Raw genomic sequence first — 144,179 nt, 5'->3', positions numbered from 1 at the left:
ATCTTAAGTAATCATTGGTAATCATGATTAATTTTTAATAATCACAAGAGATTGATTACTGGTAATCAGAGGTAATCATTGAAGTAATCAAAAGTAACTTTTTTCAACGGTGCGTAGTAATTATTACTGCTGGAAACCCCTTGGCTGTCATTCTTGTTTTTCGAGCAGTCACCGAGAGCAGTGCTGCCACAAATACAGATATTTGTGGCAGCATTTGGGACCCATCAATTATTTTAGTTGCTGTGATTTCTGGCTCTACTAATGTTCCTGAATTTTAAGGTATTCCATAAACTATTTATGTTACTTAAAAGATTAGATCGAGAAAATAAAATACTCCGGAGAAAACGTTAGGGTCCCACATTTATGCATGCACAAATATCTGTATTTATGGCAGCTCTGACCAAGAGTGATTTTCGAGCAGTGGTCTGATTTTTAAAAATATATCTGGCATCCTCAGCCGTAAAGAGCAAAATTTCATTTTCATTGGTAAAAAACTTGTGAAAACGACGGTCACTTTTGACTTTTTCACTTCGTAAGAAGATTTGTAAGTTAATATTTAGTGCTTTCTCTCTATTTTTGTGATTTCGTTGAATGTAAACTCTTGTCGCTCGTAAGTATGATCGCAGTCAACCGATAAACGTTCATGGAAAGATTTATTATAAATAGAACTATTTCTGCAAACGTGGATATTACACGTTTCTTGACGTGCTATATTTTTTGCTGATATTACAACCGCTTGCGTAAGCGTAGTTGCTCCCAACTGCAAAATTGTGATAATTATTTTTGCTCCTATTCTATTCCATGAATGGTATACTTACTTTCCATACTAATCTTTCGTGTCGTACAATTTAGTATCCTAAAAACTCGCATGTCTAGTCCCAAAAATACGCCATGTTTTTTAATTGAGTATTGGGGTGTCTCTAAAAACTTTGGATTAAAATTGTATCCATTGTTGACATGTAAGCAAAATTTTCGACTAAGTAGATTATACAAAACTAATTAGTGTATTACCGTATACGGCAATTGCAACGTGATGGAAAAAGAAATTGGCCAAATATTAACTCAGTCTTCAAAATGGTGCAAGGCTGAGCCGTAATTAGCATCGTCATTGCTCTACACTCGAAATATTTTGCACATAACTAATAGTAAATTTCTATATAATTATGAGCCGCATATAAACGAAATCCTCCCAGAAATACACATAAAAATTATACGCGTATGAATTATGCAATTATACGCATAAAAATTACACGCATATGAAATATAGTTACTATATATATATATAGTAACTATAATATGAAACTATTTGGCAAATAAAGATCGTTTACTGGGCACATTGCAAAATTCATGTGGTACACATGGAAGCTATACGAAAAGTTTGCTCAGTGTAGCAGCCTCCAACAAGTACTATTTGCAGATTATTTTTCTAGATACCGAGATCGCTGAGAATAGATAATTGCACCCCGTATTGTTCGATTTTTAACATATCGCATTCATACGCTATGGCTACTTAGACTCTGAGTCTAGCATATACTCCTAACCTGTAACCTAAAAATATCTAATGGTGTGATCCGCATATCCGGAGTTTTTGTCCTGTTCGTTATATATTTATTCAAGCCTTTCAGTTGACCTCGAGGTACGACACTGTAAAAAAACAATCATCATTGGTTCGAATCTCGACTAGGGAAAGAGGCTGTAGGATTCAATAGAATCGTAGCACTGGCTTCGCCAATTGTCCTGTACTCCTCAGTTGGCTGCAAAGTCTGTCGAGTAAAATCAGAAGGTCCAGTTTGGAAAGCGCAATGTGGTTGTAGTTCTTGCTTAATTTTATTATTAAATTTAAATGAATACAAATAGTTTGTCAGAGACTTATTTGTCTAAAAGATAATTTTCAAAAATTCTCTAATTTAAACTTTAAAATTGTTGGATTGTTTTTCTGTTTAGTTAAATCGATGTACCGTCCTTGACTTGAATAAAAGTTTTATGTAACTGACAAGTTTTTGTGAAATTATGAATAAATTATAAATTACAATGACCTGGGTATGCTTGCGCGTATGGCGAGATTTTTTGAAAAGGGTTTGTATTGCACTCTTAGGTGGTTGCCGGTTTAATAAATGATCGGCTGCCATGAAAGATCACTTGAACGCAAGGCTTATCAAAAAAAAACTTGTTATGGTACATAAAAACGGCTGCAAAACCTGACAATATAATTGGTTTACACATTTAAACTGTTAGCACCTGTTAGTCCAAGTTTCCGCTTTCAAACAACAGTGGTACAATTGACTTCGAATTGTGGCATTAATTTAACTAAAAAGCTCTAAAAAGTACTGATTTTTGGTGTAAATATCTATACGATTCCTACCCAATCTTACTATTATTCGTTATTTTTATAATTGCAGAGTTCTTCGTCAGCATATATACACTTCATTAAACTTGGTGAGAGTAACTAGGAAAGACTAGAGACAACGATCTACGTTGTAGTATATCTCTCATCTGGTGTATAGTAGAAATACCAATTGTCGTCAACGAATTGTGAATTGATTAAAAGAACGGATCGCCTCGACTGGCGCTAGCGCTTTATATGACTTTAGAAAGAGTACAAGGTAAGGATGACCATAGTTTATAAATTCTATCCAGGAATGGCACGATCCCTTTGACTCAATTCACATTCATTTAACAGTAACGTCTCAGCCAAGCAACATTTGGCAAAGTTTTATATGGGACAGAATTAGTTATTATCTACAATTTTGTTGAATAAAGTAATGCTGTATCTTTTGCCCTACGATAAAACTGAACCTTGTCGTGGTGTAGGGCTTTTTAACTAATCAGTAAATGAACAGCGGTCACGTTTACTTCTGAATGTGGGTATATATCAAAATACTTTTGTGATTTCAAGTGGGACTCGGGGTAAAAATTTACCAAATGTGATTGTTGCGTTGTTCAGAAAGTGCTTTTATTCCGTTTAAGAATAAGGCCAGTATGGGGATCTCTGACAATAGATGAAGTTTTCTGGGATTCATCCTTATTTATCACAACTGTCACAAATATCTCCGAAAAATGTCGGATTGATTGAGTTGGTCGGGGGCTTAGGGTTAGTAAGGGGATGTAAGCGGGATACCAGATCCGATTGGATGCCGAAGGACCACTCTGTAATGATTACGGGTAATAGCACTTCTTAGGTAGCAGATGGGAAAATTAGGTCAATTCGTGTCGCGTGTTCGAGTTTCGGCTAGGCGGTGCTGCTAGATAGAGTAGGATTTTTGCACTGGCCCCGTGGCTGTCCTGAGCTCTGATGGCCGCCCGCGGGCTCTGTCGATGGGAAGGGGTCGAGTCTTAAAGAGACGTTTAAGCCCAGAGCTTTACAGCACTTTGGTCTCGAGGGTTGGAAGGCGGGCGAGTCTCTATATTTTGAAGCTTCTGTCGACTACCGCGAACGTCCAGCTTGTGCTGCGCTCAATTTACTTTGTATCGTGGGAATGCACTGTGAATACTAAGGAGATGAAAGATTAAATTTGCCCTGATAAGTTGATAACCACTAATGCTCCGAAATTTGTCTTACCTATTGGTTCATTTGTGGTTGTTTGTGTTGGAAAACTGAAAGCGGGCGCGCGGTTGAAGACCGGTGTCAGGCGGGGCTGACGAATTCTCCACTTCTTCACTATACCACATATTGCAACTCGAGGGGTACAAAAGGTCCAAAGCACATTTACAAATTCGATCTATTATTTTTCTTCTCATCATCATAATTATCATCATCATCGTCATCATCATCATTATATTTAAAATATGACATTCCGGCCTTTGGCAGAGAGATCTTAGAGTCAGTTCGTGGAGTCCGCGCAGGGCCGAAACGCCTCCGCCTGCGGGTATAGGCGTGACGGCTATGCTTGGGGCTCTACCTGTGTTTTAGTGGGCGCCAGTGCCTGTCTCGTCAGGTAGAACTGATGTTTGAGGTCTCCCTGACACTTTGTTGACAACACAAAAGGGCCCAGCGCAGAGTTTTATACGCTATTAAGCGACCAGTTGGATAACCCAAAAAAAAGAAAAAAAAAAAAGGAAATAAAGTAATGCTGTATCTTTTGCAGTTACGGTGCTACAATGCTAGTACAGTTGGATTTCGATTTTGGCATGGTTTGATTTTGGCAACAAAAGTATTTGTTTTTGGCAACACAAGATATTTTACTTCCAAAAATATGCTTAAATATCAATCAGTTTCTGCATACATGCTTTAAATGATGAATAAATTATGCCTTCAGTATGTTCGTGAGAAAAAGTTATGTGGTTTCGAACAATAATATTTTTATTGCCGTAGGACTACGTTTTACCGCAGGCTCAATAACTATTTGCACCGGACGGATAGCTCTTAGCGGAGTTTTTAAACATAAAATAGTTGCAATCGTTGATTAATGATATTCAGTCAATTTCTAAAGCATTTACATTAAATTTTTTCATATCGAAAAAGGGTCTCGATTTTGGCAACATAGGCGACACACATTTGTTGCCAAATTCGAAATCCAACTGTACCACATTAGTAACTAAATGAACGTTCATATATAACTTTTTCAAATTATGCTTGACTGAGACGGTACTGTCAAAGGAATGTGAATTGAGTCAAAATGATTGTTCCATCTCTGATTCTATCTGCAGCGTGGCATAGTAAATAGCACGGCAACCAAATAAGATGGCTTTTCGATTTAGGAACAAAAATTAAACGTGGATTTACATGCTTTATTTAAATTTTATAATATATCTGAATTGAAAAATATCTGGGTAGAGCGATAGACATAAAAACAAAACGAAGAAATTGGACTATTTCCCCAGATATTTATGTTTGCCTGAAAAACAAAATATTTTTAAAGGTACTTTAATTTAAAAATCAAGGAGGTAGTGTCGAGCGAAAATATCACACCTAGCGTCAAAATCATCATAGCACCGGATCTGCTGGCAGACAGCTTTTGTTTTGATTGTTTCGGTTTAGTTGTATAGTGTCATTTGTCTAGTTCATTTTCGACTTTTCAATTACAGTTAGTAATATAGATTAGTGAAACAAATCAAACTGCAAAACTGTTTTAAGTTTATAAAACACTCTGACGATTTCCGTGCATAATACCATTGCATTCGCACCGAATATATATATATATATATATATATATATATATATAAACTCAAGTACTTTTTTACACGGGTTCGATTATTTAAAAACGTGGCAACTTAGGGACCATTCCCTTATTACTCAATGCATTTGCGAGAGGTCCGACATTCGTTATGTAGTTTGTAAATGGTGTCTAAGTTGCACCGCTCTTGAGTAATTGAAAAAAAAAAACAAACCGAACAAGAGTTCAGTATACTATGACAAGCTTACCATCTTCTTGGAAAAAATAGTCATTATTTTGATTGAATCGTTTTACGATGTTGCCCGTTAGATGGTGAAATATATCATGAAAAAGATAGTAAGGGTATGTAGTTGTTGTTGGGTCACTGTTTCTGTTTCAAATTGAATGGAACTTTGGTACCTAATGTCTAACAAAGCAAAGGTCTAACAGCACGGTATATTTCTGGAAAACCCGAAACTAGTTGTTTTACAAATAAAGTAAAGAGAATAATTTCGAAGTCGGTTAAAATAACATTATTGATTTCAATATATCAAAATTAAATTCAATATGTTGCCATCAAAAATAAAAAGTGGAATACTAATCTTGCTGCAAAGTATACACCAAGGGAGCAATTACAGAAGACTTTGTTGCTAATCATAATTCCATCATCTTCAACATACGGGATTATACTAAGCTAGACCCATGAAGCGGATCAACCTTCGCAATTGACCTCACAGTCACGTCACCGGAACTCGTATCGAAATTTATATGGAAGATAGAAGAGAACACTCATACGAGCGATGACTATCCGATAACTATTAATTTACCGGATATCAGACCGATACACTATACAACAAACACGGTGGACACACTATCAAGCTAACTGGGAGGAATACGAAAGCATACTTGTCGAACGTAGACCTTGAGAACAACCATTTTCTGTAGAAGAATTGAGCAACCACATTATGTGCACAGCCACCCGGCATCCGGCAAAATCGGAAGAAAAACGTTTCCATGGTGGAACACTAACGTCCATGATAGGCGGAAGATGCTGAGAACATTGAGAAAGTTGAGCTGAGACTAAAGACGCTGACTCACGAAAAGAAAAAGGTCTTGAAGAGTTTCAACGTGCCTGAAACGAATTAAGGATAGTAATTAAAACACAAAAAAAAGCCTCCTGAGATTTCTTCGTATCCAGCTTTAACCCACAAATGCCAGCAAACGACTTGTAGAGAACAGTTATTGCTCTCCGAGAATCGAAACCACCATAAACATGCACTTGTTATAAACAGCGCTATAGTGACGGAACTCGCATTGATAGTAGAACACCTCGCCGCTCACTTCGAACCCATTTCCACAGCAGTTATCGCAACTGCACTAACGTAACCTCGTATCGAAAGCTGATATCGGGTATTACACAAACGATGAATTCAATAAGAGCTTTGCCGTAGAAGTAATGATCTGGGTAATGAAGGAATCGCCTCTACCGGGCCAGATATCATAAGTTTTGCGATGATCTTCCAGCTTCCTTCTTCCTTCCTTCCTTTTTCCGTTCACAAATATGTAACCCGAGTGGGTTCCAGCGAGCCCGGGAAAGCAACCAAGTGTTTCGAACGAACTCTCTAGGAAAAAGGATCACCGACCGTCTTTGATTATCAACGATAGGCTTATGCGCCACCTCAAAATGAGGACCAATCGTCACGTTAATTGGCCAGCTTGAGACTCTAACGAAGTTAGGTCAAATTGTCTTCCTTCGAAAAGGTTCAAAATACGGTAGGCTTTCCTCAAAAATCTCCCGGGCAAGTCATATCCGCGAATTCTATTAATGACCATTATCGACAACTTCATCCTAAAACCGCTAGTCCACATCACGTGCTTCCTACATGAAAAAGCTTCTCATCACAGGCAAGTTTCCTCCACTCGACATCAGAGGACCTGACCGCATGGTAAATTTCAAATATCAAATGCTAACACTTTTCTTCACTGAGAATTCTAGACTTCGAAGCGCGACCACATAATCGCAACGAGACACAAAATTGGAAAGAACATTCCAACATAGGGTAGACCATTTAGACGGGCATAACTAACAAATGTCTAATTTACAAATTTTCATTTAATTCATGATCGCGCGCTACATAGCATAGCTTCCTAATTGCCTATCTGTGTGCGTGTTCTTTTTACTACTTTGCTTTAACTTGTTCGGTATCGATACTTTTCTAACAATTCACTCAATCGGCTTCATTCATAGCCAGCTAATCGCATGTGCACATGGATAGAAAAAAGTTTACTTACAGTCGACTGTTGGGGGACTTATGGTGACAACTCTTTTATTTCTCTATTGTTCTGGGATGCTGGTATCCAGACTCGAAGTATTCTATCACTATCACCTATCAGGATGAATCATGCGCCGACTTCACATGAACTTTCGGTAACAAAATGGCTGATTGATGATGGACCGGTCACGATGTTGACGGCGTGACTTCTTCTGGTCACGTGGATGGGTGGTCAGGTATTTTGACCCACGGAATTTGACGGCGGTGGGTTCTTAACCGTCGATAGGGTGAATCCTGCCCCTATTTATAATTAAAACTGATTTTAACAAAAAAGAAACACGCACTAGCACATAGATTCTATTACCTTTCTTCGAGCTTTTCAACTGTACAAACTCGGAAGGCGGCAAATCACTAAGAACTAGCTGCTAACTAGGCACTGAAAAACGTTCAAAAAATAAACTTATACTCAGTACGCGTAAATTAATAAAAATCTAGCACTTTTTCGCAAGGGGAGCAAAAAAACTTTCGACGCCTTCAACGATTCTGGGTCGAATAGACGAGTGATTTGAAATGCCCTCAGATAGGAGTACAAGGCAGGTCAACGACATTGAACGTAACTCTATCTAATTTCAACCGAAGTTATCTGACAGCTCACTTGCCCGATTCTTTCTTGCATCTAGCTTTCCCGTTCTTATCCCCGATTCGAAGTTCGCACCGAACCCAGTACTGTTTAGTATTAGAGACTTCTCCAATCTCACGTCTAGCGATATCCTCTCAAGTTTGAAATCATTAGATGGGTACATCCAATTCTATATCGGGCGCTTTATCCTCATTCTTAAACACAGTAAATTCTAACCCATCGTAGTTTTATGAACAGTTCTATGCAAGCGATATCGAACTTAATTAATCAATATTTTATCGTAAACTAGGCAATGCAATCAACCCTATATGGCAAACCGAACCAACTTTCATTTCGTGGAAAGGACTTATTGTACCTATCCCAAAACCTTGAAATAACCCAAGGAAACCGAAAACCGAGTATCTAATGAGGTATATAATTACCGGTATATTTTTGCCTCTCACTTCGCACTTTTGCCCCGCTAGGCGCTGCTTGACGGGGTTTATTCAAATTATGGAAAAGCGAAATATATTTTGTAAATTCTTTTCACCACATTTTCAAGAGAGATATGTGATATGTGAGTGATGTAAAACGCTGCTACATCAGCGTATATTACATCAAAATTGCTCTAAAAGAACATTTCACGTAACTCAGCAAACATGCTCCGAAAACAACAAATGTTTACGATAGATTCAAGCTATCAAAGTGGTCACCAATCCATGCCAATGTAGTGAATTTACTCGGAATCTGCACTGATAAATCATTGAATTGCACTCTTACTCCCATCGCACTTTTGCCCCTCCTTACTCTATTACATTTAATTCAGAATAATATTTCTAGCGGTTTTTGAAGTTTGGTGACGGATTCCCGTTTTAAATACTTTGCGCTAGCTCTTTGGTCTCGAAGGCTGGAAGGCAGGTGCGACTCTATAGTTTAAAGCTTCTGTCGACTACCGCAAACGTTCAGGTCGTGCTGTGCTCAAATTACTTTATAGACCTATCTGTACAAGGTATTAATACCTGGAGTATGAAAGATGAAATTTGTTCCATGGGTCAAGCCATGATAAGTTTATAACTACTGATGGTCTGAGATTTGTCTTCCTATTGCTTCGTTTGTGTTGGAAAATTCATGGAAGGTGCGCGATTGAGGACAACCGATGTTAGGCGGTGATGACGAGTTCGCCACTTCTGCACTACACTACATTTTCCAACTCAAGTAGTAAAAAATGTACATTTTTCCTCTCATCATCATTATCATCATGATCATCATTATAATTATATTTAAAATACGACAATACGGTCTTTGGGAGAGATATCTCAGAATCCGCCGGAACGCCTCCGCCTGCGGATATAGGTGTCGGCTAGGCTTGGGGCTCTACCTGTGTTTTAGTGGGCGACGTTCAATGATAATAAATAGACACGTCAGGAGGAAAGACGTGTTTGATTATATTATACCGTTTTTCTTTCTTAACCTGAGTTAGTTCCAATCCCATCATTGAATAAAAAACATTTTCGGGAGAATAAACAAACGTTTTGCATAATGAAGATTGAAATGAAACAGTTTTCTTGCACTAAAAAATTGTGTACAGTTAACCCATTTCCTCCGAGCGTAGCGAAAACGCAACGCACTTTCACTCGATTCTAGAGAAGGCCCAGTTTAAGATATCAACTTGGACCCTGAGAAATAAAGATAGATTGAAAAACAATCTAATCGACCTGTTTTTGCGCAAAGGTCAGATGTTACATATAACATAATTACTGCTGTGATAAAACAACAGGTTTTGCTATTTTTCAGACAGTTAAGGAAAAATGCTCATAAAACTCGATTTTATCTCTATTAACGCCTGACCTATTAATTAGTGTTAGTAAGAATCGGTTGCTTGCCAAAAAATAGTTTGTTTCATAATTTTGATTAGGGGGCATCCATAAAGTACGTCACGCTTATAGGGGGGAGGGGGGATGGACCTAATCGTGACGATTTGTGACGTAGGGGGGAGGGGGGGTATGAAGTTATGTGACGTCACATGAAAAAAAATATCAAATGAAAAATTTATTCGGGAAATTGTAATTTCGCCTTCATTTTAAGATACTACTATTGAAGGCTTCTATAAAATTAACGTTCTGATGGATTTTAAAACAAATAGTTAAATTTTTTGAATGAAAACTTTTTTTCAACATATATGTGTGAACAGGACTCATTTATTCTTCTATGTAGTATAAACTCTCCATTAAGGCTTTACAGAATATGCAGTACACCGCTGAAGAGCTGCTTGAGTACCGTCCTACCTAAAAGATTTTTGCATCCGCAAATAGCAGTCACACAAACTCCTGAGGGGCTACGGGGTGCTACCAGCGACCCACGGCAATGTTTTCCCTTGATATTCGTGCTAAACTCAATCGATCAACATAAACTCATACCGAAGTTCCACGGCTGCTTTTAAGGTTTTTCGGTATAATTTATACTGCCCCTCACTCAAAAGCTATCTGAAGAATAGAATTTATGCCACTGGCGGACTAAATTTCGCATCTAACGTAGTGTTGAATGATTGCACGATTGAATGAATACACAAAATGACAAAATCTTCCAATGCGTGTTGCTGCAAGACGTCAGCAGGAAGTCCTGATTCTTTCAACTAGATCAGACGAATTTGAGTGGATGGATGTAAAGGACGTGGGTATGCGCGAAACATTAATCGACTTCACATCAGCGACTTCTGATCATCTTCAAAATCCGTGAATCGATGACTTATAAGCTCGAAAATTTTCCTTATTTTATTTGCTGTGATTCATTTGATAACTTTAAATAAAAAGGTTGAAATGAATATTTATTTTTTTTTGTTGTGAAGGGGGGGGGGGTTACCGTGACGTGACGTACTTTCTCAGGGGGGTCACCGAATGTGTGACGAAATGTGACAAAGGGGGGAGGGGGGGTTGATTTTGGTCAAAATTTGCGTGACGTACTAAATGGATGTCGCCTTATTTTTGTAATTTTAAGATAGGTTATAAATTGTGCGTTGCGAAAATGCTACGCTAGGAAGAAACGATATTCAAAATTTGCAACGGGAACGTTAGTTTTCGTTTGTTCGCTGCGGTATTTCATTTGATGTCGTTGCTTTTTAGTAAACAAATGAATGTAAATCTTAACATTCGCTTGTTCAAAATATCCCGGAAACATTGTACAAGTTTACATAACATAGAATTCGCTGCTTCAAACACTGATGGCAGATGGAACAGCCGTTGTGATAAGAGCTTAATAAAATCGTTAAAGTAACTTTGCCTCCGGAATATCTGGGGGAGTTGAGTGACAGCAACGACAGTTTCTTGGACCCAAATTTAATGTTACAACCTTTCCGGAACGTGTTGGTAGGCATTTAATCATGTTTCGTTTTTCCGTAATTTGATCAAACCCCGTCAAGTGCCTAGCGGGGCAGAAATGCGATTAACGGACGGGGCATAAGTGCGATTCATGAATCGAGAATCTGACTCATTTTACTGACGGGACGACAACACTATGCGGGCCATTGCGACCGATAAGTTACTGCGCGTGACGCTGTTCGTCTGTCTGCGGGTTAGCCAAGATTCTCAACGCGGGTGTTAGCGTTGCTTCATATGACCCTCCCTTACCCCATCATCTTCCACTCTTTCTCCTTTACGCCTGGTATCAATCTGTTAGATTATGTCGACTCTTTGTTTCATTGCTTTCTACCGTTCCCTCCGTGAATTGTAAAATCTACCCTCTTGATTGTTTACAGTTTTAGGTACTATATTACAGTCACACTTTACGTCCATTCATGTTACGATATTTCGTTTTACGTCATCTTTTTTACGTCCAAAATTAGAATTAACGTCCTCTCGTTTTATGTCCAAAATTTGAATTAACGTCCTGTTCTTTTTCGTCCAAATTTGAATTGACGTCCTCTCGTTTTACGTCCGAAATCTGAATTAACGTCCTCTCGTTTTACGTCTAAAATTTGAATTAAGGTCGCCTTCAAAAATTATTAGATAGTTTTAGAAAATTCGAAATAACGTCTTTTCTTTTTACGTCCAAAATTTGAATTAACGTTCTCTCATTTTACGTCCAAAATGTGAATTAACGTCCTCTTTTTTACGACTGATTTTTTTACGTCCCCCAAATAGTGGACGTAAAACGAGATTTGAGTGTACTAGAAATGGAAGATCGGCCGAAAACTGTGTGCTCTACAGATGCTGGCCGAAGAAAAACAGCGTCTATTCGCTGGTGAAACAAAAAAACGTTTGGTAAAGCTTCGATCTGATGTTGGCTGCAGTACGCCAGCGGAAAATAGGAAAAGTGCAAATGAAGAATTTCCTTACCAAAACACATCGCAGATTGAAGATATTATGGTTTTGTTAGCTACTGCTGTGCTGATTTCATGGATTCAAACTTCGCATTTTTGCCCCGCCGTATTCGCACTTTTACCCCGTTCATGAGGCAAAAGTGCGATTTAGCACTTGATCTAGAAACATGGAGAATTTATGTTGCATAACACTACTGCTCTAGATGATTTATAGTTTAATGTGAAGATATTGAGTAATTGCATCAATATAAAATATACAGTCGATATATGTATAACGCGGGTAATTGGGACCGCGTTATATGAAGCGCGTTATACAAGTACACGTAGCATATGGAAATTGAGTTAATTGGGGATATACCCGAATTTTACGAAATTTTGAATCAACATGACCATGGTTCCTTTGGGAAAGATGCCAAGTATATATTTTTCCATCTTACAGATGCTTGGTGAGACAGTAAAAATTCCCTCTTGGTCTTCCAGAGCTTCCGGAACATCCGCTAAATTTTCATTTCTGTGAAGTCTTCTCATAGCTTCAAAATTCTTTTTAAAGTCCCTATGGCTTATTATTCGGCGTAATCTAAGTAAAGTAAACAATCCGTGCTATTGATAAGCCATCATGTGATTCTCCGACAAATCCGGAACATCCGTAAAAGTGGTCAACGAGCGAAAATTGTTCTTCGAGTTCGGAATTATGTTCATTCAACCTCGAATTGAACAATGCGAAATAGGAATATAAATTCAGCGGTTTGTGGCTCAACCTGGCCACTATGAAATGCATCGAAAGATACGATATTAAATGGTTGAAATTGATCATCAAGGGCATCGAACTGCTTATCACGTTGACGAAAGCAACAAAGTTTTGGTAGCCTGTTCGTTCTTACCTTAAGAAGCCCCATTCTGAATTGTCCAGGAAAAGGTGAAAACAAAAGCAGTAATACTTCTCTCTCGCTTTTTCTCAGGCAAAATCCATAAAAATATTAGACATGTCAACGCGAATTACGGAATGGCCATGGCTGACTACTATGGTTCGATTTCTGTTAAAATTTTCCCAGAAGAGCACAATACCTGGTGAAGAGCTTATACAAAAGTTGATATATTTGCTACTAGATTTGTAAGTATAGTAAATGTTACCGGTAGTTCAGTTTACTATACTACATCTATCAAATTACACTGGCGAAATTGGTAATTTCAACAAACTTGCAAAATAACCTCATTTATTTGTCAGCAAACATTTGCAGTATTTGCATCATTTCTGTTTCTAAATCCGAAATGTTTTATATCAAACCATTTTCAAGTTGTAACGCGGACTTCAACATGAATTTTCACTTATTGTTCACTTTGACGGCAAATCCTAATTTTCCAGTGAACGTTTTGGCGGCCATGTCGAGTCGTGAGCAGCCTATTTAGTTGTGGATTGCTGATATTCCAGTTCATTTTGATCTGTTACAAATTAAAAATATTTGCATTTATAGTGACCAATTTCAGGTAAGCTTTGAATTTTCTCCCGGTAAACCAACCGATGGCCAAATTGAATCACAAATAGTCGAAATATACTTCTAGTGTAGTCAAATTACACTCAAAATATTCACGAGATGTTCTGAATTTTCCGGAGGACCACCTTACGGCTTCCTAAGGTCACCTATTTATTACTTTTTTTTAAATTTGTATCAATTACCCGACCTTAGTTACTTCAAAAATATTTTACCAATTTTAACCAACTTTACAGATACGAAAATTTTAACGGATATTCCAGAACCTCCAGCAGGCCAACCCGTTACTTTGTGGTTTCCGTATATCACTTAGAGAGTCAATTGTTATATGCCCTATAACTTCTTAAAAGACACCACGGTTGTATCTGTTCAAAATCGCTCAAAATTCGAGTTTAGCCCCAATTAACTCAATTTCCATATGCTACGTGTATTTGTTATACGCGGAAAACCGCGTTATAGAAATATCGTGGTACCCGCGCTATAGAAATCCGCGTTATACAAATCTCTACTGTATTTAGTGTATTTTATTGCAATGCTTCTTTATATCTCGTGAAAATTGATGACAACTGCAAACATCGAACTTATGCCCCGCCTTACTCTACATAGAGGAGAAGGTAGATAGAATAAAACCGTTTAAATGATAAGAAAACAAAAAGAAGATTTCTCTTCCAACCCTCCAAATTTCGATATTCTTCCGTGACGATAAAGCTTGATGGTATTATCGATATAAGACTACTAGCGATATTATCAGTAGCACACTTTTCGTCACAGTTTTGATAGTTGCACTTTATAACTGTGCAGTCCAATTGAAGGTGAAGAGCGCAAAATTATTTAAAGATTGAACCTAGACGAATTCGATCCTGAAAGTAAACAAGTTTGTAAGAGTGTAAAACTGTCCTTTCAATTATCCTTACCTTTCGATCGATCTTATCATTTCCACATTAAATCTAGATAAACTTGATACCCTGAAAATAAACCGTTGAAAGAAAGAACGCACCTGCCTCTCCTCTTCAACCGATTATATCGATATACTATAAAAATATATTCTAAACTGACGTCTTGTATAAAAACGTGGCAGACGGAATATTTTAGCTTGTGACATGAGGTACAAATTTTCAATGTTTATTTAAAGACTAGCCATGAAATTCTTTACAAGCTTTTGATTTAATTGCTGTAAAGTAAAAAATAACTAAGAAGCAGAGTGCCAAGAAAACCTTCAATGTACTTAGAATGAATATTTATTGAAAATCTTTCAGCCTGCGTGATTTTAACTACCATTTTACATGTTAGTTGAAAGAAAGCGCACATCAAGCGATATGCCATAATAAATGGTGCTTTTAACTACATGTTTTCGAATAAATTGATAAGAGTGAATTAGTTTTGTGAATGACAAATATTTTATGCTTTGAATAAGTTTCTTAAGCCAATAAACGTATATCGTTTGTCAACTGGTGTTAAGTTTTCAGCCAGTTATCTAAAGTAACCTGCTGCTACAAGCCACTCGAAACAAATCTACAAAATGTGGTATCACCGCCAATCACCAAAGGATGTGTGATTGTGACTTGGTGGTTTAATTCTTTATAGAACTACAAATTAGAAGAAACTGATATACAAGATGCAGTCATTAGGAAAGTGTAATCTCGACCTCTTCTAACAAAGTTACAGATTCGCGTAACAAACTGTGGAACATTTGAAAAATGTCCACCTTTATCGAATTGCATCTACATTCGTACTTTTTCAACCATTTTTCTTGAGAAAACTTATAACTTATTAAAGTGAAAACACACATATGATAACTTTCAACTGCATTTTAAAATTTTGCAATTGATTAAAATTACGATCCATATCCATATTGTTATCCATGATCGGTAATAAATACAAACTTCAAAGCCATGGTGAATGACCAACTGGTTAAAACCACATTAAAATAAAAATAAAAAATAAACTTCAAAGATGCTAAAATTGACACACTTGTGTTATTAAGACCAAGTGGTTTCCACATTCATATATCAAACAGGCAAATAATAACTAGAATATGTGAAATATTGTCTAAAAATAATACATTTTCTCCAATAATCAGTGCCCAACTTAGATCTCTAAAAGCTTGAAACAAAAAAAAATGTGCAATGGATTTCCGGGCGGCTCTCAGCATACTTGCTGGAGTGTTCTTGATTTTCTGTAACATGTATGAAAAAGAACGCGTTTGCGCAATAGCTCGGATGTTTTCTTTTCGTGTCAGGGAGAATGATACTCTAGAAGAACAAATCTAATATATAAGCAGTATGCATTAATCAAATTTTAAAATGAATGTTTATAATATTTTTTTCGTATAAAATAATTCCAATATAATTCCAAGTATGATAGCATATCTTTATCAGTTCAGCTAGATTAAAACGGTTTCTGCTTTTTACATAGCAAATTAAAAAATTGCTGTCATATGTCTACATCATAGCCAAAATCCGGAGAGCGAGAGCGAATCACACATCAGCTATGCATGTAGTAATTTTCGCTGGTCGTCTCGGGTATTGCAGTTGAATAGTTTCTTACCTGCGAGACGGTGACGTGTGTCCTTGTGCGAAAACTGTGCAAAAATTTTCATTAATTAGCAAGTCAACAGCGATTACTTAAGTAGAATAAGCTTTTGCTGTTATTTTAGCAGCAAACCTGCCAAGTGTTTAATAGCATTCAGCGTGATTGTAACCCTTACGGAAGCCGTATATCATATGATCGGGATTTTCCAGCCGGAATTGGCCGGCAATCAAAAAGGTGAAAATGTTTTTTATAGAAACCAATTTTTCATTTCTATAGCACAAGAGATGTGTAGTATTAGAAACGTATAGCGCCCGTAATAAAATGTTTTTCCACGTCTAGTCGCGAATGGCGAAGCTGTATAATTTTCTACGGAATTTTATTTGGGCAATCGAAACGATCTCGTTAAAATTTTCGGGTAAAGAGGATTTAAATTTGATTATGCAAAGTGTTATATATACTTTAATTATCTTAAAGGAAAATTTCTAAATAAAGTTTTATCTAATTTTATTTATGACAACATCTCAAATCTACCTGTCGTCGTTAATCGGTAATTTTTCAGTCATATCTCGTGAAATTTTCGCCATTGGAAAATTATCCTTTTCACCACCGTGGAGAATGTCGCAAAAAACTTTTCCCAATTATTATCTGCATTGCAGAGAAAATGTATCTATTTATTCCACGATAAATCTACGGCTTATGAGATATAAAGTTGGCAGATGCTTGAGGAAAATTGAGTTTTCCAAACAGATTATGATTCGGCAGAGAGTGAATACCATTTCGAAGATTTTCCATGATTCAGGGCCTGGAAAACTTCTTATAGATAATTTTTCTGAATTCTGGATTTGGAATGTCAGCTAATAACATTTTTATTTAAAAAAAATATTCTGCGGTGGTAGGTTTAAGAGTTATGAATCTTAAAAATTAGCGATGCATGTGAAAATAAAAAAGTTTACCTTATTATTTATCGAGAAAATATGACACGTACAAATTTTTAAATATGTACTAGGTATTTTCGATCAGGCGACAAAAAAGCTGGCTAGAAAAAAGTTATGCTTTCTTAAACGAAGGGTCATGGTAGCTACTACCTGGAAAACCCTAGAATCAGCGAATTGGGAAATGACCTGGAATAATCGGGGAATTTTAAACAAAATCAGGGTTTCAAACAACCGCAACAAATATATGGAGAAAAACGAGAGTTGTTCTTGACAAGTCTAGCAGGATTGTTGGCGTACGGATAAAATGCGTTTCCTATATTTGGGGCCATTCCCCAAATTTTTAGTAATCGTAGGGTAGCACCCTTGAGTATCTGTAAGAATCACATTAAGTAAATGAATTTCTCCAAAATTTTCCTCGATCAAACTTTTTGTATCTAGTATTCTAGACGCAAAGCCTTTCCATTAAACTTTAGCTAACGTTGGTGACTGGAAAATGTGGATGTAGCTCAAGGGGGAATTCAGGTCACTTCGTCAGGTATGAAATTTGCTAATGGTGAAAATCGGGGTAAAATCACTTCATCATGAAACTGTAAGTCATTTCAGCATTTTAAAGTCTCTTGTATTGAAAGCACGAAAGGCACATTCAATGGTCATTGAAGACAATGAATTTCGAAACAACAAGAATGCAGAGTAACATAAGCTACTGCTCTAGAAGGGTGATGTAAAAGCACAGATGGAAGTGAGTAAGTTGGACGAGAAAATTGCAGTAACTGGGTAATTTTTCTCACTTCCTCGTTGATTCAAAAATAACTCAAATATGAATGAGCGAAACAGATTTTCAGTTAAAATTATATTGCAATATGATACCTGGAATTTTATTAAGCACACCTGAAAAAATCTGGGAATTTTGTTTTTCGCATCGAGTTGCCACCCTGGGTCAGATGGGTAAGAAAAGATCTAGGTTAAAAGTTTATTTGCGCATTATCAATGAAAGTTTTTTGTCAAAAATAATCACATGAAGGCGCCATGTATTTTCATACGAAAGTTCAACATTGTTCAGGGGGTTCGAGCTAACTTGAACCAGAAATTTATAAACTGCTTATATCAGTTTGACAGATCGATTCGTAAACTGTAATGCTACACATTTCAACCTGCCCTTAAAAATGAACACATTAATTTGTAGTGAAATAAACTACACTAAACTAAATTAAAAACTTTCAGTTCAACCAGGAGTTCTCGGTTAATTAATTAATTTATTCCAACCCACCATAAATTTTCCGAAACAAACAAACAAAAATATATCAAGTAGCAAGAATGGTTCGGTTGACAGCTAAGTGAACGGCCATTAGCTACTAATGAGCTACTAGCAATGTAGCACCATAACTACAAAAGATACAGTAAAACTTCATTCAGCAAAATTGTAGATAATAACTAGTTGTACAAATGTCCCATGTATAACTGTCATGTTTTACTCGGCTGAGCAAATCAAAGTGATTGAACCATTCCTGTCAAGTGAAAGACAAATCTCAGACCATCCGTGGTTGTCTACTTATCAAGGTTCGTTGATGGGCTCTAGGGCCTATGGAACAAATTTCATCTTCCATAAAAGAAATTATCCGTTTCATTCCGTTTCCGTTTAAAGAGAAATTTCGCACTTCCATTTAATATTCAAATCATTCTGTGATTCGAATTGAATCTTGTACATCGAATATTATCTTGTACATTCAGAAGTGCGAAATGTGGCCACAAATTATTTCACACACCCTTGCCTTATAAGGCAAGTTGCCTCATTTAGCCAGTTGGTTCAATTGGCAAAAGAAGCTGTAGCCTCGGGGCCTTGATGATATGGGAACGGATAAACAATAAAAACGATTGTTTCCTGATTCCAGACACGGCGAAACCCAGGAATGAACTTGCACGAACCAGGGCGAATAAGACAGAGTCAACTATCTTGCTAATAAACTATCCACTTATTACAGAAATTTGTTATCGCCTTAGTGGTGTGCGAGGATGTCGCTCAAACGCAGAGCAGGCCAATTGCTGATTGACTGCACTGTATCGACTGTAGACAAGCGGTAAAGGTGAAACGGTACTGAATCTCAACATGGCCGGATAAATGGCGTCCCTGTGAGAATATGCCAGACTTGCTTATTCTGCCGAACCAGCGGACATGGACACATAAGTAATTAAGTCATTAGCAAGCATCCGAATTTTTTTCCTGGTTATTTTCCGGTTTTTCCTTGTGAAAAAAATTCTGGTCTTTTCCAGTTTTTCCTGGTTGAATTGCCACCCTGTCTGTCCCAAGATACAGGTCTACAGAGTAACTTGAGAGCAGCACGACGTGGGCGTTCGCGGTAGTCGACAGAAGCTATCAATCAGAGAGTCGCACCCTCCAACATCCAACACCCGAGCGCAAACAGCTAGTGCGTACTATTTTTGAATCCGCCACTAAATCTCAAAAGCCGACCGCTACCAAGCGCCCGCTGTCCTCTGCAGTCTGCATAGGTATATGTCATGTTTGCAACTATGTAATACGGTCGAACAACCTATAACGTCAACGTTAAGATGCCGAAATATATTTCTTTTCGGAATTTATGAAATTAACTAAAATTTCCTATCTTTATTCCTACCTATTATTTTTTTAAGCAAAGCTGACACCTTTTTTTTTTGTTTTCGAAAACTGGCCATTCCAAGACTATTTTAAAGGCCTAGCGGATAATTCCCGTGTTGATTTGGCGAGTTCTGCGCGAAGTTTCATTATAAAATTTGAAGAAACTCAAAACTCAAAGTACGTTTGATGATCTTTATATAAATTGCAACACGCACGAAACTTTGATTTTTGGAATTTCAAATGCAGTTTTTGAGCTCGCAATTAATGTTATGTTCACAAAAACATATCTATTGTGTTCTGGAAGATGGAAAGAATGGATTGAAAACAATTTCATGAACATCACTATTGCTTTGAGCATAAGGACTGCTTTTGACATCTCAGAAATCAATGGTTCGTGCTTGAACCTTAATAATGCATTGAACAATCACTAGTGACAGTATATCAAAAATTTGAAAACGATTCGTTTTTGGCACGGTTCGATTTTAGCAACATACTTTTGTCTGGTGTGTTTCCAAAAGCGAACCGATGTGGTATAAACATTGTTGATGTTTTCTCCACCTGTATATGACTATAATCATGAATAACAACGCTGCTTCAGAGCAGAGCTGCTGAGCTATCAGATCTAAACTAAAAGTTAGAAATTTCGAAAAATGATTGAAATATCAAAGCATACGTTTAACTAAAAAAATGATTTTCAAACAAGATGTTTATAATTTTTATACAAAATAATCAACGAAGCTGTTTTATTGCCGACAAAAAACAATGCTCCAAACAAAAATATAAAGCTACTATTACTAATATTATAAAACTACTATTTTACAGAAACACCAGCACTCAAAGCAGCACCGCTTTCTCCCCTCTTACGGAGTTTAGGTGGTACATTGTGCATGATTTCTCAACAGCGTAGCATAAGTCATAGGTATGTATAAAGCGATATGATAATATGGGATCAATTATGTACAGCAAAAAAAATTATCGTTATTTTCAGGACTTCAAAGTATTCCAGCAATAGACATCGGAAATTACAACCCTTTAGAGAAACGTGAACTGACTGCAGTCGCTTTAAAATCAACTAAGCTGCAAATAGCCAAAACCAAAACGAGATCCGTCTACGCTAGCATTTCAGCAAGAGGTGATTATAACAAAAATTTTCAACTGTAACCGCAAAAACAAAACGGCTGCTGTAGCTGTGTCAAAATCATAACAAATATTTGTGAATCTGGGCATTGCCCATAGGCGTTTGTGATAGTGCGTATATGTCAGAACAGTGTAGAATATCTAAATCTGCCACTATCGTGATTCCATTCCCAAAGTTAGCGTTCTCTTTCTACTTTGGTTGGTTCTAGTTTTGCAAACTCAGCACAATACATCGTCTCTTTGTTTATAGTTTTGAAGTTTTGTTTTACTGTTTGAAAGACCGTATATCTTATTTTGTTTTTATTTTGGTTTCGTTTCCGTTTCACACCCTCTAATGTGGATCGTCGTTATCGCTACGTGGTAACTATTAGAATACGCCGATTCCTTTCGTAGATTCCACGGAACTACGTTCTTACTTCTACAAAAGTAGAGCATTGTCAGTCACAAACAGCAGACTAAGCAAGTGCAGAGTTATCTTTGCGCGTCAGCAGCAGACGAGAACCAACAACCAATATACAAATGCTTTTGATATTATCCGCAATACTACAACAAATCGAAGCAGGAGCTTTAATTATCAGCACCAGTGTCACCGTAAACCACAACAATTGCGACCGTCAGCAAGGAGAGTGCGTTCATTGGGAACACACGCAGAACATCCCGCAACAACAGAAACAGCAGCAAATGATTTTAGCCTTCAGTTAAAGTCAGTAGACGGCAAATCAACCGAGTGCAAATAATCCACGGCAGGAGTCTGGGAATTTAAAAGACACCACTAAGGGGCTGTGTAAAAGAACGTTCGGCAATTAATTTGCGATCATCGTCAATATCAGTTGCAGGTAGGTAATATTTGTTGAATTTATTAAAAGGAACATCCTGATCAGAAGATAGAATTGAATCGTATTTAAAAAATCTAGACATTGAACTAAAAATAACTTCAATTTTTCTATCTGAACATAGACCAACAGCATCACCATGGGTACCGTCAATGTAAACCGCAATGTAACGGATGTGTTCTACCGTTATAAAATGCCAAGAATAAATGCAAAAGTCGAAGGCAAGGGAAATGGAATTAAAACAGTGATCGTCAATATGGCTGAAGTGGCACGTGCTATCGGACGTCCGGCAACTTATCCGACCAAATACTTTGGTTGTGAGTTGGGAGCCCAAACCCAGTTTGATTACAAGGTATTCATTTTCGTAATAAATTGTTTAGATGTTTTACCTAAACTCAAACGCTAAGCTACAGGACTAATTGAAAATGTATTTGTTTTTTTTATAGAATGAGCGCTTTATTGTGAATGGTTCTCATGATGCAAACAAACTGCAAGACCTGCTGGACGGATTCATCCGGAAATTTGTATTGTGTCCAGAATGTGATAACCCCGAAACCGAATTGCTGGTATCAGCTAAAAAAGGAACAATTTCGCAAGGGTGCAAAGCATGTGGATTCCACGGTCCTCTTGAAGTCAACCATAAGGTGAATACATTTATTCTCAAAAATCCTCCGAACGTAAATCCGGCCACTCAAGGGGCATCATTGACCGAAGGAAAGCGCAGCAAACGATCAAAGAAAGCTGGAGAGAATGGCGATGATACATCGGCTAACAACAGCACCATGAACGAAGCCGACACGACAGGGGACGAAACTATTGAATCCCATATTGGAGGTGATGATGGTGACGATGACGTTAACTGGACTGTTGATACCTCCGAGGAGGCAGTGCGTGCCCGCATGCAGGATCTCACCGATGGAGCAAAAAATATTACTGTATCGGATGACTTTGATAAAACCGAGAAGGAGCGTTTGGACATTTTCTATGAGCTAGTTAAAAAGAAGCGTGATTCTGGGGAATTGGATAATGTGCCAACACATAAAGAACTTGCTACTGAAGCCAGTCGATTAGATATTCATGCTAAAGCTCCGCTGGTTTTAGCTGAATTGCTTTTCACTGCTAACATTATTCCGGAAGCACGCAAACATCGTAACTTGCTACTCCGTTTCACCCATAATGATGTTAAGGCCCAAAAGTACTTCATCGGAGGATTGGAACAAATTGTCTCTTTGCATGCTGATAAGCTTATGGATAAGGTTCCCGGCATTCTCAAGTTTCTTTATGACAATGACATCCTCGAAGAGAAAGCTATTTTGGAGTGGTCGCAAAAAGTGAGCAAAAAGTATGTCTCGAAGGAAGTTGCTACTCAAATACACGAGAAGGCTAATCCGTTCGTTAAGTGGCTGCAAGAAGCGGAAGAAGAAGAATCATCCGAGGAGGAAGACGACTCAGAAGTCGAGATCGAGTACGACGACCGTGCCAAAACCGATTCATTGCGCAAGGAACCAGCCAAGCCGGAAGTCAAAAAGGCTGTCAAACCAGCCGACGAAGAAGAAGAAGGTGACGATCTCAATATTGACGATATCTAATTATGCATATTCTGCTCCCCTTGGATACAAAACCAGATTGTTTTTGCGTTCCAAAATTATAAAAGTAACCGAAATAATATAATTCAATCAAAAATTAACTGCAATTCAAGTAAACTATTCCAAATTTCAGCGAACGCTTAGCGTAGAATTGTAGAACACGAACCAGATAAAATGTAGAGCAAATCATTAAGTAAACTTTACTACCACACGAAAACTAAAATCATTGGCATCAGTTTATAAGAAATAGCAAATAAATCCAATTTTCAATGTACCATAATGGAGCTTGAAAGATTTTGAATATGTTCATTATATATCTATACAGTGCTATTGTTTTCACTATATATTTGATGTATCGTTAATCGTCTTCGAGCTGTCTTCATGGGATCAATGTAACGGATAATTCCTTTTTTGCGCTTTATCATTTCCTGAGTTTCTATAAACTAGTTTATCCAGAAAATTGAAAATAAATTCAACTCGCTTTTAAGCATAGACTGCTAGCAAGCAACATGAAGAACCAACGTGTTTGTTGGACTGAAAAAATGAATCATAATGTTAGCAGTACGAATGTTATTGTAAACAAATTATGTTCAATAAATACGCGATTTTGAAAAATGCACGGCAATGCGTTACAAATTCACCTGACCTACTAAACAAAGAAATGCCTAATATTTCTGAGCAGCTGAAATTTTCAATTAACCCAAACCCTTTATAAGGCAGTGGCAACTATATTGCCACAAACAAAAAATTTTTATTTTGCTTCTATAATTATATTGATGTCATTATAGACGCAAAACAAATATTTTTCGTTGGTGGCAAAATAATTATTATTTTATTATTATTTATTACTAGTCTTCGATAGTATCGCACAGACAGTTCCTAATATATACTTATTCTAAATTTAAAAGTCATTCTACTAATATTAAAATCATAAGAGTCAGACACTACATTGAATTCACGACAACACACATCAATAGGATTGTTCTGGCCAAATAGAGTGCGATGCATTGGAAGCCGAAAGAAATCTGATCGACGGGTAAGCCTAGGTGATACGTTGATTTGAAGCCGCTCCAGCAGCTCCGGACAGTCAATATTGTTTCCAAGAAGATCGAAGACAAATAAACGTTGCAGCAAACTTCTCCTGTTTGCCAGCGTGGGCAGAAGTAAAAGAGCGCATCGATGTTCGTACGGAGGCAAATGAATTGAATCATCCCAGGGCAGCGTTCGCAAGGCATACCGGATGAAGTGACGCTGGATTCGTTCAATCCGGTTGATCTGGACAGCATGGTAAGGTGCCCACACTATCGCTCCGTACTCCAAAATACTACGTACAATCGCGCAGTAGAGAGCAGGGCTTCGACCGATCCTTTTTTTCTACCGCAGTCGCACCAACGCGCATTCAAGTTCACACCGTCCGTTTAGAGGTGGAATACGAACGCTATGCATAAAACAACTGGCAGTTTGCTCAGTCAAACGCCGAATGCACGCAACAGAATGAACGCTTTTTGACATTTTCGTTTCGATCAAGTTACCTTTACCGTTTGGAGCAGCGAATGACTGCAAAACAGTCAAATGACTGGCAATCACCACGCTAACGAAAAGCAACCGCACAATCGTATGATTCAATACTACAAAAAAACAACCACTACATGTGCATGGAAGAAGTCGGTCGGACTCCGTCCAATACAAACGAATATTTTGCTTGCGTCGGACCGACGTCCGGGTGACAAACTATTACTGTGAGCAGCCGATTTGGAGACAAAAAGAGAAACGAAAAAATACGTCACCGTATGCTTCCAGTCAGTTTGCAGTTTATATTCTCAAAGCGCAAAGCAAAACGGGAGATTGACTGTTTGCTTCTACAGAGATGCCGCATGAATTGTAAGACGGCAGCAGCGCAAGCGGGAGATTGACTGGATTGAAAAAACAGTCAAATGATCGTTCAAAAAGCGGAGTTTGAATGCGGAAAGTTCGCATTCACGGCAGTCACATTCAACTTGCGATCCCTTTTCAAGCCCTGGTAGAGAGACTTCAGGCAATAAACATCATCGAATTGCTGCGTATTCCTTTTGACGAAGCCTAGTAACGCATATGCTTTAGCAGTGGTAACTGCAACGTGCTGAGCAAAACATAGTTTGCTATCGAGGAGAATTCCTAAATCTTTTACAGAATGGACTCGGCTGACACTGACTGTTTGCATTCTATAGTCAAACAAAGTAGACTGTCTGTTTCTGCAGAATGATATCACATTACATTTCTGTATATTAACTTCCATGCCGTTCAATGTACACCAATTCAACAGCGAATCAATATCGGATTGTATTGCGTAGTAATCATCTGTCGATGCTACCACCCGGTAAAATTTTAAATCGTCAGCAAACATCAACTTTGGAGATTTTATAGTGGAGCACATATCGTTCACAAAAAGATTGAACAGCAGTGGGCCAAGGTGGCTTCCTTGGGGCAAACCTGATTTCATCTCAAAAAGAAGAGAACTAGTTCAATTTACTCGCACAAACGCATTGCCGTCGGTAAGATACGACAGTATCCACCGTGTCAGCCATTCAGGAAATCCCAACTTTACCAGCTTCGTTACCATCAAGGCATGCGGTACCCTGACGAACGCTTTAGCGAGATCCACATAGACGGCACGAGTCACCTAGGTTGGTTGGTTTTTTGTTTGTTAACGGAGACTTTAAATCATAAGATTCATTCGTCTCCGGTTACCTAAATGACTCTCAGAATCGCAACTTGTACTTTCACCCAAAAAATTTAAGTGAGGTGACTGTGAGAATAGGGCCCCGTATATTTGGGATCTCTTGTCACTGCCGACAATAATACGAGTAAAGAGATCCAACGACGCTTTCAAGCTGGAAATCAAGCCTACTTTTTCCTCCGCGACGCTTCGATCAAGGAGCATACACCGCCGCACAAAGGTGCAGATGTACAAAACGCTAATTAGACCGACAGTCCTCTTCGGACTTGAGACAACGACTTTGCTCACGGAAGACATACGTGCACTTGCCGTGTTTCACCGAAATGTGTTGCGGACTATTTTTGGCGGAGTACAAACGGAAAGCGGAGAGGGGCGGAGGCGTCTGAATCACGAGCTACAGGCACTGCTTGGAAAGATTCCTGTCGGGCACCTGACGAGAGTTGGGAGACTACGGTGGGCCGGCCACGTCGCAAGGATGCCGGACGACTGTGCAGTGAAATCCGTTCTCTTCAAAAGCCCTTCCGGCACCAGGAATAGAATGGCCTCACGTGCTAGATGGCTCGACCAGGTTGAAGCCGACTTGCCAGGACCGAGTACAATGAAGACGAATTCTTGATACGGCAAGAGCCACCCTGGCTCTCGGTTGGTAAAGTAAGTAAGTAAGTCTAATGCTACTTCTACTCAACTCTTCAATTCAGAGCCTAAAATCTGAAAAGTCCACGTCGCGTGACTCTTTGTTGACACTAGATATATCAGCTATTTAGTCATTCAGAGTGGTACCGGTATAAATGTCAACATAAAAATATATTTGTTTTTAATCTATATAGTACATAAGGTATATAAGATGTACTCTCTACTTATAGCTATCAAAGTCATAGCATCTATCTATATATATATATAAATGAAATGCTGTTCGTGTGTCCGGTATAGACCCGCAAACCACTCGACGGATTTTGATGAAACTTGGCATACACATTGCGTTTGATGCGAGGAATGTTGTTAGCATGGTTTGAGACCCCTCCCCCCTCTAAAAGGGAGGGCTCCCATACAAATGGAACACAAATTTCTTCATAACTTGGGAACTAATCAAGCAAATGGAACCAAATTTGGCATGTGAAGCTTTTCGGAGGCAGATATTTTTTTATGGTAAATTAAGACTTCTCCTTCCTTTAAGAGGGGGGGCTTCCATACAAATAAACAAAAATTCCTTCATAACTTGGCCATTAATCAAGCAAATGGAACCAAATTTGTCATGTGGGGGTTTCAAGAGACTAGATTTTTTTCTTTGGTTATTTGAGACAAATTTCTTTATAACTCGGGAGCTGATCAAGCAAATGGAACCAAATTTGGCATGTGAAGGCTTTTGGAGGCAGAAATTTTTTCTATGCTGGATTGAGAACCCTCCTTCCTCTAAGAGGGGGGGCTCCTATACAAATAACACAAATTTCCCCATATCTCGACCATTAAACAAGCAAATGAATTTGGGGGTTACTGGAGGCAAATTTTTTTCTATAGCGTATTGAGATTCCTCTCCCCTCTGGAAGGGGGGAGGGCTATCATACAAATTAAACAGAATTTTTTGCAATATTCAAAAAGTAATCGAACTCGCGAGTGTTGCCGTCCATACTAAAAAATAAGATAAATTTGGAACAAAATTGTTAAGAATAAATCGTCAAACGTAGATAATGGGTCAAATTAAATAAGAGTAAGATAATATAATACTTATTTTAAAAACAAAAGAAAAGGCAGAGAAAATACATTGTTGAAATGAAAATATGAATAAAATAATGTTGAGATTACACTAAGTTTATGGTTTCTGACCAGTTTTCAACTGATGCAGTTGGATTGACTGCACTGATATTTTATTAGGATTTTGCCAACATTACCCTTTTAAGGGTTGGTAATAAAACCCAAATTGTTACGTTGGACTTGCTGCTCGAGTCACAAATGCTGATGCGTTGGATTAGAAATTTGCGGCATGATTTAGGAATATCTTGGGTTGTCAAAAAGAAAGCTCTTGGTTGCAAAATTACAATTAATCAAATCTTCAGGATTATGCATGCACCCCCTTTTTAGAATGACGTAGCAACGCGCGCCGGGTCCTCTAGTTATTTCTGAAAGCAAATTTCACATGTCGCAGGAATTTTGAGTAAAAATTGCACGATCAGTCAAAATGACTGGTTTGGTATATCTAGTGTTAAGAATCGTTGTAGTTCATGGCATTGAACTTTAGTTGGCAGACTTCAAGTTCTTCTATTCGTTTGTCGCTTTTTAATAATTTACCACTTTTCCATGCAGTTAAAAATCTAAACAGTCAGCAAACCAAACTAATAAATTAAATAGTGATATTAAGATATTTCAGCTCGCATTCGTAAATCAAATTAGCAATAAAATCATGGAAACAAAAAGTTCCGCGTAAACCACGTTTTGAATTCTGGCTTTTTTATCATCAAAGTTCCACATAAAAGCAAAGCCTGACCTGATTTGACCTTCTGTTTTTTATACGACAAACTTCGCAACCAGCTGTTACAGTGCGGGGTCAGTGCTACGATCCTATTGACTCTAACAGGCTCCCCCAGCCGAGATTTGAACATACAACGACTGGCTTATTAGACCAGCGTCTTACCTCGAGGCCTACTGGGAGGTTCCATCAAAGTTCCACATACTTCCATCAAACTGTTCAAGAAAACACGCTACATGTGATTCAGATATCATCCCATGCCTGATTCGAGATAAGCTTTAGCTATCATTGTTTGGGCTGGCAAATGAGTGAACATGTGCAAATATATCACCTCTGTTTTCTAACTCCTATCTCTACCTCCACGAGGTGCCGGCTGGGGTACGGTAGCCAAAGTTGCGCACCTGGTGGTACGCAACCTTGGTTGTCGTATGCAGACAGAGAAGGTGGAACACTCGCCGTGTGGTTTCCGGCTACCTAATCATGCAGTTCGGCGCAGGTTTTTCGGAGGGCGCGGCTGCGGGGTGTGGGCACACCGGGAGAGAGTTATTTTCTCAGCTAGCTTAGCACAGAGAGAGAGAGACTCTAAATCGGTCTGTTTTACACAATCTGCAGTTAGGCCCTTTGGCGGTTGGTGCCGAATTGTACGTTTGGGCAAAAATTGAGCCACGGGACCTGATCCTGCCGGGAGTCGGCAAATCAGGAGCCCCTAAGTCAAGGTCAACTCCGTGCCGATGACTGAATGGCTGGAGGGGTGAAAACATGCCAGTCGCGAACGGAGTGCTTTGGGCATCTTGCCCCTACTGTGCCATGCGGGGCTCTGGTACGGTCGATCTTTGTTGTCCCTTGCGTTTCGTGGGAACAGCATAGTAGTCCTGCCCAATTTCCCTTATGGGTTTTACGCCAAGTGCGTTCTGGCCAATATAATTGGCTTCGCTTACAATTTGCTGTCTGATCTGTGTTGGAGATTGTTTGTGCATATACTCCGCTAGTCAAATAGTTAGGGTCGCACAAATAAATCTTCAACACAAACGGGCAGCAAATTTGTATTTATGCGAAAAACTTTTTAATGGCTCTGTCACCATCGCATTGGTTCAGGAGCCATATTTTCGCAAGGGGTACTTTCATTCGACGGATATTGGAAACCAGAACTTTGCTGCTTTCAGCAAAACTGGTATGACAAATCCTCGTTTGATGCCCAGGGCATGCATATTGTTGCATAGGTCAATAAGTGCATGCCTTATCTCTGAGTTGACTACTCGAGATATTTGTGCAGTCACAGTAGAACTCGTCGTGGATGATGTCCATAGGCGCTATGTCTACTGTTCTGCATACTTACCACACGATGAACCGTCTCCCAGCGACGATTTCAGAAATGTGGTGAGATACTGCCAATCTAATGGGCTTCCGCTCATTGTAGGCAGTGATGCCAATGCCCATCACATCATTTGGGGCAGCTCGGATATCAATCCGAGAGGCTCTGATTTGATGGAATATTTGAGTAGTACCAACCTTGGAATACTCAACTTTGGCAATTGTCCAACTTTCATACGAGCTGGTAGAGAGGAAGTGTTAGATATAACACTCTGCTCTAACAGGATCAGTCATGAGTTGGCACAATGGCATGTTTCAAATGAGACACCAATATCTGATCATTGCTTTATATATTTTGATCATTTGGGTGTCTCCTTGAACGCTGCAACCTTTCGCAATCCGAGATTTTCTGACTGGGAACTCTTTGAGGAGGAACTGGCGACGAAATTTCAAGGATTCGAACCGACGATTGAGTCATCGATCGACTTGGATGTGGCTGTAGATGTCACAACATCTTTTATTGCGGAATCTTTTGAAGTAGCTTGCCCGCTAAAAACTATTAAAACGACTAGAGGAACACCGTGGTGGAACTCTCATCTCGCGGAACTAAAGAAACGATGCAGGAGAGCCTGGAATAGACGTCGGAGGGATGGCGTGGAGCCTTTCAAGCAGGCCCGGAAAGCCTATGCAAAGGCTCTACGGTCTTCAGCACGCACGAGCTGGCACAGGTTCTGTAGCAACGTTTCCAGTTTCGGCGAGGCAAGTCGACTTAATAAAATACTGTCAAAATCGAAAGATTATCAGGTTAATAACATTCGAAGTTCGAACGGTGAATACTGTTCGAATGACAATGAAATCCTGGAATGTCTCTTTTATAGTCACTTTCCGGGCTGTGTGGAACCTGAAGTTCGAAACGATCCAGAAATCGTTTTAGGTGGCTTAGACTCATGGGCTTTTGCTCGGAGACTTGTCACAACTGAAGCGATTGAGTGGGCCGTGAACAGCTTCTCTCCATACAAATCTCCTGGAACAGATGGAATATACCCTATTCTACTGCAGAAAGGATTCAAGTACTTCAAACACATTCTGAGAAGGATGTTTGTGTGTAGTATTGCTATTGGGTACATCCCAACTCAATGGCGTGAAATAACCATTAAGTTCATTCCTAAAGGTGGACGCGCGACATACGAGCAAGCAAAAAGTTTTAGACCAATCAGTCTAACGTCATTCTTGCTTAAATCACTTGAGCGGATTGTTGATCACCACATCCGCGAAACAAGCTTAGTAGAAGTTCCTCTTCATTCAGCACAACATGCTTATCAAAGTGGCAAATCTACAACCACTTTATTACATGATGTGGTGGATAAAATTGAAGTTGCTTTTTCACAAAAGGAATCTTGCTTAGGAACTTTTTTGGATATTGAAGGCGCGTTTGATAACGTATCTTTCGCTTCCATTTTGGAGGCTGCTCGTTATCATAATGTGCCTTCAATAATCATAAAGTGGATAGAACAAATGCTTAGTAACCGATTGCTTTTTTCGTCCTTACGGCAAGCAAGCATTTGGAAGCAAAGTGTTTGTGGATGTCCACAAGGTGGCGTTCTCTCGCCTCTTTTATGGAACCTTGTGGCGGACGGCCTATTGAGGAAACTCAATGGTCTAGGCTATCCGTCATATGGTTTTGCGGATGACTATCTCATCCTAGTAGTTGGAAAGTGCATAAGCACATTATTTGACTTAATGCAGCAGGCACTACGCGTCGTGGAAACGTGGTGCCGAGAAACTGCACTTTCGGTAAATCCGAGCAAAACATCTATCGTCTTATTTTCAAGACGTAGAAATACCAATGGAGCTCGCGCTCTGCGCTTTTACGATTCGGATGTTGATGTTGTGAACGAAGTGAAGTACGTGGGGTTGATTCTCAACTCCAAGCTTGACTGGTCCACAAATATTGACTTCCGAATTAAAAAAGCGTGCATGGCCTTTGGGCAATGTAGACGAGCAATTGGCAACTCTTGGGGGCTTAAACCCAAATACATACACTGGTTATACACGGTCGTTGTCAGACCAATACTGGCGTATGGTTGTCTTGTATGGTGGCAGAGAGGGGAAGTTGTGACTGTCCAGACAAAGCTAAACCATCTTCAAAGGATGTGTTTAATGGCAATGTCTGGTGCATTTACTACAACTCCTACTGCCGCCCTAGAAGCTATTTTCAATATTAAACCTCTACACTTCCACCTGAAGCAAGAGGCACTAATATGTGCTTATCGACTACACGCGATTGGCCTTTGGCAGTCTGTGGACGGTTCCACTGGTCATACTCGATTGTGGTCGCAAATTGTTGCTGAGGACAAGTTTGCCCTTGCTCCTAGCGATGTAACGCTCATGCGTACTTTCCCGTATAGGACTTTCTCAAGTGACTTCCCTCCTAGAGAGGATTGGATGTCAGGCTACATGGAAAGGAAAATTTCCGACTATGTGGTCTGTTATACCGATGGTTCCTTGTACGAAGGTCGCGCGGGTGCTGGTGTTTACTGCCGTGAGCTAGAATTGGAGGAATCCTATTCGTTGGGTAGTTACTGCACCGTTTTTCAAGCTGAAATCTTTGCAATTATGTGCGGAGCTCAGTTTGCACTTCAGAAAGAACTGATAGGCAAGATTATCTACTTCTGTTCTGACAGTCAAGCCGCTATAAAAGCCCTTTGTGCGGCTAATTCTAAATCTAAAACAGTCATCGCCTGCCACACCCAATTAGAAGAACTAAGCATTCTAAATGCCGTTCATCTGGTTTGGGTTCCTGGCCATTCTGGTATAACCGGAAATGAATGGGCTGATGAACTAGCAAGATCTGGAGCAGAAAAGTCGGTTTTCGGACCGGAACCTGCTTTACCAATTGCGGCATGTTGGATAAAACAAAAGATTCGATCTTGGTTTTCATCTGAACATGTACGTTATTGGGAAAATCTTGAAACTTGTCGTCAAACGAAAAGTTTCATTGTTAAGCCTTGTGAGAAGGTTGCGAAATTTCTTTTGCAACACTCAAAGGTAAATTGCAGTATTCTTGTCAGATCACTGACTGGTCACTGCAGGCTAAATTATCATATGGCTACGATTCAGCGAGCTGAATCGTTTCATTGTAATTTATGTGAATCCGACTACGGTACACCATATCACGTAATGTGCAACTGTCCTGCAGTAGCACAATTGCGTCATAGGATCTTTGGATCCTACGTCTTAAATGAATCGGATTTTAGGAAACTAAAATTACGAGACATTTTGATGTTCCTTACCGAAAGCGGTATTGAGCTATAAGCTCTTATTTATCATGAGTGTACCCCCCAGGGGGTGTACTTTTGATAAGTTAACTACCAAGGATTGCAGTATCCCTTCGGGGGTACAAAAATCTCTCGGTATATATATGTTTGTGTTTGTCCAAATTCCTCATCCACCCCTTCCTATTCCTCCTGTTTTCCTTCCCGTCCTCATCAGGTAAATGATGACACGGGCAAGATGGGCAAGGCACAAATCTTCCACATGATTGTGAGGAACGTGCTGCTCGAGCCAAAGATGCTGATACCAGATATCATCCCATGCCTGATTCGAGATAAGCTTTAGCTATCATTGTTTGCAGCGCGTGGTGGGGCAGTTAGAGCAAAGTCTGTCCAAGACTGAGAAAATGTTCCGTGATGGCTGTGCACGTTGATGCTTATATTGAAAAACCAGTCCTTGATTCTCAACCTGTACATTCGAGGATTGATTGGCCATCACCCAATCACTCGTTTCCACATCTGGTTTCCACAGCTCTGGTAAAAGATGGTATGTTCATCTCTGAACATACGTACCGTTGAACTTTTACAGCATACCTATTTCGTTTCTTTAGTTCCTACATCGAACTTGCGGCTTTTGAATACGTCGGAGAGCACTCGAGTGCTCCTTTTGAAGTTGATAGATCGGCTATTCAACGTCTCGAGTTTCCAATCCATAGTCCTCGTGGTTCTAACAGATTTCACAGTTAATAGTTAACACAGCTTAACAGTTTTCCATGATGCGGCTTGCAAAGGAGGAACATTGAATTCTGAAAGAGCCCTGCTTCCCTGTCAGCATACGACCTTGGCTTCCACGGGGGTTGGTTTCCCGATATCCACCAAGGTTGCTCGTATCCCGGCTGGTACCACGAGGAGATAGGGATAGGAGTTGCTGAATAAGAGGCTGTGAACCACTGAGGGTCTATTTTATGCTTACAGCTGCGCACGGCACTGAATGTACGCATTATTCAGCCGTTTACCAGCCCGATAAGGAAGCATGTAACTTTAAAGTTTTATGAGCCACTGGCACTGAAAGCTTTTCCTGGTTCGCAGCTAGCCATGGCAATCCTATAGCAGATTCAAGGTACCCTGGCGGAAGTGACCATTTTAGGGTATATCCGATATGGGTGTCAAATTTAAGAATTTCTAATCATCGTAAAATCTTAAAGTTCGACATCCAACTTGGTACGGTTTCGATCATGTTTCAAAATGGCCATAGAGATAGGCCGTTACTGGCAACATTTCCAGAGCTGATGTCGCTGAAATGGCCATATCTCGGTTGTTTCTCGACGGATTTCCGTTCTGTTTCCATCAATCGACTGGAAATGGAGTCTGGTTTGGGACAAATATGAATACTATACATTTTTATTGTTCGGATAGTTCGGATTGTAGTATTTAAGAAGAAAAGCCTCGTCCCCTATACAAAAGCCTGTATTATCACCGACTATTACACATAACATCGGAGTAGTTTGTTTTTCGCGCTTCACTATTTTTAAATAAGTGTAGTGCAGTTTTACCGCTAAAATTCAAAAATAGTGTTATTTTCACTTTGTCAATTATTAACATCATAAAAACAGGTGGTTCATATTCTGCCCAATAAACAGTTTCTGGTCTTACCGAATAAACATTGAACATCGGATACCTATACGTTAGCGTATATGAACAGCACGCATTTAGGTACTGCGTGTTTTCAGGGAAGATAACTTTTTACTGTATTCTATGATAATAGGTAGTGTTATAGTTCCCAATTACTTAACAAATAACTCTAGTCTTTTGGCTTTAATTACATTTTATAGCAATAAGAATTTTGTTCAACGGCTGCTATGATTTTAGATTGTGTCTCCATTTACACATAATGCCTGTTGCTGATACAGTCAATTCATTTTTAAGGGTAATTTTTATAACGCTACGCTACTACAGTAGGCTGCACACTTACAATTAAAAATATATCCAAACATGTTGTATACGTGTATATTTGTTTAAAAATGAAAGCTCTTTTACATTGATATTCATAATCTTTAATTCCAAAGAACTTTTAAAATTTCGAACATACTAATTCCATTCAATTAAGATGTGATTACTGTCCAAATGTAAAAGAAAACAAACTGACTGACTGACTGACTGACTACCCGAATATAAATGAACTAGGTTCACAATTTAGCAGTAAAGAATATATAAAACCAACAGTATAACGCTCCAAATAAAAAATAAAAAACAAAAAATTAAAAACAATACTCGAAAACTTAATGATACATTGTTTTAAATTGCGTTACTGATTTCAAAACTGGGTTATGGGCGGTTATACCGAGCAGTCTTCTGTATAAAATTTTATATACCGGGTTTTTAAATTCCAAGTGAAACTAGTAAGCACAATACCTGCAATTTTTATTCATAATATTTACGGTTTCAAACGACTTACAAGTTGCTCGAGCGATTTCCATTTTGAACAATCGTGCCAATGTGCTTTGTGTTATAGCATACGAAATTTATCACTTGTTGCATAGCATTAGTACCGGATACATGCATTGATAGATACTGTTAGTACTGTCTAAAAACTTGTTAATTTTAACCCTCAATGCAAGATAGCAAATTTAATTGTATACTCAGAAGAATACAACTCTTCATTGCGTGGCTCATTTAACGACTAGCATTTAGTTTTATTTTCATTACCTAGGCAACTACAGTGATACAAATCCGTATTCCTACGGCAACATGCAGATTTCGTTTTGAAAATTTAATAGAAATTTTAGGGACATGTTATTTATGTAAAATCATAGTGTCAGATGTTAATTTTAAGGTATGATATCTGGTTAGAGAAAAATATTTTTTATTTATCTGAAAAAAAATTAGCGTAGGTGGATTACGGCTAAAGGAGTTGGCAATTTAGTCTTCATCAATGGCATAATGGATCAAAATGTTTATTTGGACATTTTAAAGCAAAATTTGAAGCCAAGGGTCAAGTTTTACCGAGGCAATGACCCAAAGCACTTAAGAAACGCACATGGTTACTTTACAACTGCTCATAACTTATTGATACTCCACCACAATATCTCCAGACATCACTCCCATTGAAAACCTTTTGGAATATTTCGACAAAAAAAGTCAGAAACCTTCAGATTTCTAACAAAAACGATCTTAGAAAGCACTTGAAGGACGAATGGGATCAAATTCCCACCGAATACACGAAAAAACTCGTTGACAGCATTCCAAAACTACTAAAGGCAGTTGCAATGACCAAGGGATACCATACTAAATACTAATTTTTGAAATTTTTTTTTATAGACGTTTTAACCCTAATGGTCATTCGCGTCTAAATTTTTGAAATTAAGCCACATCTGCGAAATCAAAACTGTTAATTCGAATGCCGCACGAATATGAATTTGAGTGGATTTTTTCATACCGTCATCCGGGGATACTTGCAACACCGGGGTTACTTGCAACACTTCTGCGCATCGCGCTTTTAACAGCTCTAACGCATTTGTTTGTTAACATAGCCATTTTAAAAAAGGGACGTTTACCTACTGTTTAGTTAAGTTTAATCCATTATATCATTGTTTTGCTTGTTTTTATACGAGTGGAAAGTAATCTCACTTTCAGAGTAGGAAAAATGAATGTGCATAGTTGCATCAGTTCATTGACATGAAATTATTTTTTATCGTTTGGTTCCTGTACACAATTAGTGCATCATATAAGCTAACAAATAGCAACTTTGAACTTTGTTTATATTTTGAACTTGGAGAAGAAACGATGAAGTCGTGTTGTTACTTCCAATATGGCGCGGCTTGCAGCACTTGTAAATTAGATAATTATCGTAATAAACAGTATATACAAAATAAGTTTGCATCTGTACGATTTTATTTTGTCTACTTTCATCTCCAGAAAAATCGAAATTGTGAAAAATTCCACGTACCTTCAAGCGGCAATTTGGAGTTTGCCGACATGCTGCAATTTCACCGAATATCTTTAAAAAAGCGATAGACGAAGTTGCGAAACAAAACATTCCTCCAGTATCTCTTATTTTACTATAAATACATTCTAAATATCTAAAAATAGTCATTCGCGGGTTGGAATCAAATTTAAAATCATGAGAAACGTAAAATCAGAAAAGTGTTGCAAGTAACCCCGTTTACTGGGTAACTTGCAACACCCCTATTTACGATTCATTCTACAGATTCATTTAGTTGATATTTTTTCTCATAATCATAAGTCAAAAGTACTAATCACTATACAAGTTTTGGGTACTTGCACTTGGACCTAAAAGGTACACTTCGAAAGTTATACCAAGTCAAAGTTCAAAAGTATTGCAAGTATCCCCGGAAGACGGTACGCTAATTTATATTTTTTTTTCAGATTAATTAAAAAATATTTTTCTAAAACCAGATATCATACCTTCAAATTAACATCTGACACTATGACTTTACATAAATAACATGTCCCTCAAATTTCTGCTAAACTTTCAAATGTAGAAAAATGAAATCTGCATGTTGCCATACGAATACGGATTTGTATCACTGTATAGTATTATTATTCATTGGGCAACTATGACATACTTTCATTGGAACGTCGAATTATGCATTAAAAAGAAAATAAAAACCGTCAATGTACTGGAAAAGCGTCACAATTTGATAGGTGACTTGTATACTATAGATATTTATACCCCTATGACTAGCGCGTGCAAAAGAAAGTATTGATGCAAAATATACAAAAATAACATAGACAAAACTATGCTGCTTTTGTCGAATTAAAGTAGACACAGTGCTACCAAGATGCATACTTGCATTTTATACTATATAAATCTCGCGTAAGTTTTCAAGGACTTAAGTACCTATGAGAGATTTTCTCCCTCGTTCCACTCTTCCGCCTATCACGGCGATTAAAACGCACTTAAGTTGAACGAATCAGTTGCTACGTCATCAGCTTGCTAACGATTAAGAAAACTTGCGTTGTAGCCCTTTCATAATCAGTGATAGTCGAAAGAGAGTACAACCGAAGAAAATCATCCAATGTTACTTAGGACCTGTTGAAAATTACGCAAGATATCATGTTTCATTATCCAAATAATAAAATAAATGAAACTAAAAAAATAAAAAATAAATGACATGCGCTTACATTAGCGATCTTATTTCGTTATCTTTGGATTGCGAGGATTTCAAAACATTGTTAGCTGTTCCATTACGCATGGTTTCATTGTTAGATTTTTTTTTGTTGGCAGTAAAGACCTGTAGTTTAAAGAAGTTGCTATCAATGGTACAGTAGTATTAAAATTGTTTTACGATTTACCTTGATTGCTCCTCGCAGCATCAAACGGAACCAATATAATTGAGGTAAAAATAAAGCTATAATGCTTATTTTGCATCCACGTGGAAGACGCCATACTGCCTAAAAGAATCACAGACAAGCATTCAGAAAGTTTCAAAATAAGGACTATAACGAAATTGCTAACGATAACTTACTTCGAAGAATGGTAAGTTGACAACTTGGCTGTAATAGTAGCACACATACGGCATTAAAAAAACTCGACACCAGAAAAATGTGAACAGCATTACAAGTCCATTTACTACATATGCTTTACTTTCCTTTAATCCCATCACACTTAATATACTACGGAATGATACGAACGGTGTCGATAGTTCCATCATGTACATGAAACTGAAAACACAATCTCCCAGTCCGCCGCGGAGAAACTGTAAAATAATGAAATAAGTTTTATCAAGTATATAGGTACTTGGTTCTTACATAAAATTTGCGATTAAGAGGCTTGTATTCTATTTTTTATCAAAACTTAACAGCACATAAGTTATGCGCTGCAACACGGTATGACAACAGATAATGCTTACCGATATTACAGCCAATCCATATGATCCAATAAACAGATGATGAAAAACCATTAATTTATGAGTAATTAAATATCGTGCGAAACTTGGTGTTCCCAGTTTACTAGACAGTAGAATACTCAGGGTGCCGTTACTAATGCTCGGAATGTCTTCTAAAGCTTGTACCGCTAAGCTTTTACCATCAGCGCTGGACGATACCAAAACTGAACTATTCAGTTTTTCAACGTTTGCCGCTGCTGCCATTGTTCCATTACCGTTGACCATCAAGCCGAGCGTAGCCTTGAGCTTATTTGAGGCCTCAGCTGCATATACCTTGTACATAGACCAAATGTCGTAGAAAAAATAAGACGCGGCAAACCATGCGTATGATTCGGACAAAAAGTGAGAAGCTTGTAAAAAGTTTCGGGGACATGACCACCGACAAACGAAGAATCCGGCAATACAGGAAAACATCGCCTGGACAGCAGAAACAATTCTATAAAGGAAATATATAATTTTTAAAATATTTTAAAAAGCTATCATAGTTTCACTATAAAACATAATAACCAAAAGCTAAAAGTTAAACTAATAAAAGTATTCTTTTGTGGTTAGATGCAACACAAAAATTGTAATACTCACTTGTTAGTAATGTCAAGTACATCGGAAATCCTCAGACGATATCTTTTGACAAAATTAAGTCCAAAGCTTGTTCGCAGTATGAGTTTATTCAGGAACTCAGTTAACGCGACAAAGTACACAAATCCTAAGCTAATAAGCAGTGCTCCCTTTTGCACGGTGATCCGGTCAGACGGGTTCAATTCCCATAAACTACCACATGCTAAACTGAACGATCCCAATGAGTACAATAGCGAGAAAAGGCAACCTTTAGGATCTGTTTTTTTGGAACCTCCCATTCTATTGTAGTAGAACTGCTGATGGATATCAATTCAAGTATGTCAAATTATTTTGTATTCTGTAATTATAAACAGTTCGACGAATGCTCATCCAGAAAATTCTTCGTTTGCGCACAGCTGGAAGCTGGAAATTAAAAAAAAATATTTTTAGAGAACGCCAGAAACATAAATCTCAGCTTAGTACATATATGTACTGCAAGGATAAGTGTTTAACCTATGTAATTTTGTGCTTGTTTGCCGAAACTTTTATATTATGTTCATTCGGTTACAGATAGGATGAGTAATTAGTATTAATGTAATATTTGAAAACATTGGACATTGTTTGGACAATGTACAATCAAAGAAACGTCATTAATCTGAGAATGTTACGCAACGTTATTTATATTAAAAGTGGGTAGTAAATAATAGATTGAACAAGACGTTACATTAAATATTTAATTCGATATTCACATTACCTCTCAAATATATTCAGAACATTTTGCGTAACAAGACAGTTTAAATTGCTTAAACGGTAATTTATTTATTCCACCATAAACACCACTTTTGATCATTCATTTGGCCTTTGTATATGTATGTATGATGCATACTGTATATGCAAGACACGCTCAGTGCTGCTAGATTTTTCTTCTAAAACTAACGTTTACATTAGAAGTAGAGTGACTATATACAGAGTGGCGACAAGTCATCCCAAATGTATGCAATGCGGTTTTTCCAAGGTTTTTCTTTCTCTTTCCTGCATACGCGTTGGATAGGTCGTCTGCTCGATTGGAATGACACTGACAGATAATTATCATTCCAATTTTGCCGTTGTCGCCACTCTGTATATATAGTCACTCTAGTTAGAAATACCTACGGGGTGAAGTGGCTGTCAAATTCATACATTTTCGATGTCCCACGCATAGGTACCAAAATGTTAATTTTGACAGGAACCAAAAAATTTGCTGGGAATTCCCCTTTACCGAGGACCATTTGAAAGTTGCTCTCTTCACTCCTACATGAGAAAGAGATAGCAACACACCATGCCCTTGAGAAATACCAGAAATACTCACAGTAAGAGATACGCGGAAACTAAAGCCAACGATTTGGCGTCAGTGTACAAAAACTGCCAGCACTTGCTGCGGAGCAAAATGGGCAAAATGCTGTAGCAGTGTGACTTGATTGTTTATTGTATTGTCAATTGCAAGGAAAATTGTTCAATTGAAGATAGAACTAACAAAAGGGCGAATGTCGCAAGCGTAAACAAACCGAGTGAGAGTTGATTTTCCTATGCTGGCCCAGCAAAAACTAACTCTCACTCGTTTTGTTTACATTTGCGACATTCGCCCTTTTGTTAATTCTATCTAGAATTAATAAGTGCGCAATCGCTCATAAAAGTGCTATTTTAGCTTAAATCGTTTCGGTCTCTTCGGCGCACTTATTGCTTGGAAGATAACGAAAAAGTGCGCCGAAGATACCGAAACGATTTAATGCAAAATAGCACTTTTATGAGCGATATTGCACTTTGGATGGTACAATGTTCCTTGCAATTGACAATACTTCCCGAGAAAATATTTCGATTTTCAGCTTTATATATAGTTGTGCACTGAGAAAACATTTCGTATAGTTTCTATGTGTTTCACACATAGATTTTTTCCATGTGCCAAGTAAATGAACTTTATGTGCCAAACACTGCACATACTATTCATATCCAAATTTGCACATACTATTCATATGCATATAATTTTCATGTGTACTTCTGGGCGGATTGTGTTTATATGTGGCACATAATAATCATAAGGATTTTCATATAGAAATTTTCCATAAGTTATTGCGGATTATTTTGAGTGTGCGCAAAGGTAAATCATGTAGTTTTGACAGTGTAAGCACGTGTAAGTTTTCTATGTTTATGCTCTTATTCATTGCTTAGATAACATTTGTTTTGTTCTATTACGTACAGACTTATAACGAATTCATAAATTAACCTGGCTCAGGTCGATTAGCACTCAGTTTTAAACGAAGTGCTGTTAAAGCGTTCATATATTAACCGAGATTGCATCTCGGTTAAACTGACAGCATTCAGTTTGAAGCGCAGGTTAAAACTGTCTAGCATTACGGTTTACGGATCGATCTGTCAAACTGCCCGTATCGTTCATAAATTTCGGGTTCGAGTTAGCACGAACCCAGATTAATTTATGAATTCGCTATTACAAACAACACAGTTACAATGTCTTACGTTAACCGAAAATGATAAAATTTAAATACTGATTGCGCTTGTAAAAAATTTGTCCATGTTTGAACGGGCAAACACGAAGCAAGCTACCCTAAGCATTCAGCTGATGAGCGAGAGAGAAATATTGTTGCTTTTCTCATCACTCTTGCGTTGACAGTTTCTTACGAGATTCCGAATAAGTGTAAAAGAGATACTTTGACTGCGAGCAACCAGAACCGAACTGCGCGCAACTGTTAGGCGCACAACTAAACCGACGAAAGAAAAATTTTAGATAATAATCGCAATGTAACTCTCGGGAAATTTTTCAAATGGCCTTATCTAACATTTGCATCGAACTGAGAAAATTAACAGTGATACTATTTACTCATCATTTTAAATCCTATTTCAAAATCTGGCAATTGGGTATTTTAATTTTCCCAAAAAAGTGGATTTTTCTATCTCATTTGATAGCCCGTCGTTTCCTGAATCTAGCAGTTCTTTTTATATTTCAATTAAGTCAATATTCGATCAAAAAATTAATAAAAATCAAAACTAGAATGATTTGCTGTTTGACAGATATCAACCAAGCCGATTGATTGACTTGATGTCAGAAGTTCTCTCCCTCTCTTCTATCTCTCTGATAGAGCTCTTCATTTTAACCGAGCTTTTAAAGCTCTCATATGAAACCTGTATCGTTCGATGACCATAGTGTATCTATTCACTGTGTTGTCTAAGACGAGCTAAAAAGAAAAGTGGTTTACTTATAAGCTATCGTCTTATTCCAAATTTTTTTTTTTTTCAAATATAAAAAAAATGTTTTTTCATTACTTCCATTAGTCAAATTCGGAAAAGTCTTCATGTAGCGATTGAATGGCATCATATCTTGTCAGAATATGCGGAAATGTATATACCACTAAAATACCCAATTTTTATTTTAGTGGATACTGCCTAACGGTACTTTTTACTACGGTTTTGCATTATTGTAGCACAGAGAATTGTAGTAAGGAATCTAAGTATTAAAAATAACACGGTGTGACAAAAAAAATTTTTTTTAATATACTTTGCAAGTGACCTAGTGTACGTTGTTAGTCACACCTAATACATCATAAAAACACATATGACATCATCCTAACACCCCCAAAATTTCAAGTTTTTGCAAAAAAACGTTTTTTGGCTAGGTGTTCACATAGTATCATGAATAACTCAACAATTTATTTATTTATTTATTTGTTTTTTCTTTCATCTGACCTCTAAGGTCTCAATGAAAATTGGGGGTGGGGAAAAGCCCACCTGAGGTCGACCCTCAAGTGCGCGTAAAAACCCCACCATCTTTTGTCATTGCTACAAAGACGTTACAATACAATAACTAACATTTAACAAATTTAAATAACATATTTTGAACTAAGAAACGCACATTACAACATTTGTTTAAGTCTGTTTTTAAAACTAACACTCGATAAATTAAAGTCAAACAGTTCAAAGGCATTATTGAAGACGTCACACATTCCCCTAACGGGTTTGTTTTGACCGTATTCGGTGCGGTGGAAAGTAAGGCGCAGAAAATCTCGTGACCTTAAGGTTCTGAGGGGCACATTTATATTAACTTGGGAGAGAATATTTGGGGCGTCTATTTCACCGGTTAATAGCTTTCCCACGAAAACGGCTTTGAAGATATTCCGTCTCTTTTCCAGTGTATCGATCCCCAGTAATCGACAACGGTCAGCATAAGATGGCAAGTGGTTTCCCAAGTAACAATTTCAGGCTGATCAAACGCTTTTATAGCTGATTTTATTCAACCTGTGGCTGATCTATGGTTTAGGTTTAGATATGAAACCCTTTTTTCAGCTCTTAAACATCTAAATCTGGTGATTTTATCAAGCTTCAGGCTAATTAATAGCTGCTTTTGAAGCTGCAATGAAGCTTAATAGAAACTTTTTGGCACTTTTAAATAGCCAATTTGCGCAATGCTGTCAATTCTATTTTTAGAACGAGAAGTAGTTTTGCAATCTACTTTTCCAGTCGCTTAATCAACGCTTCATCAACCTTTATGCAGCCAAAAAAATCTATTTTTAAATTTAAAAAAATGAAACGCGTCATTTTTATTTCGCCGTGAAAGCGATAATTTTAGTTTCGAATAACTTTAATTCAAACAAGTAAGCAGCTAATTAAAAATGCATGTCTTTTTTCCGGGAATTGAACCCGCCATCTTTTGATCCATAAGCACTCACCGTATGATCCGCCCCATTTGCATCTGCAGAACAGACAGTGAGAATATCTTTACACCTGAAGCCTAGCCCGTCTAGCGTGAAGCAGTCGATAATGTAGCAAAACAAACTTTTGCTGTCAGCCGAATTGCGAAATTCTATTATCTGACAGTATGTGTGCTGTGGGCCGAAAGAAAACTTGGTAGAAGTTTGTAAAGCCACTTTAACACCCTTAAGCAGACTTAAAGTAGTTTGAAAGCTGTGAGTCTAATGGAAGCTTCCACTCTACATTTTAACACCTTTAAGCAGCCGTAAAACGGTTTGATGTTTACGGCTGTTTAGAAGCAGATTGTTTAGCAGAAAAATCCGCTATTAAGCTTTTTATCAGCTTTTGTGAGAATACTGGTTTGAAAAACTTAAAGTAGCTTAAACATCGCTTATTTAAACACCATTTGAGTACTTACTTTATGCAGCTTTGATCACCTCAAACCAACCCGTAAACAGCCATTCCTCTTGCAATTCAGCTACCGTTGTTACTTGGGTTGGATTCTGCCACGGCAGAGACCTAAGAGCATAGCGTAAAAACCTAGCTTGAACTGCTTCAATCCGGTTGATCCAAATTTCGGTATACGGACTCCAAATTACTCCTGAGCTCTCCAAAATGGAGCGGACTAGAGAAAAATATATTTTCCAAGCATTTTTAAGTTTTTCATACATTTTTGGAAAGCTTAGAGGATTTGCTTTCAGGATATATATACATTCACTATGGTTGTACACAAGTTAGACGAGATTTTTTCAATTAAATATGAAATTTAACTAAAAAATTAAAATTTTTCTCACTTTAGGGGTCCTTAAAGTGACCTTAAAAATGACCCATATTCCTATGCTCAACATCACTTGTTTTATATTCAATCCTAAGACTTTGGTCAAAATTTCAGCCAAATCGGTCAACATTTGCAAATTTGAGACCATTTTTAAGAGTTGTAGAATTGGTTGCTTCCCATATATCACCCGCCTTTTCTTACATCGTGTACAAGATGCTCAGTTGTAAGTAAACTGGTGCGTTACCTTATGTCAAGATGTGGTCAGATTGAAAACCGTTACGCAGTATGCGTCAAAATCGTCAAAATACAGCAAAGATTCGTTAATTGGTGGTTCGTTAATTGGGCAGTTCGTTAATTGGGTGTTCGCTAATTGGGCTATGTGACAATTTGAATGTCAAAATTGTATGGAATTTTTGAGTTTAGAAATTTCTAACAACTGTCAGTCGGCCCAATTAGCGAATCAGCTGGAGTGCAGTCGTGGCCCAATTAACGAATTCAGGCTGTATTTACCTTTACGTCGATCAATGCAGTCAAATGTTACTAACGTCGAATTGAACATAAGCATATTATGCTGCATAATAGGCTTTAGCGTAAACAGTGTTGTGTTTTGGTTCGTTGTTCGTATCATTGAGTTAGAAAAATTCGAGGAAAAACTAAAATAAAGCTATGCGAATAAAAACCACAACTTCACACAAAATGATGAAAGTAACTGTGGTCGTGGTGCATTTCTTTTTTCTTTTGTTACTTCCGCTGATTTTACAAGAGCGTATGTCAAATGACAATTCGTTTCATACATTCGTTCCGAAGCGGTGCAAGTAAAAAATATAACTGTAGGGATGTTCGGTCATATTGTTAAAATTGTTTTTGAACTTTTTGAACAAAACTTTTGGAAGAGTCGATTTTCATTAATTTGATCTAATCCAGCTTTTTACGCGGAATAATGGTGGCCCCTACAAATTGTGTTCGTAATATGCGAACAATCTTTTTGACAACTCTGCATACATCAAATCTGGCACTCTTCTCTTGCAACACTACCGTGCTCTTTCTTTCGTTTAGGCCAAAAAAGGAGAGCAAAAATGTGCGAAATGAAAACAAAACTATTGCTCTCCTTCTTTTGCGTTAACGAAAGAAAGAGCAACACTGCTGTACAGGAGAAGAGTGCCCAGTTTTGATAGATGCAGAGTTGTCAAAGATTGTTCGCATATTACGAACACAATTTATAGCGTCCACCATTATAGCGTGTAAAAGGCCGGATACATCCAGCTTTTTACACGCTATCCAGCTTTTTACGCGCTATAATGGCGGACGCTATAAATTGTGTTCGTAATATGCGAACAATCTTTTTGACAACTCTGCATACATCAAATCTGGCACTTTTCTCTTGCAACACTACTGTGCTCTTTCTTTCGTTTACGCCAAAGAAGGAGAGCAAAAATGTGCGAAATGTAAACAAAACTATTGCTCTCCTTCTTTTGCGTAAACGAAAGAAAGAGCAACACCACCGTACATGAGAAGAGTGCCCAGTTTTGATGGATGCAGAGTGGTCAAAAAGACTGTTCGAATATTACGAACACAATTTATAGCGTCCGCCATTATAGCGCGTAAAAAGCTGGATAATGATGGAACGTATAAATTGTGTTCGTAGGGTAACCAACGTATTTTGGACCCCATCAGCAGCTGTACATAATTTGGACACTTACAGCAAAATCAAATGGAAGTGTCCAAATTATGTACAGCTGCTGATGGGGTCCAAAATATGTTGGTTACCCTAATATGCGAACAATCTTTTTGACAACTCTGCATACATCAAATCTGGCACTCCCCTCGTGCAACACTACCGTGCTCTTTCTTTTGCTTACGCCAAAGAAAAGAAAGCAAAAATGTGCGAAATGTAAACAAAACTATTGCTCTCCTTCTTTTGCGTAAACGAAAGAAAGAGTAACACTGCCGTACAGGAGAAGAGTGCACAGTTTTGATGTATGCCGAGTTGTCAAAAAGATTGTTCGCATATTACGAATACAATTTATAGCGTCCGCTATTATAGCGCGTAAAAAGCTGGATACGTATCCTGGATACGCGGTTTGTTTGCATTTCCAATTTTTTTTTACAACTCCAAATCATTAATACAATCGAACATCAGCAATCCTTATAAAATAGATCAGGGAACTTCGTCATCGAGAATTTTCTGATGAAAGTTCGTGCATTTTGTTTCGGAGAATGGAGAATCTATAATCAATAAGGTTTAAAAAGGTGTGGCAGATGAAGACATTTGATTGTACAGTGGACCCCCGTTCGTTTGAACGATTGCTCATGCAAACTAATGGGGTTAGTTTTTAATTTGAACAACTGGCAACCCTAAATATGTTAAAACTTGTATGAATTGGCCGCCCTGCTCTTTGTTATTATTTTGGTGGTTTGATTTAGTTCGCACTTGCAAGCAGTGAATATTTCATTCTTCGATCGGATTTCTGTCATAATCGCTGGGAAAACGGAATGTAAAACAAAATAAACACGCTAGGTTAGTGTGGGAGATAAGAATAATAATAATAACAATTAATGATGAATAAACATCATGAACAAAAAATAATAATAAAGCGATTCACTTCGGTCTGCTCTGACAACACTGTCAATGCAACGTATTAGAGTCCAATATGGCAACGGCGCGTCAGCTGCCGAGCGATGCTATATAAACGGACGTCATCCATATGAATGCTCATTCTTGTGACGAACTTTGGAGGAGCAGCATCTAACTGGACTGGACTGGACCATGGAGCAGCAGCAGGCAGCGAAGGCAGTGACTCTTTCAGGCAGAAAGACACTGCCACAGCCGAAGGTGGTGGAACCACAACCGGCGGAGCAGTACTCTGCTGTACGGACTTTCTGCTGAATGCACTTTCGGACCGAAAGGCACTGCTGCAGTCAAAGACGAGCGCAAGGCTGTGCGTAAACTGATTTCTGTTCACTACAATGGCGTAGCATGAAGCTCCCTCGTGATAAGATATTCAGTTGATTCAGTATAACGCTAGCTGGCCGAAAGACGGTACTGCACTTGTGGTTTTACCAGAGGAATTAGAATAGAAACTGATCGACGGAAGGGCGGTTAGTGAATTTTTGGCGATATAATATAATAATCCATGCATTAACCGGCGGAAGGACGGTTTAATGGTGGAGAATTTTTTTAACTATCCGACGGAAGGGCGGTTAGTATTTTTGAATAAAATGATAAGAATCCATGCATTAACCGGCGGAAGGACGGTGTAATGATGGAGAATATTTTCAACTATCCGACGGAAGGGCGGTTAGTGGAGTTTGCATTATCCGACGGAAGGGCGGTGTAATGTTCGAATACATTTCTTAACTATCCGACGGAAGGGCGGTTAGTATTTTTTGAATAAAATGATAAGAATCCATGCATTAACCGGCGGAAGGACGGTGTAATGATGGAGAATATTTTCAACTATCCGACGGAAGGGCGGTTAGTGGAGTGTGCATTATCCGACGGAAGGGCGATGTAATGATCGAATATATTTCTTAACTATCCGACGGAAGGGCGGTTAGTATTTTTTGAATAAAATGATAAGAATCCATGCATTAACCGGCGGAAGGACGGGGTAATGATGGAGAATATTTTCAACTATCCGACGGAAGGGCGGTTAGTGGAGTTTGCATTATCCGACGGAAGGGCGGTGTAATGATCGAATATATTCCTTAGCTATCCGACGGAAGTTCGGTTAGTATTTTTTGAATAAAATGATAAGAATCCATGCATTAACCGGCGGAAGGACGGTGTAATGATGGAGAATATTTTCAACTATCCGACGGAAGTGCGGTTAGTGGATTTTGAATTATACGACGGAAGGGCGGTGCAATGATCAAATACATTCCTTAACTATCCGACGGAAGGGCGGTTAGTATTTTTTGAATAAAATGATAAGAATTCATGCATTAACCGGCGGAAGGACGGTGTAATAGAGCTTCTTGACATCTCAAGCACCCACACTAGCGAACACGAAGTACGCGATATTTGCCTCATTTTAGGGAAGAGCTGATGCCTGTATTTCAAGCACCAACACACACATAAATGGAAAGGTCTATGGTAGAGTATTTTTTTTAACTATCCTACGGAAGGGCGGTTAGTGGATCTTCTTAAAAGATATAGAGATGACTGATTTCGCAGTAACCGACGGAAGGACGGTGTAATGATCGAATACAGTTTCTCAACTATCCGGTGGAGGACGGTTAGTAACATTGTAAATAACAGCTTACCCGATGGAAGGACGGAGTAATAGTGAAATTTATCGTGATAACTATTCGACGGAAGGGCGGTAGGTTAAGTTTTCTAAATGTACGGGCTTTTTTATACGACGGAAGGACCGTTAGTAGATTTTCTTGAGACTACCCATGCATTAACCGGTGGAAGGACGGTGTAATGATGGTATTAATAGTTGAAACTATCAACCGACAGAAGGGCGAATCAGTAAAATCTTCTCGAAGGAAGGGCGATGAAGAATATATAAGAAATCGACGGAAGGGCGGCCTATTGTAATTAAAACATTTCTTTTATATTATGCTAAAGATTAACTGACGAAAGGGCAGTCTAATTTACAAGTTTAGTATAGTTTGGCAGCTTATAAATTGAAGATTAGTTGCAGATTTCCAGCTAAACAACATTGAATATTGTTCCTCTTTTGTTGCGAAACCGACTTCAAAATCAAAATTGAAGGTGTAAAAAAGCATTAGAAAAATGACACTTTTCGACATTGATCCATTGATACACAATTTTCGTTAAGAGTAGTGAAGTCGGAGAATGTGGGAGATAAGAATAATAATAATAACAATTAATGATGAATAAACATCATGAACAAAAAATAATAATAAAGCGATTCACTTCGGTCTGCTCTGACAACACTGTCAATGCAACGTATTAGAGTCCAATATGGCAACGGCGCGTCAGCTGCCGAGCGATGCTATATAAACGGACGTCATCCATATGAATGCTCATTCTTGTGACGAACTTTGGAGGAGCAGCATCTAACTGGACTGGACTGGACCATGGAGCAGCAGCAGGCAGCGAAGGCAGTGACTCTTTCAGGCAGAAAGACACTGCCACAGCCGAAGGTGGTGGAACCACAACCGGCGGAGCAGTACTCTGCTGTACGGACTTTCTGCTGAATGCACTTTCGGACCGAAAGGCACTGCTGCAGTCAAAGACGAGCGCAAGGCTGTGCGTAAACTGATTTCTGTTCACTACAGTTAGTACAAACAAACCGTGTTTATGTGTATTGTCTGCATAAGCAAATGATGTCGTGTTGAGAATGACATTTGAACCATTTTTAATATGCACGTCGTGCAAACCAACGGGGTTCAAATTAAAAAGCGTTCAGATTAAAAACGGTCAAACGAACGGGGGTCCACGGTATTAGTAGCGAAAAATCAGAAAACGACGTCAAACTACAAAAACAAACCGTGTCACGGTTCATCGTGATTGGTCAATTCTGGCTTTAGTTTTCAAAAGGTCGCATAATACATGTAAAAGGGTTGATTATGCGACCTTCTGAAAACTAAAGCCAGAATTTACGATTCCACCCACACCATGATGAAATTTCTGCCATACCTGTATACACACATTGATCTATAATGATATTCTGCGATAATATTCATCTGGCAGCTCTGGTGTCGAATTTTTGACAGTTCTGACAGTTCTAATCAAAACATAAAAATCAAATATTTTCCACTCAATCCACTTATTGTCCACACAATATTGAATGAGACGTGAAGAAGAGCTCAGTATAGGAAGTTCAATTGCGTTCATTTCACGTTCACATTTCGTTCGCGTGCAGTTTCATTCGAGAGACAGTTCGTGATGGTCGTATAACGTAGTTGGCGAGGAGTAGTCACACGACTTTTATGTGACCATTTTCTATCAAGTTTTGCAAAAGAAGTTTTCTTCAATTAGTACTACTCAATAATATTCCACCAGGAAAATTTGATACGGTCTCGTAGGATTGAAAATATTTACTTTTAATTAATCAAGTGTAGTGAAAGAGGCAGATAATCCTAAGTGTCGCAAAAAAAAAATGAGTAAAATGGTAAGCTTTTTTTTGTTTTGATATCCACATTTTTTTTGTTTTAATGTCTATTGACTGTAATAAATTGTCTATTGTCTTTGTAGCAAATCAGTTTAAAATTGTTTTTAAAAATTGTGAAAATTTTATGAAAAAGAAAAAAAGGCGATCTAAAAAAAGTCAACATAACCAATAATCACGATGTATAAACATGCAATAATCGAGAAACGTCAACTGACGGGCTTTTTAGACCTGCCGGCTGAAGTATATCTTGGTACAAAATTGGTAAATCTTGGATCAGACAAATTCTATATTTTCTTGGGCGTGGTTTTGCTTATGTATTGATCTGTGGCCTAATTGGCTGCTTGGCTCGTTTCAAAGGAAAATGTCTTGGCACTAGGCTGCCAATCTTCATGCGTTTGTGAATATGTAGCAAATGACAGGAGCTCCCACATTTTCATTCACATGCACGTTGTTCGTACATAGCAATTTCGCGCAACAGCAGGAGACAAAATTAAGCATTCAATATACACTCAGGTGTATCAGCCGAATGATAAATTTATGTAAATAAATATTAGGATTAAAACCACAGCTGCAATTAAAGTATAGGAACCAAAATCACAGTTTTTGGTTTAGCACAAAAATTCAACAAATATTTTCTTCATTTACCAGCTTATTTTCCTCAGCTGGTATAATGTTTGGCGCTAGTAGAATCAACCACCGCACTGGAATAACTTAAACCAAAGTATATGATACTTCCGCTTTCGCAATCAGATTTATTCTCCATTCCCAACAAATCGGCTTTCCGGCCGAAAGAGGTTATAAAATGAGAAAACAACTTGATCGAAACTAAGATGCGTTTGAAATCAAGACCCTTCTTATTGCACAGAGTAACCCTATAGCAATGACTCTTAATTTTAATGTCCCTTGTTTCTTCAAATAATTGCAATCAATGGCTTCTGTTTTTGTAATGTATTCTGGTATACCATCAGTTCACTAATTGTTGCATTTTGTACTATATTCATAGGGATCAAAAAAATTTTCGTACGATGTCGACGATGAGGAAGAAAACGAGGATACTTCCGGTTCAGATTTCGATGAAGACGAAGATCCTGATGAGATAGAAGTACCAGGTAAGATCCATGATTAATAGCATTTTAAGCAAGAAACCATAAAATGGATACGGTTGCAAAATAGCTTCCCGAAAGTCAATTCCTCAAAATATATATTCTAACATGTAATAATTTTTCGAATGTCTACTTTCCTGAAGACCATTTTATCGAATATATCCATTTCCGAAAACTTACCTGCGTGATTTCCTAAAGCAAGTTTTTTAAACGTGTTGTGATTCTGCGAACACATAGTTGGAATCCACTAAAGATCGAATGGACTTGAATTATATTGTTTTTTTTTTATAGTGGTAGTTTTTTACAATCGACGGAGAGGACGGTAGTGAGCATCGGTGTTTTACAGTAATAGACTTTATTTTAACTTAATTTCAACATTTCATGGCAAAAAGAATGCAGTGAATACATTTCTGAAAACGGAACCTCCGTTTTAGGCCAAAAAACTGCTTCTGAAATTGGACTTTCCGACGAAAAGTTAATGACTGCTTATTTCTCCTTAACTGTTGGTGGAATACATTACAAAAAAAATCGTGTACTAAAGATGTTCCTACCTAAAACTGAATATTACATTCAACGTCACCGTTTCGTACATCCCTTCCCATGGATGTGTATCTCAAAGTTTTTGCTATTTGTGAATTCATAATATTTAAGTGATGAAAAATCACGATAGCGTTTTTGTTGGTCTTAAATTATAGCCGGGAAACGACGGCGGGTCACCAGCAACACTCGCGGCCTGTGGTGGTCTCGTCCTGAATTATTTAGTGTTACTATAGGTAGTTTTTGGTGGCATTGTTATTGACTAATGTTTTATGGAAGAGTCAAAAAATTTTCGAGTTCAATTAGTTTTCGAGTTATGCAAAAATTTCTGTGTTATTCGTATGAAAGCTCCCCCTTCCAGAGGGGGTTGGGGTCCAAACCACCATAGAAAATATTCCTGTCTTCAAAAACTCCCACATGACAAATTTAGTTCCATTTGCTTGATAAGTTCTCCAGTAATGCTGAAATTTTTCTTTCATTTGTTCGGGAGCCCCCCCCCCCTCAGAGGGATTAGGGGTCTCAACCCACCATAGAAAAAATCCTGCCTCCAAAATCCCCCACCTGCCAAATTTGGTTCCATTTACTTGATTGTTTCTCTAGTTATGTAGAAATTTGTGTTTCATTTGTATCAGAGTCCCTCCTTCTAGAGGGGGAGGGGTCACAAACCATCATAAGAACCTTTCCCAGCCCCAAAAACCCCTGAATACAAATTTTCCTGCCGATCGGTTCCGTAGTTTTCCAGTCTATAAGGCACATACAAACAGAAATTCATTTTTCTATATAAAGACTAGCTGACCCGTCAAACTTTGTATTGCCGTAAATGAACCTGTGTTGTACATACATCGTGAATCTCGGATGACCTGTCACAATCTCGAATTTTGCAAGTTTCTGAGGTGCTCAACCTTAGATGATTCATTTGGGTAGTTACGTAACAATGAAAGCATTGGTAGTTTAATATACAGATTTGCAATTTTTGCTCACAGTAAAGTAGAAAACAACTCCCCCCATTGCTTAGCCAGATAAAATAAAGCGAATAGCAATATTCGACGTGATTGTACGACATTTCGCCGAATATTATTTCGTGATAAATCTTACGTGGAGTATACCATTTCGCAGGGGGCATCCTCTCCTTACTCGCTATCGCTCGTTCGGAGCCCACTGAAGGAAAGTAATAGAGTTCAGTTTAAACTACTGAACGAAACTGAACAATTTATATATCGTTGGATAGATAGAATGACCAGCAATTTTATGGGGCGCTAAAGACCAATTTTAAGGAGGGCGTGAGAGAGAGGCTCGTATACAAATGAACGACAAATTTCCTTAAAACTCGTGAACTAATCAAGCAAATTGAACCAAATTTGTCATGTGAACCAAATTTGGCACCGTTCAGAAGGTAGGAATTTTTTCTATAGTGTACTGAGACCCTTTCCCTTTCTAAGACGGGGGCTCCCATGCAAATGAAATACAAATTTCCTCATTACTCTAGAACTAATCGAGCAAAATGAAGCAAATGCAACCATATTTTTAATAATTATCATCTAAAGATTTTTCCCATTTTAAAATAACAGGTGGTGAACTCCAATTCAAATAGTCATCCTTGCTAAAAGAATCGGAAAAAACCTGGTCACGTTTCGAACTTGATCCGATTAGTAGGGTAAGACGGGGCAAAGAGTGTCACGTAAGCTCAAACTGTGCTAGATTAAAAAATATTGGTATTTTAACCGCGATGTGCTATGTCCATAACATTTTAGGATATTTTCTAAACAATCGTGGAAATAGTGAGCATTAGAAAATGTTTTTTCTATTTTTCCAAGAGCTTTAAAAAAGATCCTTTTTTCTGGCAGTGGAAAAACACCGGGGCAAAGAGTGTCACGTTCTTAAACAGGATTGTTAAAATTGATAGGTTTCAGCAAAATTATTTAAAATAGTGAAAAACCATTGTAGTTGCATGTTCAAGTCAATCAGTGCAAATTTTGCAGTTTTCCGCAACGTGTAGGGGAGTGATGTGGTTGGGCCACGTTTTGGAGTTCGCCCATAACTTTCATTTCAAAAGGAATTTTGGAAATCTAAATACATCGTTACACAGGTCTAAGAATAAGGTATATTTCTGGAAAGTTTTGAACTGATTGCTCGAAAAACAAAAAAGTTATAGGCATTTACGTTAAGACAAAAAATGTAGTCATAGACGGACCATGTTGTACAGGTTGGGCCACCGCAGAAAATTTAAGACATACGTGTTACGTGTTGAAATTCCTTATAAAGACATGAAAAGAATGAATTCCGTAAACAACGGCTCATATAGGTACTAATACCCTATTTTTAATTGCATTTTTGTGAAACTTTGGCGATCTTGTAAAATTAATATTGCTACATCTACGCCTTTTCCGAAGTGTACATCTACAATGAAAAAAACAACAAAAATCTAGGTTTTTATCGTATTAATTTGGCTTTATTTCATCACATTTTATGTGACTGACATTCTCTAGCGATTATTGCGCTTCTGCGCTTAAAATTATGGTGGCCCAACCATGACTACTCAAGTGGTCCGACCTTTACAAAAAGCACTTTTCTAGTATTTCACCTTAGCCCTCCCAAACACCTTACTGCAGTGGATTTTTCTATAGTCTTCGTGTGCAGCACAACACACTTTATACATTTTTAAAATTTATCTCGATAATTGCATTTCATGAATCATTTCTTGAAGAAAAGTTCATTGCGCCTGGAAAACTTTTTTTGTAAGGTTTAGTCACTGAATTTAGTACGGGTGTTTTGAATACACGATTGAAACTCACAATATTGTGAAAAGTTAGCTATCACAGTAAGAAGTTTTACAATGGTTGTATCATAGATATCAGGAGTTACTAAAACTGTAAAATCGTGATGGCCCGACCATAACAGTTGCCCGACGATAACGACAATGCCCTATATTTACGCATTTTATCGCTTGGTCTATTTAGCAGCTCATGCGTTCTTTCCTCAATCATTGTTATTTTATGCACACCTATGTCATATAGGTAATCCAGATTAAACGGTAGATGTTTAAAACGTACTTACTTACTTACTTAGGTGGCTTGCCGTCCTAAGACAAAGCCTGTTGAACAAAATTTCTCCATGTAACTCGGTTGAGGGCTACCGCTCCACGTAGGAGTATATCAGCCAAAAACCTGGCCAAAATTCAAAAATCAAAATGTGAATGAACCACGCGCTATTTATCATTGTTGTATTGTTAGATACTTATAGCATCATATGTCGGCCATTTTGATAACATCTCGATTGTTTATAAGACTGTACAGCTGTCAAAACCTTGCTATAAATCGCATCATGATTTGTTTGCAAGTGGTCCGATCAGCAAGGTTGAGTTCCTGCTGTGTTTTTGATATTTTTTAGAAACTGCCACGTAAAAATTCAATATGGATAATCAAGACAAAGGTATGTAGAGTAAATTTGAGCACAAGTTTATTTATACACATTTAGGTGAAGCCCGTAAACCAGGCTTGGAAGTAGCAACTTTTTGCTTTCTTTTTTTAAGGCATTTTTTTACAAAAAAGCAATTTTGTTTATGTTCTAAGCATCTCTAAGCAAAAATTTTACCATCATAAGAAAGGTATGGAGTTCCAGAATAATGTTGCGAAAGAAAATCTCACGCATCCTCACGCTCTCAATTTATTTTTGAATTTGAAGTTGTGACGATTTTTCACGCATTTCACAACTTTATCAATTAGTTGTGTTTGTCATGCATTAGTTAAGAAATTTCGATGTATTCTTTCAAATTCTGAGAGAATTGACTGGAAATTTTCTAGAAACCAGCTCTTTCAGTTTATACGGCAATGTCCTGATCGCTCAATCGACAAAACGGTTTTGTTTACAGAAAAAAACTTAAAGAAACTCTTAAATGCCCTCCGAATCACTATCATGTACTGAAAAATCAATTGAGTGGTTTTAAAACACAGTTTAAACGCACTTTGACGACTTCTTATAACCATAAGGTTCGGTTTAAAGAGGCAAACAAAACTTGGATGAGCTCTACAATCAAGCCATCTACTTGGTCTGAGATATCAAATGCATGTCGTCTAAGTAAGAAGTTTGTAGACTCTTCTGAGAGAAACTAGCGAAGCCTGGAACTGTGACAAAATGTCCCAGTTGAGATCTTAAGTTATGCAACACAAATAAGTCAAAAATCTGTGGGAAATACGACGGTTTCCTGCATCATTAAAGATATCACCTAAAATCCCTCAAAAGCTTTAGAATTAAAAAACGCGCTGACAGCTGTACAGTTAAATGCTGTTCAAAAGCATTCGCCACTACATGCTTTAACTATATTCGTCGTTTCGAAAAAGCAGTATAAAATTATATATTCTTCAAACAAAAACATTTATCCTTATTATTCGCTTTTGAAGAACGCTAAACGAAACTGCTATTCACCAGAAGTAGAATTTTCAGTAACAGATACCCATGCTGAGGCAAAGTTGCAGTCCTAGTAGCAGCTTCACGCTTATGTAAATATCTAGATGACGTTTTTTGTCCTTGCCTGATGATGGAAACCTAAATTCGAGATGTTATCAAAATGGCCGACATATGATGCTATAAGTATCTAACAATACAACAATGATAAATAGCGCGTGGTTCATTCACATTTTGATTCGGAGCTGATCAGCAAGTGGGGATGCGATGGATCTCAACAATATTCAATATAATCAAACATTTGAGTACCCGTTAGACAGCGATTCCAACATTTTTAGAAGCTCCGTCGTTCCTCTTCGGATGATAAGCAACATCACCAGGCAGAAAAAAAATTGTATGGCTTAATCCTTAATCGCTGAAGTTTTGCCGTCCAGTCAAAGTCAGATTCGCCCGTGAAATTAATAATATAAGAAAGAAATACTATTGCTGATTAATTCTCGCGCAAAGCCAATAAAAACTACCCAGTCTTTAACAGCCGAAGCGCTTAAACTACTCGTTCCAGGTCAGCCAAACCTGTAACTTGAAGGATGCAATGATGTATCAAACGCGAGTTCAGATGAAAGTGAAAGTGATTCAAATTCGTAGCGGTTTCTAAATCGTAAAATTAGGACTTACGATCTACATTTTTTATTGTGCTGCAGAAAAAAATACAACAACGATGTAATTTTGTTTTTAAGTCATGTTTCTCTTGACTCCAATATTTGCTTAACGATAAATGGGAATACTACACTGAAAATGTATGTCAAAAAGGACATATGTCACTGCTAGCTGAAAACAAGCTGTTATTTACTAGATTTATCATCTAAAAATAATAAATAATAATTTTTTTGAGCTATTTGATGCATCAACAGACTTAAACACCATTGAAATAATTTACATACACACATACGCACATACTCCTATGTGCGCTCTCCAATTTCTCGGACACCGAGTACTCTCCGCCAGATCTCGCTCCACCTGGTCTAACCATCTTGCTCGCTGCGCTCCTGGTCGTCTTGTTCCTACCGGATTTGAGGCGAACACCATCTTTGCAGGGTAGTTGTCCGGCATTCTTGCAACATGCCCTGCCCATCGTATCCGTCCAGCTTTAGCCACCTTCTGGTTCGCCATAGAGCTGTGCGAGTTCATGGTTCATCTTCCGCCTCCATACTCCGTTCTCCTGTACGCCGCCGAAGATCGTTCTTAGCATTCGTTCTCGAGCATTGTCCATGTTTCATGCCCGTCGAGAACAACCGGTCTAATAAGCGCCTTGTACAGGGTGCACTTTGTACGTGGACTTAGTCTGCTCGACCGCAATTGCTTGTGGAGCCCATAGTAAGCACGACTTCCGCTGATAATACGCCTCCGAATCTCACGGCTGGTATCACAGTGAGCCAAGGTAGACAAATTCATCGACCACCTCAAACTCGTCGCCGTCGATCAATATACTACTGCCCAAGCGGTGTCGTTCGGCTTCGGTTCCGCTGGCCAGCATGTACTTTGTTTTAGACGTATTTATCTTTAACCCAATCTTTTCTCCTTCGCGCTTGAGTCTGGTGTACTGTTCAGCCACCGCCACAGATGTTCTGCCGATAATATCCATGTCATCGGCAAAGCAGACGAATTGACTAGATTTGTTGAATATCGTGCCCCGCGTGTTGGTATCCGCTCGGTTCATAACACCTTGTAGCGCTATGTTGAACAGCAGGCATGAAAGACGATCGCCTTGACGAAGCCCTCTGTGTGATTCAAATGAACTTGACAATCCACCCGAAATCCGAACACAGCACTCTGTACCATCCATCGTAGATTTAATCAGTTTGATGTGCTTCTTGGGGAAGCTGTTCTCGTACATGATTTTCCATAGCTCTTTCCGGTCGTTGGTATCATATGCGGCTTTGAAGTCAACGAATAAATGATGCGTGGGAACTCTGTATTCACGGCCCTTTTGGAGGATTTGCCGCAGTGTAAATATTTGATCCGTTGTAGACCGACCTTCGACGAAGCCGGCTTGATAAGTTCCCACAAATCTATTCGCAATTTGTGATAGACGGCGGAAAATGATTTGGAACAGCACTTTATAGGCGGCAATGAGAACGGTAATCGCTCGATAGTTCTCACAGTCCAACTTGTCACCCTTTTTATAGATCGGGCAGATAACTCCATCTTTCCACTCCTCCGGTAGCTGTTCCGTATCCAAAATTCTAACAATTAGTTGGTGCAGACAAACGGCCAGCTTTTCTGGTCCCATTTTAATAAGCTCCGCTCCGATGCCATCTTTTCCAGCTGACTTGTTGTTCTTTAGCTGCATGATGGCCTCCTTAACTTCGCCTATCGTTGGGGCTGGGACCTCTTCCCCGTTTGTTGCACCGTCGAAATCGCTTTCTCCGCCGCCATGGCTCTCCGTCGTGGTGTTCGTCGAAATGCTGCTTCCACCTATCGGTCACCTCACGATCGTCCGTCAGAATACTGCCAGTCTTATCCCGACACATTTCGGCTCGCGGCACAAAGTCTTTGCGGGATCCGTTCAGTTTCTGGTAGAACTTTCGCGTTTCCTGAGAACGATGCAGCTGCTCCAACTCTGCATATTCCTGCTCTTCCAGGTAGCGCTTTTTCTCCCGAAAGATTTGGTTTCGCTGCATCTTCTTCTGTTTGTGTCTTTCCACGTTCTGTCGTGTGGCACTGCGCATCTTGGCCGCCCGCGCAGCATTCTCCTCATTCATCACCCTCCTACATTCATCGTCAAACCAATCGTTCCGCTGATTCCGGGCCACATGCCCGATGGAGCTCTCCGCTACACTGCTGATGGCTGCTGATGGCCGAGGCTGACGTCGGTACCGAATGTTGTTCACAATGGAGAGTCTTGGGCGCATCTTAACCATCACTAGGTAGTGGTCCGAGTCATTGTTAGCGCTTCGATAGGATCTGACGTCGATAATGTCTGAGAAGTGCCGACTGTCGATCAAAACGTAGTCGATCTGTGATTCTGTCTGATTTGGTGACCTCCAGGTGTACTTATGATGAATTCCGTGCTGGAAAAAGGTACTACGTATGGCCATATTCTTGGAGGCGGCAAAGTCGATAAGTCTTAAGCCCATTTCATTGGTCCGTTGGTGTGCACTGAACATTCCAATCACCGGTTTGTATTCCTCCTCCTGACCGACCTGAGCATTGAAATCCCCGATGACGATCTTGATATCATGTTTTGGGCAGCGGTCGTATTCACTCTCCAACTGCACGTTGATGATGCTTATATTAAAAAATCGGCCCTTGATTCTCAACTTGCACATTCGAGGATTGATTGGCCACCACCCATTCACCCGTTTCCGAATCTCGCCCATCACTATGAAAGCTGTACCCAGCTCGTATGTGTTGCCGCAGCTCTGGTAGATGGTATGTCCATCTCTAAACGTACGTACCGTTGAGCTCTTCCAGCACACCTCCTGCAGCGCTACGACGTCGAACTTGCAACTATTCAATACGTCGGAGAGCACTCGAGTGCTCCCTTGGAAGTTGAGAGATTGGCAGTTCCACGTCCCGAGTTTCCAATCCATAGTCCTTTTTCGTCGCGTGGGTCTATTCCGATTGTTCCAGTAAGAATTTATTTGTTCTTCGTCCCGTGCTTTAGTATTTTTCGTGGTGACGGCTTGCAAAGCCTGCTACACCAACCCCCTGTTTCGCCGGAGGGCCAACGAAGCTCAAAAGAGCCCTCCTTTCCTGTCAGCATACGACCTAGGCTTCCACCGGGGTTGGTTACCCGATCTCCACCAAAGTTGCTCGTATCCCGGCTGGTACCACGAGGAGGTAGGAACAGGAGTTGCTGAATAAGAGGCTATGAACCACTGTAGGGTCTATTTTATGCCTACACGTGCACAATGCACCGACGGCACGCACTATTCAGCTGTTTACCAGCCAAAACGCCAAATTTTTAAAACGTATTCAAAGCAATGTTTTCCTAACTTTACATTTATACCCCTCGCCCCAGACTACTGTGACACACTTTGCCCCGAAGCATGTTATTTGAATAAACATGAAAATTAACGATTGCTTGCAAATAAATAGCCTGTAAATCACTTTTCTATGCAGTCGTTAAACCTAAATAAATAATTGATTTAAAATATGGGTTAAAGACATTGAATTTTTAAATGATAACTAGTTTTCCATTTTGAAGTATCGCATAAGCGACGGTGCCAAAAATTTCAATAATTTTTAAGTAGAAACTCATAACTTGCTGGTTATTATCTATCCCTGGTAGAAAAAGGTACTGATGAGATGTTTTAAAGAAAAATATTTCAAACTTGGAATAATGTCATAGGACATAGAAAACTTCACTGACACACTTTACCCCGTGACACACTTTGCCCCGTCCTACCCTACCTATATGCTATCACAATTTAGAAGTGTCAATTTATAGCCTAGATATCCAAAATTGTGACTCTAACGATACAGTAGTAGCTGTGAGATTTTTGCTTTCAATCAAAAGTTCACGTTCATAGAAAATTATAACCTCTTCTTTGTACCGCAATCTGAAAAACGCCAATTGTCGTCAAACTATCGCTCTTCCCCAGCCCTGCTTAAATAACAAATTTCCAATGATGTATGTAAAATTTTTGTTTGTGCATATTTTATTTCCTAAATTATAACGAAAACTTTCAAGAACATACAAATTCTTAATAGGAATGCACTCCTCCAACCGTAAGCTAATTATGTTCTTATCATTAGCCAATGCGGAAGCGTTGGGATATATGGTGATAGGGTGAAACAGAATTGGTTCGCGTTGTCACCCTATTTCGAACTATGTACACATAATTCGTTTCCTCAACTCACCCTCTCTTATGCATTCAACCATAACGGGTCGACGCTATGCCACCCTTTCGTACTGAATTACTAAAGCTCAATCGATTTAACTCCTCATATAAATTAACTCATTTTACCGCAACTTTCAAAAACTTGTTTCTTGCTCGGCGCTACAGTTTCCACCGGTAAATTAAGGAGATATCATATATAGTAGCAGAAACCTGCCAAACCGAAACTGATCGCTTCACAATACAATTTCGTTGTCAATGTGATTATTAATTAACATTTCAGTGTGATATATGTTTACAAACTTTTCCCTAAACTTGATTGTATTTAAATAAATTCCGAGTCGTGTATTTTACTTTGTTTTGTGTAGCAAGAAAAAAATCATTCATAATGTGACTAGTCATATCAGTATTTAAATTTCTATGTTATGTTCAATAAAACTAGGCCAGTGCAAATTTTCTTAAAAATTTTTGTCACAACCCCCCTCTCCCCGCTTTGAAATTAGCTTGAAAAATCGGTGGGGCAAAAAAAATTGTGAGATAAGCTAAATTTGTTTGTATAAAATTAATTGTAAGTGGACTCTATAGCCTAAAGAACTTGAGAAATGAGACAGAGTATTAACGCTCCTAGCACGAAACAGAAGTGGAAATTTAAACAATGGAATTTCCGAAAACCGACGAAATTTTTTTTGAGGTAAGACTACTTCTTTGACTTCTATATTGGGGTGCACTTTAGAAAAACGAAAAGGGAATATGTAACGAAAAGTGGTTATAGTTTGCACGCTTATAACTGAGTCATCCGTCAATAGATTCTAGAGATATTGGTATCAATCGATTGGAAATTTTTCAAAAAATCCATTACAACACAGTAGATTACATGTTTCCCTAACAGACGTTTAATAATTGAGAAAATATGAGTCGAATATTTAATATTTCATTATTTGCATCTTTTTGCCTTCCCACGTCAGTGCTGCCCTAGCACGGATGACAGAAATATATACGAGATGAGCTATGGGTTAATCTACCTTATGATTGTATTTAATTTACGTCCTATACAATCCGATCGAAAATTATTGAGCTTCAGGTGTTGGTGTTGCTGCTTCTCCGGATAAGGCAACGAAGGCTTCCAAATTTACCAAACGAGACGCCGACAAACCGAAGAATCCATCGACTCATCCGCCAGCGAACGATAGGATTTTGGCTGCTATGCCTTTTACTGCGCATCGTCAGATCGTCACGTCATTCGGTCAGCGGCTTTCGTTGGCGTTGGCGACACATCACACATCGGCAAGCAGCTAGCTTGCGACACATCGGACAGCCAGTTTTTGAGTCACATCCGTGGCATAATTTTAAAGGTTGTATTTGAAACATTGTTTGCCTTTGCCTCGGTGCGCGTCATCAGTCGGTCACCGGCTTTCGTTGGAGACACATCGGCAAGCAGCTAGCTTGCGACTCATAACATCATAAACATAAAAATCTATCTTGATTACAGATCGTACCAGTAGCGTTTGGCCGATAAACAGTATTCGCACCATTAATCCACACACCAATAACCTATCTAATGGACAGAAGTATTCAATGGACACCACGAGTCAGAAATTTGAGAATTCCAGATTAACAAACGGACCTTTTCAGGTCCACCATTTAAATTAGCTGAAGAATTGAGCTTATGAATTTCTCACATGTAAGAACACAATCCTTCACCTTTCGTTACTCACGCCAACTCCGATTTATAGACATGCCAAAACGTTACAGAATTCACTTGAATACTAATGCCACTTGGTGAAAAACTTATGGAACTTTTTCCACCATTTGGAAGATCTTTGTCTGCGGATCACCGTATATATGAAAAGCAAAAATATATTTGGTTTGCACGTTTTAACTTTAAGTAAAAATGCTTAAAACGCTCGATTAAAAAAATCTCTTTGTTTTTTTCGCCCCCCCTTCAGTTTCCCAACATTGGAAGGACAAAAACTTAATAAAATATCTGTAGGGGACATGTGTATAATGTGCCCCAGGTGGGTAATACGTCCTAGTTTGTTTATTCGCAAACCAGCATAAATTAAAATGCAAGACTAATGAGATACCTTATAACACGATGAAACCAGCCTACTATGCAAGTTTGACAGTTGTCACTAGCTGTCAAGCCAAAAGAAAAATAAATTTGTTTTCTAACAGCTTCCGATGTAATTTGTCGCGTCGTTTCCGTAAGCTCTCTTGTGGTTAAAATCTGTAAATCTGGTTGTTACGATTCGATTGCGTGAAGTGAAGTTTTAAAACATTATCTCAGTCGAAAACCAAGGGAAAAACGCTTAGTTTATGTAACTATTTAATATTTTTCCCAACATGTCGAATGCAGCCAATATGCCCCACTTGCGATGATGCAATATGTCCCATTGCAAATTTGGCTATAAATGCTGATAAATAGATATGAGTGACAGTCTATTACCACTATTAGCCTCAGTTAGTAATGTAGAATGAAAGTGCTAGGAATATTTTATCTATCACGTCGAAATTCCAAGTTACTTAACTATGCGGGGCAATATGCCTCAGCTGCAGTATAATATGCCCCATGCAAAAAAGAAAAGTTATCGCAGGAGACCGAAACTAGGGTTTTGTATGTGAAAACACAATGGCTTGAGAATATCTAAAGTTTAACTTTCCACAAAATAGTATAGGCATATCAATTTCAAAAATAGTCGAAACACAACGTGGAGCGTATTATACTGCAGCTGGGGCATATTGCCCGCGCAAACGAGAAACCCAAATTTTAGTCGCTGTTTTTAAATAATTCCTAGCATTTTTATTTCACAATATTAAAGGAAGTAAACAGTTGCAATTGATTTTCAGCTCAAAAAGTAATATAAAATATTATATAGTAAAGTAAAGTAGTAAGTAGTAAAGTGGTATATATTCGTAATTGTAACGTTATTCTTGGGAAGCCTGTTTGAGATATATCCATTTATTCTTAAGGCGGGCATATTATACTACCTTATACCTTCAATGGTCTTGCTACCAAAGATACACTTCTTATTTTTACACTTTTTCGATGTGTAGTGACGGTTTTGCGGGACTGTAAGCTACGAATACAGAGAGAGATTCTCAAGCCTATAGACTAGTGAATTCATACTACCCCGATTCCCCGATTTTCTCCGGCCCGTTGCCAATATCGGTTTTAAGTAAGTGCACCAACATCGATGACAGTGAACCTTATGGCTAATCGCCGGATAATGTCGCTTTATTAGTCGTTACTTTACTACGATCCTACAAATAACTTAACGTGTCACACTTCATTTAATGACTTTCCGCGGTTCGATCAAACTTCTTAACTTCGTAACTAACTGTTCAACTAACTCTTCTTAACGAATTAAATATCCGACACGTGAAACTGAGTTTAACGTCTTATTTATCCACACAATTACCTAACTAACCGACTCCTCGTGGGGCTCATAGTTTTGTCTTATATTCAAGGTTGTTTTTAGTCATGAGTACTAAAAAAAGAGCGCTACTCAGAATTTCCCCTGTCGAGCCTTTCAAGAAAGAAAAAGTAAAGTACTTAATGAGAGACTTAAGCTCTATTGCGACAGAATTAGATGCGCGTGGAATTCTCACACATGAAGTAACCCACGAGACTCGCTCTATCGCTTTCGGTCGCATTGACAGTTTTGTATGTTTATGTTAACTGTGAAACAAAACCCGCCAACCCAGAGAACTGCTTAAAAGTAACCTACAGGTTCGTTGCTTACTTACTATGTATCCATATTCGTTGGTCCGGCACAACAAAGGGAAATCAGAGATCTTCACAACCGACGGGGTTACCCGCCATGGATTTCATCCTTCGCCATGACAGGTTGTCATCAACAGCCCGGGTGTTGTTGGTGCACTTACTTAAAACCGAGATTGGCAACGGGCCGGAGAAAATCGGGGAATCGGTTGTCATCAACAGCCCGGATGTTGTTGGCGAAGCTTACTTACTTACTTAGGTGGCTTGCCGTCCTAAGACAAAGCCTGTTGAACAAAATTTCTCCATGTAACTCGGTTGAGGGCTACCGCTCTCCAATTCCTCGGACACCGAGTACTCTCCGCCAGATCTCGCTCCACCTGGTCTAACCATCTTGCTCGCTGCGCTCCTGGTCGTCTTGTTCCTACCGGATTTGAGGCGAACACCATCTTTGCAGGGCAGTTGTCCGGCATTCTTGCAACATGCCCTGCCCATCGCATCCGTCCAGCTTTAGCCACCTTCTGGATACTGGGTTCGCCATAGAGCTGTGCGAGTTCATGGTTCATCCTCCGCCTCCATACTCCGTTCTCCTGTACGCCGCCGAAGATCGTTCTTAGCACTCGTCGTTCGAAAACTCCGAGCACTCGCAGGTCCTCCTCGAGCATTGTCCATGTTTCATGCCCGTAGAGAACAACCGGTCTAATAAGCGCCTTGTACAGGGTGCACTTTGTACGGGGACTTAGTCTGCTCGACCGCAATTGCTTGTGGAGCCCATAGTAAGCACGACTTCCGCCTCCGAATCTCACGGCTGGTATCATTGTCCGCCGTTACCAGTGAGCCAAGGTAGACAAATTCATCGACTACCTCAAACTCATCGCCGTCGATCAATATACTACTGGCCAAGCGGTGTCGTTCGGCCTCGGTTCCGCTGGCCAGCATGTACTTTGTTTTAGACGTATTTACCTTTAACCCAATCTTTTCTGCTTCGCGCTTTAGTCTGGTGTACTGCTCAGCCACCGCCACAGATGTTCTGCCGATAATATCCATGTCATCGGCAAAGCAGACGAATTGACTAGATTTGTTGAATATCGTGCCCCGCGTGTCGATATCCGCTCGGTTCATAACACCTTGTAGCGCTATGTTGAACAGCAGGCATGAAAGACCATCACCTTGACGAAGCCCTCTGTGTGATTCGAATGAACTTGACAATCCACCCGAAATCCGAACACAGCACTGCGTACCATCCATCGTAGATTTAACCAGTTTGATGAGCTTCCTGGGGAAGCTGTTCTCGTCCATGATTTTCCATAGCTCTTTCCGGTCGATGGTATCATATGCGGCTTTGAAGTCAACGAATAAATGATGCGTGGGAACTCTGTATTCACGGCCCTTTTGGAGGATTTGCCGCAGTGTAAATATTTGATCCGTTGTAGACCGACCTTCGACGAAGCCGGCTTGATAAGTTCCCACAAATCTATTCGCAATTGGTGATAGACGGCGGAAAATGATTTGGGACAGTACTTTATAAGCGGCATTGAGAACGGTGATCGCTCGATAGTTCTCACAGTCCAACTTGTCGCCCTTTTTGTAGATCGGGCAGATAACCCCATCTTTCCACTCCTCCGGTAGCTGTTCCGTATCCCAAATTCTAACAATTAGTCGGTGTAGACAAACGGCCAGCTTTTCTGGTCCCATTTTAATAAGCTCCGCTCCGATGCCATCTTTTCCAGCTGACTTGTTGTTCTTTAGCTGCATGATGGCCTCCTTAACTTCGCCTATCGTTGGGGCTGGCACCTCTTCCCCGTTTGTTGCACCGTCGAAATCGCTTTCCCCGCCGCCATGGCTCTCCGCCTGGGCGCCATTCAGGTGTTCGTCGAAGTGCTGCTTCCACCTATCTGTCACCTCACGATCGTCCGTCAGAATACTGCCAGTCTTATCCCGACACATTTCGGCTCGCGGCACAAAGCCTTTGCGGGATCCGTTCAGTTTCTGGTAGAACTTCCGCGTTTCCTGAGAACGATGCAGCCGCTCCAACTCCGCATATTCCTGCTCTTCCAGGTAGCGCTTTTTCTCCCGAAAGATTTGGTTTCGCTGCATCTTCTTTTGTTTGTGTCTTTCCACGTTCTGACGTGTGGCATTGCGCATCTTGGCCGCCCGCGCAGCGTTCTCCTCATCCATCACCCTCCTACATTCATCGTCAAACCAATCGTTCCGCTGATTCCGGGCCACATGCCCGATGGAGTTCTCCGCTACACTGCTGATGGCTGTTTTGATAGTGTTCCAACAGTCCTCGAGAGGGGCTTCGTCCAGCTCGTCCTCTTCCGGCAGTGCAGCTTCGAGAGAATGCGCGTAGTTTGCGGCGACGTCTGGCTGCTTCAGCCGCGCGAGATCTAACCGAGGCTGGCGTCGGTACCGAATGTTGTTCACAACGGAGAGTCTTGGGCGCATCTTAACCATCACTAGGTAGTGGTCCGAGTCAACGTTAGCGCTTCGATAGGATCTGACGTCGATAATGTCTGAGAAGTGCCGAACGTGGTCGATCTGTGATTCTGTCTGATTTGGTGACCTCCAGGTGTACTTATGGTGGATTCTGTGCTGGAAAAAGGTACTACGTACGGCCATATTCTTGGAGGCGGCAAAGTCGATAAGTCTTAGGCCCATTTCATTGGTTCGCTGGTGTGCACTGAACCTTCCAATCACCGGTTTGTATTCCTCCTCCTGGCCGACCTGAGCATTGAAATCCCCGATGACGATCTTGATATCATGTTTTGGGCAGCGGTCGTATTCACTCTCCAACTGCGCGTAGAATTCATCCTTGTCGTCATCGGTACTTCTGAGGTGAGGGCTGTGCACGTTGATGATGCTTATGTTGAAGAATCGGCCCTTGATTCTCAACCTGCACATTCGAGGATTGATTGGCCACCACCCAATCACCCGTTTCCGCATCTCGCCCATCACTATGAAAGCTGTACCCAGCTCGTGTGTGTTGCCGCAGCTCTGGTAGATGGTATGTCCATCTCTGAACGTACGTACCGTTGAGCTCTTCCAGCACACCTCCTGCAGCGCTACGACGTCGAACTTGCGGCTCTTCAATACGTCGGAGAGCACTCGAGTGCTCCCTTGGAAGTTGAGAGATCGGCAGTTCCACGTCCCGAGTTTCCAATCCATAGTCCTTTTTCGTCGCGTGGGTCTATTCCGATTGTTCCAGTAAGAATATATTTGTTCTTCGTTCCATGCTTTAATATTTTTCGTGGTGACGGCTTGCAAAGCCTGCTACACCAACCCCCTGTTTCGCCGGAGGGCCAACGAAGCTCGAAAGAGCCCTCCTTTCCTGTCAGCATACGACCTTGGCTTCCACCGGGGTTGGTTACCCGATCTCCACCAAAGTTGCTCGTATCCCGGCTGGTACCACGAGGCGGTAGGAATAGGAGTTGCTGAATAAGAGGCTATGAACCACTGTAGGGTCTATTTTATGCCTACACGTGCACAAGGCACCGACGGTACGCATTATTCAGCCATTTACCAGCCATTTGTTGGCGAAGCTGCGCCGCCATAAGCCTCTGACTGCGCCTCTTCAACACAACGTTTTAAAGTCTTTAAAGCTTAAAGTCGTTGCCAATAATCCAGATCGATTTCTTCATTCATTTGTAGTCGCGTTTGTTGTTTTCGGGTACAGTAGGTTGTTAGCATAAGGTTCCTATCTCACTGCTGGGGCTGTCATCTTAGATGTAGGCGGGAGCCACTGATCTCCCTTTCCTGTTTGCGTACGGCAACCAAGCTTGCGTACCCTAGCCGGCACCACGTGGAGATATGTATAAGAGTTAATGAGTCAGTAGATTTGCACATGTCTTTTAGCATTGGTTAACGAATGGCTGAGCAATGCGTAAAACAGAACCCACAGCACAGTGGGGCGACTCCATACAAAGGCTGACCAAGCAAAATAAAACTCTTTAAATTAAGGATAATATACGGTTCTTAAGTAATTTTGGGGTGCTGAGTCCGAATTTTACGTTATTTTTGTATTAGAACGTAAATTGTTTGAGTTAGGGACTATTTTTGACTATTTTTGAATGTATTTCTTGAGTGGAATTTTTCTATAGTCCTAATGACTTTGCAGGACTGAAAAGCATCTTGCAAACTGTTTAAAATTTTTTTGGCAGGGTCAAATATTTTTCAAAACATTAAGTAATAGGTTTGAGTTTTAACAAACAACATATAATCGCATAATATTAAAATAAAAAATAAAAAACATTTCCTCTTCCTAATCTTCTTCATTGTCTTCGTCTTCTGCTTCTTTTTCACCTTCTTCTTTATCGTAATCTTCCTCTTCTTCCTCTTATGCAGTATCACTCGTTTCAAGATTTTTTCTTCAGGTGCAATATAACACCCTCAGGAAGATTTTTAAAGTTCTATTTTTCCGCTTAAAAAAACTATTGATAATCGGATCAGTAGAAATAGGAACACATTAAATTTTACTCCGATTTATATTTTATCGCTGATTTCTGCGTGTAAAATGTTCCCTTGTATTTTTGATCCTTTTTTGCTTTTCTCTTGTGCTTATTCTGTCATTCTTCCTATCGTTAATACAGTCTAATAATCTAGTCTCGTAATGAATAGCTGATGAACAATTTCATTCGACTGAAATAAAAATTTGTGTTATAATTCGCATAAAACAAGCGAGCAGGGATGGTTCGATCACTGTGACTCAATTTTGATTCATTTGACACTACCGTCTCAGCCGAGCAAAATTTGACAAAGTTATGTATGAGACATTTGTAGAACTCGTTATTATTTACAATTTTGCAGAATAAAGTGTTGCTGTAACTTGTGTAGTTATGGCGCTACAATGCTAGTACCTCTTTAGTAACTAAATGAACATTCATTTAGTTACTAGAGATACTAGTATTGTAGCACCGTAACTACAAAAGATACAGCAACACTTTATTCCGAAAAATTGTAGATCTAGTTATTATCTAGAAGTGTCCCATACATCAATTTGTCAAATTTTGCTCGGTTGGCGCGCTACTATCAAATGAATCAAAATTGAGTCAAAATGATCGAATTTCTTTTCGAGAAAATTATGCTCGGCGCAACTCTGCGCTAAATCAGACTATATTCATTTGAAAGCATATGTTTTCAGCTAACTGTTACCGGTAGTGTCAATAGTGGCGAACCTTAGCTTCAAAACTTTTGAGCGTGTTTTATGCAAAAATATCGCATTTTTTAATTAAAATTAAAATTGAGGCATACTATAATAAAATTACTACATAGTGAATATATCTGACTTATTCAGTACTATTTTTTGAACAACTTTTTCTTAGATACTGTTAAAATCCGAGCTACGGTTAGACCTCCAAAATTTTTTTGCAATATTGCGTTTATTTTCAAAATAAGGCTAAAATATGCTGATGCAGTACACTCAAAAGTCATAAATAATAGGACACCATACGAACCGTTGCTTTTCAAGAGATGGCGCTTTTCTAGTGGTAGTAAAATCAAAATTTCTCACTTATTTATGTTTACCTACCTGAAAACTAAGCACTAATCATATTTTATTTGTGGTACAGTTTATTCTGTTATACTTAATTTTCATGACTTCTGCCTAATTTTGATAAAAAGCAAACATTTCCTATACCTCTCCATAGCATCTTACTACCAGTCATCCGAGAACCCTGAAAAGCTAAAGCCCTATAAAGATACATTTATAGGGCTCTATGAAAAACCTGGCCGAGAGCCAGAAGCTGATATGTTTGTGACATTTCAATACGAAAAAATTAAATTTCGCAACATGAACGCAATAAATAAAAACCCGAATTAATCCACCTAGCGGCGTGACCTAGCCTTTCTACTGCCAGAATAATCATTATTTAATTTCTCAGGAACATTTATAATTAACTTGACTATATTTTTGAACATCCGTTCCGTATTCCTCAAAATCCTTATTTGCCAGTAAAATTCACAACGTGTTGCGTAGAATAATTATATTTTCTTTCTTTCGGTGCGTAAATACTTGTAAGCGTCATTTATTATATTTAAGAAAATATGTCAACACGTCTTCTTTCAACAAAAATGAAAACAAAATGAATGCAAAATCTGATACATCATAATCCGGTTTGGACTCGATAACAAAACATGATTTCTAGTAGATATCAACAGCAGAATATGTAGTAATTTTGAAATACTTTTGTTGTCAAACCTTGGTCGGGTTATCTCTGCTGGAAAAAGTTTGGGGTTTAATGGGTTAATTAGAACAACGAATCAATGATAGATATTCTAGATATTAGATATTCCCAAGCAGCACACTTTTCGCACTTATTGCTGCAGAAACTCTTTTATTATTGAAATCAGTAATAAATCGGTTGCCACAATTGGTTTGTAACAACTGTGCTAATGGGGTTGGCATTTCCACATAAAGGCTTAGCAAAGTTGTAGCAAACAGGGTATATCAATTAAGCATTAAGCACGTCAAAAGCTGAAAAGTGCAAAACTTAACTTATAACTTGACAGTACAATTGATATTCACAATTTATGTCATTCGGTTCAATTAAGGCCAGTGTGAAGTCTGCCGGATCAGTTAGAAATGTTTCATGATTTTTTTCGATTCTTTGAAGTAAAATAAACGTTTTGGATAATTTGTTCTCGTTTGTATGTACGCGGTTATCACTGGAGCTTGTACTCCAGCTTTTATGCGTTATAAAATGATTCAAAGAATGACTGTTTTCCAGGAGGTGGAAAAGATTTAGCCACCGTTGCTACACTGACAAAGCTCAAGAAGGAGAATACACCCGCAGTGTCATCCAATAGTGCAGCGGCTGTGATGGCCGCATCGAATGTGTCATCCAAATCGACGGGTAAGATTCCCAGCGGCTTAGTAACAAAGACGTCAAATGCAGGAAGCTATGAGGTGATCAAACAACCAACCCTCCTAAAACAACCAGGAGTAGGCAGCAGTGGTGAGTATTGTGATCGTTCACAAGATATTTAGTATTCTCTCGCCCCTGACATAATGATAATTAATATGAGTTATTTGTAAACCAATTCTTAATGAGAAGTTTTTATTATGTTCTTATCGTCCACTATGCATACCGCTTCTTCAAACCAACTCTTGTTACCGTGTCGTTATCTATTACTGTCGCATAATCTATGCCATCCTTACATCCTTACATATTACTGTCAACGTTTATAATGGACAATTACTGGTTTCCTATGTCATTACTCAGTATATGGATTGGGTGGCAGTAACGAAAGGGACGCATTGTCTTTTGCTGGTATTGGTAGTTTTAGTAAAAGTAGTGGCAACCTTGTATCTGGGCCGGGAACGAGCACGAGTAAAACTGCGGCACCCAGCATTGTGCCATCCGGGGTTATTCCGCCCGGCGCGACAAGCATTCTCGGCGGCTTGGGTAGCTATTATCCTCCAAGTATTGCCAGTTTGTTGGCCCAAAGTAAGTTTCAAAATGTTGTAGTAGCCTTCAGTATATACTATGTTAAACATATATTTACTTTTTATGGTTTCTAAAATACTAAGCACCGTTTGTTTATAAACTTATATCTGTTTCTTCGTTTATTAAACTGCTTACGAGAAAATTATCTAGTCTCGCTAATATTCTTTTGGCTGATTATTTTATTCTTACATATTATAGGACGATGTTTTTGTATCATTATTTTAATTTACCACCGTTGCAACAAACATTTATGTTTTCAAGTTATGGTAGATTGCGACCAGGTATTTTCTACCATGGAATAAACGACTTGTAACCACCATCTACTACAATCTCCTCAGGTAACCAATAAGCATTAGTATAAGTAGTAAATCAATCTTTTATTAGCATCCCTGGCGTTTTATACTGCAGGTTGCTGTTTATCAGCCTTTTAACTGCATAACTGTTGTAAATTAGCATCCACAATTCTATTTAAATTCTTCTTGTCGGTAACTAGCTGCAAATAAGCATTAGGCCGTATGAATAAAAGAGTTAGGGCAAATGTTCCCATACGATTTAAACCGGAAAAGCAAAGTAAACTGTTTTATTCATACGGCCTATTGTCAGCACTATAAGAGGGTTAGCAGTAAAGTAGCCGCATATTTTGCCAAAATAGCATTTAAGTAGCATTTAAGGCAACTTTAATGCTTATTGGCTTGCATTTAAATTGCATTGGAAATGCTTATTGGTTACCTGGGTCGGATCTCTAGAAATTTCAAACTTTATTTTTTGCAAATTGAACATATAAAACTATGTACTCATTTAGTGTCATGATTAAAGAATAAATTATGATGCATTTTTCAAAAGCCTCAAGAAATTTTGAGAGCAATGAGAACAGTTATATACGTTGGACTTATACGGAGTAAGCTTGATTTTGTGGGCGCCACACCACAATACGTAACTTATATACAACGAATTGAGGGCATTCAAAAAAAGTTTGTACGTTTTGCCTTACGGAATTTGAGATGGAATAGAGTCCAACTGCCGCCGTATCAAGATCTTTGTTCTCTAGTCAACATGGACACGAGTGACTGCAGGCATAGAATAGCTGATATAGTGTTCTTCGCAAACATTTTATCTGGACGAACCGATAGTGAAACACTTGCCGCACGGTTGCTCTTTAACCAAAGTCAAGTCGTGCTCTGTAACAGACGTGTTTTCAACCCGCCTCATAGAAATAGGAATTATTCTCTTCGCGAACCAACGTGCCGTTTTATGACTGCTTTCAAAGATCTACAGCATATAGTGGATATTACTATGCCACCACCTACCCTTAAAAATAGGCTTAGTTTATATTTAAGGGGACAACTGAATTCCTTTTAATCGTTGTATTAATTTGTATTCATTGTGTTAATATTATGTTTTTTTGGTAACGGGTTTGTAGCCTATACATTAATAAGCAATAATAAAATAACAGTGACTTCATCAACAATCGATGATCAGGACCCTTTTTAATCGTTTGCTTTGTCAATGCAGAGAACTTTGTTCCAATCCCTGATGGAATCTTAATAAAAAATTTGACAACCATTTTTGATATATTTTGTATCAGGCACTTTTTTTATTTGTCAAGTTGACAACTTGGGAACTTTTTTTCCTAAATTAAAGCACAAAATCATGTGTATTACGTATCTAATATAGCGCAATAGGTTGTAAAGTATAATCGTGTTGTAATGATATTTATTGATTTTTTAAATTTGATTTTATATCATCTATAATTTATGGATTAATTTTAAAATAAAAAACCTGCGTCAGTCTACTTGATAATAAAGCGAACCTCTGTCTTCATTAATCGCTACAGTTTTTCCCGATCTCTGTAATTCGTATGACAGATTTATGATTTGTAAACTGTAAGCTGGTTAGACGATCGACAAACAAAAAAAATTGATTTAGCATTATTTTAAAAAAGCATCAGTGTCCTGATTAATTCAAATTCAGGAAAACATTTCTATAGCGAATGTGTTTTCGGAAACTCAAGAAATTCGGCAATTCTCGTTGTTGCGAATGTCGACTTTCACAATTTGTATAATTTAACATCATAGTTTCGTTTGCACCTAGCTTATAAAATCTTACTGCTTTTCCGGTACATTATTCACCGCTTTCGTCTGTTTGGCTTATTTATGCATGAATGTATTAATAGCTTCATTTCGCTTTAGTTTCCATATCCAAATCTCTCCGCTGTAAGCATAATTATTAAATTTATATACACCATGAGTGGACGTTTATGTATTTCTCCGCGTTTCAAACCCCTATTACAATGTATAGTGCTATCGGAAGACCGCTAGCAAACCTCGCAGCCCAAACCCCTTTCTTGACACTCTGTTTTCCCTTCGATCCGCAACAAGGAATTTGCAATATCGCCCATCCCTGTCGCTTATTGTGTCTCTTGGTTGTGCTAATTAATGTTAGCCGTCAATGAATGCAAACATCTTGCAATTGAGTTAGCGTTTCAACATTGGAGCAATGCGCTGAGGTGGTATGTCTCATAAGAGTATCGATTTTATGCATGTGCGCCGTTTCTGTATTCAACATACTGCTGATATATAGTAATTATTACCTCTAAAATTGATCCTTACGCAGATGAATAGTTTTGACTTCAATTTCAACTCGGTTATATTTTTGTTAATATTGATCTTCAGTGAGCATGGCAACATCACTCGGATTCGGTGGTAGCACGTCTGTGAATAGCATGAATCAGATGACTAGTAACCAAATCATGCTTGAGCATCTCAAGGCACTGGTGACAGCTAATCCGCATTACCTGACCAGTGGTATACCGACAAATCTGCTCTCTCAGATCTGGATGGCGGATTCGAGCAAGATACCGCAGCCATCATTCAATTATGTACGTATTATACGGCTTTAATTTAAGAAACAAAATATCGGCTTTTCGCTCAAATAAAACACACATAAGTTACAGATTCGAACGATTTCAATTGAAAAAGAAGTACTTAATAATAATAGTGCTTAATAATATAATTTTAATAATATTTATGTTAGTACTGTTGCTTGGCATGGAAAAGTTCTCATTTCTATTCCGATAATGTGACTAGAGGTTACAATTGTTTCACTTCGCGTTAATTTTAAGCAATAGTGTACATATAATGGAATCAGCAAATTGTTTAACGGGTTATAACTAAAAAATCTGCACAAATTTTATTTTAGCGTGACTCATTACTGTCGCTCTCTTTATTACCATAAATAATAACTTCGGTATCAACAACCATTTTTATACATTAATATTTTGACATCTCAAAAAAAAAATCAATCAGTCGGCATTTAGGTAAGTTTGCTGGATTCGTCTCCTAAGGCACAGTATCGAACGGCTTCGACTGACCAAAACACGTAATCATCATTTTCTTGGTATTTATATACAAAAAGAATCTGCCGAAAGGTCTTATAGAATGTCGTGAAATTCAGAAACAGTATTTGAAATAAATTCATATTGGGGCCTTCAGGTTAACTTCGAGTTACGATGTTGATCTAACAGACCAGTCGTCGTATGTTCGAAACTCGGCTGAGTGGTGCTGCTTGTGTCAGTAGGATCGTTGCACTAGGCTCGTATTTGTCCTGATTAAATTAAACTCACTGATTGGCTGACAAAGTGGGCTAGTATCGAATGGCCGAAACACAAATCTCGACCAACAATTGAAAAGGGCCCAAGTCCAAAGTGTAAACAAACCGAGTGAGAGTTATTCCTTGCCGGACTTGCATAGGAAAATGAACCCTCACTCAGTTTGTTTACATTTTCGACTTGGGCCCTTTTCAATTGTTGGTCTTCAAATAGCCGAATTCCAAATGACAGAGTTTTTCAACAACTGTCATAGCAGGCCGAAATTATATTTCGGCGAGCCACGAAAGGCTGAATCTCAATTTGGCCGAATTAGGAAAGGGCGAAGCTCTATTTGACCGAACTGCTTACTCCCTTGAACATGAAAGACGATTTTTCTCGGAATGCCTAAATAACTATTCAATAAAAAAAATGGATAGCAGTTAACAAATAACTTTAATCGAACAAAAACAAAATAAGCAACATAACTGTTTACTGAAAAATAAAAACATGCCTTTGTTTAGCGCTTAATAAAAGTGCAATTGTGTAAACAACATTTTTGTAGCTCATTTTGTGAGCATTTACACATTTTAATTGAATTTTAGTCTATTTCTCTCCTCGAATTTGGCACGTTCCCCTAAAGAACCCGTGGAAGGTGCGAGATTTATTTGTTTGCGTCAGTACCAAATGTTTCCTAGATGATTCAGGACGAGACGGCCATAAGAAAGCCGCGAGGCTTCGCCAGTGACCCGCCGTCAAAAGCGTCAGCCACTGTAAGGCATAGTTCCTCCCCCGCAGAAACCATTTCTATTTAGGTGCATGAATTGTCCTAGGATTCCTGACTAGTAGGAAATATCCTTTAGTTGAGTTGTGGAGGTTGAAGGCCGTAAATATTCGCCATTTGCTGTTTCGGCCATTTGTGATCGAGCTATTTATGATACTAATCTAATCTAATCTCACACTAACGCAGCAAATTCTTGAAAGCATCCTGGAAAATGACCATTACTTGAATCAATCGGTTTTCTTGTCAACGACCAGGCCAACTGAGCAGCATGTATCGCAGAGGGAATTCTAGCGAATCAAGTGGTATCAGTAATAATACCTAATTTCATTAAACTCCTTGGAATCAGGAAGGAAGGAAGGGGAAGGAAGAAAGCATGGACCTCCCGTACCAAACGCGTTTTCCATATAGATATGATTTATTTACAGTCGTTGGGAGTATCTTTGCTAATAAAGGTTAAGCGATAATTCGGACCTACGGGAATGAACTAATGGCATTTAGACCAGAAGCCAGGCTGCAATTGCCCAAGGATATAGCGCCTTACTTCGCTCTCTGAAAAAGTAGATTAGTCAACTAAAAATATCAGTTTAAATAATATAACACTTGAAAATAACGTCATGTGGTTCAATGTTCACTTAAAACTACAGTTGTAAGGTTAGGAACTGAAAACCACACGACCCCGCACCTCCTAGCTTGGCTACTCAGTTATACAAATTGAAGTACAGTGGACTCACGGAAAAGTTAGCTCTCTGAAAAGTTGTTTAGAGATTGTTTAGAGAAGCTAAGCGAATATTAGCTCTCTAAAAAGTTAATTTTTGCGTTAACTTTTCTAGAGGTTGAATTTATTGGTTGTCCAAGGGTTCATTCACACACCTATGTATTCGTTCTATTTTTATTTCTTATTTTTCGGTTTATTGTTGCCTTTCCAGTTTCCACAGTTTCATAGAAAGTCGCATCATAAATGGGATTAAATTGAACTCTTGTACCGGACAGTTGCAACTGTAGTTCAATACGGGATTTTTGATAACATACTGTAAAAGTGTAAACTCATATTAAATTTTAAATGCAAAAGAAGGAACAAGAAATAAGCGCGAATATTATCAAAACATAGTTGTAAACGGTATTGAGCTATAGGCTCTTATTTATCATGCGTATACCCCCCAGGGGGTGTACTATTGTACTATTGATAAGTTAGCTACCAAGGATTGCAGTATGCCATTGGGGGTACAAATATCTGTCGATATGTAGGAACTGTGGGTAAGACGAACAGGTTAAGAAGAACAGTTAATATAATACAGAGAACTTATGATTTATAAAACCTAAATACAGTTTACTTCAATTCAACATATTGTTTTCAAAAGGAGCTAGTGAAATATTTAACAAAAAATGTTTTTCAATGTGTATTTTGAGTTTTAAAAATGGTCCGAAAAAGTGAACTTTTTTAGTGCTGCGGGTGAAACGGACAATGTGTGGGGGTAAGATGGACAAGTATTGTGAATCGCCCCAACTGAGCGCATATTATTATTTTTGACCCTTAACAAATTGAATACGTAAAATATGGTGGTGTAGCGTGCAAAAAATGAAGGGAGCAGTCCACCCCCTCCCACTAGAGGCAGCCAATAGAAAGTTGTTTGGCAGCGGCAATATGAACAAGCATTCCAAAAACTGTTTCATGCCTGGCCGCTTCTGATTTGTTTGAAGTTCACGTTTTTCGGTTAAATTTTCATTTATATGCTTGAGATATCACTAAGAAGCAAAATCAACAATTTTAATATAATATGTTCACTGACCATCTTACCCACACTAGCAGTTGTCCATTTCACCCCATCATTATACATTTTTTTAAAGCGTTCACAATTTTTCATACGCAAATGAAATTACGTATTATTTCAATGCAGACGTTACTTGAAAAGGTATTAAATCGAAATACTTCATGCTATGGGCAACATTTTGGAATTAAACCACTCAAAAAGCTTAATTCCGACGGAAAAAAAGTTACATCCAAACGCAGAATCATGTCCAATTTTTAGTTTTTTTGTACTTTATCAAAATTGGAAAGTTTTAAATGATGATTGAAACGTTTAGACATCATGAGATAGCAAGCTGGTTGGATTCCCATCAAAACATTTACGAATTTTAATGCTTTACTGGTAGAATCAACCACCTGTCCGTCTTACCCACCCTGTTCGTCTTACCCACAGTTCCCCTATGTGTTTGTCCAAATCCTTCATCCACCCCTTCCTATTCCTCCTATTTTCCTTCCCGTCCTCATCCGGTAAATGATGACACGGGCAAGATGAGCAAGTCACAAATCTTCCACATGATTGTGAGGAACGTGCTGCTCGTGGCAAAAATGCTGATACCTGATAGTTGTAGACTGCGAAAAAACAAAAGTAAACTAGTATAACTGACTATTTTAAACTTACTGAAATGAACTAGTATTATTTCATGAAGATCTTGCTACATATTTCCTTCCATTACAATTTTTACTTTCAGATAAATAAAAATGTGTATTCTATTTCCAACAGTTGCATTTATTGTTTTTGTATTTATCATTTTCAATGAATTTTAAAACTACTCAGAAAATTTAATATTTCGGAAAAGTTGATCGACCCATTTCCCAATCGATTATTTTTTCCGAGAGTCCACTGTATTTTCAGGTATGACCACGTGGAGGCGCTAGATAGGAGCTTGGGATGTCTAAAAATAAAAAATAAGAAAACTTATCCAATTTAATTCTACTATGTGTATTTTATTCAATGACAGATACGTATTTCGCCTTTTCGTTCGAAAACAGACACTGAGGAAGCCTGCAAGTCGTAGGCGAAATACGTATCTGTCATTGAATAAAATACACATAGTAGAATTAAATTGGATAAGTTTTCTTATTTTTTATTTTTAGGTTTCGTATTCTACTAAGACGCTCCAAAAACTTCAGCTTGGGATGGCTAGAGCTATGTTGGGCGCCTTTTCCTAGTAGTATTTCATACAATGTGATTGGGCCATTTATGATACAGCCATTACCTATTATGCTATTTGTTATTTCGGCCCTTTACGTTTCGGTCTTTCGTGACTAGGTCATTTGTGTTTCAGCAGTTCGTAGGTAATCCGATGAAGTCTATTAGCGTTTTTGTTTTTCAACCTGGGTTAGTTCCCAACTTCCACTGAATAATAGTTTCGAGAGAATAAACAAGCATTTTCGGGTTGTCAGTGTATTGCTTATAGCGGGTGTTTCCCGCAGCGAAACCACGACGTGGTTTTCGGTTTAGATAATAAAGCTTCCCCGACAACAGTAAGAAGATTTATTGTAAAATTCCTAGCGAATTTGTAGAAACTTAAATTTTAAATTACAATTAGATTAAGAATTATGAGAATTAAACGTGTGGTTGCAGCAGCCCACTAGTTTATTGTCGTAAAGCTCCTAAGAAATAAATAGCGATGCTAGTAAATTTCATCTTTTCGGAAAGATCACTATATAATTACCTGTGCTAACAATTGTAATTTGAAATGGTTTGAAAAGAGCTAACACAGTTTAATTTTAGATAATTATTAAATATCAGCTACGACTCTTGAAGTCGATTTTATCCGTTCATCTGTCATTTTCAGTATAAATCGCAGTTTTTTATCACTCATGTCAAACAACGATCCTTCTCCTGGGTAGCAGGTGTGGCGCCTTGGCAGCTATAGCAAGTTTACATACTCCTCGACAGGATCGCAGTACTTTGAGGCTAGAGTGGGGCTAGGTGATCGACGTGGCGCAACTAACAGCGGAGTTGAAACTGTGAAAAAAACACAGTGAACTCGTCGTCTAAAAAGTGCATCCCAGAGCGAAACTGAGCCAGAGCTGAGTGCTAATCGACCTGAGCCAGGTTAATCTATGAATTCGCTATAAGTTCAACCTGACTAAAAAACAAACATTTTGACAGCCGTTCGATTGGAACTAGGGCGAACCTAGGTTATAACTAAACAAAAAAAAAACATGGTACATAGTGCTGTTCCGATTTCGGGTGAATTGCCTAGTTTAGGTGACAAACCGTTTCAGCTAGGTGACAAATCGAGTCACCTAGGTGACAATTGTCATCTCATTCGCGGTGACTCCAAAATAGTCACGTCATTCGCCTTGTAGAATAAGTAGTAGTAGTAGTAGTAGGGGAAAGCCACCATCATTTCAAGGACTTGCCAATGTATGTGGGTAGAATTACAGTAGATCCAAATTTGATTATCAAATGAATTTCACACTAATGCTGTTACAGAAGGGCCAAAAGGGATTGGGCGGACCCACAAGCAGAGGCACTTGTGCGCATTCCGGGGTTATAAGAGTCGCCTTCCAGCATTAGGATCCTTCCATGTAATAATCAATTTCGCTATACCAACTTTAACCCACGTGATGATTTGTTTGTTTTGAATTGAGAAGTGCCATATTTGCTTCAGACCTTAAGGATTCAGGTTGGCAATCCACTCCGTCATCCAGCCTTCCACATTTATGATATCAATAATAATACTGTTAATATATGATATGATATTAAGATGAAATGTGGTATAAATGATAAAAATAGAACAATCTCACCAACAGTCCTTCGTATGGAATAGAGTAGCGTCCTTTGGGTTCCATAAATGCTTCTTATTTAATTTTAATTTTTAAAAGTTAATTTAATTTTTCATTCTGGTATCCATGTGCAGTATTAAAACTCGTTTTGGCCAGTTTTTACTATATAGCAGGAGATGCTTCATAAGCTAAAACGAAAAAAATAATTAAAATAACTTATTAGGCTTACCTATTAGCTAGGCCGTATGGCTCCGCCGTCTGCCCAAAACCGCGGTTTTGAGACCAGGCAGCCGGGAACCACCCAGCAACGCACCTCCTAGCTTGGCTACTCAATAGAGCATTACCAGGTATGGCCACGTGGAGGCGCTAGGTAGGGGCTTGGGATGGCTAGAGCTATATTGGACGCTCATTTGCCTTCCCCATTTCATACCCTCATTCGCCTTGTAGAATAAGGGTGAAAAACTCCCGTATTTTCCTCAAGAAATATGGGGAATGCTTTGGTCTTTTCATCGATTACATAGCATCAATGGCATTGAGACCATATTCTATGATTCCGAGGGTGTATTGAATTGCAGCAAGTTCTGCGATATACACGGAAGCAGGAGCATCGAGTTTGTAGGAGGCAGTAAAACTTTCGTTGAAGACACCGAAGCCAGTGGACTCGTTGAGGTAGGATCTGTCGGTGTAAACATCTTATCGCAATTAACACTTTCTCTTGTTTCTTCGTTCATGGAGGTGTCGAAGAATATAACAGAATATAACAGACTTATGGGAGCACATTGAGAAGGGTTGACATCTTGAGTCATGTAGTTAAAATATAAAATCATAAATCCAGACTGAAATTGAAGTTCGAACAGCCTTTCGAAATTACCAATTAGATACTAATGGATTCATAATCTCATATCGAAGGAATAGACGATAGGACAATTCCCAAAAGCGATTCTTCAACGGTAGAATCCCCGCCAATACTTCGAGACTCATCGTATGGGTCGATTACATGCAGCCTAAGGCCATGCGCAGACAACGATACTGTATTCTTTCTAACTTGATAATATGCGTGTTAGCGGCGGACCGGAAGCAAAAGCAACCATATTCAAGAACAGACAATATCGTTGTTTGGTGTAGCCTTGTAAAGTCTCCTGTGTGAGCTCCCCACCAAGTTCCGGTAATTGTACGAAGAAAATTTATCATTTGTTTGCATTTTTGAATCAGTTATCCAAAGTGGCATGCCCAAGTGCATTTAGAATTAATCCAGATACCGGAATATTTGTAATCCAATACCTGTGTGATCGTTTTACCCATTAGTAAGAGCTGAAGCTGTGCTAGATCATGTTCCTAGAAACAACGACTAACTCTGATTTCTCCGGAGAGAATTCGATACCCAGCTTTAACGTCCAACTGGGCAAATTGTCCAAAGTATCTTGCAAAGATCCTTGCAAATCGTTAGCCGTGGATCCTGTATCCGTGGGTGTCTAAAAGTAAGCCATTCTCTTCGTCCCACTTATTGGGGCAAAGGAAAATAATTTTCTCCATTAATTTTCGGATACAGGAAAGCGTGCAAACGGCCTATTTCCCTGGTTTTGCGAATTGCGGTGACTTTTACCTGCCTCCAGTCCTGCGGAACAATGTTCAGCTCGAGAAACAGGTTGAAAGGTAAGCGTCTTTTGGCAGAGTCAGGCAAATTCTTCAACAAGTTGAATTTGATTCTATCTAAACCCTAAAGCATTATTGCTGCAAGAAAGGAGAAATATAAATTCCACCTTTGAAAACAGAGGTTCACTTGCAATCAAAGGGGACATGTCGCGAAAGGAAGAAAGCTCTTCATCCGTCTCTCAAGTACCTCGTACTTCCTGAGCAGATCAATCAAACCGCGTTTTCGAAAGTCCTTATACGCCAAGGACTTCTGCGCGTTCCGAGCACTCTTTGTATCAATGGTGGAAGACCGGCGATTGAACGTTTTCCCGGGTATCGGTTTCGTCTGAGCTTGAGTCGCGGTGTCGAGGATCAAGCCAGTGATAAAGTCGTGTTCTTCCTTCGAAAGAAATTTTTCGCGCGATTCGATGTTTTGTGAGATTACGATCGCGCAACGTTTCCAATCGATATTGGGTGTGAGATCATATGCAACATTAATTGAATACACGGGTGGATAACCATTAGTAATTGATATAAGGATTACCAGATGATCACTAATGTGGGGTTCGTTGATTAGCTGACTCACTTGATGCACTGATTTAACTTGCAATCTAACGCTAGTGTGGTCGAGCAAAGAGATAGATCCACGCTTGGGCGGGCTCCACCATGTGATCCTCAACCTCGTCGGATTGCGTTAAAATCGTCTTATCTTTTACTTGAATTAAGAAAAGTTATACAGAGCGCGAATGCGTGGAAATGTTTAATAATTGTTAGATAAGGTCAAATTTGAGAATGATACCTCCGCAATGCCATTGTGACACATCGATAGAATTCGTAGCGTTGTTCATAGAAGAATACTGAAAAAGGGACCGTTGTGCTGTTAGTCGAAAATGTCTTAACTATGGGAAGAAAGACTAGTAGAAACTTTTGAGTAGACCCGAGATGTTGAAAGTTTCAAATATCCAGTCCACAATGTCAGAGAACTTTAAAAACCCTTTCCCGATTTGATCTCTGAATGTAAATTGGATGCGCCAGAGGTTTTTGACGCACCAGGAAGCGGTGGGTACTCCTAGTTTGATTTCATATTTTGCTGCCCAGGAAATACTTGCTTCGGCTTTTTTTTAATCCCTTCTTTTCTTTGAGTTTGATGTATTTTTCATTCCGTTCGGATATCTTGTGTCCTTTGCGAGAAAGTCGAGGAAAGCTAATCATTTTTCTCTTCCTACAGCTTACTTACATGGCATAAGAGCATCCTTCGAGGGTCTCGTCAGAAGTAGGGGATTGTCCCCTGTTGTGAAACGGCTCCGGTTGTGAAACACCCATCGTTTTTGACATGTTTATTAAACTAGCACTACAAAATTACTACCAACGGCTCGTCTCATTGTACTCTTTTTTTGTTTTTACTGGTACTGACTTTTTCGCGGTCAAACGTAAACTCTTTTTTGATTAAAGCAGAGGATTGTTTGGTGCGAAAAATGTTAGACTGAATACTGGGCAAGTTTCGATCTGCGGCTGTAAGCCCAATATTTTTAGCCGCAGATCGAAACTTGCCCAGTATTCAGTCTAACATTTTTCGCACCAAACGCTCCTCTGCTTTAATCATTGTACTCTACCTTTTGAGCAAACAACAATCAAAATACAGCTTTTAGTATGTTTTGTAGAAAATGTGTTCGAAAAACGTGCCCGAAAAAGTTTTTTAGAATATTTTGGGATTGATTATTTTGTCTATCAAATAAACTAGAAAAAGGCAGTAAAATCCATATAACCTTAGTTTTGGACCTCTATTTCATTACAAAGCCAAATTTTAAGTGAAATAATTTACTCAAAAAATATTACATAAATTACATAAATTTTTACAAACTCGTCGTTCGCCCCGGTTGTGAAACAGTGAAGTTCTCCGATTATGAAAAATTCAGAAAAACGATTATTAATACTTTAATGATCACAAACATTTTCAACACACTTTTCAGGCACATGAGAGCCAAATCCGCATATTTGAGATCTCGAAATCCCTGTTTTTACATACATTGATTACAATTTAGATATAGATTTAGAATAATAGATTTAGATAAATTAAGCAACCGATAAACTACTTTGCATTTTAGGTGTTTTCCGTTAATAAATGAATGTAATATTTTATTTTCATTCCATATTTCTTTATTTTGTTCTTTATTTTTATTTTCTTTTATGGATTTTTCGAAGTGTTTCACAACCGGGGAAACTTTTTTTTTTGGTGAAAAAATTCTATGCCTCCCAATTTCGCCATAACTTTTTTGTTTCAAGCAAAAAAATATATGCTGTCTTTAGCAAAAACATACGTAAGTCTTCAGTCTTTCAAATGCTTTAAAAAGATTTGGAATTAAATAATCCGTTCAAAAGCAATAACCAAAACACAAAACCTGTTTCATAACCGGAGACATTCCCCTACCCTCATCAGTTGGCGAAAAGGATATTAAGGATTATAGATATTTTCGTTGATTTTTTTTTAAGCTGTCAAAAAAGACAAAGATACATGAAGAAGATCTGATTTACCGAAATTAAAGATACATTATCCTCTGCTGAAAAAAAATTAGTGTACATTTGAAAACGGTCCGTAATCAGCTATTCGGCGAAGCTTCCGTTTGATGTCCGAACAGGACCATTATACGGTCGTCATGTCACTTTGCGAATGCATTTCTTGATTCTACCAAACAACTGTTTGCAATTCGTGACTCTACAGTTATTTTTATACACCAAGAAACTCAGAATCCCGAAGAAATCTTCGATTTGGTTTTTGGGTACAAATGGGATGACATGGATTCAGGAACGATTGTGTTTTATTGGCGTAATGCGGTAATGCTCTATCCGGCCAAAACACGTATTGTCCATCTGCATGATGGTTTTGTAGAGACGGGATCAAAATTTTCTTCAAATATTCGTCTGGTGCACATCTTAATTGATAGCCAAACCAGAGGGCTTGTTGTTGAAGGCATGAGAAAGAGAACGATGTCCTTCTGCGTCCATAATTTTGGCTGGTCTTCCACTACCTTGCTTGCGAATAGTTGTTGGGCATCTTAGGATATGGTAAACAGCCAAAGCCGCAACATATTCGCTTTTTAAATGTTGTACCATATACTTTTTGCCGAGTTTTCTGTGGCAGTTCGTGGAAGTTTACAACGCGCTCCCGACAAGCTTCTTGTTTTGACGCCATTTTAAGCAAAACTGGAAACGCATGCAACAAAACAAAAATTATTGACAAAAAGAGGAAAGAGAGAGAGAGAGAGAGATACTCTCATTTCTCTCTGAGCTCGTTTATTGTAGGGTATTATGGGGCCGCGAAATAATTCCAAAATTTTAGTTGCCACCCGTTACTGCGGACCCTTAATAAGGCATTGACTGCTAATGGTTATGTAAGCGATGCACAGAAGTGTTGCAAGTAATTCCACCGTTGTAAGTATCCCCGGAAGACGGTAATACTACCATTTTAAAACTATAACTACCACAACGGCGGGCTATTGAAATTAGTGCAGATTTTTAGTTATAACTCGTAAGATTTATGACAAGGGAATATTTTTAAGAAATAGAAATTTGTTGCCGCCGGGTTTACCAATAATCTCCTACAATAGTTTAATGTTTAACAGTTTTAAAACAATACAACATACCAATTTCGGCAAAATATCATTGCTTTTTACATTAGAAAAAATATTGAATGCAATAGATCTTTTAGAATGGCCTTAGGCATTTTTTCTAAACTATTCTTACAACAAATCATTTAGCGATGTGTTTTTTATTGTTAAGATTGTTCGTTTTCTTTGTTTATTCGTGAGGGCAATGCGTTCACCCAGTTTATGTTTAAAGTTCTTATTTTTAACAGAAACTTAAAAAGTTGAATTATTTCAAATATTAACAAATGTAACATAGATTCAGTTTGCCGCATATCTTGTTTATTACGTTTTGTTTTTTAAATTGAAAGCAATAAGATATCTAGTTTATTTAAACAGATAAATCAAGTTCCTGAAGAGGAAGAAGCAGAGGAAGAAGAAATGGGTGTCGCAGAAACCTATGCGGAGTATTGGCCGGCCAAGTGTACGTTACATACCTCTATAGTAAATTATTCAAAATAATATAAAATCATATTTTTTTAGTAAAAATTGGCAAGAAGCATCCCGATCCTGTGGTTGAAACAGCTTCTCTATCCTCTGTCGAACCTTGTGATGTGTATTATAAACTTTCAATTCCACCCGAAGCCATGAACTCTGGTCAACTGAGTGCGTTGCAACTGGAATCGATTACCTATGCAAGTCAAGCGCACGAATATCTATTGCCAGACGGTTCTCGCGCCGGTTTTCTTGTAGGAGATGGTGCCGGTGTGGGTAAAGGACGAACAATAGCTGGAATTATCTACGAAAATTATCTGAAAGGGCGCAAGAAATCTATTTGGATATCGGTCTCTAACGATCTGCGCTATGATGCTGAACGAGACCTGCGTGACATTGGAGCGGGAAGAATTTCAGTCCATCCTTTGAATAAGGTAATAATATTAATATTAATAATAATAATAATAAAATTGATTACATTTTTATCAAAACGTTTTAGTTTAAATATGCTAAAATCAATTCGTCGGAAAACAACAGTACTAAAAAGGGTGTCATATTTGGCACCTACTCAGCTCTGATCGGAGAATCCCAAAGTGTGACCATTGGTAAATACAAAACGCGTCTGAAACAACTACTACAGTGGTGCGGCGACGATTTTGACGGTGTGATCGTTTTCGATGAGTGCCACAAGGCGAAAAACCTTTGCCCAGTTGGTTCTAGTAAGCCTACGAAAACAGGTTTAACAGCGCTGGAACTACAGAACAAGCTCCCAAAGGCACGAGTTGTATATGCGTCCGCGACTGGGGCATCTGAACCTCGTAATATGGCTTACATGGTGCGACTCGGCATCTGGGGTCAAGGTACGCCTTTTCCTAGCTTTATGGACTTTATAACGGCTGTTGAGAAGAGGTATATTTACTAAAATAGTATGTAAAATTGTAAAACTGAGGCGTACATGTTTGTAGGGGTGTTGGAGCAATGGAAATTGTTGCAATGGACATGAAACAACGAGGGATGTACATCGCCCGGCAGCTTAGCTTCCATGGAGTTACGTTTAAGATCGAAGAAGTTCCTCTTACACGGGAATTCAAGCAGGTTTATGATGAGTCGGTTGAATTGGTAATTGTCTATTCACCTGCGATGACCTTTTTAAACTAAACCAGCGTTTCCCGTTGTCTATTTTTTTTGACTCATTTTCAGTGGGTGTTGGCTATGCAAAAGTTCACCGAAGCTGCGGAACTCATCGACGCTGAAAATCGCATGAAGAAAACTATGTGGGGCCAGTTTTGGTCAGCACATCAGCGATTTTTCAAATATTTATGTATTGCTTCCAAGGTAAACCATGCCGTTAAAGTAGCTCGAGAGGCAATCAAATACGGCAAATGTGTAGTGATTGGTCTGCAGTCCACTGGTGAAGCTAGAACACTAGAGCAGCTAGAAAGGGACGACGGTGAACTGACTGATTTTGTATCTACGGCAAAGTAAGTATGTACGCTCCATATGTTTTGCCTTTCTGCTATATGAAAATATCACTTCAATCACTTGGAAAATCGAAAAAGGCCCAGCTGGTCGAATGTTATATATATATATATATATATATGTGTGTGTGTGTGTGTGTGTGTGTGTGTGTGTGTGTGTGTGTGTGTGTGTGTGTGTGTGTGTGTGTGTGTGTGTGTGTGTGTGTGTGTGTGTGTGTGTGTGTGTGTGTGTGTGTGTGTGTGTGTGTGTGTGTGTGTGTGTGTGTGTGTGTGTGTGTGTGTGTGTGTGTGTGTGTGTGTGTGTGTGTGTGTGTGTGTGTGTGTGTGTGTGTGTGTGTGTGTGTGTGTGTGTGTGTGTGTGTGTGTGTGTGTGTGTGTGTGTGTGTGTGTGTGTGTGTGTGTGTGTGTAACGCTTTTTTTGTTACTCACTTTTCTCAGAGATGGCTGGACTGAATTTGATGCTCTTAGTATCAAATAAAGGGTCTAGTTGTCCCATAGGTCGCTATTGAATTTCATATTGATCGGACTTTTAGTTCAAAAGTTATGTATAAAAATACGCAAAATACGAAACCTAATTTTCTTATAGGACCCTCAACCGCTTTGAATAAAATTGATTGCATATGAAAGGGGAGTCTTTCAAACCCTTTACTTCCAAATTTCATGATGATTGGGCTTGTGGTTTGAAAGTTACATAAATAAATGTGCAAAGAAGTATTTAAAACATATATTTTTGAAAGCAAAATAATTTTTGTTGCCAAAAACGGATACTTTTGCTGCCAAAATCGAACCATGCCAAATTCGAAATCCAACTGTATTAATATCAAAATATTAAGAAATCTGTGATGAACACATTTTTCATATTATCAATTCAAAACGAGCTTCGTATGAGGCTCTGAAGCCTAAAAGTTAAGACCGTCTGTAAATCCGTTAGAGGGTTAATACCTAATTTTCAATATATATTCATTCTAGTCAAGCAAAAATTATCTTTTGTATTTACGTATACAATTCTATAAATGAATATTACAAAACTAAATAAGCTGTCGAAAAAGTAAATCAAATGACGCTTACAAATATTTACGCACCCTTGGAAAGAAAAGATAATTATTGCACGCAGTACGCACTTGTGAATTTTTCTGTTAAATAAGGATTTTGAGGAATAAGGAACTGTTAGGGTGTCGATTTCCTGGAAAAACCTGGAAAATCAGGGAATATCAGGGAATTTCATTTTGGATCAGGGAAATCAGGGAATATCAAAGAATTTCGAAATTCAATCAGGGAAATTTTATTCAGTCGGCAATATTGTTTATCAACTTCGGAATCTAATTAATTTCGGTGTAAAATCTACGTAGCTCGATCGTTTGAATTAAAACTTGTCACTTGTGTGGCGGCGATTTAATCATCTTTTAATTTTGCGTAGATTTTTTTTATTTGTTTTGCGCCGTACAATCGTCAGACATCACTCGTAGTAGTGCTCGAAATCAGCATCTTCCGGCCTCACGTACTTCACGTACCGACATCACGAGCACAAATTGGGATACAGACTGTAATTTACGCGCGATCTACAACGTTTTCACTAGCATCAAGCGTTGATCGTAGAATTTTACGCTAAAAGCCTCAAGCATTCTTTGAGCATCTTCCTCCAGCATCCATGATTCATATCCGTAAAGGGTGACCGGGAGGATTAACGTAGTGCGTTCTGTAGAATTTCTACAGGACTGCACCTGACTACGTAATCCACAGAAAGCCCTATTCGCGTCTGCAATGCGTAGTTTTACTTCGCGGCCTTCATCGTTGCCATATGTCTTCAGTCCATCCAGCTAGCTATCCGCCCAGCTAGCTTCGAGGTACGATGCTGGTCTAACAAGCCAGTCGTCGTAAGTTCGAATCTCGTCTAGGCGGTGCTTGCTAGTTAGAGTCAGTAGGATTGTTGCACTGGCCCCGTAATTTTCCTGTACTCCAACAGCCGGCTGCGAAGTCTGTCGATAAAGAAGGGTACCGTGGACCCCCGTTTGTTTGACCGTTTTTAATCTGAACACTTTTTAATTTGAACCCCCGTTGGTTTGCACGATGTGCAAATTAAAAATGGTTCAAATGTCATTCTCAATATGACATCATTTGCATTATTTGTTTGTACTGATCTAGCGTGTTCAATCTGTTTCACAATGCGTTTTCCCAACGATTATGGTAGAAATCTGATCGCAGAATGAATTATTCGCTGCTTGCAACTGCCAACTGAATCAAACCACCAAAACAATAACAAAGAGCAGGGTAGCCAGTTCACACAAGTTCCAGCATATTTAGGGTTACCAGTTGTTCAAATTAAAAACTAACCCCGTTAGTTTGCATGAGGAATCGTTCAAACGAACGGGGGTCCACTGTAATGTCTAAAGACGGTATAAACCCATGGCTTTTGCAGTCCATCCAACATCATAAAAGCAGGATTGAGCAGTGTAATACCTCAATAGTTTTATCACTCGAATCGATTCCTCTTTTAAAAATAGGGCAAATTAGGTTAGTCAACCCCTCCTCCGGCATTTTTTTCCGTTCAAATTCTGACAATGATCCGGTGGATCGCTTCGTAAAGCCGCTTGCTCCCCGCGTTTGAAAGTTCAGCCGCGATACCGTTCATTCCTGCAAGCTTACCGTTCTTTAGCTTTTTAATAGTCTTCTCATCCATCTCCTGTGTTAGCGGCTCCACAACTTGACTATCGCTCACAATTCATATCTTGTGCCTACCGATCTCCGAGTTAATCTCTCCATTCAACGCGTCTAGAAGTGCTCCTTCCAACTAGCTGCTTGTTGTTTTGTCAGTACGGAGGTTGTCTGCACTACCATTGCACATCACAGGCATGGTAATTCCTCCCCGTTTTGTAGATATTCCTTATGTCGTTGCTGACGAATCTCCCCTTGGCGCCAGCGAGCACGTGCTTCTCGTACTCACATTATTTTTTAAGCAGTGCGTTCTTTTCCCGTAGCTCTACAGTCTTATTATATTTGTTTCTGTTCTAACGTGTACCCGGAGTGAGCACGCGACTCTTAGCCTGGTTCTTCTAATCTGTCATTCGGCATCAAACAAGCTGTTACGCTGTCTTCCAAAAGTTGTGCCTAGCACTTCCTTTGCAGTTGTTGGCGCTATGGAGGATCCTCCACAGCCCACTTACATCTTCTTCCCTTTTTTCCTGTTATTCTATGATTCGTTGATCAAGCTTTCTGGTGGATTCCGCTTCAACGTCATCTGCCATCAACCGCTGGATGTTAAAACGCAGCATTTTCTCAGTGCGAGTCGTCGCCGATATCGATAACCTTGCGCGAGTTTTGCGACGAGATAGTGGTCAAAGTAGATAAGATCCCCGAAAAAACCGTACATTGATGATATCCAAAAAGTATTGACAGTTAATCAGGATATGATCGATCTGGGAGCTAGAGTCTTGAATTTTTATGTTGTGTGCTCCCCATAGGTCCTCTTTATCGACCGATTTCACAGTTATTTCGAGTAAAACCATACGTTTTCATACACTGTCTTGTCCAAACCACCCCAGTTATGTTTCCATATCACCTCAAATAATATATTGATGCTCAAAAATGATTGCTCTTATTTTAACATATTCTAACAATATATTTAGTTAGAGTCGTTAGACTTTTGATGTACCTCGAAGCCAGCAGGAATGCGTATTTTTCTACCAAAAATCTTTAGTCACTCATCTCCTTAAGAATCACTAGCATTAGTTCGTAAAACATGAATAAATCTGGCTTTAGTTTTCAGAAGTTCGCAAAGTCCATGCAAAAGGGTTAAAAATAAAGCCAGCAATCGGCTAAATAAGCTTTGTAATTAAGTTTTGAGGGTCAGGGAAAAACATTTAATGCATCAGGGAAAATCAGGGAAAGTCAGGGAATTTTATTTTTGAATTTGAGTCGACACCCAGTGATATTTGAAAACATAGTCAACTTAATTATAGATGTTGCTGAGAAATTAAAAAATAATTATTGTTGCAGTAGAAAGGCTAGGTTACACCGCTAGGTGGATTAACTCAGGTTTTTTCTGTATAATTAACAAGATTTCAAAATAATTTTATTATGCGCGATATCTTTGTTAGCGATACGATGAGTTCATATGAAATTCTCTAGATATCAAGCTCGCTTAGAGACTACATCATTGAATTATTGAAAAGTGGTTCTTCTTAGTATCCGTTGCTTCATTGTTGGAAAGCACACTATATTAAGTATAATTCCAAAGCCAAAATCGTTTTAACACTCATTCGTCTGCCACCTTTTTTTTATTTTATACCCGAGCCGGCCCATACGCTTTTATAAGGCAATGTATGTATAACATTAAGTAAAACATGTATAAATAATTCGCTGTCATATAGGAGATCATATTACAATAGGACACCGCCTCTAGTTTTTGATAATAAATAACAGAAGTTGACGCGTTTCATCATGCGCCATGCGTGAGAGTATGCTTGAAACTATCAATGTTTCCCTTTTGAATACAACAGATGTCGTTACTTCTGTCACGCATATTGTACATTTAGGAAACAGCTGAATTTTGCGCGACAATAAATTTACTGAACACAGCAACCTTACTCTCTCATGCATCTTAGTTTCTTTTGTGTTTATCGCTAATCGCAATATAACGTTTGACACCTGAACCAATAAATAGTTGGTAAACATTGTTTTTATTTTTTGCATTCATGTTGCGAAATTTAATTTTTTCGAATTGAAATGTCGCAAACATATTCAGCTCCTGGCTCTCGTACGGTATCAAATCACTTTTCTGGGCTCTCGGATGACTGGTAGTAAGATGCTATGGAGAGGTATAGGAAATGTTGTTTTTTTATCAAAATTAAGCAGAAGTCATGAAAATTAAATATAACAGAGTAACTGTACTACAAATAAAATATGATTAGTGATTGTTTTTCAGGTAGGATAACATAAATAAGTGAGAAATTTTGATTTTACTACCACTAGAAAAGCGCCATATCTTGAAAAGCAACGGTTCGTATGGTGTCCTATTCCCCGAAATCCATTTTCGCGAAACCTGCTTTTCCAGCAGATATTTGCTCGAATGCACCAATTCTCCGAATACCATTTTCCCAAAGATATTTCCCCGAATGTATCAATTCTCCGAAAAACATTTCGGCGAATGTACCAAACCTAATTTCCCGATTGAACAATTTTTCCGAACATATAATTTCCATGAGTAAAATTCATGAACTAACAAATCACGAAAAACTATTACCTCATCGCCATTATTCTGCTAAGTGTGTGTCGGCTCTTACCCAAATATCCTATCTCAGTATTTCCAAAGTGAAAATATCATATGCATATTGTATGACTTTTCCCCAACACTCGCTTTTACGAAAACAGTTTCCCCGAGTGATGTTTACCTGAAAAATAATTTTACAAATCCAATTCCAGGTCCTCGAATGTACTGAATTCCTGCAAATCAGTTTTTGCGATAGCACTAAATTGCACTAAACACAGTTTCTGAGCAAAATTAGCTTTTCGAAAACCAGTTTCTCGAATGCATGTTTTAAGGAATTAGTCATTACTTTCACCGAACAATATTTTACAACGTTTTCGTTCTGTTTTACGCTGCAAAACTGATAAATTCGAAATTTGGTAAGCTGAAGGCACGACTGGCTGAGAACACATAAGTCTAAAATAGTTTAAAAGTCAGTGTCTTTTGACCCTAGGTCAATTTATCAGTGGAAAGAAACCTATTTATTGAAGTTAGTCGAAAAGTTTTGTTATCGTATTTTTTTTTTAATTTTAATTCTTTCAGAGGCGTTTTCCAATCGCTGGTAGAAAAACATTTTCCAGCACCGGACCGGAGCCGTATTAATCGTTTGCTTGGTCTAGAGGGTCCAAAAAAGACGCAACTTGAATGTTTATTAGAGGAAATAGACTCAAAACCTTCGGCAAGTAGCGCCGATTTGAAACGGAAGATTGTTAAGAGTGGAGCACAAACGAAAGCTAAAAAATCTAGACGAAACTCGTCTGATGATTCAAACAGTGCCTCTCAGGACTCTGAGGGCAAGCTATCCGATAGCGAACAGGAGGGAAGTGATTCTGAGAGTGCCCGTAGCAGTGATTATAATCCGTTCTACTCCGGCTCCGATAGTGATGACGATCCGTGGGTCGGTAAAACGAGTAAAGCAAAACCTAAGAAACCAAAGACACCGAAGAAGAAACCTATTTCTACGCAAGACAAAATTCAAGCTCATCTTTCAAAGAGACAGACTGAAACAAAACCCATGACGATACAGGCTAGTAACGGAATTTCTATTCAATTAGGGCCACCACCCAAAGACGCAATCGAGCGAGCGTGCCAAATGAAAGATGAACTTTTAGCGAAAATTGAAAAGCTTGGATCAAAATTACCTGCCAATACTCTTGATCAATTGATAGATGAGTTGGGAGGTCCTGAAAATGTGGCCGAAATGACAGGCCGGAAGGGACGAGTTGTACAAACCGATGATGGATCCATTCAGTATGAATCACGGTCCGAACAGGACGTACCGTTGGAAACACTTAACATTACCGAAAAGAAACGATTTATGGATGGTGAGAAAGATGTTGCGATAATTTCTGAAGCAGCATCTAGTGGTATATCACTCCAAAGTGATCGACGCGTCCGTAACCAACGAAGACGGGTTCACATTACACTTGAGTTACCATGGTCGGCTGATCGAGCTGTCCAACAGTTTGGCCGTACTCATCGATCTAACCAGGTCAACGCCCCAGAATACATGTTTCTAATATCTGATTTGGCTGGTGAGCGACGGTTTGCTTCTACCGTGGCGAAAAGGCTCGAATCACTGGGTGCTCTAACTCACGGTGATCGGCGAGCCACGGAAACTCGCGATCTCTCACAGTTTAACATAGATAACAAATATGGTCGATCCGCATTGGAATCAGTTATGAAAACGATCATGGGTTATGAACAACCGTTAGTTCCACCACCAAGCGATTACAAAGGAGATTTTTTTAAAGATATAGCCGGAGCACTTGTTGGCGTTGGATTGATTGTAAATAGTGAACAAATGCCGGGTGTATTAAGCTTAGATAAAGATTATAATAATATTTCTAAATTCCTCAATAGAATATTGGGAATGCCGGTAGAATTACAAAATCGACTGTTTAAATATTTCACCGACACGCTGACGGCAATTATCGAGCAAGCCAAAAAACGCGGACGATTTGATTTGGGAATTTTAGGTAAATTTTGAGATTGCATTGCGATGTTTGATGAATTTTTAATTTAAACCGTTTTTAGACTTGGGAGCTGCCGGAGAAAACGTAACCCGTGTAAAGATCACCAAATTCATGAGAAAACATTCAACCGGTGTCGCGCCAATAGAATTACATACAGTACAAGTAGAGAGAGGAATGATATGGCAAGAGGCTATTGACAAGTGAGTGAATATTCAGATATTAGCACTAGATTTAAATAGTAGTAGTCATTTTTTAAGCTCTTGGAACAACTTCCGCTTAGTAGTTCAGTACTTTTTTTAAAAAAATGTGTTTTATAATATAGAACTAATATCTGATATTGAAAAAAATCGTTTTCGATTTTAATAAAACGGGGAAAACTGAAAGCGTAAAGATATTTTTCTCATTAATGTTATTACTCAACTTTTGAGTTGTAATGCTATGTTTAAGTTTAGATAAACTAAAATCTCATCTTTCGTTTTAGGTGGGCTGACTTGGGTGGGGAAAAGGAAGGTTTTTATTTATCGAAACAAGCACGCAATGGTAAATATGCAGCGATCTTGGCAATTGAAATAGAAAACACAAATACCCCAAAGAAAAAAACAGAATTAAAAACACAAAACAAAAAAGACCTCATGTTTCAAATCTATCGACCGAATACAGGACTTCAATTAAAACTTGAGTCATTAGAGGAACTGGAGAAAAAGTATAAAAAGGTGCTTAGCGACGCCACTGAACCACACTGGGTTCAACAGTATGACGCATCGGTAAATACTTGTTCTCACAGTTACTGGAAGGGAATGTGTCGGTACCTGACAATGGGTCAAGACTGCGAGGTAGGTTCTCATACAACTACTACAAAAAATCACATTTTTACCTGGTCATGGTTTCTTTTTCAGGTTGGACTGCGAAGAAGGACATATTACGTGTTATCTGGGTCAGTTTTGACGGTTTGGTCTCGCGTGGAAAACATCCTGGCTTCTCGTGTAAATGCTCAGAACCGTATGCAAGTTCTTCGTCTAAAAACGACAAAAGGACAAAAAATTGTTGGTACCCTCATCCCTAAAAACTGCGTTGAGCATTTGATCAAAGATCTGAGTACCGACTCCGAGAGAGTTGAGGAACAAACTTTTGATGATGTGTAAGCTCCCAACAATTGCTATTGTATTTTACAGTTATTCGTGATATTACATTTAAGTGTGTGTTAGAGTGATATATGAATAGACATTATTAGGCGGATTAAAATAACGAAACTGAACGTCTCAATCAAGCAGAAGCAGCTGGCAAATAACACTGTTCTCCTAACCCAAATATTTGTACAGTTTTTCGCCTAGTCTACTACAATATTGCGTATCAACGTAGCTCCACTTCTATGAAAACAACCTGAAACACATAACACTTGTGAAATACCATAAACATAAACTGGTTTGTATGAATGCGTGTGATGATAGTGACTTAGAAAATTTCTTATCGACGTTTGATGGCCGCGATTGTGCTAATTTAAAAGTTTTACCGTTTCTATGACGCCAAAACATGGTAGGATCGACGAGAATATTCAGTTATGTAAATGTGTTTAAAGTTATGTTCGTACAAAATTGGTTTATCTATTTTGGGATAAAAAACAGAGATTGCTGTAAACTACAATGTGGTAAATTAATAATTCCCGTTTTAATGAGTATATGATGTACAAAACTATCCAGTAGAATCTAATTTCTAGACAATAGTATAAGTTATTACTATTATAGTAGCGAATAAATTTTTTGTGCAGCCATTATTCTACAATACAAATATACCGAAAAACATACCGAAGTGATTTTTACGGTTAGTTAATATTTAATATTTAATTTGTTATTTAATTTTTTTCTCATGTGACCAATGTCGCAATGTCTTGGAATGCCGGTGGCGGTGCATTGATAGCTGTTGAAAATGAGCTTTATAATACTGCTGTTTGCATTGCTGACTGTGATCGGTTAGCACAGATTATTGTTCGGATCCCATTACCAAATTTCGATATGTTTGCTGTATTTACTCCCGCCGAACAGTGCATCGGCGTTATATGAACAACATGCGGCTTGTGTGCAAAAGATTGTAGATCAAGCGGGTGATCGCGATGTGGTATTAGGCGTTGGCGATTACAATCTGCCACAGTTGTGTTGGATGCCCGATGAGAATTTGAACTGTCAGTTACTCGTAGTCGATGCATGCAAGACCGCTGCAATTCCGCCGATTCATAAAACCGACAGTCCGTCAGACAGCCTCGTCCATGATCTGCTATATCCAATGATTCACCACATTATTTTCGAACGGCAGTATGGGTTCGATCAACGACGACCAACCTAATGGCTTACGTGTTATCGCTGATCAGTGCATTTGATAGCCGACAACAAGTCTATGCCGTTTATATCGACTTTGCAAAGGCTTTCGATAAAGTGCCGCATGTTCTATTTTTTACCAGCCGAGAGCCGGGGTGGTTCTTGCCGCATCGAGAACTCCTCTCCATTGTACTCGGTCCTGGGCTACTCGTCGCCAATTCGATGCGCGTCTCGACACACACAAGTCGGCTTCAACCTGGTCGAGCCATCTAACAGGTTGGCACCTCTATTCCTGGTACCGGTGGGGTTTTTAAAGAGAACCAATTTCACTGCACAGTTGTCCGGCATCCTTATCCTTACGACGTGGCCGGCCCGCCATAGTCTCCCAACTTTTGTCAAGTGTACGATGGGCATCTCTCCATGTAGTGCCTGTAGCTCATAATTCATACGCCTACGCCACTCTCCGCTTTCCGTTTGTACTCCGCCAAAAGTAGTCCGCAACACCTTTCGTTCAAATACGGCGAGTGCACGTATGTCTTCCGTAAACAAAGTTACTGTTTCAAATCCGTAGAGGACTACCGGTCTGATTAATGTTTTATACATCGTCAGCTTTGTACGGTGCCGTATGCTCCTTGATCAAAGCTTCCACTTCCAGTTTATCGCCGTCAATAGTCACTGTCCGTTAAAGGCAAACGATGCTTTCTCTGGAGCCTTTTCCTATAACATATTTGGTTTTTGATGCATTGATTTGTAACCCTATTTTCCTAGCTTCTACGTAGGTTTCTAGTAACGATGTAGAGGTCGTCTGCGAAGGCTAGGAGTTGGCTACTCTTGCTGAAGATCGTTCGTCTCGTTTCGATGCCCGCTCACTGGATTACACCTTTATTGAATAACATACAGACAGTCCATCCCTTTGCCATAATCCTCTGCGCGATTCGAAAAGGGTCGAGAGTGTCCCTGAAATGCGCAAGTAGCACATCACTCGCCCGAGTGTAGCTTGGATCAGCTGTGTCAGTTTGTCCGGAAAACCGTACTCGTGCATTATCTGCAATAGCTGTTCGCGCTCGAGTGTACCGCATGCTACTCTGAAATCCACGAAAATATGAGGCGTGGGTACGTTGTATTCCCGACATTTCTGGAGGATTTGTCGGAGAGTGAAAATTTGATCCGTAGTAGCACGGATCCCCATAAAGCCCGCATGATACTGCCCTACGAGTCCTCTTGCTATTGATGATACACGACGTAACAAAATCTAGGAGGGCACCTTGTAGGCGGCGTTGAACAGCGTAATGCCACGGTAATTACAGCAATCTAGCCGACCGCCCTTTTTGTAGATGGGACAACCCATGCCTTCCATCCACTCTTTCAATATTTTCTCCTCTTAATAAATTCTTTAAAAATTTCCAATGAAGTTCCGTTGCAGTAGTGGTTCTTGGTCATTCTGATAGAATTCTGTAGCTGATACTTTTTCTATCTTTTCATGGTTCCGCAATATTCCTAAAAGAATCTAATTTCTTCATCATTAGCGTCATTTAGAGAATCAGTTCTAAACTTTATTACCTATCACCGGATGTGTCTTGACTTGATAAGCAACTTTATCGAAAATCACGACCTTCTCTTCACAAACAAATCTATTCACTACTTTCATTTTAGAAAAAGTCACACAAGTAGTCGCGCTGGCGCACGCTATGTCCGAAGGCACTTATTATTTAACTTTTATGCACCTCAGATTTCTCTTCACAGGATATTAGTATTGGTCAAAACAATTAATTTAAAAGCAAAGCCGTGGGATTAAACGTCCTTTCTAAGACTTGACCCTTGTTTATCGACAGACTGCGCAGCCGGGTAATTAGAGTACAGGATAGTTACGGGGCTAGTGCAAAAATCCTACTAAAAAGGTCTTAAAATATTCTATCTCTGGTTGTTTTGAAAAATTCAATTTTTAAATTTATGTAGGGGTCATTCCCTCTGAAGTGATCTTACCCGTTGTAATAGACCATCGCCGATTTCAATCAAATTTGGTATAATTGCTCATTCCGATCCCATATTCAATTTCTCAAAGTTTTGTACGGATCTTCGTCTGTCAGCGTGTTAGCCACGATTCTCACCGCGGGTTTTCAGGGAAAGCCTTCGTCCTCCTATGAAATAGACCAACTTCGCAACCAACTTGAACTTCGCATTTTGCTCCGCGGTATTCGCATCTTTACCCTGCTGATGGGGCAAAAATGCGATTCGGCACTTAATCAGAAACATGGAGAATTTATTTTGCATAACACTATTACTCTAGATGATTTATAGTTTAACGTGAAGATATTGAGTTTTTTTTTGCGGGATGTTGAGTTGGAGCCGCCTGGCAGCTTGATTTTGAAGGCTCAACCCAAGAGAATAAATTTTAGCTTCTATCTTGCAACAGTACTCCAGACGGACGAGCCTCTGTTGGCCAGATGAACACTGGTTGGCCAGTATTGTCTTTAGATAGGTTTCTAAAAATAACTAGTGCGATGTGGGTATTCATAGTGGTTGTATATGTCTTATATTGTTTATTCAGGGAGAAAATCTTCATAGACTCAGTCCATTACTGACCCTAACTAAGCTATGTCAGGCCTTGTCGTTGCAAACGTTCTAGCCGTTGCAATTCCATTATCACGTCCGTTGCCGTCCTATCGACGACACCTCATGCGCGCTGCTCAGCGCACATTTTCTGCACGATGTTGTTGGCGTTGGTGTCTTCTCCAACGTCCGCGAGCATCTCACGCCGAGTGGACACGAAACGCGGACAGTGAAACACATGCTCCGCCGTTTGCTCGGCTACCGTACAAACGAGGCAAAAGGGTGAGCCTACCCGCCCACGCGTATGTAGATACTTCTTGAAGCATCCATGTCCCGACAGAAACTGGGTAAGGAAAAAGTTTACCTCACCATGTCTTCTACCGATCCAGGACGAGATGTTCAGGATCAGCCTATGGGTCCACCTACCGTGATCAGCGTGATCCCATTCCGCCTGCCAAAGCCTAATAGAGCCCAGCCTAACTCTATCCCTAGCACCCCTGGCGTTCCTCTGCCTATGCCACTCGATATCCTCACCTAGAAGTATGCATATGGGAACTGGACTTGCCCTTACGGAAGCCAAACTGCAAGCTTGCCAGCCCGACATCGCGCTGCACCACTGGCGTCAGCCTGTTTAGGATTACCCGCTCTAGCAATTTGCCTAACGTGTCCAATAGGCAAATTGCCCTGTACGACGAGGGACCACCAGGTGGTTTCCCTGGCTTTGGCAGCAGAACCAATCTGGACTTTCCATTTGTCTGAAAATTCGCATACCTCTAGGTAGTTCTGAAGCGTCTCTCTAAACATATCGGGATATGCTTGGATCGCTACTTTGAGTGCCTCGTTAGTAATCCCGTCAGGATCGGGCGCTTTCTTTATTTTTAAACCCCTGGCAATTACGATGAGTTCCTCTTTCGTGACCGGAATGAGGACATCATTCGATTCGAGCTTTGTGCGGCGGCGTATGCTTCCTGATCGTTGCGTTTTACGAAGGGCAAAGTAGGCCCGATTTCCCGTTTGGATGCGCCGCTGGATCTCCTTACTAGTATTGTTGTCCGCGGTCAGCAGCGATCCCAAATACACGAACTCCTCTACCACTTCTAGTTCGTCGCCGTCAACGGTTGCCGTCCGTGGGAGGCGTGCGTTTGTTTCCTTTGAGCCTCTTCCTTTCATGTATTTGGTCTTCGACGCATTTTTTTTTAGCCCAATTCTCCTAGACTCCGCTTTCAGTCTGGCGTAGATTGCCTCCGCCGTCGCAAAGTTCCTGGCAATGATATCGAAGTCATCTGCAAAGCCTAGAAGTTGGTTACTCTTGGTAAAAATCGTGCCTCTCGTTTCGATGCCCGCTCGTCGGATCACCCCTTCAAGAGCGATGTTGAACAGCATGCAGGATAAACCGTCACCTTGTATCAACCCTCGCCGCGTCTCGAAGGGACTCGAGAGTGTCCTTGAGATGAGTACGAAACACATCACTCGATCCAATGTAGCTCTGATTAGTCGAGTCAGTTTGTCCGTAAAACCGTATTCGTGCATTATCTGCCATAGCTTGGCTCGATCGACTGTGTCGTATGTTGCTTTGAAACCAATAAAGATGTGATGCGTGGGCACGTTGTACTGCCGACATTTCTGCAAGATCTGTCGGATAGTAAAAATTTGGTCCGTAGTTGCGCGAGTCCCCATGAAACCCACCTGATAATTCCCTAGGAAACCTTGTGCTATCGGTGACAGCCGGCGTAACAGTATCTGGGAGAGTACCTTGTAGACGGCGTGTACCAGCGTAATACCACGATAGTTGCAGCAGTCTAGCCGATCACCCTTTTTGTAGATGGGACAAACCACTCCTTCCATCCATTCCTCCGGTAGCTTTTCCTCTTCCCAAATCCTCGAAATAACCCAGTGTAGAGTCTTTGCTAGCGTTTCTCCTCCATGTTTATAAAGCTCTGCCGGTAGGCAGTCCTTCCCAGTGGCTTTATTGGTCTTCAGCAGCCCGATTTCTCGTTTGACTTGTTCGAGATCAGGTGCTAGGACATTACTATCTTCCATGGGCGCTCCTAGGTTAATTTCCGTTCCGCCTCCTTCTGCGACTTCACCATTGAGGTGTTCATCGAAGAACTGCTTCCTTCTATCGACCACCTCGCGCTCGTTTGTAATTAGATTCCCTCCCTCGTCCCTACACATGTCAGGTTTCGGTGTGTAGCCCTTCTGAGTTTGGTTCACCTCATAAAACTTGCGCGTATCATTAACTCGGAATAGTTGCTCTAATTCTTCATGATCTCTGTCGAGGTTTGAAGCACCTTACTCCTCGGAAGAAGGCAGTGCCTCATTCAGTACTCGCGCATAGTTCTCGGCAGCTTGTGTCTAGCTGCCTGATGTTCAGCCGAGGAGGACAGCTTTGACGTGTCCGGTATACGGTGGACAGCTTTGAGCGCACATGTACTGCTACTAGGTAATGGTCAGAATCAATATCCGCACCCCGACGGGAGCGTACGTTCATGATGTTAGAGAAAAATCGGCCCTCTACGAGAACGTGGTCAATTTGGTTCATTGTACGTTGGTCAGGTGATCTCCAGGTGGCTTTGTGGATATCCTTGCGCGGGAAAAAGGTTTGTGTCGGTGTGCAGGCTATGGGTCCTACCATCGGTCTATGCATTTCCCTACCGACCTGGGCGTTCATATCCCCGATGACGATCTTGATGTCCCGTGACGAGCAGCTGTCGTACGTTGCCTCCAGCCTCGCGTAGAACGCTTCTTTCTCATCGTCGGGTCTACCTTCGTGCGGGCAGTGCACGTTAATGATGCTGTAATTGAAGAAACGGCCCTTTATCCTCAATACACACATTCTCTCGTTGATAGCCTTCCAATCTATCACGCGATCCTGCATTCCGCCCAGCACTACAAAGCCCGTTCCCAGTTCGTTGGTATCAGGTATCAGGTATCAGCATTTGTGGCTCGAGCAGCACGTTCTTCACAATTGTGTGGAAGATTTGTGCCTTGCCCATCTTGCCCGTATCATCATTTACCTGATGAGGACGGGAAAGGAAAACAGAGGGAATAGGAAGGGGTGGATAAGGGAACTTGACAACACAAACACATATATACCAAGTAATTACTGTACCCCCAAGGGGGTGCTGTAATCCTTGGTAGTTAACTTATCAATAATACACCCCCTAGGAGGTGTACACATGATAAATATACCGCTTGCGGCGGAAAACATCAAAAATGTCACGCAATTTCAGTTTCCTGAAATCTGATTCATTTAAGATGTACAAGATACATGGCATAAACAATGCCCTTAAATCGTCAATTACAGTTATAAAAAGGAATTGGAAAATGATCGAGTTAAAACGTGGTCATTTTCAAATCCGGTCTTACAGCTGTTGACGAAATTTTCCGGAAACTGCAATTTAAGCGGAATACGAAACAAACCATGCCATCCAAGATCCCAATCTATGACACTTAAAAGTTGGCACAAACGAGTTTGGGGGTACCGTTGGTAGCGCCACCGCTTTGGTAAAACTGGGCCTTTCCGCCACGGATCTTCCATACCTTCTCTCCTTTGCGACAGATTTCCTGCAAAGCTACGATGCCGAGTTTGCGGGGTTCAAGCTGTTCAGTATCAGATATTGATTCAATTGACCCATACCTCTGGTACGCTTCATCACATTTGGAATCACTGGTGTGCATCTTTCATTTGTGTTAAGATACAGACCAGCCCTGGTTGCAGTTAAGAGGACATAAAGGACTAAAATTTTTGACAAATACATTTTTTTTTTTATTTTAAATTAGCTGACCCGACAGACTTCGCATTGCCACAAATTAAACTGTGTTGTTCATAAATCGTGATCTCGGATGACCTTTATCACAATCTTGAGTTTTGCAAGTTTCTGGGGAGTTCATGGGGTTTTTTTTTTGTATTGTTTATGCAGGGAGAAAATCTTCATAGACAGCACCTTCGCGGTGCCGAATAGGATTCACATGGTGCCAACATGCGCCTACCTACTAAAAACTATCCTGCTGCCCGTTCCTGAACCCCTCCCGGAACTACCGTTAGGTTTTACTTCAGGAGGGAGGACGTGCCGAAGCACTCCGACTTGTCCGTTGCGTGTGTGGGTTCACACAACACCCTTGCCCTTGCATACCGCCACTACCCTTCACCTAGGGCCTGGGCTGCCCAATCAGCCCATTACTGACCCTAGCAAGCTATGTCAGGCCCTGTCGTTGCAACCGATCTAGCCGTTGCAACTGCGTTATCACCGCCGTTGCCGCCCTGTCGACGGCACCCCATGCGCGCTGCTCAGCGCACATTCTCTGTACAATGTTGTCGGCGTTGGTGTCTTCCCCAACGACCGCAAGCATCACCCGCCGAGTGGACGTAAACCGCGGGCAGTGAAAAATCACATGCTCCGCCGTTTCCTCAGCTACCGTGCAAACGGGGCAAAAGGGTGAATCTACCCGCCCGCGTGTATGTAGATACTTCTTGAAGCATCCATGACCCGACAGAAACTGGGTAAGGAAAAAGTTTACCTCACCATGACCTCTGCCGATCCAGGACGATATGTTCAGGATCAGCCTATGGGTCCACCTACCATGGTCGGTGCGATCCCATTCCGCCTGCCAACGCCTAATAGAGTCCAGCCTAACTCTGTCCCTAGCGCCCCTGACGTTCCTCTGCCTATGGCACTCGATATCCTCACCTAGGAGTATGCATATTGGGATTATGGCTGCAATAACCCCAATCGCATCCAACGATATGGTACGGTAGCCGCACGCAACGCGCAATGCTAACAGCCTGAACACTATGTTCAGACATGCCTGATTGCGCTTACTCTCCAAAGCCGGGTCCCACGCCGGTGCACCGTATCGTAGCACCGACATGGCAACGCTGGCCGTCAGGCGTCTCTTACTGCTGCTAGGACCGTAGCCGTTCGGCATGATCTTAGACAGCGCAGTGACCGCCGTTGACGCTTTACCACAAGCATAATCCACATGGCTGGTGAAGTTCAGCCTGTTGTCTGTCATGACACCCAGGTGCTTCACATTTCGTTTGGAGACAATCACCTGTCCCCCCACGATTACTTTTGCCTCTAGGGCCGACTTTCGGTTGCTGACCATCACAGCTTCCGTCTTATGGTGGGCCAATCGCAGATTGACGCCGTATTGACGTATTGACACCCGTATTCGCTCCCTCTTTAAAATTTAAAAATTTGTCCATTCGAAAGGGTCCCAACTCTAGGCCGCTATCTCCACTCGTAATTGTGTAGTCGCCTTAACGATCCCATGGTGATCTATGCAAGCAGAGAGGCCATGGCTAGGGACACTCCCCCCTACCCTTCATGGGGGCAGGGATGTCAGCATCCGATCAGCGTTAGTCAGGAATGTATCATCTGAGCCTACACCACCGCACTTTGACGTGAGTGACGAGCTTTGAACGTACCTAGAGACCAGCCACGGTTTTAACGGGACGGAAGGCAGCTGTACCATTAGCCTACTCGCCGTTTCAGGAAGGTACCACCCTTCCTTACATAAGGTAGTAGAATAGCACAGCCGTCAGCCCTGTAGCGCCATATCCAAACGTTTATTCCCGCCCGTCCAGTACACCGTAATTAGGATCTTCCTGGAACCGATCCTAATGTGCCCATGGCACTCCTGACCCGGCTTTTTTGCTTAAAGTCCTGAGCTCTAACAGGACGCTACTACGTCCGCAGCTGGCTTATAGGAATTGAGCCCCGCTCGCCTCTTTACACCACTGCGCCACGCTAACCGCAAACACTACGGCACCCGCAGCTGGCTTATAGGAGTTGAGCCCCGCTCGCCTCTTTACACCACTACGCCACGCTACCCTCAGGCACAACGTGCCCCCCTTTCCCTGTTAGCACACAACTGAGGGTGCAACCAAAGACTGGTATTTGGTCGACCCTAGGCCCAGTTGCGTCCCGGCCGGTACCGCGTGGAGGTAGGGATAAGAGTTACCGCTCCAGGATTCCCGGATAGCATTTAAATATTCGCCATCATTACAAACCATTTCGCCGAATACCATTTTGCGGAACACCAATTCTCGGTTGACCATAACGCGGAATATAGAGTTTCGCAGAATACCATTTCGCGAAAAACCTTACGCGGGATGTACCATTTCACGAAAAATCTTCGTAGAAAGTACCATTTCGCAGGGGTGACCCAGCTGAAGGAAAGTAATAGAGGTCAGTAGATCTAGGAAAATAAATAAACCTAGATAGAGGTGATCTCTACGGGGGGCTGCCCCCGCAGTGGCCGGCGCTTCCGACGCAACACTCGCGGCCTGTGGCCGTCTCGCGCTGAATTATCTAATGTTACTATTGATAGTTTTTGGTGGTCTTGTTATTGATTAATGTGAGTCTAAAGAAAGAGTCTAAAATTTCTCGAGTTCGATTAGCTTTTGAGTTACGCAAAAATTTCTGTTTTATTTGTATGAGAGTCCTTATCTCCCTACCACAGGGGTGAAGGGTCTCAAACCATCATTAAAAAAATTCCTGCCTCCAAAACCCCCCTCATGCCAAATTTGGTTCCATTTGCTTGATTACTTCTCGAGTTATGAGGAAATTTGTATTTCATTTGTATAGAAGCCCCCCCTCTTAAAGGAGAGAAGGGTCATTCCCCTCCCAAAGAGCGAAAAAGTCTCAATTCACCATAGAAAAAAAATTGCCTGCAAAAACACCCACATGCCAAATTTGGTTCCATTTGCTTAGTTAGTTCTCGAGTTACGAGGAAATTTGTATTTCATTTGTATTGGAGCCCCCCCCCCTCCTAAAGTGGGGAGGGGTCTCAATTTACCATAGAAAAAATTCTTGTCTCCAAAAACACCCACATGTAAAATTTTGTTCCTTGATTAGTTCTCGAGTTAAGCCGAAATTTGTGTTTCATTTGTCTGGGAGCCCTCTCTCTTAGTGAGGGGAGGGGTCTCTAACCATCATAAGAACCTTCCCTGGCCCCAAAACCCCCTATATGCAAATTTTCACGCCGATCGGTTCAGTAGTTATCGATTCTATAAGGAACATTCGGACAGACAGACAGAAACCCATTTCTATAGATATACTAGCTGACCCGATAAACTTCGTATTGCCACAAATTATCCTGTGTTGTACATAAATCATGAATCTCGGATGATCTTTGTCACAATCTCGAGTTTTGCAAGTTTCTGAGGATTTCAACCTTAGATGATTCATTTTGGCAGTTACGTAACTATGAAAGCATCCCAGGTAACCAATAAGCATCACCAATGCTATTCAAATATACGCCGCCTTAAATGCTATTTTGGCAAAATATACAGCTACTTTACTGATAACCTTCGTATAGTACTGACAATGCTAATGTACAGCTAATTACCGACACGAAGAATTTGAATACAATTTTGGATACCAATTTACAACACCTATGCAGTCAAAAAGCTAACATACAATAACGTGCAGTATAAAATGCCAGATACGCTGATTTGCTGCTTACGTTAAGGCTTATTAGTTACCTGGAATGGGTAGTTTAATATTCAAATTTGCAATTTTTCCTAACAGTAAAGTAGAAAACAACTCCCCTGTCCCCTCATTGCATAGCCAGAAAGCGGATAGTAATATTCGCCATGATTGTACAACATTACGCCGAATATCATTTTGCGAAAAACCTTAAGCGTAATGTACCATTTCACGGAAAACTTTTTTGTGGAAAGTACCATTTCGCGATCCTCTCCTTACTCGCTGTCGCTCGTTCCAGGAAACCCAGGTAGCTCTAGGAAAATAAATAAACCTAGACAGTAGTGATTTCTGCGGGGAGTTGCCTCCCCACAGTGGGCGGCGCTTCCGACGGCGGGTGGCCGGCAACACTCGCGGCCGTCTCGTCCTGAATGATCTAGTGTTACTATAGATAGCTTTTGTGGTCTTGTTATTGACTAATGTTTTATGGAAGAGTCTCGAATTTCTCGAGTTCGATTAGTTCTGTTTTATTTGTAAGAGAGTCCATATCCCCCTACCAGAGGGGTGAGAGGTCTCTATCATAAAATAAATTCAAGACTCCAAAATCTCCCACATGCCAAATTTGGTTCCATTTGCTTGATTAGTTCTCGAATTATGAGGAAATTTGTATTTCATTTGTGTAGAAGCCCCCCATCTTAAAGAGGAAATGGGTCATAACTCGCTTTCTAAAGAGTAGAGGGGTCTCAATTCACCATAGAAAAAAATCTTGCCTCCAAAACCACTTACATGTCAAATTTGGTTCCATTTGCTTGTTTAGTTCTCGAGTTATGAGGAAACTTGTTTTCCATTTGTATAGGAGCCCTCCTCTTAAAGTGGGGAGAGGTCCTAATTCATCATAGAAAAAATTCTTGCCTCCAAAAACACCTACATGCCAAATTTGGTTCCATTTGCTTGATTAGTTCTCGAATTATGAGGAAATTTGTATTTCATTTGTGTAGAAGCCCCCCCTCTTAAAGAGGAGATGGGTCATAACTCGCTTTCTAAAGAGGAGAGGGGTCTCAATTCACCATAGAAAAAAATCTTGCCTCCAAAACCACTTACATGTCAAATTTGGTTCCATTTGCTTGTTTAGTTCTTGAGTTATGAGGAAACTTGTTTTCCATTTGTATAGGAGCCCTCCTCCTAAAGTGGGGAGAACCATAGAAAAAATTCTTGCCTCCAAAAACACCTACATGCCAAATTTGGTTCCATTTGCTTGATTAGTTCTCGAGTTATGAAAAACATGGCACCCATCGCAAGCCCCTCTGGTCAGGGGCTTGCGACGGGTGCCATGTTTTTGTTGCCAACATCTCAGCACATCTCGACAAGGTTGGCAGCAAATTTACCTGTCAGCCGGGCGCTGTTCTTGCAATAGCGCCCTTCGCTAAGTCGACTGTCAAACACCGTTCGTTAAGATAGGGATAGCACCCCGCTGCCTCTGGTATATACAGGGGGGATCTATTGCTGTCATATTCCATACATGTGTGCGTTACCGCAAATGGTGTTTGGTCCATGACGTTTGTATTGTCATGGACCAAACGGCGTGTGATTGATTTTGAGCTAAGGGACTCGCAACTCTATTTTTGTCTGCTGCAGTTGACAGAAACTCAAACCCAAACACGCAGCGCAATTGTCGTTTGTATTGTTTGGTCCCGATAATGCATTTATTTGTTTTTTAGCGCAAATAAAACAAACTAACAAACTTTTCGGAAGCTGCATATACAGGTAAGAGCAGCAAATCGGTAAGAAAAAAAGTAGCAAGAGCGGCATTGAAAATTATAGTCATCTGCCTGCCCCTTCATATGTGAGTTTCACAATTCCTTACCGATAGATCCCCCTGGGTATATAGTCACTCTAGTCGAAATCTGTTGTGCAGTGTTGCCAGAAACTCCAAAAGTTTTGATAAACAGTGCAGCCGAAATGAGTTTTTTAAAACTCAACTTTGGTGAAAAGAAATTCAACATTCTTGCAATTTGCATTGTTTAAAAAATCGTAGTAAATTCTAGAGTACTAGAGATACTTTCGAGAAAAAATAAGAAACGGAGGGGTATGATCTGACGGAAAACCTCTATTGCATGATTCTTTTTCCAGTTGTTGTGTTTTGGTCTACTTCAGCAGTACGAAGCTTGCCGGGTCAGCTAGTATAGAATAAAAAAAAGCTCAAAAGCTATAAAAGTCTTCGTCAAGCTAGTACAAACAAACAAAAGTTTGTTTCAATACATTGTGTAGTTTCTGAGAAAAAGGTACATAAAGTTTGAAAAGCGTGGTTTTTCAGGAGCGGCGTTTTATTCCGTCGGGGTTGTTCCACGCCGCTCTGGAATGCTTATGTGTAAGATCGTATTTCGGCCACTTCTCTTGGTCGGATCATTACAAAATTAGTATCAAAATTAGCGGAAAACATCGCAGAATCAAGACCTGAAATAAAACAGTAATGAAATTTTCAAAAGTTTTAGTCATTTATGTCCCCTTAAGTAATCCTAAAGGTTATGCCATGCCCATGCAATGTGAAGGTATTGAGTTATTGAATCAATATAGAATATATTTTATTGCTATGCTTCTTCCCAACAAACATTTTTGTTTAAGAGTAGCTTGTTTAATTATTGTATAGCTAAAACCAATGGAACAGGCGCTTGATAAGCTGCTATACAACAAAAATGTTCCTTGGGTTTATATCTCGTAAAAATTGATAACAACTTCTAACATCGCGCTTATGCCCCGCCCTGCTCTATAATGCTGGAATTTGTTTCTCTGTATCTCCATGATGGCTGGCAAAGGGTGAACATGTGCATTTCATAACCTCTGTTCATTAACTCCTATTCCTACCTCCACGAGGTGCCGGCTGGGGTACGCAACTTCGGTTGTCGTATGCTAACAGGAAAGGGGGCACAGTGCCTCCCGCCCACATTAAGATGGCAGCCCCATCAGCGGGATAAGGACCTTAGGTTAACAGCCTACTGTACCAGAACACACAAAAAGTTAATGAAAATGAAAGAAGAAATCTCTCCGGATTATTGGCAACGACCTTTAGCATGAAAACACGGACACGAATCGGAACATGGAATATACTGACCCTTGCCCAGCAGGGCAAGCTGGCTCAACTTGCAAGGGAAGCTAGCCGCCTGAAGCTTGAAATCCTGGGGCTGAGCGAGGTCCGCTGGCCGGGTACTGGCGAACACAGGACATCATCCGGGCAAGTCTTGCTCTACTCTGGCATACGAGGTGAAAATGCTACTCTAGAAAGAGGAGTTGGATTCCTACTGAGCCCTGGGGCACATGCGGCCCTGATGAAGTGGGAACCAATAAAATAGCGAATAATCGTTGCCAGATTTAGAACACGGGTTAGGAACCTTACGGCAATCCAGTGCTATGCGCCAACAGATGCTGCCGACCTGCAGGAGAAAGAGAGCTTTTACAGCCAGCTGAACAGCGTGGTTGAGAAAATCCCGAAGGGGGACATCCAAATTCACATGGGCGACTTCAACGCGAAGATTGGCTCAAACAACGCGGACCTTGAACGCGTCATGGGACGCCATGGCCTAGGAGAGATGAGCGAAAACGGGGAGCTGTTTACAGAATTCTGTGGTAATACCGACATGGTCATTGGTGGATCGCTCTTCCCCCATAGACCAGTACATAAAGTCACGTGGGTTTCCCGCGTCGGCCGAACAGAAAACCAAATCGACCACATCTGCATCAGCCGGAAATGGAGAAGGAGCCTTCTTGATGTACGCAACAAACGCAGCGCTGACATTGCATCCGACCATCATCTTGTTATCGCTGAGATACGTCTGCGCGTCGCACGTGTCCAACGATGGGAGGAGAAAGTTGGGTGCCGCTACGACGTCCGCCGATTGGAGAATCCTGAGGTGAAAAGGGCCTTTGTTGAACAACTTGAATCTCGAGCCTCGGAGTTGCCATCTGGTGGTACCGTCGAAGAGCAATGGACCGGCATCAAGAACGCCTTCATCACGACCAGTGATGAAACCCTCGGCAAAGCGCGCAGTGGGCGGAGGGAGTGGATTTCGGATGAAACTTGGAGGAAGATCGACGAGCGGAGAGAGGCGAAAGCCGGCATTGAGCGAGCGCGGACCAGATCGGCTAAGACAGCTGCCCCTCAACGATACGCCGAACTGGAGAGGGTTGTTAAACGTGCTTGTAGGCGGGACAAGAGAGCCTGGACTAACTCCCTAGCCGAACAAGGAGAAACCGCCGCCGCCAATGGTGATATCCGTTTGTTGTACGATATTTCTCGCCGCCTTAGTGGTGAGAGGATGAATACAAAGATGCCGCTAAAGGACAGAGCTGGTCAGCTATTGACTGACCGTACAGAACAGCTTAAGCGATGGACTGAACATTTTGAACAACTCTTCCGAGTTTCGAATGTCAGAGACCAACAAAACCAGCAGCGTACGACGCCTACAGTTCGTCGAATAAATCGCGTGAACTCGGAGGCGCCATCGCTGGATGAAATTGTAGCTGCCATAAAGAGTATGAAATCCAATAGAGCGCCAGGGATAGATCGTATTTCAGCCGAAATGCTCAAAGCTGACCCATCTTTGTCAGCCCAGATGATGCATCAGCTTTTCAGCAATATTTGGGAAACCGCAACTTTTCCGGTGGACTGGATGCAGGGCATATTGGTCAAAGTCCCTAAGAAAAGAGACCTAACTGAATGCGGTAACTGGCGTGGCATCACGTTGCTCTGTATTACTCTCAAAGTACTCTGTAAGGTAATCCTCAACCGGATTCAGGAGAAGATCGACGCTACTCTCCGGCGGCAGCAAGCTGGATTCCGTGCTGGCCGATCATGTGTAGACCATATCACAACGCTCCGCATTATATTGGAGCAGATCAACGAATTCCAGGACTCTCTTCTGCTGGTGTTCGTTGACTTTGAAAAGGCGTTCGTCCGACTCAATCACGAAAACATCTGGGGCGCACTTAGGCGTAGAGGAGTTCCAGATAAGCTAGTCCATCTCATCGAGGCTCAGTACGAGGCGTTCTCGTGCAAGGTTTTGCACGATGGCGTCTTGTCCGACCCCATAAGGGTTACTGCTGGCGTAAGACAGCGCTGCATTTTATCACCGCTTCTGTTTCTCATCGTTATGGATGAGATATTAGTTGGAGCAATTGACAGTAGACCAAATCGAGGATTGCCTTGGAATCCTCTAACGATGGAGCAGCTAAATGACCTCGACCTAGCCGACGACATTGTCCTGCTCGCACAACGCCGAAACGATATGCAGAGCAAGTTAGACGACCTCTCCGAGAGCTCCCAGGCAGCAGGTCTCACAGTCAATGTAGCGAAAACTAAGTCTATGGTAGTGAACACTGACAATTCCACCAACTTTACAGTAGCGGGACAACAAATTGAGCAGGTAGCCGTCTTTCAATATCTTGGTAGCCAAACAACGCCCGATGGTGGTACCAAGACTGATATAGCCACACGGATCAGGAAGGCCAGGGGTGCCTTTGCAGGTCTGCGAAACATTTGGCGCTCAAACCAGATCACTCTACGTACGAAAACCCGAATCTTTAATTCAAACGTTAAATCCGTACTGCTGTATGCCTGCGAAACGTGGTGCGTCTCAGCGGAGACGACGCAAAAACTGCAGGTATTCATTAACCGGTGCCTGCGATATATTATTCGTGCCTGGTGGCCTGATAATTGGATATCCAATGAGGAACTCCATCGTCGGTGTCATCAACGGCCGATAGCCACAGAAATTCGTGAGCGTAGGTGGAAGTGGATCGGACACACCTTGAGGAAAGGAGCGAACGAGGTTTGCAGAGCAGCACTCGACTGCAATCCACAAGGACAGCGTAGAAGAGGCAGACCCAGAGGCTCATGGAGACGGAGCTTAGCCAACGACATCCGGGCTGTAGACGAGAACCTGTCCTGGCGACAGGTAAAAGCCATGGCGGGTAACCGTCAGCAGTGGAGATCTCTGATTTCATCCCTTTGTTCTGCCGGACCGGCGGACATGGACACATAAGTAAGTAAGTATCTCCATGATGAAATTTGAAAGCTTTTTATTCATTAGGTATATAGAAAAACTCTTGATTTGGACATAATTTATTGTTTTATTGCGATTTGATAATCATTACCATTGTCTAGATGGTTCATTGAAAGATTTGGAATTCTCACATTCTCGTAAATAAAAGAAGTCACTATATACAGCAGTCACATAAGTTTTTTATCATAAATAAGAACTATGTCCTCATCAGTTCCACTGACTTTACGTGCTCGCTCCACCGCTTCAAATGGCATAAAGCATATTTCTGTAAGATGAAAAAGGCAATAAAAGAACAACATCAGATTATGTCATTTGAACTTAGAACCCAACTAATATTAATATACAAAGTGTGTGTGAAATACATACAATTTTAAGACGAAGATAGGGATTCAAGAAATGGTTTTTTTTTGAGGCTACATGATGTGTTTGAATATGGCATCAAAATCTTATGGGCGACTAACTCGTCTTAGTTTACGACACAAAGTATCTAATAAGCATGTAAATCGGGGTTGTCCTGCTCATTGTGCATCGATGTTACTTATTTAGCTGTACACTTGACTTGGTAAAACTTGGAAAAGGGTATGTGTAAGGCATTTATAAAAACAAATATTGTCATTACAGTTCCTAAACTACATAAGTATTGTTCTTTGTCATATATTTATGGCGCGCTAGTAACTGATTTATACCCGCTGGTGACAAAGAGTGCTCTTTGTGATAGCACTCAGTGTAAACCATGAGTGCGGCGTAAATACAAAAGTTAGAACAATACTTAATTGAACAATTTTGTAGATAATTTGGATTAGTTCGATCCGCGGATCCTTCAGCTTGAATAAAAAGTAGCACTATACCACAACGTCTTAAGCGTTGCTTCAATGACCCTCCCTTATTTAATTTCTGAACTCTATCAATGTTTTTGTTTCAGTACTTTCTTCTACCGTTCCCTACGTTAATTGGATAAAACTACCGTTATAAAAATAACTTAAAAAATAAGTAAAATCCGAGCACAAAAAGCAAAACAGTCTTGGTATAAATGTATAGTGATTTAAACATACTGTCTTTAAATGCAGGATTTCTGTACATAAACTTGCGAATCCTTTGATCGTATCCACAAAGGATTATATAATGACCCATATATGCTGGCTTCAATCCTAAGCAAGATCTGCAATAAATTCACATTTCAGTTAGGGATTTGTTATTTGAGTTTAAATAAAACCTAAGTTCCATTGACAGTTTATTAGTTTTGCAGAGATCACAGTATAGTAACGATGCATTGGTTAATATAATAATATTGCCATGGTTCGCTAAATGTGCCATCAGATATCGATAATCTACAGATGTGATTTCAATTGGAATGTCACTTAATACTGCATCTTGAAATTTCTGATTAACTCGTGCTTCATCCTAATAATATACAAATAAACCGATTACTCAGAGTAAAATCTATTTATGTATTAAGTGACCTTGTCGAAAAACCTATAATACTCCTTCCCAATATGAAACGGATTCGCACCGAAGGTCGTTGTGAGGTATTTGTGTTTAAAATTCAAATCCTTGAGTATGTAGCACAAATCGATAGTCCATGTACTAGAAAAAAAACTTTAAATAACTATTTGCATGGCTTTCTTATGAAAAGTAACACCTGTTTTTAAATTCTGCAGCTTGGCATATCTTGTCAAATTCAGCTAAAAAACGGGTTCTTTCTTTTCGACCTAATAACATAATAATGCAAGACAGCCCACAGTCCCATTCGTAGCGTTGCCGGAAATGAACCAATGGATGCTCGACAAAAGTAGGAAGCGTTTCTAAAAACAATCCGAAAATGATTTCTTCAAACCAGATTCTAATGACAGTATTACTCGCCTATCATCTCGGTTGAACAATATTTGTCACCATTTGTGTGAATAATCAAACTGATAACATTATCGTTATTGGATCCTCATCACTTAGATCATTTAAATAGTTAAAAGGAACATGCCACTTTGTGTTTGTGCAACTTTGGATTTTGACTACAGAACTCCGAGCTAAGCTCAATAAAGGTAAATTTTGGATGACTCAATGACTGTCATCAATGTGTTACGTTTCCTATCAGCCCTCCCAACGAAAAGTATTGTTACTTATTTTATATAATAGAGGTTTTCCATCAGATCATACCCCTCCTTTTCATGTTTTTTCTCGAAAGTACTCCCAATACGAGTGACAATGGTGCAAAAATATATTTTCTTCATTGACTAGAATTTACTACGATTTTTTAAACAATGCAAATTGCAAGAATGTTTAATTTCTTTTCACCAAATCACGAATGCTGAGTTTTAAAAAACGCGTTTCGGCTGCACTGTTTATCAAAATTTTTAGATTTTCTGGCAGCATTACACAACAGATTATGACACATTATTTTTAAAACTCATCATACGTGATTTGGTGAAAAGAAATTAAGGGGGCATAGTACTTTTTACACCATATTTTTTGCCTTATTTCAAATATTTTTTTCTCGATAACGCGAAAAGCGAATCGATTCGGGTTTTTTGCATTCAAAACATTGCACTTTATACTAATATTTACAATTTTGTTTGCATATATGAACTAGAGATGGTCGGGTAGCGAAAAATTTGCCCGAAACCCGCACCCGTACCCGTACCCGCCGGGTTCGGGTCGGGTTCGGGTATTGAAAAAAAATAATTTGCGGGTTTGGGTCGGGTACGGGCTCTTAAATTTTGTTTTTGAAACCGGGTACGGGTCGGGTCGGGTATCTCTATTGACCACATTCAACACTAAAGATGGTCGGGTTTTCAATTTGTTCTGCTGCTCAGAGTTCGGTAAAATTTACGATAATTTACCGAACTCGGTACTTTTTTTTAAGTGTGTATTGCGATTATTATCTAAAATTTTTCTTTCGTCGGTTTAGTTGTGCGCCTAACAGTTGCGCGCAGCTCTGTTCTGGTTGCTCGCAGTCAAAGTATCTCTTTTACACTCACACGAAATCTCGTAAGAAACTGTCAACGCAAGAGTGATGAGAAAAGCAACAGTATTTCTCTCTCGTTCATCAGCTGAATGCTAGGGTAGCTTGCTTCGTGTTTGCCCGTTCAAACATGGATAAATTTTTTACAAACGCAATCAGCATTTAAATTTTATCATTTTCGGTTAACCTAAGACATTGTAACTGTGTTGTTTGTAAGTCTGTACGTAATATAATGAAACAAATGTTATCTAAGCAAAGAATAAGAGCATAAACATAGAAAACTTACACGTGCTTACACTGTCAATAATACATGATTTACCTAGAGTGACTATATACAAGGGCGAATGTCGCAAATGTAAACAAAACGAGTGAGAGTTATTTTTTGCTGGACCAGCATAGGAAAATCAACCCTCACTCGGTTTGTTTACGCTTGCGACATTCGCCCTTTTGTTAATTCTATCTTCATTTGTCTGCAAATTCCAGATTTTTGGAACGGTCTTGCAGATCATTAGAAATTTGCAGATATTTGCAGTTTTTCTGACTTTTATTGTTTTGGCGCAGATTTTTGTTCGAAGCTCTTTAAACTTTCACAGACTTCCTAAAAAAGTGTGCAGATTTTCGCAGATTATTTTTAAACCAGAAAATTCGAGTAGCCGGAAAAATGCTCGATTTTTTCGGTTTTCGAGCAGTTGCAGACATTTTTTTTTAGAAAATATGGCATCTCTGATCGAGTTCGCCCCAAGTAGCTGGCAGGCAGCCATGTTTTCGATGCCAACATGTTAGCGTTAGCGTAAACGAGAAATCATATATTCGCCACTCTTCACACAAATTAGCTCTTCAGCTGTCCGGGGCAGGGATGCCAGGTGATTTTTTGAAAAGTCTCGTCAACGCAAAGCAAACGAGATAAAGGTGCCAGTTAGCTGGTTCGCCCTGACGGAGTTACTATGGAAACATCCATGATTGTTTGTTGTTCGAATCAAGGTTCGAATGTAAAAATGTAAACATTGTTCAATTTTGCAGATCAGCTAAAGAGGAACATAATTGAACGGACAACAAGTTTTATGAATTGTGGCTTCGCAGTTTTCGGATATTTCAGGGAGAATGGCCAAATACGCAGCGGAAAGTTTCTTATCAAAACGAGACGCTGTTCGAGAGCAAACTTGGCAACGGTCCGACTAATATGAAGTTCAATGTTCACGTTTGCCTCTGAGTGCATTCGAATGTTTAATTCGCACGATTGTAGAAAGTATCCTGAGCCGGTGCTTTCAGGAAATTATGGCCACAAACCACTACAAAAGTTTGAATCCGTTCAATTATGTTCCACTTCAGCTGATCTGATAATGAAACAATGTTTATATTTTTACACTCGAACAACAAACAACCATGGATGTTTCCATAGTAACTCCGTCAGGGCGAACTCGACGCTCCTCCAATGAATTTCAAAAGATTGTGCCCACTTGTACTCAATAACCGCCATTATCGCTCGTGGAAAGCAGGATAGTTTCCCAACTAAATGATTCATTTGATTTGCACACTGACAACCTTTGGCTCCTCTGGCGCTAGTATATATGGACTGTATGCGTTATGCTAGCGCCAGAAGTTAGCTGTTGTGATTTTAGTGTAGAATTTCATGCGCCTTTAGCGACACCATCACTATAGTTTCCCAACTAATTTGACATAAGTTTTATCCAAGTGGGGGCCTTTCGCTTGGATGTCTGTTCTCTGTTATCAAGGCTCGTAAAAAGCTGGATATTTTGTGCTGTTACTATCTCTCGACTTTTGGCGACCAGTCTTGATGGAATGTTTTTGATAGGAATAAGGGTTGCTAGTGTGTGACTGTATTGGTGGTTTGCGTGGATCGCGAAACGATTTCGCTACAGAAAAAAAATTCGCGATGAATACAAATCGCGTATACGTATAAGTGGCGAAGTGTGCGTAAAATAAATGTCAGCAATCTCTATCCAGGTTTTTACAAGCCATATAATGGCGGACGTGTTCGTAATATTTGAACAGGATTTTTGACATTTCCCTAAGACATCGCACGTTTTCTTTCCGCGGGTTCACGGTAACACTCAAGGAATGCACGGAAAGAAAACGTGCGATGTATTAGGGAAATGTCAAAAATGCTGTTCAAATATTACGAACCAGGGATACCAGATTTGCAGATTTGTCTGCAAATTGCAGATTTTTGGAACGGTCTTGCAGATCATTATAAATTTGCAGATATTTGCAGTTTTTATGACTTTTATTGTTTTGTTGCAGATTTTTGTTCGAAGCTCTTTAAACTTTTACAGACTTCCTAAAAAAGTGTGCAGATTTTCGCAGATTATTTTCAAACCAGAAAATTCGAGTAGCCGGAAAAGTGCTCGATTTTTTCGGTTTTCGAGCAGTTGCAGACATTTTTTTAGAAAATATGGCATCTCTGTTACGAACACTTCCGCCATTATGGCTAGTAAAAAGCATTTAGTATTTAGTTGCATGTTATAAAACTACACAAAATAGAATTACAAATAATTGGCAAAATTTTTGCACGTACTTTGGTACATATATGTTCTTATATGGCGTGAAATATAACTTGTTCGTTCAGATATGATTTCGTATAGGCGTTTTTGACAAGCTATCGCCCGCTTAGAGGCGCTGCATAGAAAAAGTGATGAAAAGTAAAATCGCTGTCAAACTCCATACATTTTTGAAAAAAACTGAAATAAAATGCAGTTTTTGATTAACCCTTTCAATTGTCAGGATTTTAGATAGCGAAATATTGGAAGAAATTTGTTTATCTACGTTAAGGTAAGTGAAAATATTCGAATTAATTAACTTTATGGCAGAAAAATGTTAATGTTTGATTTTGTACCGCATGAAACAAAAGTACATAGAGTCAGCTGTAAAGTTTACATATCCTGGATAGAGAATCACCAATTATTTTCAGTCTTCAGCGTTTTCCAATGTGTTTTCAAATGCTAACGGATTTATTTTCTTGATTAGCATCATCTGCGCCAAGAACCAAACATATAACCTAACAGTTCGTAACCATAAATACACTTGCGAAGCTCTAATAATCTCCCGAAGCAGAAACAATATATATCAAATGAAAGGTAATGCTTTTTCTTACCTTTATTATCCATTTTCACCATTCCCACTGTTGATAATTCAATAAAATATTACATTTAAAGTCGAGTTCCATATAGGTGCCAGCAAGCATTTTGGGAATTGCACTTTTTTTGTAGTTCCAATAATCACAACCAGGTAGCGAACGGTTGCTCTTAGTTTTGCTGCCGCCCCTTTCAAATGTTGGTCGACAAATGGTTTACTGGGAACTGCAATGTTGCTGTTTTCTTTTGTCATATACATTGGCATTAGAGAAAATAATCTGGATTATTCCAGGTACAGCTGCAAAGCACAATATAACTGGGGGAAAACAAAACCAAACGTGTAAAATCAATGTAAAATCTAACAACAGCCACAACTCGCGCGTCGATGTGTGCGTGAGGTGAACGTCAATCCAGCTTTCCACGAGCGATAATGGCGGATATTGAGCACAAGTGGGCACAATCTTTTGACATTCCTTGGAGGAGCGTCGAGTTCGCCCTGACGGAGTTACTATGGATACATTCATGATTGTTTGTTGTTCGAGTGTAAAAGTGTAAACATTGTTTAATTTTGCAAATCAGCTGAAGTGGAACATAACCATACGGATTCAAAATTTTATAGTGGTTTGCGGCCATAATTTGCTGAAGGCACTGGCTCAGAATACTTTTTTACAATCGTGCGAATTAAACATTCGAAACATTACACATTAACGCAAACATTAACTTCATGTTGGTCGAGCCGTTGTCAGTTTGCTCTCGAACAGCGTCTCGACTTGATAAGAAACTTTCCGTTGCGTATTTGGACATTCTCCCTGAAATTGCCGAAAACTGTGAAACCACAATCCATAAAACTTGTCCGTTCAATTATGTTCCTCTTTAGCTGATCTGCAAAATTGAACAATGTTTACATTTTTACATTCGAACAATAAACAATCATGAATGTATCCATAGTAACTCCGTCAGGGCGAACTCGACGCTCCTCCAATGAATGTCAAAAGATTGTGCCCACTTGTGCTCAATATCCGCCATTATCGCTCGTGGAAAGCTGGATAGTCAAGCTCAATAAGAGGATTTTTTTCCTGCCGACAATAGGGCTTTTGCTACACACACATGCAAGACATCTGTTGGGCACACAGTGCATATTTTCCTATTCGATGCAGCAAAAACGTGCTGCATAAAATTATCATTTTGTCTAAAATTATTCATCATTTCAAAGCAACTAATAGTCAAAATAACCGACAAATGTTCCCTGAAATATATGCTGACTTTTGGTAACTAGGGTTTCGGTGAATTCGCGTTAAATCGGTGTCCCAAATATACTGTTTTTTGAAGCAGTATACGGCATACACACTTAACAAAAAGCACCGAATTCGGTAAAATTTTACCGAAATCTAAACAGCTGAACGTTCGGTAAAAATTTCGATGGTGCCAATCGACGTTTACAGATCATTAATAATGTTTGGTGCAATAAAAAATTTTACCGAACGTTCTGCTGTTTAGATTTCGGTAAAATTTTACCGAACCGATTAAGTGTGTAGGCCAAGTTGAAAGTAACGGAATATAAAATTGGTTTTAGTCACCCCATCGGCAGACAACCATGTTTTCGCCGCCAACATATCGTGTGTGCGAAAATGAAATAGCATTTCATCACTTCGTTTCACTCAACTGCCAGCAGTCTGATTTGGGCCCGCTGTCAAATTTTGAGCCCCGACATGCTGTCGCTGACGTTTACTGCAGTTCGATATAGAGATGTCGAAGGGTTGGTTTTAGTATAATAAATTGCTTTTTTAGCCGAAAGCAACTGCTGGCTATTGATATTTGTTTAGTTTTATCCCGCTAACTTAGGTCATAGTTACATTTTTGATCATTGCTACCGCGTCTTAGCTTATCTGTTGAAAATAATTTTTTTATTTAGTAAACAGATATATTACCTTGCCATATATATGAACCAATTTGTAATTTCTGTTTTAAATAAAGAAAATAAATCAATTAAAAAATTTTGCTCTTCCCAGCCCGTGTGTTTTATATGGAGCTGTCACTTTTGCCTGCCCAACAGATACATACATATATGCACTCTGCAAACACCCTATATGTTTAATCGGATTTCGACAACTTTTTTTTCGGTGTTCGAGTAGTTTGTCAGCAAAAATTTTTTTATAGGAAATCTGGCATCTCTGTTTTTACCTGTCCGTCCCTGAACCCTGACGTCCCTGAGGAGGATGCTCGTCAAACGTCAAGTGCAAGTGGGTCAAGTTTAAAATAACAATTTTAAAAATAAAAGAATTTTAGAAACTAAGTTGAAAAAAAATCGTTAAAATGTTAAAAACGATTTTGAAATGTGTGTCGCTACGTCCGTTACGTTTATTAAACGCAGCATGTTATTCTGGACAAGCAACCGATAGCAGCGTTGAAAATTATAAAACTGAAGCTGAAACACATTTCGGGTTCGAAACTGTGAAGGAAACGGAAAAGTGGCGAAAGGTGCATAAAGTATTTGAAGAAGTGGCCTCTTCATATGATCTTATGAATGATGCAATGTCACTTGGAATTCATAGATTTTGGAAAGATGTATTCATGGAGCGGCTCGCCCCAATGGCAGGTGGTAATAAGTTACTAGACATGGCTGGAGGTACCGGGGATATTGCCTTTCGATTTCTGAAGTATCTGAATAATTCACCTGTGGATACAGAAGAGGGAACCAATCATGTCACAGTGTCAGATATTAACCAAAATATGCTAAATGTGGGAATTCAGCGATATGACAGGTAGTATTATAACCGTGTTTTAAGAACTTATTACAAAACAAACGCCAATCGATTCGGTAGTGAGTAGGGGGGCCCGCGGCAAGATGGTCATCTCTCCATTTCACAGCTATGAAACAGCTTTCAGTTAAAAAAAACTTGCGCAAACTTTTGAATTGTGCCGAAACGAAGTAATGTTTTATAGCGTTTTTGTTTTTTAACCTGGGTTATATCAGAGACAGACATACAATTGTACCAGCGTTGTACCTGTACAATTGTATGTCTGTCACCGTGTACAACGATAGAATCGCGTAGCGAAGTGGTGTGGTACATGGTACAACCACAGAGAACAGACATCCATTCAGAAACGAATTTTTCGGGAATTCTTGGACAAAATTTCAAATTAAAATCACCTAATATGCTAGCTTCACCACCACTCTAGTTTCCCATCTAAATAATTCTTTTGACTTGCACATTGACAGCCTTTGGCCACAGAGAACAGACATCCAAGCGAAAGGTCCCCACTTGGATAAAACTTATGTCAAATTAGTTGGGAAACTATAGTGATGATGTCGCTAAAGGCGCATAAGATTCTACACTAAACTCACAACAGCTAGATTCTGGCGCTAGCATGACGCTTTTAGTCCATATATGCTAGTGCCAGAGCAGCCAAAGGTTGTCAATGTGCAAATCAAAAGAATCATTTAGTTGGGAAACTAGAGTGGTGGTGACGCCAGCATAGTAGGTGATTTTAATTTGAAATTTTATCCAAGAATTCGCGAAAAATTTGTTCCTGAATGGATTTCCTGCCTCTGTCCTCTGTCACCAGGCGATGTGAGATCTGGCGGGCACTGGGTGCCCGCGAAACTGAAGACCAGCCGTGGATCGAATGGATCATTGAAGATAGCTGGTTTTGAAGTGACGACTTTTTTGCTGTATAACCCGCACTGCATTTATTTTTGCTATAATCGCTATTGATTGAGCGATATGCTTATTAAATTTTTTACGTGTTTGTGTCATGACAGCGCGCTGACCCCAATTATAGCCATCCCTGGAGCAGCTAAACCAGTGCATTTTACTAAAAGGGTCAGTTTTGCACTGTCAGTAGGCCATATCGGGGTAATACAGAAATTGTCAAAGCAGACTCGGAAACCTTGCGGCTACAAAGTCACCCTGATCTTTCTTTTCAACGACTTTCTTTTGGCGCTAGTGTATATAGACGGTTTAAGGTATACTAGCGCCAGATACAAGCAGTTTCCACTTCAAAACTAGGTATAGAGTACGGCGGAGCATAAGTGCGATATTTGAAGTTGCCATCAATTTTCGTGAGATATAAAGAGAGACAACAAAATATATTTTAAAGTGATGCAGTAACTCAATGTCTTCACATTCAACTTTAAATTATCTGGAATAATAGTCACAGACATAACACTCGTTTTCCATTCTTAGTACCGATTAAACCGTCATTTCAAATTTGTGCTTAGTTGGGAATGTCTCCGTTTTGGTCAAAGTGGCGCTTTTTGACGAAAGACGGAGAATTTTCCACAAAAAATACTTGCTACTTCGAGGGATACTCCTGTTGCTATTTGATATTTGGAAATGTCGATCATAGACGGTGGTAGTGCTCGGGCTAAATGTGAGGTACGATAATTTTTGTTGATTTTTCTTCAAAGAGTTATGTCTGTTTGTCTGTGTAATAGTGTTATACAAAATAAATAATTTCTTTCTACTGAGCAAGTGCCGATTCGCACTTTTATCCCAATAGCGGGGCAAAAGTGCGAAGCTTGATTCCATGAAATTAGCACAGCAGTACCTAACAAAACCATAATATCTGCGAGGTGTTTTGGTAAGGAATATTCCTAATTTTCATCCCCTATTTCCCGCTGGCGTACTGCTACCTCCACCAGATCGAAACTTTACCAAACGTTTTTTTTGTTTTACCAGCGTATAGACACTGTTTTCCTTCGGCCAGTATCTGTAGAGCTCGCAGTTTTCGGCAGATCTTCCATTTCTAATATCTGGAATATAGTACCTAAAACTGTATATAATTAAGATTTTATGGTGGTTGATTTTACAATTTACGGAGGGAACGGTAGAAGAAAGTAATGAAACTAAGAGTCGATAGAATCTAACAGGTTGAGACCAGGCGTGAAGAGGAAAGATCGGAAAATGAGGGGGTAAGGGAGGGTCATATGAAGCAATGCTTAAGAAGTTGTGTAGCACAACCTTCTGTCCATACTGAGGGATTCCATGGATCGAACCAAGCTGTAATCGGAGCATTACAGCCGGATTTGAACCCACTCCTTCTACCAGGACACGTGGCTCGCCGGTGGTAATGATGCTTTGAACCACAGAGGTGCTGGACAAAAGACTTCACAATCCCCTTATTAAGCGTGCGACGTATTACGAACTCTACAACACACAGGTTGAGTTATTTTCAGACACAAATTGTGCCTCTCTCCGTTTACTGTAGAACCCACCGACAGTTGGTCTATTTCATCACGGAGAATAAAAATGTAGTTTCAACCATATTTATGGTTGTTTTACGCACAAACAGAAATTTCATTTTTTTTTTCAAACTGAAATATATGATCGAAATGAAAATATTTATTACATTGGGACTTTCAACTCGTTTGGTATGTTATTACCAAAAGAGTCGACCCGTATATAGTAGCATGTGAAAAAATTCGACTTGAAACGATCTTACCAAATTGCTGATTGAGTCAATACAGTCAACCAAAAAAGTATTCGGACAACAGCGCATAAAATTTTCTTTAAATAATTTTGCACAGTATTTTTGCGAAGAATGGTAACACATATTTTTTAAAACAATGTTTAACTAAAGCATATTTAGATGCACAACAAAAATTCGGGGAAAAGCTTTCCGTTTTGAAGATAGGGTACATATAGTTTGAATTGCTCAAAAATGCAGCCAAAAAAGTATTCGGACAGTTAACTATTAGTTGAAACAAATGTCCTTTCTCGCTCAACTACTACCTTGTAGGACCATTTACATTCTTGATTACCTGTTTTAATCTGTTTGGGTTAAAATTAACATTTTTTCAAATATCCCTCTGTGAATTGCTGACCAGTTTTTTACAAGAGCTCGGTTTAAATCATTGTGATAGGAAATCGAATGATTTCTCATTTAGAAATGAAATTATCTAAGAAGATGTTCAAAAGGGTTCAACTCTAGACTGAATACTGATGTTTCGATAGCTCTAGGACAATTGTATGGTGCCTACCGCTTACAATTATCGACAGTATGTTTAGATTCAACATCCCGGTACAATATGTATGTACAGCACAATTACAATTTTGCTTTAATTTCGCCTAAAATTGTTCAGATAATTGAGTTTACACTTAGTTCTATCCAAAAATATATATCTTTGCTACCTCGGAGCTTTCCATGCATCGCAACAAAATCAGGTACTCCCATAAAGATGGTGGCGATACGTCGACGACGTTTTCAGCATAGTCAAAAAGGGAGAACTGGAAACTAGTGGCCATGAATGGCACACACAGAAACATACACTTCACACACGATATAGAAAAAGATGGAAAACTTCCTTTTTTGGACATCGTAACCAACAAACACCAAACGAATTAGGGACCATTCAATAATGACGTCCATTGCTTATGGGGGGGAGGGTGGTGTCAATTTTGTGACAGGTTGTGACAAAGGGGGAGAGGGGGTCTAGGCAAATGTGACATCCTTCGAAGAAAATTTTATTTTCATCAATAGGCTGCAAAAATTTGCGATTTATTTCGAAACTTATCTTACTTCAGAAGATCGCAGCAAGGCCCGACATCGTCGAAATACATAAATGAAACTGATCCTACCTTTGCTTCACTCAAGAAGCGACTTGTTTCATTTGTTGAACAGAATATTTCAAGCAAGCTTCAATTGAAGCTGGTAATTGTTCCAGCAGACGGCGCTTGAAAGTCAGGAACAATTTGTCAATGTTAACTAGATAGATCACGCATTACGTTAAAGAATATAAGTTGCTCAATTTCAGTTTGCAATCAAAGTTTCTGGCCTTTTACTAAATATTTGAAAGAAAAGTACAATGAACTCTAAAAGCTATTGTCACGATGTAATGAAACCTGCTTCGCCGACGCAAATTGAAGCTTGTTTTGAAGCAAAGCGGTGCTACTTTAATTGAAACCAAAGCTTCATTTTTTCACTGATTTGCGACGATTTGCAAGAGATGGTTGAGTCCTTGTTCGCAGTTCATAAATCGTTCCCATAAAAATATTTCAACTAAAAAAATTACATACAAGCAAGTCAGCAGTTCTATGAAAAATCTGTAAAAAAGCAGCATTTTCTATATTTTTTAGTCATACTCTAACTCTTAAAAGGTTAAGCTATTTTTATAAACCACTTTTTGCTATCAACACGCTTTTCATTTTAATTTTGAGTTTGTGTGACGTCCAGAGGGGGGGGGGGGTTGAGTTTTGTGACACAATCGGACAGAGGGGGGAGGGGGGGTCTAAAAAGTAGAAATTTGGTGGACGTCATCCAGACAATCCAGAACATTATTGCCAAGAAAAGAAGAGAAGCATACAAAAAATCACTCACAACACTTAACACCAATAACCCCAGAACTTGAGAGAGTGGCAGCAGAATATGACGAGAATATAACACGCCCTCTCCGTAGAAAAATGAGGAAATTTGGAATTGACCTAGTCTACACCAGCCGAAACAACCAGCTAAAAAATAAGTTGGCTAAAAAATAAGTTAACTAAAGACCCGATTGAAGAACACAGAAAATCCGGGATTTATGAAATCAGTTGCCCACATTGCGAAAAGGTTTACATCGGCCAGACTAGAAGGAATCTGGAAACACGCACTAAAGAACACTTGGCAGAGGCAACAAAAGCATCAAGAGATGCCGAGAAGGGTCTAACACACCAATTTAGATCAAAAGTGGCTGAGCATATCTTCAACGACAACCATCCGCTGACCATTGACAACGCAAAAGTAGTAAACAACTTTTATCAAACAATAACACATTTTTCAATTGATTTTTCTGAGATACCTTTGGAGTGCTCCTAATGGCAGTATTTTTTTTGTTAAATAAAATATAGAACTTTCACCTAATAAATTGTCTGGTTTGTGCGAAGCTGCCCGAAATTGAAAAATTTTTTTTTGAGCATTGCAAATTTTTTTTTTTCATTTATTTTATAACTTATTAAATATGCGTCCTAGCGATAAGCAGTCTTCAGTGAAAATGTGTATTTTAGCATACTGAATAACATTGTAGAAGACTCGAAAGCAGTAAAAAATCGTGTGCAAAGTTATTGAGCATAATTGATTTTAAGTGCTTCTTTTTAACACATCATTATATTTCGCAACCGGTAAGAGACAGATAGTTAATGTATTCAGCAAGGTTGCTTATTTTAGTATGTTCTGCAATTTTTTGAACAAAAAATTTTTTTTTTCAAATTATTTAATTTGACTGTGTTTACCTACACAGTAGTCTTAAGCAAACATTGTATCCGTTTACCTACACTAATTTTGTATACCCACACATAGATCACGTAACCTTAAGCTCCTATAAAAATTGTAAAATTGCTTTGACTAATTTAGTTCGAAAACAGACACTGAGGAAGCCTGCAAGTCGTAGGCGAAATAAGTATCTGTCAAGAATAAAATATACATAGTAGAATTAAATTGGATAAGTTTTCTTTTTATTTAATTTTCAGGTTTCGTATTCTACTAAGACGCTCCAAAAACTTCAGTTAATCGTTTAGCCACAGAGAACAGACATACAAGCGAAAGGTCCTCACTTGGATAAAACTTATGCCAAATTAGTTGGGAAACTATAGTGATGGATGATGTCGCTGAAGGCGCATAAAATTCTACACTAAACTCACAACAGCTAGATTTTGGCTAGCATAACGCTTATAGTCCATATATGCTAGCGCCAGAGGAGCCAAAGTTTGTCAATGTGCAAATCAAAAGAATCATTTAGTTGGGAAACTAGAGTGGTGGTGACGGTAGCATAGTAGGTGATTTTAATTTGAAATTTTATCCAATTCCCGAAAAATTTGTTCCTGAATGGATGTCTGTTCTCTGTGGTTTAGCGTTAATTCCTTTCGTGATTCTTGCTATGGCTTTTGTTCATTCTGCAATACTATTATCGTTCTTTGTTTCATTTGGAGGATACGGTATGCTAATTCACTGGGCTGCCAATACTTTTGCAATTTATTAATTTATTTATATATTCATATATATTTATTTATTTATTTAAATTTATTTAATTATATGATATTAGTTGATGGGCTATCGCCTTCGGGACGGGATGCAATATTTCTTACTTAGCCGGTTGCTCCTCTGAGACAGACGCTGGCATCCCCAACCTGGGCTACAGGCACTCAGTTCTATGGTTCATTTAACAACTTTACCCAAGATGCACCACGGAGAGCTTCCAGTTTCACATTAGTGCAGTTTAGCAAAGTTGAAAATACAGAAATTTTTTTTGTGGTTACCAGGATAGTTTAAAATTGTAATTGATTCCAAATATTTTTTTGTTCTACGCATTATTGTTTTTCGTTGGCTGTTTTTGCTTGTAATACAGTTTTTGGAACATCGTATGCAAAAGCGTAATGTTCAATTTTACAGGCTCAAGTTTGACCGGCACAACTGCACTATAGATTGGGTTTGTGCCGATGCTGAAGACCTTCCATTTGACGAGAGCACTTATACGGCCTATACCATTGCGTTTGGTATAAGAAATGTAACGCACATAGACAAGGTAATAAATTAGGCAGGGTCCTTAAATTGAAACTGCATACTCATCGTTCCATTCTACAGGTGCTATCGGAAGCTTATCGTGTATTACGGCCAGGAGGACGATTTCTTTGTTTGGAATTTAGTCATGTGACAAACAATTACCTGAGATGGTATGCAAAATATGTGATTTTTTCAATATTTACTGTTTTCTTTTATGTTATTTACAGGTTATATGATCAATACTCATTTCAAATTATTCCTCCTATGGGGCATGTTCTGGCTAGTCAATGGCAACCGTATCAATATTTAGTTGAAAGTATTCGAAAGTTTCCCAATCAAGAGAAATTCTCCGAGCTTATAAAAGACGCAGGGTTTGAGTGTGTTGAGTACGAGAATCTTACTGGTGGAATATGTGCCATTCATTCTGGGTTTAAATTATAAACAACCCTTTCTGAGCTAAAAATAGTCGGTCCTAATTTCCTGTAAGAGAGCATTGTAAACTAATATCATAATCTATACCTATAAAAAAGGATTTCTGTCTATCTGTCCCTATGTTCCTTTTAGAATCGAAAACTACTGAACCGATCGGCGTGAAAATTTGCATGTAGGGGTTTTTGGTGCCAGGGAAGGTTCTCTCGACCAGGGCTTCGACCGATCCTTTTTTTCTACCGCAGTCACACCAACGCGCATTCAAGTTCACACCGTCCGTTTAGAGGTGGAATACGAACGCTATGCATAACACAACTGGCAGTTTGCGCAGTCAAACGCCGATCGCACGCAGCAGAACGACCGCGCTCTAAAATTTGTTGACATTTTTGTTTCGATCAAGTTGCCTTTACCGTTTGGAGCAGCGAATGACTGCAAAACAGTCAAATGATTGGCAATCACCACGCTAACGAAAAGCAACCGCACAATCGTATGATTCAATACTACAAAAAAACAACCACTACATGTGCATGGAAGAAGTCGGTCGGACTCCGTCCAATACAAACGAATATTTTGCTTGCGTCGGACCGACGTCCGGGTGACAAACTATTACTGTGAGCAGCCGATTTGGAGACAAAAAGAGAAACGAAAAAATACGTCACCGTATGCTTCCAGTCAGTTTGCAGTTTATATTCTCAAAGCGCAAAGCAAAACGGGAGATTGACTGTTTGCTTCTGCAGAGATGCCGCATGAATTGTAAGACGGCAGCAGCGCAAGCGGGAGATTGACTGGATTCAAAAAAACAGTCAAATGATCGTTCAAAAAGCGGAGTTTGAATGCGGAAAGTTCGCATTCACGGCAGTCACATTCAACTTGCGATCCCTTTTCAAGCCCTGCTCTCGACGGCAAAAGTCCCCTCGCCCCACTAAGAGGGGGGGCTCCCATACAAATCTATGCCTAAAAAATGGATTTCTGTCTGTTTTATGTTCCTTATAGAATCGAAAACTACTGAACCGATCGGCGTGAAAATTTGCATGTAGGGGTTTTTGGGGCTACGGAAGGTTCTCTCGACGGCAAAAGTCCCCTCCCCCCTAAGAGGAGGGGGCTCCCATACAAATCTATGCCTGAAAAAATGGATTTCTGGAAATGGAAATGGAATCGAAAACTACTGAACCGATCGGAGTGAAAATTTGCATACCGTGTACCCCCGTTGGTATGACCTTCTTTAATCTGAACATTTTTAATCTGTACCCCGGTGGTATGAATGCGTTCACATTAAAAACCGATCAAGCGTCACACACAATTGACGTTAAAGTTGACCGGTAAATTAAAAAAAAGCAAAAAATCTTAATGCGTTTCCTCTTGCTCCGGAGCTTTGGCAATATAGCTCATATGCAACTTTCCTCTCTCCAGCACTCCAAATAGACCATTTTAGTTTAAACTGCCGGGCCAATTTCGTCTTCTACAAATCGAACCTTTAGAATTCGCGCATGTTTGAAATGTTTTCAAAATGTTTGTTTTCGTCAAATCAAAACAACAAGTTCATAAGGTGCGCGTCTTGCGCGTATGTGAAAATGAATAGAGTTACCAAATATTCAGATTAAAAATGAATTCGCCCAATCTGAACGAGCTGTTTTTCATATTAGCGGGGGATGAGTATATAGGGGTGTTTGGGGCCAGGGAAGGTTTTTATGATGGTTAGAGACCCCTCCTCCCACTAAGAGGGGGGGCTCCCATACGAATGAAACACAAATTTCTGCATAACTCGAGAATTAATCAAGCAAATGGAACAAAATTTTACATGTGGGTGTTTTTGGAGACAAGAAATTTTTCTATGGTGAATTGAGACCCCTTCCCATTTTAGGAGGGGGGGCTCCCATACAAATGAAATACAAATTTCCTCACAACTCGAGAATGAATTAATCAAATGGAACCATATTTGGCATGTGGGTGTTTTTGGAGGTTTGAAATTTTTCTATGATGAGTAAGGACCCCTTAACTTTTTAGGAGCGGGGGCTCCCATACAAATGAAATACAAATTTCCTCATAACTCGAGAACTAATCAAGCAAATGGAACAAAATTTGACATGTTGGTGTTTTTGGAGACAAGAATTTTTGCTATGATGAATCGAAACCTCTCCCCACTTTAGGAGGGGGGGCTCCTATACAAATGAAATACAAATTTCCTCATAACTCGAGAGCTAATTAATCAAATGGAACCATATTTTGCATATGGGTGTTTTCGAAGGCATGAATTTTTTCTATGATGAATTAGGACCCCTCTCCCTTTTTAGGAGGGAGGGCTCCCATACAAGTGAAATGCAAATTTCCTCTTAACTCGAAAAGTAATCAAGCAAATGGAACCAAATTTGGCATGTGGGGGGTTTTGGAGGCAGGATTTTTTTAATGATGGTTTGAGACTCCTCACTCCTGTGGTAGGGGGATAAGGTCTATCATACAAATAAAACAGAAATTTTATTTATTTCTTATCAATAACAATTTTGGTCATTTATCAATAACAAGACCACCAAAAACTATCAATAGTAACATTAGTTAATTCAGCGCGAGACGGCCACAGGCCGCGAGTGTTGCCGGCGACTTGCCGTCGGATTCGCCGGCCACTGCGGGGAGACAGCCCCCCGTAGAGATCACCTCTATCTAGGTTTATGTATTTTCCTGGATCTACTGACCTCTATTACTTTCCTTCAGTTGGGTCACCCCTGCGAAATAGTACTTTCTACGAAAAGATTTTCCGTGAAATGGTACATCCCTATATTCCGCGTTATGGTCAACCGAGAATTGGTGTTCCGCAAAATGGTATTCGGCGGAATGGTTTGTAATGATGGCAAATATTTAAATGCTATCCGCTTTATTTTATCAGGCTAAGCAATGGGAGGAGTTGTTTTCTACTTTACTGTGAGGAAAATTTGTATATTAAAACACCCATAAACTCCCCAGAAACTTGCAAAACTCAAGATTGTGAGAAAGGTCATCCAACATTCACGATTTATGTACAACACAGTTTAATTTGTGGCAATACGAAGTTTGTCGGGTCAGCTAGTATATCATAAAAGCAGAAAAAAGAAAAAACTCATTTTTATATTTTAAAATGGTTCTTAAATTTTGCGAAATTCGAATGAAAAGGCATTGCTCGCGATCGAAAATAAATGCAATGAAATATTGTACTTAACTTTTCAGCGGAATGTGATGGTTATTTATTTTAGAGTTTTTCGGTGCAAGTAAAAATATCTAGCAAAAACCTGAATGAGAGGCAAATCAAACATTCATACCTATGAGATGCTATGTAATTCATTTATTTTTTGTATTTTCCTCGATATTTTTAAGAGCGAGGTCATTGATGCAGCAAAAAATAACCTTGTACTGTCGTCTCACATAATCTATATGTATATAAAAGTGAGCGTGAGTATGTTTGTATGTTCCACCATAACTCCAGAACGTCTTGACCGATCTCCTCCAAACTTGGCACACATGTTCCTTGATATAAGTGAATCAGCACTGGGGGGTTGTCACAAGAGGGGAGAGGGTTCATAACAGGGGGGGAGCCCTTAACTCCGAAATGCCTTGACTGTTTTTCATCAGACTTGGCACACATGTTCTTTGACATAAGAGAATCAGCACTGGGGGTCAACAGAAAGGGGGGCGAGGTTCGGTAATAGGTGGGGGAGGGTTTCTAACAGGAGGGAGGCCAGAACTCCGAAACACCTTGACCGTTCTTCATCAAACTTGGTACACATGTTCCAGGACATAAGAGAATCAGCACTGGGGGGTCAACAAAAATAGGGGGGAGGCCATAACTCCGAAACGGTTTGACCGTTCTTCATCAAACTTGGCACACATGTCCCTTGACATAAGAGAATCAGCACTGAAGGAGTTGACAACAGGGGTACCGAAATGCTTAGAGTTTAGACGGTTCTCCCATAAGAGACGGTAGGACAAAAGGAGGAGCTAATGACCGGAGGTTGCTGGCGAAAAGGGGGAGTAACGCCCATATGACTGTAACAATTTATCCGTACAACAACAAACATCAGAATACGAAAAACTAAACTGTAATGCTCGCAGCTGTAGATTTGTCAAATGTAATTATGCACCGAATCAAAGTAACCTGTATAAAAAGTGCTCGATAATTAGTGCTGATTGTTGTTGGCCGAATCTGTTCGAGTCACAGGGGCAATCATTCAAACAGCGTGGAGTTCATCTGAGAACATCATGTTTTTCCCATGGTTAGCTTTATGTGGCTCAGTAGATGTGGCATGTAGAGTGGGCTCAGCCAATAATTTGTGCATACTTGCTCCTGGTGGTGACACTAAAACATTGTTTACAAACAAGTTTTGTCTTGAAGTGAAATGAAAGGAATGACAGGTTTGTTGCATCCATGGAAGAAACACTGTTGCACCTTCTCCTTTTTTATTAGGATAGCATGTAATACTAAACTAATAAATAAATAAAAAGCTGTGTTTAGAAAAGTACAATAACAACACTATTCTTTTCCTATGGGTGGGGTGGCCATTGTTAAAAGCGGAAGGTGCAAATAGGAAAAATGGTTTTGTTTTTCTTTCTTTATAGGGTTTTATAGGGATTTCCGTAAAGAAAACAGATGTGCAGGTGACCGGGACGACAAAAGAGGCATTGTATTTTTGCATTATAAGCATTTCGGTTACAATAACCAATGTACAAGTGGCTGTGAGATAAAGAACAAACGGGAGAATAAACAAACGTTTTCAGGATGTCAGTGTATTACTCATGGCGGGGTTAAAACTGTAAAAATACCCAGAGCGAACCCGTCGTCTAAAAAGTTCAACCCAGAACGAAACTACACACTTAATTTTTTTCGCCGAAATCGGCAAAAAAAATGCCGAGAATTCAACAGCTGAGCTCTCGGTAACCTTCTCGGCAAAAGTTACGTTTACTGATCACTCGGTAAACGCAAATGATATCGACTTGTCAAAATATACTGAGAACTTCGGCAAAATATGCTGACTCATTCGGCAGTTTTTCAACGAGATCTGGCAAACTTTACCTACGCGTTCGGTAGTTTTTTGACGAGATCTGGTAAAACATGCCGACACACTCGGTAGCTTTTTACCGAGATCCGTTGTATTTTTAAATTGAGTTTGCCGATTTTGTCAGTTAATTTTGCTGAATGATCAGTATTATTTACTGCCGATATTCGGAAAAAACTAAAACCACTTTTTTGAAAATAGCAAAAAACCTCAACGCATGTAATGATAACGGAATAAATATAATCGCTTAGCTGCTAACCTCGGACGATGCGACCGATGTCTTCGACGCCAGCTCCGGATCGGTATCCTCTCGCTTCATTCGATTCATTTGCGAGTGCAGCTCGGCCTGCCGCATGGCATCCGTTTCCGACAGGATGTCGAACCCGTTCAACCGGACCGGCTTGAAAACGAACTTTTTCGCCCGAATATCCGAGATGGTACGAAGCAGGGTATCGAAACAGCGCGGCATTATGCCGCGGTACTGAATAACCCCGGTCATGGTATACGTTTTCCCATTGCCTGTTACTCCATAGGTGAATACTTCATACGGATCAGCGCTTCAATCAACGGTTGAGCCACCGTCGAGTACAGTTCGTGCTGCGTTGCGCCCGATTCGAATGCGTGCCGGAACAGGTACATATTAGGGTGGGTGTGAAATCTTATAGTTGATCACAATTTCGGGCGGTGTTAAGACAACCATATTGTGAGCGGCCTCCCGCAGACAGGAAAGATCAGATTCGCACGGTAATGGAAATAGATCAGATTCACACGGTGCTGGTTTTCAAATATTCTGAAAAAAGTCTATTACAATAAGTATTGTCAATTGCAAGGAAAATTGTACCATCCAAAGTGCGATATCGCTCATAAAAGTGCTATTTTGCATTAAATCGTTTCGGTCTCTTCGGCGCACTTATTGCTTGGAATATAACGAAAAAGTGCGCCGAAGATGCCGAAACGATTTAATGCAAAATAGCACTTTTATGAGCGATATCGCACTTTGGATGGTACAATTTTCCTTGCAATCAGCAATACAAAAAACTTAATATACTTCCAAATTTCTTACGCACCTTCACACGACGAAAACGAAATCGCTAGCGAAATGCCAAACAAAAATATTGAAATGCGCTGGCTGACGAAGTGGCGAACGAAAAAAACGTTTGACATTTCTCGATGTCATGTTGCCGCCAAAAAAAACTGGTGGAACAAAAAATATCCCATGCATTTGCCGATTTATGGCAAAGCAAGATGCTGTTTTACCGAGAAATGGTATTTGATATTGCTGATTCCGGTAAAATAAAGTAAACGGCAATATTCGTCACATTTTATTAACGATTATCGGCATTTTGAATATAATAACTGAAGTACGTGAAACCAAATTGCCGAGATGATGTAAAATGTTATTTTTTAACGAGATATCGTTAAAAATAATTTTTACCGTTGAACTCGGCATTAAATTTTACCGAGAGCAAAAATCAAAATTAAGTGTGTAAGTTCAACCTGAGTGAAAAAACTAACGTTTTGACAGCCGTTCGATTGGAACTAGAGCGACCCTAAGTTGGGCCTAAGCAAAAGCAAAAACGCTAATAGATTATCTCTGATCCAGAATCTTTTAAAATAACTCGCAGTACTGACATCGTTAAACCAACTGTGATAAAAAATGAAGTCTTCGAAAATTTTACGAACGTACAGTACAAAATATTAAGTGAAGATAGTCCCGTCTCCCAGTTGGCCTCGAGGAACGACATTGGCCTAACAAACCAGTCGTCGCATGTTCGAATTTTGACTGGTGCAGGGTGCAAGTTCTAGCAGTTTGTCGTATAAAAACAAAAGGTCGAGTTTAAAAACGGAATGTGACATCTGGGCTTTGCTTTGTTTTTGAATGCGCAAGCAGAGAACGACAAATTGAGACACTTAAACAAATAGACTTTTATTCAATCTGTGAAATCACAGGTTATTACAGGGGGGGTCCGGTCCACGTCTAGCTTGAGGTGCCAGCGGAAAACTCACTGATAACCTCGCTCTACCTACTAAGGAAAGCGTCTGCACTGAATTATCCCAGTTTAAAATATACCGCACTTCCCACCCAAACAGGACTCTGCAGTTTGAAACTGCAAAGTGCGACCCCCCGGCACGACGCCATTTTTCTATGACTGCAATCTAAAACGTCAAAACACTGGGCGGGAAATCATTTCATAGAAAATATATGGAGCGGCCATTGTTGTTTGGGGCCCAGCAACGAGGGGCCCATCAGTATGGGGGTACTGTCAAATCATATGTGAGAGTGTATTGGTGACACCGGGCTGGCAAAGTGCGACTGCAGCAAACTGCGACAAATTGAAATCACTATAGTAAGAAAGAGAAGGAGCAACAACGACAATGTTGCTGTTTCATTCTGTCATATACATTGGTATTAGGGAAAATAGTCCGGATTTAGCTGCCAGGCACAATATTCCGCCCACTATTATCACGGCAACAATCCCAAGTAGCACTTGTAACTAATTATAAAAATAAAAAAAAGGTTGCACAGCAGTTACATTTAGGATACTTGTAACGAATCAGGTTACATAAAATTAAAAATAGTTACTTTTTAGTTTTCTAGTGACAAAAATCTCAAAAGTTACGAGGTGGTTACCAAATGACCAACCTTTTTTTCGAACTGTCAACAACTTGGTCGCCGCAAAATAGTCAATTTTCAGTTACGAGTTACCAAATAGTTATCAAGTGACACAAATGAAACCTTTTTCCAAACTGTCATCAACTTGCTGGTTGCAAAACAGTTAATTTTCCGTTACGAAGTCAAAAAAAGTCGGCTAGTAACATTTTCGCAACAACTTGTTCACTGTTCCTTGTAAACACAACGGATTAAGCAAAAACTAGATCTCAAGAATTTTACTAATGATAAAGATAAACAATTGGTACACGGGTTGAAAATTGCTCTTGTAAATGCGTTTACTTACTAAATTGATGGTACTTGGAATCTTCTCCGCACAGACATTGGTATTAAGTAAACAAATTTTGATTATTCTCAAACGCCAAAACGATCAAATTCAAGTTACAACGAAACGAAACCGGCAATGAAAAAAGGTTACAGTGTAACTTAGAAATGACGACATAAGAAATATTTTAGTTACTAGGTTACAGATTTAATATTGGTTACCGTAACCAGGTCGAAGGCTAAGGTTATGTGCAACTAGAATGTAACTGAAATGTAACCTTCTATGATTAACACTGCTGGTAAACTGTTTTATTCAACCTGAAACTATTCTTTGATATAAAATTAACACTTTCTTTTTCCAACAATCACTAAAAAATACCTTTTCCCGATATCCATGAATAATGTCTGATTAAAATCATTTCATGTGTAATATGCCGAAAATGATACAAAACTTCAAGAACGATGGGTGTAGTAGTTAAAACCAAAGGCAAAATGGCTCTGAATTTTACTAAGTGAAGCGAAAACAATTTATTTTTTAGTGATTTCTAGGTGAATGCTCCACTAAGTCATTATTCTCGTCGGATACAGGTAGGTCGGTGGTTCACGGAATTCATTCTTTTCATGTCTCTATATAGAATTTCAATACGTATGTCTTAGATTTTCTGCGATGGCCTAACCTGTACAACATGGCCCGACTATGACAACAATTTTTGTCTTCACGTAAATGCCTATAACTTTTATTTTTCAAGCAATCAGTTCAAAACTTTCCGGAAATATACCTTATTCTTAGACCTTCGCAACTATGTATTTAGATTTCTAAAATTCCTTTTGAAAGAAAAATTATGGGCGAATTCCATAATTGTGAATGCTCCACTAAGTCATTATTGTTAAGAATAAATTAATAAATTAGGAAATTAAAATTAAAATTTTTATATGCTACATATTTGTTTTACAAAAACTCAATTTTCTAGAGAAGTAAGTAACGAAAAGCTAGATTAAATAAGAGCGCGTGAATTTTTCAAAGCTAGAAGCATGCATTTCACCATAAATTTCAAACTGCATTAAAATTAGTGAAATAAAGGAAATTCAAACACTCTTCTATATTCAACAGTTAAATTTACTGCTTGATGTTGACAACCATAGATTGCAATAATTTTCTTGCATTCTAATAATATTGTAACCTGCTGCATTGTTTTCGCTATGCAATAAAAGTTTCTAGATAACTAATTTATCACCAATTGAAAGTCAATTTACAGTTTATATGTAACTTCAATAGTAACCAGTTTGTAAGTATACATGTTACATATTGGTTATTGAGTAGGGTATTGTCGTTATCGTCGGGCCACTGTTATGGTCGGGCCATCACGATTTTACAGTTTTAGTAACTCTTGATATCTATGATACAACCATTGTAAAACTTCTTACTGTGATAGCTAACTTTTCACAATATTGTGAGTTTCAATCGTGTATTCAAAACACCCGTACTGAATTCAGTTACTAAATCTTACAAAAAAAGTTTTCCAGGCGCAATGAACTTTTCTTCAAGAAATGATTCATGAAATGCAATTATCGAGATAAATTTTGAAAATGTACGAAGTGTGTTATGCTGCACACGAAGACTATAGAAAAAATCCCTCCAGTAAGGTGTTTGGGAAGGCCAAGGTGAAATACTAGAAAAGCGCTATTTGTAAAGGTCGGGCCACTTGATTAGTCATGGTTGGGCCACCATAATTTTAAGCGCAGAAGCGCAATAATCGCTAGAGTATGTCACTCACGTGAAATGTGATGAAATAAAGCAAAATTAATACGATAAAAACCTAGATTTTTTTTTTTTGAAGTAGGACTACTTCTTTGATTTCTATATTGGGGTGCACTTCAGAAAAACGAAAAGGGAACATGTAACGAAAAGTGGTTATGGTTTACACGCTTATAACTCAGTCATCCCTCAATAGATTCTAGAGATATTGGTATCAATCGATTGGAAATTTTTCAAAAAATTTATTTCTACATAGTTTATTACATGTTTCCCTAACAGACATGTAATAATTAAGAAAATATTAGACGAACATTCATTAATTCAATATTTTCATTTTTTTCCCTCCCCACGTCAATGCTTCCCAAGCACAGATGACAGAAATATATACGAGATGAGCTATGGTTTAAGCTTCCTTTGATTGTATTTAGTTTACGCCTTGTAATAGAATCCGTTCGAAAATTGTTAGGCTTTAGCTGTTGCTGCTTGCTGCTTCTCCGGAATAAGGCATCGAAGACATCCAAATTCACTGAGCGAGACGCCAACAAACCGAAGAAGCCATCGACTCGTCCGCCAGCGAACGATATGGTTTTCACTGCTATCAATGCCCTGAATAATCAACGGATCTTCGCTGCAAGCCGTCTTCAAGTAAATCGCCGCCAGCCACAATTGTGACGTTTCAAGCTTGGTCACATTCGTGAAAATGGTTTTGAAATTAGGTAGCTGTCGAAAAGGTCGAAAAGCTGGTCCAAACAAAGAGAGCAGGCGCTTCCGATTCGTTCAAGGTTGATAAAACGGACGATAACAAATTAAATTTGCTAACTGCTGTAAAGGCGGCTCCGATTAAAGCTGTACTACTGGAGTAAATATGCGGCTGCCCCCGAACAAAAATCTACTAAGCCAATGGAATCCACAGCAAAGGCACCGAAAGCCGCCAAAAGAAGTCGTTCCAGCGGAGAAGGTGGCACGAAAAAAGCTGCTGCCCAGATGTAAATTTCCTTGATTTGCATTACTAGTATCTGGTAGAAAACAATCAGTTCTTTTAAGAACTACTGAATAAGTGTACGAAGCAGTTAAATTGATTTTTCTCACATTTTTCCTCAATTTAAAATGATCATGACAAATTGGAAGTTTATCAAGTATGAACGTACGAGCCCGCCAGTAATGTTTAAACTATATTACATGGCAAAATCCTCTGAAAAGCAAACTGCGCCACTTCGTAATTCGAGACGAAGCGTTTAGTGAGAAAATCGAATTGCATCTTCATGTATATATTTGGCCGTAAAAAGGGCTAATTGTTGGATAGTTACAGAAACCTGACCAGATACATTTACTATGAGTATTTGTACTTTGGTGACTGTACGGTACGTTCCGAGACGGCGCGCGCATGGCAAACTCACCCGGCAGCCAGCCACACTCACTATAACTTGATATTATGCTTGACTGAGCCGTAGTCAACAAACGAAAGAAAATAGCGTAGCTCTCCTAGCGGCGTGGCTTCTTCTTCTTCCTATCGCTTTTTGCGGCCTTTCCACTGGTTGTCGGTGCCATGACATGAAGACGATGCTTGATCTACAGAAACTGGAAGCTTCAAACAACGTACAAAGTCACGCCTTATTTTCTTCTCTGCCATTCCCTTTTCTATGTGGATCAGCCTTTGTTACAAATTGCTGCCGTTTGCTCTGATATATAACCAACGGTAATCCGAGGAACCACATCATTTTCGCATGGGCATCGGTACCGAGAATAACGATCCAAAGCCAAAAAAAGTCGTTCCAAGGAGAATGCGGTCCGAAAAAAGCTGCTGCCAAGCAGTAAATTTATATCTGGTAGAAAACAATCAGTTCTTTTAAGAACTACTGAATAAGTATATGAAGCAGTTGAATTGATTTTTCTCATGAATGATATTCCTCATTTAAAAATGCACATGACAAGTTGGCAGTTTATTTATCCAAGCTTTAACACGTACAGTAATTGGATGTTTAAACGGCATTACGACAAATATTGCGAACTCATGTTAAAAGCATCAGGTTATTGTAACAAATGAACAAACAGATGCAAGCATTCACAGTTTCATTTTGTTTTAATAAGATGCCTTCTTTCCAGCAACTTTCCCACAACAGATCCATTATGGAGTCGAAAAGACCATTATAGTTTAGCCAAATTATTAAATATAAAAGTTCCACACCAATTTCCAACAGTTTCAATAAAAGCGCTCGTTAATGAGCAGAAAAAGTTATTGAATAATTGTCCTGTACTATAACATACTTACTGAATACAACTGATCATATACCTACCTACATATGCAAAATTATGCCATTTCGTGATTCTTTCTGGAAAGCATGAAACGGAAAAGCCACATTACCTGGCAAAATTCTTTGAAAAGAAAACTGCGCCACTTCGTAATTCGAGGCAAAGCGTTTAGTGAGAAAATCGAATTGCATCTTCATTTATATATTAGGCCCTAAAAAGGGCTAATTGTATAGTTACAGAAGCCTGACAAGACACATTTACTATAGGCCGCTATACTTTGGTACCTTCCGAGACGGCGCGCTTGGCACTCACCCGGCACAACCACACACAACTGTGAGTGCACGTCTGCCATGCCCGTTGCCGTGCCATCCCTGTCGGCATTAAATGAAAGAAAATAGCGTTGCTCTCCTAGTGGCGTGGCTTCTTCTTCTTTTTCCTATCGCGCTTTGCGGCCTTTCCACTGGTTTTCGGTGGCATGAAGACGATGCTTCGTATTAGGTTGCTCTGCAGAAACTGGTAGCTCTTCATTAAGGAACCACCGGACACCGGTTTTGTTCAAACAATGTACGGTTTCGTTGTACGTTGTACCGCCTTTCTTTCGTGTCTATGATTCTCTACCCTACGTTGATCCGCCTTTGTTACAACTTGCTGCCGTTTGCTCTGGTATATAATCAGAAGTAAGCCGGCGAACGGCATCATTTTCGCATTGGCATCGGTACGGTGCCGAACAGACAGCAGAGAGTTGCGATTGTATCTCCCTCACTGGACTCGGCAAGGACAAACTAGTAAAACGCAGCGCAGCGGCAGCAGCAGCAGCAGCAGCAGCAGCAGCGGATCATTGTTTGGTGTAGAGTGCGCCGAACGCGTTGGTTGCCGGAGCATCGATCTATTATCAGCTATATTAGAACCAAATAGTTGCGGGGAGCGGAAGAGCTTGAATCAATGGAAAATGCTCTGTCCGGTAACCATTGTCACCTGGGAGGTGTTGTTTCAAACATTCAAGCCATTCTGCTGGCCGGATTTTCAACCACATAATTTACCACAACCCGTCCTTTTTAGGACGAACGAATTTGTTTATGAAGAGATGAAAATTTTCTGGTCCAAGCAAAGAACTGGCGCTTCCGGTTCGTTCGCCTACCAAACTTGCTAGCGAGAAGCAAGATTACTAAGTCAATGAAGACCATAGCAAAGGCACCGAAAACTCTAAAGCCAAAAGAAGTTCTAACGGAGAATCTGGTCCGAAGAAAGCTGCTGCCAAGCAGTAAATTTCTTCGATTCGTATTATTAACAGCTGGTAGAAAACA

The 144,179-nt window shown here is 39.5% G+C and overlaps 5 protein-coding genes across 8 annotated transcripts; 3 read left to right on the top strand and 2 right to left on the bottom strand.

The window, feature by feature from the left end:
- The first annotated feature begins 21,380 nt into the window (after positions 1–21,380).
- On the top strand, positions 21,381–24,037 carry LOC128734374 (eukaryotic translation initiation factor 5). The gene is made up of 3 exons (XM_053828545.1): positions 21,381–21,841; positions 21,963–22,190; positions 22,285–24,037. The coding sequence occupies exons 2-3, from the start codon at positions 21,978–21,980 to the stop codon at positions 23,425–23,427; spliced, it is 1,356 nt and encodes a 451-aa protein (XP_053684520.1). The 5' UTR covers positions 21,381–21,841; positions 21,963–21,977; the 3' UTR covers positions 23,428–24,037.
- A 10,603-nt stretch (positions 24,038–34,640) lies between these two features.
- Positions 34,641–40,508, bottom strand: LOC128733408 (ceramide synthase). Of its 2 annotated transcripts, none has more exons than XM_053826974.1 (6): positions 40,403–40,508; positions 39,673–40,071; positions 39,058–39,529; positions 38,674–38,904; positions 38,501–38,599; positions 34,641–38,439 (listed from the first exon to the last, which is right to left on the bottom strand). In XM_053826974.1, exons 2-6 carry the CDS (start codon positions 39,945–39,947, stop codon positions 38,326–38,328), a joined length of 1,191 nt encoding a protein of 396 aa, XP_053682949.1. In that variant the 5' UTR covers positions 39,948–40,071; positions 40,403–40,508; the 3' UTR covers positions 34,641–38,325. The 2 variants fall into 2 exon arrangements, with proteins under 2 accessions (XP_053682949.1, XP_053682950.1); XM_053826975.1 differs by lacking the exon at positions 40,403–40,508 and adding an exon at positions 40,132–40,237.
- A 10,517-nt stretch (positions 40,509–51,025) lies between these two features.
- Positions 51,026–98,375, top strand: LOC128738516 (protein strawberry notch). 2 transcript variants are annotated; one of them, XM_053833718.1, is made up of 13 exons: positions 51,026–51,252; positions 52,256–52,361; positions 72,581–72,808; positions 75,973–76,178; positions 87,823–87,907; positions 87,967–88,352; positions 88,418–88,827; positions 88,884–89,037; positions 89,119–89,399; positions 95,182–96,617; positions 96,676–96,814; positions 97,096–97,447; positions 97,511–98,375. In XM_053833718.1, exons 1-13 carry the CDS (start codon positions 51,241–51,243, stop codon positions 97,754–97,756), a joined length of 4,041 nt encoding a protein of 1,346 aa, XP_053689693.1. In that variant the 5' UTR covers positions 51,026–51,240; the 3' UTR covers positions 97,757–98,375. The 2 variants fall into 2 exon arrangements, with proteins under 2 accessions (XP_053689693.1, XP_053689694.1); XM_053833719.1 differs by lacking the exons at positions 51,026–51,252; positions 52,256–52,361; positions 75,973–76,178 and having other exon boundaries at positions 72,731–72,808.
- Positions 98,376–115,034: 16,659 nt separating this feature from the next.
- On the bottom strand, positions 115,035–116,993 carry LOC128737497 (protein GUCD1). Its single transcript, XM_053832140.1, has 6 exons — positions 116,823–116,993; positions 116,602–116,764; positions 116,423–116,546; positions 116,176–116,363; positions 116,015–116,121; positions 115,035–115,227 (listed from the first exon to the last, which is right to left on the bottom strand). The coding sequence occupies exons 1-6, from the start codon at positions 116,827–116,829 to the stop codon at positions 115,130–115,132; spliced, it is 687 nt and encodes a 228-aa protein (XP_053688115.1). The 5' UTR covers positions 116,830–116,993; the 3' UTR covers positions 115,035–115,129.
- Positions 116,994–123,281: 6,288 nt separating this feature from the next.
- LOC128735960 (2-methoxy-6-polyprenyl-1,4-benzoquinol methylase, mitochondrial) lies at positions 123,282–131,441 on the top strand. 2 transcript variants are annotated; one of them, XM_053830444.1, is made up of 5 exons: positions 123,282–123,772; positions 130,377–130,509; positions 130,569–130,657; positions 130,715–130,969; positions 131,052–131,441. In XM_053830444.1, the coding sequence occupies exons 1-4, from the start codon at positions 123,324–123,326 to the stop codon at positions 130,926–130,928; spliced, it is 885 nt and encodes a 294-aa protein (XP_053686419.1). In that variant the 5' UTR covers positions 123,282–123,323; the 3' UTR covers positions 130,929–130,969; positions 131,052–131,441. The 2 variants fall into 2 exon arrangements, with proteins under 2 accessions (XP_053686419.1, XP_053686418.1); XM_053830443.1 differs by having other exon boundaries at positions 130,715–131,441.
- Positions 131,442–144,179: the final 12,738 nt, after the last annotated feature.

Source organism: Sabethes cyaneus, chromosome 2, assembly GCF_943734655.1.
Source record: "Sabethes cyaneus chromosome 2, idSabCyanKW18_F2, whole genome shotgun sequence".
NCBI lineage: Eukaryota > Metazoa > Arthropoda > Insecta > Diptera > Culicidae > Sabethes > Sabethes cyaneus.
The sequence above is the reverse complement of the archived record's forward strand: the minus strand, read 5'-3'. Positions and strand labels throughout refer to the sequence as shown.

Bases quoted from the DNA above. Each gene is read 5' to 3' on its own strand.
- LOC128734374 (XM_053828545.1), top strand. From the start codon at position 21,978: ATGGGTACCGTCAATGTAAACCGCAATGTAACGGATGTGTTCTACCGT. The intron at 22,191-22,284 runs GTATTCATTTTC...TTTTTTTTATAG, and splicing joins AAACCCAGTTTGATTACAAG to AATGAGCGCTTTATTGTGAA.
- LOC128733408 (XM_053826974.1), bottom strand. From the start codon at position 39,947: ATGGGAGGTTCCAAAAAAACAGATCCTAAAGGTTGCCTTTTCTCGCTA. The intron at 39,530-39,672 runs GTGAGTATTACA...TTTCCTTTATAG, and splicing joins GTACTTGACATTACTAACAA to AATTGTTTCTGCTGTCCAGG. The intron at 38,600-38,673 runs GTAAGTTATCGT...TGATTCTTTTAG, and splicing joins TCAACTTACCATTCTTCGAA to GCAGTATGGCGTCTTCCACG.
- LOC128738516 (XM_053833718.1), top strand. The intron at 88,828-88,883 runs GTATATTTACTA...ACATGTTTGTAG, and splicing joins ATAACGGCTGTTGAGAAGAG to GGGTGTTGGAGCAATGGAAA. The intron at 96,618-96,675 runs GTAAATTTTGAG...AACCGTTTTTAG, and splicing joins ATTTGATTTGGGAATTTTAG to ACTTGGGAGCTGCCGGAGAA.
- LOC128735960 (XM_053830444.1), top strand. From the start codon at position 123,324: ATGTTAAAAACGATTTTGAAATGTGTGTCGCTACGTCCGTTACGTTTA. The intron at 123,773-130,376 runs GTAGTATTATAA...TCAATTTTACAG, and splicing joins GGAATTCAGCGATATGACAG to GCTCAAGTTTGACCGGCACA. The intron at 130,658-130,714 runs GTATGCAAAATA...TGTTATTTACAG, and splicing joins ACAAACAATTACCTGAGATG to GTTATATGATCAATACTCAT.
- LOC128737497 (XM_053832140.1), bottom strand. The intron at 116,364-116,422 runs GTCACTTAATAC...GTATATTATTAG, and splicing joins ATTATAGGTTTTTCGACAAG to GATGAAGCACGAGTTAATCA. The intron at 115,228-116,014 runs GTATGTTTAAAT...TTCATCTTACAG, and splicing joins AAATCCTGCATTTAAAGACA to AAATATGCTTTATGCCATTT.